This window comes from Prionailurus viverrinus, chromosome C1 (genome assembly GCF_022837055.1).
Source record: "Prionailurus viverrinus isolate Anna chromosome C1, UM_Priviv_1.0, whole genome shotgun sequence".
In the NCBI taxonomy this organism is placed as follows: Eukaryota; Metazoa; Chordata; class Mammalia; order Carnivora; family Felidae; genus Prionailurus; species Prionailurus viverrinus.
In genome coordinates, this window is record NC_062568.1 from 38789715 (window position 1) to 38916698 (window position 126984).

Genomic DNA, 126984 nt, shown 5'->3' on the forward strand with positions numbered 1-126984 from the left:
ATCAACTATCTTGTACAAAGCTTTCAACAACCAAGTAGACAATGAATTGGTCAGCTGCTTATTGAGTCATCTAGTGCTTTTGTTTGCCATGGGGCCATGAAGCCATGGTGCCACGGATGGAAACTAAGCATGGATCAAAACCCATGGGTTCCCTCTCACTAAGGCAGATCTAGCTCCTGCTGCTACTGAATTCTCTACTTCCAGGATCAGAGAATGACGTTGAGCATTTGACACGGCCTCGGTCTTGGAAAGACCTGCCAGTCAGCTAGTAGCAGGTCAGTTACATCAGATCCCTTAGTAAAATTAATGATTCATACTTACCTTAAATGATACTCTGGAGACAGGTTTGCCTTCCTGCCCACAGTAACTCTGCAAACACTACCATCTAAGGACGTACAAAATGTCTGACCTACTCACAGATAAATGACATTTGCTCAGAGTAAAGGACTTATTAAAGGATCTCCCTACACAGCAAAGGAAGTGTAATACCAGGCTCATGACTGTGTAGTTCACTAGTTTTAGCATGTATTTCATCGCTCAGAAGCATCCACCTTAATAGAATAGTGGAATGGCCTGTAGAAGTCTCAGCTAAGGTGCCAGCAAAGGGACAACAACACCTTGTGGACTTGGAGTATTGTCCTTCCTGGTGTAATTGATCAGATAGATACATAGATGATAGATAGATAGATAGATAGATAGATTGTCAACCCATATGAAATAGGATTAACTCTGTTTCACCACAAATCCAAGTGACTCACAGATACAATTGCAGAATTTGAGACTCTCGTCTCCACAAACTTAGTCTCTGCTAGTTTAGAGGTCTTAGATCTCAGGGCAGGAACTCTTCTGCCATAATTTTCACTGAACTGGGGGCTACAACTGCCATCTGGCCACTTTGGGCTCCCTATGTCAGTGAACCTACAGGCAACAAAAGGAGTTGCTATGCTGGAAGGCATGATCGATGATGATTCCCGTGAAGAATGAGGGCTGCTGCTACACACAGGTGTGTCTATCTAGAACCCAGGGGATTCCCTGGGGCTTCTCTTGGTCTTCTCTTATTACTGAGTCTAATAATCTCTATTAATGGAAGTTGCATCAAGAATGATTAAATAAGACTAACAACTCAGGGCTGAAACCCCTCAGGGGTGAAGGTCTCTGTCACCACATGGGGCACGCAACTGAACCAGATCAAAATGTTTGTCAAAGGTAAGGAAAATCTAGAATGGGTGTTAAGGACACTGTGACTCACCAGTACATGTGCTGCCCTGGGATCAGCTGCAGCAGCAAAGGCTGTAGCTTGATTTGCTAACCTTCGTTAAGCCTTTTAAGGGATTGCAATGGGCCATTACCTTAAAGACCTGAACTTGTATTTTTTTCCTTATGGGAAAAGTAAGAACTTATTATCATATGGTTAATAAAGTCAGGATATCAGATCTTAGCAGCCCAAGAAAAGGATCATGACAGCCTCTCCTTCTTTGGGCTGCGTGTGAAATGACAGCTACCATGTTGCCATCATCACTCACACCCTCAGACTCTGTCACAATGCTTACCGTCATCGAGGGAAGAATCAAGGTGTTTCTATGAAACCAGTCCAAACAGTATTTCATGGTAAAGCATAACTAGGGAAGCACAGATCAGGGGAGGGTAGATACAGGCAGCTGGGAGTAATTCAAGAGCCAGTTCTTGATTCCAACGTTGGTTCTAAGAACAGCAAGAAGAGCCTGCATGTGCTGCCCTGAGGGTATAAACTGGCTCAAAGTCTGGAACGTTCTTGATGTGCAGTGGGGCAGATGCTTGCTCACCAAGTTTTCTCCAAGAAATGCAGTCACTGAGGGAAGAACAGACCTCTTGTTAACAAGATCAGCTGCCTTAGAACCAGGAGGCAGAATAAAGAAAATGAGAAGACCGTTGCACAGTTTGTTTGTGTTAAATAAGAACTCAAATGTTTTGTGTGGATATGCATATACACAGAGTTGCACCCCCCACACACAGATATATATATATATCAGGTTGTTGAAATATGAATTGAAGAAGAGGAAGGACAGACTAGAGCTTTGTTCAGCATTGGAATGTCTCCACTGATAAACCACTGGATTGAGATTCAGATAGCCATGGAAAGGACTGTACTTGGGACTCAGTAAAGACAATAAACCCGGAGTCCGGATTAATTCAGTCTATGTGACAAGTCAAGATTCAGTGACCTAGGCTGGGTGTCTATAAAGGATCTCCCTACACAGCACCCCCACAGTTTCTGCTTAGGTAGTAGGTTAGTTTTGTATTCAAAATACAAAGATGTGTGATGAGCTATGGGAGGACTCAATAAATACTTATGGAATGAAGAGTAGTTGCTACAAGATTTTAGGGCAATGCTAGAAAATACCTCTGAATTTATAAAGGTTCAAACAGACATTATCAGGTTATTAGTTTCTAGTAATTATAAAACTAATTATTTGGAAAAGATGACTTAAATGGTGTGTTAACAGTACATTGTTAGGGGTCTCCAGAGAAACAAAACCAATAGGATGTGTGTGTGTGTGTGTGTGAGAGAGAGAGAGAGAGACAGAGACAGAGAGACAGAGAGACAGAGAGATAGAGAGAGAGAGGAGATAATTCTTTTAAGGAATTGGCTCACACAACTGTGGAGATAGAAGTTCAAAATCTGCGGGGTAGGCTGGCAGGGTAGAGACCCAAGGGAGAATTGCAATTTGAGTCCAAGGGCAGTATGCTGGCAAAATTTCTTTTTTTATCAGAGAGTGTATGTCCTTTTTATTTTTTTTTCTTTTTCAACGTTGTTTTGTTTTGTTTTGTTTTGTTTTTTTATTTTTGGGACAGAGAGAGACAGAGCATGAACGGGGGAGGGGCAGAGAGGGAGACACAGAATCGGAAACAGGCTCCAGGCTCTGAGCCATCAGCCCAGAGCCCGATGCGGGGCTCGAACCCACGGACCGCGAGATCGTGACCTGGCTGAAGTCGGACGCTTAACCGACTGCGCCACCCAGGCGCCCCAGTCCTTTTTATTTTTAAGGCCTTCAACTGATTGGACGAGGCCCACCCCCACTAGGGAGAGTAGTATGCTTTACTCAAAGCCTATTAATTTAAATGTTAATCTCATCCAAAATACCTTCATGAAAACATCTAGAACAATGTTTGACCAAATATATGGATTCTGTGACCTAGACAAGTGGACACATGAAATTAACAATCACCAATAATAAGTGAATATTCAAGCATATTTAATTGGATTATAGTTATTTCTTTTCATTGAGACAATGAATGTATTTGTTGAGTTCGCAAGACAAATGTTTTGACTTGGTTGTTAAAGAGCACATTTAATATACATGCACATTTAATATAAATGTAATTTGTTCTCTGTGAACTCCAAAGCAGTATCTGGCCCTAAGTGTGGTCAGTTGACACTTAAAGTTTTATGGTATGGTGGGTTTAGAAGGTGGCCAATTTGTCTTGTTTTCCTAGGACTCTCTCAGTTTGGGTGCTAAAATTCCACTTCCTCAGAGACTCCTCAGGACACCAGTCACCATAGGGTGCTGTGCTTAAAACTTCTTTACTTCCTAAAAGGAACAAGGATTTAGGGGTGGCTTGTGCTGGCCACATAAAATAATTTACATTTAAACATGTGTGAATTACTTTAGCATGCTTCCTCCTTGAGAAGAATCCTAAAACAAGCAAAGAGGACCAGCAATGGGACATTGCCCTGGGTGACTTTATCATGTGCTGTGGCTAACTAGGGACTTCACCAAGGACAGTCTTGGTGAGTTCTCATCCAAAACAGGATTTAAGCTCACTGTTTGTTTCTGTGGCTCTGAGAAAAGATGGCTGTCCTAGTAGTGGGCAATAAACCAGGTCCATGATTGGTTCTGCCCTCCTCTAGGTCATAGGAGCACCCGTGACAACACAGGAGTGGGTCTACCAGGTGGCCAGAGCCTTCCCACACAGCCACACCATTCCACCTTGGCAAAGGTACACTCTGTCACCCGCACACGATATTTGATTGCTTCCTGGATCCACAGGCTTGAATGGTATGTAGAAAAATGTTCAAGATTCTAGAAATTGTTGTGGACTATAGGCTAGAGCCATGGAGTTCGTGAATTTAGGGAAAGTAGTTGACAGGGGAGATGGAAGGACGCTGGCTCCTCATTGATCTCCCTCTTCCAAGTACCCTGCACAACTTCCCTTTTATTTACTTACTTTGCATTCTGGGTGTACACACCAAGTTTTGCTTAATGAAAATATTCTCTATATTGCTAGGGTGTTTGAAAAGACCAAAAATATGAGATTCAGAGTATTTATCACATTTACCCATACAGATATGATTATGAATATTTTAAACCATTTGAGGGCTGAAATGACCCCATTATGCAATATCTTATACATATAAACATTTTTTTTCTTTCATTTCTAAATACAGCATTCCTCCCCTCTCTTTTTTACACTTTAAGGCTGAGAACTTGGTCAGATTCCAGCTCTGCTGTTTTCTAGCTTTGTGACTGTGACAAGTAGATTTAAGCTACTTGAGCCTCTGTTTCCAGGTGTATAACATGAGTGTAAAAATCCTGACGTTCTGAGTTCTGGGAGGATGAAAGGAAGTAATGTATATAAAGTGCCTGGCATGTAGTTGCTTGATAAATGGTAGCTAGTGTTCTACTAAACTGACCATGAAGCTTCACAATGGAGCCCTTGCGTACCTCTCCAGTCTAGTTTCTCACGGCCCCCTTATAGTGCACCCCATTCTGGATTGACTATCTCTACAAGTTCTGCCAGGAATGTAACAGACTTCCAGGACAAAGAAATTAAAGAGTTTTGTGAGCTTTTTACCATGTGTCTAGGAAGGGTGGCCACGTACGCTCGAAGTACGAATTTATAATGCCATCCTGCACAAAAATCTCTTTGCTTTGAATACACTATTCTCATCTGCCTGTGGTCCCATTTCTCATCTTCTTCAGCAGACAAATTGCTAGTGTTCCCCCAAGCTTCAACTTAGGAGTCACCTCCTTATCCCATACTCCTCCCATCGAGACTAGGGGCCCCTCCTCTGCATCCTACCACAGAACTCATGGGAAGTCACTGCAAATGCATGCTTTCACATTTTACCCCTCACAATTTAGCAAACACATTTCATGGCGTCTGTATGACCACAGGCTATTCTAAGAGGCTCTCCCTACTCACAACCCCTGGATGGCCATGTTTGCATGGTGTGACCCTCCAGGCCACTCCACTGACCCCTCCAGTTGAAACTGGAATCGTTTAGAGCCCCTGACCCAAGGTCTGTGCTATGAATTATGATTCATGACTTGTCACGTACGGCAGTGGATTCAGTCCTATTTGTACATCAGCATCACCAGTGGAACTTTAAAGCAAATGCACATGCTATGCATTATATCTCTAAAGATCCTGATTCAGTGGGCCAAGGGTGGACCCATGCACTGGTACTTTTTTTAAGCCCTTTAGGTGGTTCTGAGAAGCATCCAGGACAAAAGACTCTCTGGGCTAGCATAGAAAGAAGAACTGGTCTAATTAGATTCTATTGCAAATTTGAACGAAGAAAAATGGAATGAACTTTATAATGAGCAGTGCAATGGAAAGTGACAGAATTTAATTGGACTGAACAGGGTTATGCAATGTCAAAGGGACTTGTCATCTGAAGTTACCAAGGAGCAGAGCACATGTGGATAGTAAAGAAGTTGGTCGTTACAGAGGAGAGCAGAGCTGATATGCAGAGAGAAGCCGGCACCACAAGAGAACGAAAGACAAAGACAGAGATGGAATATCACAGGGAACAACAGGAGTAGACAAAGAGATGGAACAGAGGTGGAGAGAGAGGACTGGGAGAGACAAACAGGCAGAGAGAGCGTGTGTGAGTGAGAGAGAAGCCCCTTTCAGAATGGCTGCCATCAGCTTACTCCCCCAAACTAGAAACCTCTGTGGATTTCTCACTCATCGACATCCAATCTCTGCCTCAAAAACAATCTCTGAAGTGGCTTTTTCCCTTCTCATCCTGTTGCCACTGCCTTATTCCCAGCCCTCATGAACACTTGCTGAGACTACGGCAAAACCCTCAACCTGGCCTCTCTCCCTCTAAAACCCACCCACCTGGGTCTATTCTCAACACTATGGCTATTCACCCCACCTCTTCCTCTCTGTATGAAACCACAGGCCTTCCTGATCTGGCCAACCTGCCTTGCCACCTCTACGAGGACCACCCCGCCCCCGAAGATCTCATACCCCTTCCGAGCAGATCAGCCCCTCGTCTTTGTACATGTGGTTCCCTCTTTTGTTTGTAGCAATCTCACACTCAGCCTTCAAAACCTAGCTCAAAAATCACCTCCCTGGTGCCTTTTCACCTCCTTCAAACATGGTTAGCTTATTACAAAGCTCCTACCTTCCCCATTAGACCGCGAGCTCTTTGAAGACAAGGACTCTTTCCCACTGATCTCAGAGGCACTCAGTGGGTGTGTTGTCAGTGAATTTGAGGAGTGGCGTGTAATGGGTGAGCAACAGCTACAGAACCGGGGCGTCCCGGGCAGGTGGGCCAGCCCTGGGTAGGTCTCTGCATCCCCACACTCTGCTCCCAGATTGTCAGTGTCTTGTCTTCGGCCACATTTATATCCACAGATCCTCTAAAGGCTCCAATCAGGTTTTTCCCAAAGCTCCATGGAAACCTCAGCAGAGGCTTCTGGAGGTGATGGTTGTGGGCTGCAAAGACGACAGATGGGGTGAAGCAGCCACTCGTCCATGTAGGTATTTGGACTGCCCAGATGCACATAAGAACAATCTCCTTCCTTTTTATTTGGAATCCTAAGAAAATGCCTAGACATGAAAACTTAATTTTGAAAAGGGAGAAGACAGAAGTGTGAATTAACTTATTCTCCATGACCTGAACCACTTATAGCCTCCAACAAAGCTTGCGGGGGGAAATTCTGAGTACAATCAATGTTGAAACTATCCTCCTGATGCAGAAATGAATATACATAGAGCAATTTCTGACCAGCAAATTTTGTATAAATATGTAAAATCTATTTTGCATATTTTGTCCCTGTTGACAGTGATGACCAACGGAACAAGATTTTCGCTCGCTAGAGGAAATGCAGTAGCATGCATCAGGAAAATTAACTTGGAAATTTCTAGTGGATAAGCATGATTTGGGGGCCTAGTGAATGTCAATTCGAGAACTCTCATGAGTCCTAGTTCTTCCACTGGCTGAAAAAAAAAACCTTAAAATCTTGAATTATGTGCTAAACATTTTCATTTTGCTCATAACTCCCTTGAGTCGCTTGGCATTTAATGGAAAATGAGTAGGAAGGGGAAGATCTCTGCCAGCTGAAAGGACAGAGGCTAGTCTGGGCAGAGTGTTTTGTAGGGTGCAGATCTGAGTGTAAGCCAACTATTTTAAAAGCCTTCGTTCTTGTATGCTAGCACATGACCTCTCCAGAAGGGTGAGGAGATGCCAGAGGTACATATTTACCATCTGGAGTGAACCAGCAATTCATCCAGAAACCTGCCTCACCATGAACTTGAAATTAATCACAGTGATGAACAAGGAGAACATGCTGGGTCAGAAAGGTCAGTTTCATTTGATAAGAAAGGAACACGTGGCCTAGCTGGCAATGTGCTGACATTCATTACCTTCAGGAAAACTCTACACAGCCTCTCCCTCTGGAGAGGACTCCTGGGAAAGAAAAGGGCTCGCTCTGAGGCCATAAAAATGAGAACTCCTTCAAAGCCATTGGCTTTTGATGGTGTCCAGAATCACAATGATCAGGGGCACCTGGGTGGCTCAGTTGGTTGAGCATCTGACTTCAGCTCAGGTCATGATCTCCTGGTTTGTGGGTTCAAGCCCCATGTCTGGCTCTGTGCTGACAGCTCAGAGCCTGAATCCTGCTTCGGATTCTGTTTCCCTCTCTCTTTGCCTCTCTCTCTCTCAAAAATAAATAAATATATATTTTTTAATTTTAAAAAAGAATCAAGATGATCATAACTCCATCCGATGTTGCTCTTTTTTGTCCTGAAAGGGAAAACATCTCTCCATCCACGCCTATGAGGTTTCCTGTGTTTGCTCAAATCATGTCAGAAATAGAACATCTAGTTAGTAATCAAGCACCAGTTGGAGCTGTGTACTACTGAACGCATGGTTTTAATTTTGAAACTCTCACTCCATTGTTCTTTAGCACTGTGAAGGGCTTAGAACTCAACTAATTACATCTCCCACTTTGGCTTGGGAAACCAAGAACAGATCTGGCTTCAACTCCAAGCAGGCTAGAGCCAATTTTGTTGGGTTTTGGTGGCTGCTGTTACTTGTTTTTGAAAGAGACATGGACAGAAAAGAGCAGCCACAGGGATGGTGTTTGAAGTCTGCTTTTGGTGTTTGGGGAAATAGGTACCTATCACTATAAAAGGCATTTCCTTCCAAATGTCAAAGAATTCTTCACTGTTTCAACTTAGCTCTCGAAACTGAAATGTTTGGGGAGTTGAAATCTGTTAAGCAATCAGAATTCAGTGGGTAAGAGGGGCGCCTGGGTGGCGCAGTCGGTTAAGCGTCCGACTTCAGCCAGGTCACGATCTCGCGGTCCGTGAGTTCAAGCCCCGCGTCAGGCTCTGGGCTGATGGCTCAGAGCCTGGAGCCTGTTTCCGATTCTGTGTCTCCCTCTCTCTCTGCCCCTCCCCCGTTCATGCTCTGTCTCTCTCTGTCCCAAAAATAAATAAACGTTGAAAAAAAAAAATTAAAAAAAAAAGAATTCAGTGGGTAAGAGAAGAAATGAAGTCATCCAACAGAATTCCTTGCTTAATGAGACTATAATCCATAGTTTTCTCTTGAAGCGATGCAGCCTGGAAATCGGTTTTGTGGACGAGTCTAAGTTCTTGTACTTTTCTGCTTCTATGTCTTAGAAACCCTCATTCCCAAATTTTACTCTCATGTCCCTGAAGGTGACTTTTGAATCTGTGTGTGCCGAGGAAATGACATCAAACAGATGGGTTAAAATCACCACTTTGCCCCTCAACTGCTGTTTGACTTTGCCTAAGTTACTTGGACCCTCTCACTCTCTGTCTCCTCATCTATAATATGCAGATAGTGATAACTATCTTGCAGGGATTATTTTAAGACCAAATGAGATAATGCTATGTTCCCTATTTTGATAATATACACAACTCCTTTAAAGTAAAATGATTATGTAAAATTCACTGTTTACTTAAATTATTTTTATCATAATGTTACTTAAGTGTGCACATATAAAACTAGACAAAAATTCGTTAAGGCATACACCCACCCCTACTTTCCAACACGTACAACACAAATTTTTAAAGTCAAATTAAAATGAAAATATAATCTGTAAAATTCAAATAAACAACATAAATTCAATAGAATGGATGTTTCACTGAAATTAAATGCATTGACAATGTGAATTTGACATAGTTATGCAAAGGTCCGTCTGGGTTCAGTGAGGCTAACGATATCCAGTTCTGTGGCATAAGTGTCCCAGGAGCTCAGCTCCTGGAGAGCTCTCTTGGCCCGTTTGCCATGACATGATGGGTTGTAGGGCCCTTGTCCATCTTTGTCTGAGACGATTGCTTGGGCTAAAGAGTGGTCTCATTTACCCAGCTACCTACAATCCCAGACAGGGTCACAGGGGACCCTAACGGGCCAAGTTCAGCCAAAGGGAGCCTTCATTTTGTTGCTCAGCTGTGAACAGTCTCATAGATACCCATTCTTGAGAGGGCTTAAGAAACCCACTGAAAAGTCTTCAACAGAGGGGCCATATGTTAACTTTATCTTTTAGGAGACTCACTTTGGCAAAAGTTTTGAGGATGGGTTGGAGTGGCTGAGAACAAAGTTAGGGGAGGACAACTGGGCCATAGAAATCCTCCAAATTCATGAGCTTGACGTTCAAAACATCACAATGCTCACTGCTCGCTGGCTTTATCTTCTACTTGCTAATATGGAGCTTTAGCTTCTGCTGATGTGCCTTGCTTTACCTTGCCCGAACACAGTGTTTTCTTGTCTATTCACCTTATACTGACACCTTTCTCTTCACTTATGATGTCTTTTCCAAGCCCTTCTCAAAAATCTCAGGGCACCTGGGTGGCTCAGTTGGTTAAGCGTCTGACTCTTGATCTCAGTTCAGGTCTTGATCTCAGGGTTGTGAGTTCAAGCTCCACATTGGCCTCCATGCTGGGTGTGACGCTTACTTAAAAAAAAAAAAAATCCCAACCACCATTTAGGGTTTATCTCCACCCAGCCTTCCTTGGTTTGTTCAAATTACCTGATACAAGTCACAAATTACCTGTTTTGAGGTATTTTTGTTCAATGTTAACATTTGTCTCTTCCAGCAATTGGGATCAAATTTGATGGCAGGGACATGTCTTGACCAAGTTGACTTTCCACCTGGTTTTAACTTAATGCAGCTCATTGTTTCTGCTGGTTCTCAGTAATTTACTGAATTAATAGATGAATAAATAAACCACCCGCTGACTTATCTTACAGACACCTGTATTCAGGTATAAGGAAATTATTTAGTAACAGCTTAAAATGTATTCAAACTGGATGTTTTACATCAAGTTCATAATGAAACATGAGAGTTCAAGATATATAAGCTTGTCAGAGATCTGTAAATGAGATTTATTTAATGAGTTATTATGCAAAAGAACATATAGAGGAATGAAAAGCCCCAGAAAATGAGTGATGTAGAAACATGCTTGGAAGAATAACAGTTTACTGATTTATGAGAAAAGTAAAAATAGAAGTGAACAGTGAAAAGTCTGAAATAATCTTTTCCCCATATGTTTTGTTTCATGTTTGTTTTGCTTCTGACTGTGAAAAAAACAAAGTTGCAGATAAAAGATAGCACTTTTAGTTGGTAGGAACAGGGTACTAGTTAGCAACATATTGAAACTGTATAAAGCAGTAAGTTAAAAAAAAATTAGAAATCTGGGACCTACAGACAAGGGTGGAACCATACTTTAAACTTACAGTTTAAAAAAAGTTAAAAAGGAGGTGCACCTGGATGGCTCAGTTAGGTGTCCGACTTCAGCTCAGGTTGTGATGTCGTGGTTCATGGGTTCGATCTCACGTCAGGCTCTGTGCTGACAGCTCGGAGCCTGGAGCCTGCTTGGGATTCTGTGTCTCCCTCTCTCTCCACCCCTCCTCCACTTGCACTCTATCTCTCAAAAATGAATAAATTAAAAAAAAATTTTTTAAGTTAAAAAGGAGCCAAGTTGTGATGAAAAGGGCTGTTTAAAACATTTTTTTTGAATTTTTGTCTTGTATCAAATTTTCAAAGTAGAGGAAAAAGTAATTGACTTAGTTTGGTAATTTTTAAAATAGAATAGTTAGTACTGATGAGATCATAATCCAAATGCTCCCTGATGCAGCTGCTGTCACTGGGGAGAAACCTCACCAACTGTTCATCATTTTTATTTTCTTACACCTATTAAGGTACCTTTCAAAAACAAGGCATTTAATAAGTGTTTGGTGAATGAGCGAGTGAATGAGTGACACATGAATAATTAACAACGTGCAAAGCAGTCACCTGGTGACCGCTCTTTATTCTCAAAGGAACAATCTTCATAGGCCCATGCTTGAAAATGCAATTTTTTAAGGGACAGAAAACGGCATGGCATCTTAGATTGTCTTAATCTTGGTTCTAGACCCCTGGCACAAATATGTCCCCAGTTCTGGTCTCTATCTGCATTCCCCTGACCTGGAATTCTCAGTCTTCTCGTGGCCTCTCTGGCTGGGCTGTGGGATTTGCACCACCAGCTCCAGCTCTGACACCCAGCTATAATTTGCCTCTCGTTTGTCAATAGATTAAAATATTAGATTGGCGTGGGGGGAAAATGTAGTTCATGTAAAGTCAATACCTCGTTCTTCTCACATCATTCACTGTGGCATTTCTTCCCCTTGCTATAGAACTTGAGTTTACCGGTCTTTAACTTTCAGAACTCAACCTTTTTCCCTTTTATTATACAACCATTTCATGTTGGCTCTTTTCCCAGTGTGCTGGCACTTCCTCAGTCCTCCATGAAATGTTAAAGAGTAACAGATGTAACCCTGCAAAACGTCAACCAATTCAGCGAGTTCACTGTGAAGTAAGTCACACTCCTTGTAACTTTGAATACAGCTTCTTTAAAAACAATCTACTGTCTGTTTGCCATTCTCTTTCTGGGTTCTCTGTCCTTATTTCTAGTCCATAGTGTGGTACTATATTGATTACCAATCAGGCAATAACTGGCTGCTTCTGATAGAAATTCAACTCCCAAGTTGCTTAAGGAAAAAAAAAAAAAAAGGAACTAGATGTCCGAGGCTAACTGGGAGGTCCAGGGGTCCAGGGCTATGGATACAACTAGAACCAGGGACACATGTTGTCTTTATTCAGTAACATCTTCCATAGATAGAAGAGGCCACTGAAAGTGGCTTACATGGTCCTTACCAGTCAGCATCCCGAAGAGAGAGCCAGAGAGATTGAGTACCCTGACTGGGGTCCCACCATGGGCCCAAGAGCCTGGGTCACAATGAGGAATAAAACATTGCTGGATGGAGACTTCTATGTTCTTCACAACAAAGCCCAAAATGAAATCGGAATCTGGCAGCCATTCTGGATAGTTCTAGTCTCCCACCCTCAAATATTACAAAAAATCTACTTTGAGAATCTGAATTACCTATACAGTTGAGCTTAAAACGAAATATACCTAGGAACAAGGTAGGCTCTCCAATTAGTATAAAAACCAAAGTCTCAGGGTGAGAAACCACGCATTTCAGCTGTGCTTTTGAATAAACTCAATCAGGTGAATAAGCAAGGCTGAAACAATAGCCCTTTCTGAGCCAGGGTTTACACAATACAGTTCACAGCAAAGGTGATAAACTCTCCAGAGAGGAGGACTCTCCAGGACGTTTCCTCTGTGTTGGCCTTGGCTTGTCAAGGTATTCTCTGTAGTAACCTGACCTTGAGTTTTGCGCAGGCATCATTTACAAGAGTTAATTACCTTCCACCAGACAACATTTACTCTATTGGCTATCTCCAAAGAAAAGAGCAGCACTGTATTGGAACCTTCCATTTAAGGAATCAAGTAGGGCATGGGTGCAGCCAACTAACACAGATTCGGTGCTCGGTCAGTATTGCTAGAGGAGACAACGATGTCAGTGTAGTTCTTAATACTTGGCCATTTGCCTTAAATAGAGTGTTAGGTTCCCTATCTAAGTATTCTGCCCTTTGCTGGGAAGATGAGTTGACTGGATGACTAATTGTTTTTTTTTTCCCCTTTGCCAACCACTGTATGTGATCCATTGTTATCATCATTAAGCAACATCCAGTGGCTTTCTCTGGGAATGGCATACAAAGTTAGAAATACACGGGGAATACAGACTTCCCCTATGATGTCAGCTTTTATTTTAGTTTAAACATTTTGAAAGGATGTCCCAAGTAATCCAGACATCTTGTTTACAATGGGGCAGTATTTTAGAGTGTGGGCAAGAGGACAATGAGCTTCTGGTCCAAGTTACCACTATGCAATCACGTCAAGTTTCATGTTACATCTGATACGACCACACATGACCAGCTTTTCCACCCTGAGAGAATCTGCAGATTGAATGTGGCTGAAAAGGGAGTTTGAAAGGATAGCTTTTCAGTACATTACCACGGATGTCAGGATTTGAGAATGGATGTTATTTTGTGTAATGAATGATTATTAATCATTTATATCATAACAACATTTGTTAAAGATTAATACTTCTCTTGTGATTTCCTTGCAAATTTTTCTACTCCCTGTAGCAAATAAGGTAGTGAATGCAGAGACCTTGCCTTTATATAAAAAGTGAATTGGGTTATTAGAGAACGTTCTCTGAAAAAAGCAGCCAACCAGCCAATAAGCAGTAGTGGCTCTAGAATTTCCAAAAAGAGAGGATTTAAAAGTGGCCACTTATCTGGAGGGGACAGGGAGAGGACTTGTCTTGAAGGTGCATTTGTGTAACAAGTACACCACCTTTACTCTGATGATATATCTTGGGGAGTGCTATGGAAAGTGTTATGGAAAGGCAAGAGATCCTTGATACCTTGGCATTACCACTCTGTGTAAACTTGACAACCCTAAATAAATACAGTGCAAAGAAAGGTTTTATCTCAATTGACCAAATTCCTGGCTCAGATCCCACCTAGATATGAATCTAACAATGTCACCATTCAGGTATTCGAGTTAAGCAAAACCCAGAATAAATCTCTGTAATCGTTTGACCTAAGTATTATTGTTCACATTCCCCTCTCCTTCCCCCTACATCCATCCTGCTGTAAAGTACTGTCCCATACCCTCGCCAGAGCCACAGAGCAAGTTCGTGGGGCCTAGTTTATTAATTCTGTAAACACCATGATATTTCAGGGTCAAGGCCATTACACAATCCTGAATGAGAAAAGCCTAGAGAATAACATTCATCTGTTTTACATGTGAAGGAAACTCAGAAGCCTTCATTTTTTATCTCCCTGCCAGTTGGCTTCCCTGTGAGAAGAGTACCCTCTGGTGCTCAGTTAAGGTTCTAGCCTTCAAACTAAGGAAAAGAAAACCTTTACAACTTGACCAATATAGACAGCTTTATGTGATAGGACTGGCTGTCCTTAAAATAGCACTTTTCCATTAAAAACTGTGTTGTTAGTTTTGTGTTAGACTTTCCCCCTTTGCTCTAATAGAGTATAAAACTAAGCAGGAACTTGGTAGTCCACACAGAAGGATCGACCCAGGCAGTAGCCGAAAAGGTAAGACATGCATTTATTGCCCCCTCATCAGCAACTATTTGAGAAGTCGAACAATTCTTCAGAGAAAGAAGATAGCAATTCTTCACTTTTTACAAAATTTTTTCAAATGTTTATTTTATTTTTTTTTTTTAATTTTTTTTTTCAACATTTATTTATTTTTGGGACAGAGAGAGACAGAGCATGAACGGGGGAGGGGCAGAGAGAGAGGGAGACACAGAACTGGAAGCAGGCTCCAGGCTCTGAGCCATCAGCCCAGAGCCTGACGCGGGGCTCGAACTCACAGACCGAGAGATCGTGACCTGGCTGAAGTCGGACACTTAACCGACTGGGCCACCCAGGCGCCCCTCAAATGTTTATTTTTTTGAGACAGAGAAAGACAGGGTGAGTCAGCGAGGGGCAGAGAGAGGGAGACAAAGAATCTGAAGCAGGCTCCAGGCTCTAAGCTGTCAGCACTCAGCCCGACGCGGGGCTCAAACCCACGAGCCGTGACATCATGACCTGAGCTGGTCAGGCACTTAACTGACTAAGCAACCCCGGAGCCCCAGCAATTCTTCATTTTTGACTGCACAGTCCTTGATAATTTCTATATATGTAAGAAAGAATGATTCACCCTTCCAATGACATTTTTTTCACAAATCATTTATTTGTTACAGGTGGTTATTTGCTTTGGGGATTTTTTTTTTCTTGTAGCAAGGATTTCCAAGCTGGTGAAGATCTTATAGAGGCTTTTTCCGTAGAGATGAGTAATAAAAACCCTCAGAGTTTCCAGACAGGGATACTAGTATGAAATGTGGGTGATAAAACTGAACATGAGCCTATTGTTCCAACCAGTTAAGTCTGCATTGGGTTGCCTCATCCTTTTAAGAAGATCAAACTGACGAAATGAGGAGAGAAAAGGAAGTAGTTGTTGCGGTTTATGGCTTCCAAAATATTTGCATTCATCCTGTCTTGATATATAGAGTAATGTCTGCCTTGGTTCTCCTCTGTTTCCCCCTTCTCTTTCTCTTCTTTTTTGGGGGAGGTCATGGAGCTAGTGTGTACCATGATTAGAGCTAGGAAACGCAGCTTTATTTTTATTTTATTTTTTGTTTATTTATTTATTTTATTTGAAAGAGAGAAGGGGGGAGAGATGGATAGAGAAAGAGAGAGAGAGACTCTTAGGCTCTAAGCTCAGTGTGGAGCCAGACGCAGGGCTTGATCTCATGACCCTGGGGTCATGACCTGAGCCGAAATCGAGAGTTGGATGCTCAATGGACTGAGCCACCCAGGCTCCCCGGAAATACTGCTTTACAACAGAGAAAGCGCACCAGTAGCATTCAGGTCTACAGATCTGCATTATCTGTTCGGAACAGTGTAAGTCTACACTGTGCTTTGTGAGATATACATAGAGGGGTATACATTTTAAAAATTATGCCAAAATTGAGATTCCATTTTCCCTAAAAGTCTTGATTTGCAGCTCCTCCTGAAAGATGTTCCAGAGAAAAAAGATTTTCAGGTGCCTGTTAGAAAGGTTCTCCACAAGTCCATTAACTACCTGTTCCAGGAGGCCTTTGAATTTACAACACTGGATTTAGGGCCATTCTTCATTGGATAATCTTCTGCTAGTAGACAGACTACACAGCGCTGATGTTGCACTTCAGAGGGGTTCTATCCAAAACCCTATCAGCTCCAATCTTGCTTATCTACTTTGCTCCTTCAAACTATGAAATTAAATTTTATTTTGTCCCTTCCCACTCTTTTTATTCCACAGTAGCCCAGTAGAACAATGTTTGTAGCTCAGAGATGCTGCACCTTGTAACATCTCCACCCACTTTTCCTCACAGTGATTCCAGCATGGGAGAATCTGGGTCACAGGTATAGACGTACTGTGACTACTCAGAAGGGAGATACTGAAGTTCCCACCTAGGACCTTAAATGTCCCACAAAGCAGCTTAGCATTAGAAAAAAGCATCCCTTTCTCTCATTGGATGAGGCCCTGCATAGAGGCTCATGTCCTGGGAACTGGAGCAGTTCAGACTTCAGTCCTCACTCATCTTCCCAACCGGGCTCCCTTGTGCAATGAACAAACCGAACAACTGTTCCTAAATGTCCTGGTACCAACTAACCTTGTTTATCATGACTTGCCCAAAGCATCTTTTGTTCAGGTTATTTTCCTCACTCTCTGGAAGGCTGCCAGTCTTACCTTCTTTAGGCAGGTAGAACATCCTTGCCCTTTCCCCTGACCGAATACAATTCTTTAATTCTTCACTCTTTCTGTTAACCACATCTCCGTATTTTTGGACTTCTTCGGTTCATTTTAGCCTTTAACTTTTCTGAATTCCTGTGACATTTGTGCTTAGTCTTGAGGTCAACTGAGCACTTATAGTTTCATATGCTTATTTTGTCTTCTCTGCCAATGTGATGTATCTTCAAGAAGATTCTGACCTAGAATCATTCTCATTGTGATAAGCACACCATAGCAGTTCAGTAAATATTTCATACTGAATTGAATGGATTTCCAAACAAGTATATAGCTCTGGCACTTAAAAGAGCATCTGGGGACTTCTGCTTTGAACATGATGGATTGAACAGGGATTAGGGTTGCCAGATAAAATCCAAGAAGACCCATTAAATTTGAATTTCAGGCATACTTATACTATAACTATGGGTCATACATATGCTAAACAAGTACTTGCTGTTGATTTGACATTCAGATTTAACTGAGAGTCTTGTTTTATTAAATCTGGCAGCCCTTCCAGGGGTCGGTTTATCCTCCTCCCTTAACAGAAAAAGAAAAAATACACATACGAAACAATGGGTTTTCAGGCATTGGCAAACAGAAGCAGTGCAAGAGAATGATCCCTGGAAGAAGCGAAGAAATGAGACATCTTTCTGCTCCATCTTATTTTCTGGAGAACATTTCCAGGACGCAACACAGAAAGCGGGAACTCAAACAGACCCTGGAAGTCTCCCAAGATGAGAAGACAGAGTTGAGAATTTGGGGAGACCAAGATGGCCAAAATTCACAGGGCAGAGCACCAGATAGGAGACTGCTGAACACTCCCCTTGATTCTTCAGTTACTGATCAGTGCATGTGTGTGAGGGAACTACCCACAGTTAGGGGAATAAAACCACTCGAGAGGAGTGGGGGGAACAACTTAGCTCACACAGCGCTTAGTACATGCTGTCAACAGGCAGAGCGGGGAAATTGTCAAAATGAGTAAAAAAGCAAGACCAATTATTCGCTACCAATGGGAAGCCCACTTCGAATATAAAATAAATACGTTAAAATATCTGGAAATGAATATACCATTCTGACATGAATCAAAGAAAGCTGAAGTGGACATATAAATATAAAATGAAGTCGACTTCAGAGCAAAAAATATTTATCCCAGATAAAAAGGGTCATTTCATAATCATGAAGGGAAAAATCATCAATTGGGCAAGAGAATCCTAAATGTTTATGTACCTAAACATGAAGCCTCAGAATACATGAAACAAAATGTGACAGAACTGGAGGAAAATGCAGAATTATGGCTGAAGATTTCGACACTCCTCTGATAATAATAACTGAAGAAATAGGCTGAAAATCTGGAGTGAAATACAAGAGTTGAATACCACTGTCAACCAACTTTACCTAATTGATATTGACAGAACACTCCTCCCAACAGCTACAGAGAACACATTCTTTTAAGTGAACCCTAAACATTGACCAAGATAGGCCATATTATGTCACTAAAAAAAGAATCAATAAATTTAAAATAACTCAAATTAAAAAAATTCTCTAACCACAATGGAATTAAGTTAAAATAAGTAATAAAAAGATATCTAGAAAAGTCTCCAAATATTTGGAAACTAAATGACACAGATCTAAAGCAAAACAAAACAAATGCATACATCATAGAAGAAATCACAGGGAAATTAGAAAGTATTTTGAACAAAATGACTGAGAATTAAACTATAATATATCAAAGTTTGTGGGATACAGCTAAAGCAATGGGAAAGGGGAAACATATATGTTTATCTTAGAAAAATCAATGACCTAAGCTTCTACCTTAAGACACACGAAAAAGAAAAGCAAATTGAAACCAAAGTTAGCAGAAGGAAATAATAAAGGCAAGAGCAGAAATCAATGAAGCAGAAAGCAGAAAAGCAATATAGAGAATCAATGAAACCTAAAGCTTGTTTTTTCAGATCAATAAAATTGATAAACTTCTAGTCAGATTGTCCTGGAAAAAAGAAAAGATACAAATTACCAATATCAGGATTGAGAGAGGTGACATTACTATAGATCATAATTAAAATAATAAGAAGAGAATATTTTTAACAACTTTATGCCTACAAATATAACAGATGAACAAATTCTTTGAATGATACAAACTAGGTATCCAGAACAGTTTTATGTCTAATACAGAAATTGAGAGAGTAGATCCTAAAAGTCCTCATTGCAAGAAAAAAAAATTGTAACTATTCATGGGGATGAATGTTAACCAAACTTATTGTGATGATCATTTAGCAATATATACAAATATCAAATCATTATGTTGTACACCTGAAACTAATATAATGCTATATGCCAGCTATACCTCAATAAGAAAAAAAGAAATTGAACTTGTGGAGTAAAAATTTTCCACTAAGAAAATTCCAGGGAGACATAGTTTTATTGGTGAATTCTTTCAAATTTTAGTAAGAAATAGGGGACATCTGGGTGGTTCAGTTGGTTAAGTATCCAACTTCAGCTCAGGTCATGATCTATGGTTCAAATTTAAGGAAGAAATAATACAAACTCTACATAATCTCTTCTAGAAAATTGAAGAGGAGGAAACACTTCTTAACCTATTCTGAGACCAGTATTACTTTAATAACGAAATAAAACACAGACATTATAAGAAAAGAAAGTTATGGACTAATATCTCATAAAAATAGAGCTGAAAATCCATGTAAAATAATAGCAAATTAAATCTGGCAATATATACAAAGGAATATACATCACAACAAAATGGGGTTTATTCCAAGAATCTGAGACTAGTTTAACATTTGAAAACGAATGTAATACATCAGATTACCAGACTAAACAAGAAAAAAAAATATGGCCATATCAACAGATGCAAAAAATTCCCTCTATTTCCACATTCATTCATGATAAAAATTATCAAAAGAAAAAAACAAAAACAAAAACAAAAACAAGGAATAGAAGTGAACTCCTTAACCTTATACCCTTAATTTATTAAAGGGTATATTTGAAAAACTTACAGTTAACATACTTAATGGTAAGAGACTGAATGCCTTCCTCCAAAGATCAAGAACAAGTCAAAGATGTCTTCTCTCATCACTCCTATTTGACAGTGCACTGGAAGAACTAGATAAGGTAATAAGACAAGAAAAAGAAATAAAGGACATACAGATTACAAAGGGGAAAAAAAACAGTCTTTATTCACAGATAATGTGATTGTGTATGCTGACAATTCCAAAGAATCTACAAAAACATTCTGTAACTAATAGAGGAGTTTAGCAAGGTCACAGGATACACTGTCAGTATACAAAAATTACTTGCAATGAACAACTGGAATTTGAAATTTTAAAAGCCATAAAAAGTAATTGGATATAAATCTAACAAAAACTGTTTAGGATTTTTATACAAAACATTAATGAAAGAAACCAAATAAGACTTATGTAAATGGAAAGATATACCACACCTCTTTTTAATACTCCTTTCTTTCTTTCATTTCCTTCAATATGACCACAGTAAAAACCATACCAGTCATTCTTGAAGACTGAGGAGGGAGGAGGAGGTATGCAACAAAGACAGAACGTAATTTGATATAAATCATTAGACATGTCATTAGATTCCACCAGCAGAAATTTTATACTGAGCCCCTTCATTCTTTGCAAGTTTTGTGCCATGTTTTCTTCTCTCTCCCACTCTCTCCTCCTCTTTAGCTCCCTTTGTATCTTTTTCTTTTCCTTCCTTTCTTCTTTTCTCTGCTATCTGCTCCACATTCCCAGTTTCTATTTGTCTTTAAATAGAACATATTTAGCTGTCTTTTTCACTTTTTCTTACTATCTCAAGCAGCTTAACCAAATTCTTTTCCTAAGCAAAGATAGTCCTCTCCCTAAAATATTTGAGAGAGAGATGGAAAGATAACCTCCTCTACCCTCTTCAACTTGGTGTTTAGACAGAATTGATGTACATCAAATCATCATATAAACTTTATATAACCATTTATAAACCTATAGATGTGAGATATTATTATAACTATCAAGGGTAGTGACAACCTTAGTGAGAATGAAGTGCCTGGACAAGGCAAGTCTTCTGAAAAAGCCCTCCTCAGGACCGACGAAGGTAAAGGGGCACTCCTTCAGCCCTCTGTCAGTTCAGTAAATATTTCTTAAATAGCTGCTCTATGCCAGGCACTGTAATACAAAGAAAAATTACATTTAGGTCTGATGCTCTAAATATTCAACTCTGAGAGAGACCAACACATGAAAAATACATTAAATGGAATAGGGCAGTTAAGGGTTATTTAACTGACCAGAAACATGGAATTTTTTTTTTTGGAAGAGTCTATACTTCAATTATCCTAGCCTTCTGTTGGACCTCATTTTCTAATTTGTGACTCAGCAGAAACAGTCACCTTATGTACAATAGAAACAAGATGTTATAGAGCCACATAATTTGCTAAACGATTTGGAACTCTGTTGGCAATGTGGCCACCATCCTGACACACCCAGGACTTTTAAATGCATGGCTAACTGTCCATATGTTCCCAGGGAAAGCTGGAAAATCAGAGAATATGCCTCATCTTTAATTAATAGCCTTTACAATGAGCCTCTTTATTTTGGAACTTGTGTTTAGATCCTTCAACTAACTTTCTCAATAGGTTTCTGAGAAATTTATTACTTTTCTTGTATGAGCAGATAAGATTTTTAGCAAAGACAAATGGTCACAAATGTTTCTGGAGCCAGAGAGCCCTAAGTTTGACTCCAGAACCTGCACCTTACCATCTGATTACCGTTGACCAGGTCCTTAAGCCTCATTAAGCTTAATTTCTTTGTCAATTGGAAATAAGAATGATTCTTAATACTTTGGGGCATTTGACAATTGGGTAAATTATGCATGTAAATCTCAGCACTTTGTCTTGCATGGAGTTATAGCTGAAAAAGTCCTATTATTATTGGAAAGAATGTTGTCCTTTATAAATTGTAATGCTCCTGAGATGGCAGTAGAGGGAGCACAGTCATTGGAAACTGGACTTGAGCAAACTAAGAAGATAGGTATTTAAAGTCTTTTGTATGAGAGACGTTGTCCCTATTCTGATGGAGCTTGAGGAAACTGCATACAGACGAGCTGGTAAGATACACACCAGACTGCCTTGTCCCGGTTATCTTTGCTGTGCCACCCATTTGAAGACTCAGTATGTCCTTCTGTATGCCCATGTGCCCTCTCTCCAACATCAAACTCTAACTCACACTGGTTTTCCTAGGACACGTTAGAGAAGCTTGGGCAGGCCAGGGAAGGTGCTTCCACAAAAATGAAAACCAACAAATGTTTTATTCTTTGTACAAAAATTGGGAGAAGGTGGATCTGGGTTATAACTTGCAGCAGGGACAGTGATATCCCCTTCTCTTCTCTTGCTAACTCCTAAACAAGCAGCTCTACTTAGACATGGTAGAAAAAGCAGTCAAGAAGAACTGGCTGAATTCTCTCTGACTCTGATACATGCATGTGAACCTGCCCACCTCACCTGATCTCTCTTCATCTCCATTTGAAACCCCATCTATACAGTAGGAGAGAAGGGAAGGAGGAGGCTTAACCTAATAACTTTCGAAGTTCCTCACAACTTGGTTATTATTATTCTATTAATAGTAGCTATTGTTGAGTGTTTTCTCTCATCTCATTCCTTCTATTAGATCTTTGAATCTTCCCAGCAATTCCATGTGGGATGTCATATCCCCATTTTTACAGAGAGTTTGGGGCTCAGAGACATTAGGTAGCTGATCTGACTTTGTACAGCTCGGAAGTGGCACAATCAGAACTAGAATCTATTTTTCTGCAAGTGTATAATCTGATATCTCCCTGTTAAGATGGGGCAAGAAAATAATTAGAAGTGGGGCTTCTAAGTAGGACAATTGAGGCATCAATTATATGGGGGAGTGGAATCTGTGGTGGCCTTTGAGTTTGGTAAACTAGGGATTTCACTTTAGGGTGCTTTTGTTTGGTTTTCTTTCTCTTCCCCGGCTCTCTGGGAATGATGAAGCCAGGGTAGATGTAGGGCCAAAATACTGTGACGTGGCTATTTAGACTTGATTCTAAGAAAGAAGTAGACATCAAGAATCTGTTCTCAGAAGCCTGGCTCAGTTCATGAAACAGGAAGGCAGACAGAGGTTTAAGGCAGATGCTTTAACCAAGAAATAAAGCGTTCATTTGGGCAGATTCCCTCATAATATACTACTGGGTAAACTGACTGTGGTAGATAGGATACGGTGGGCAGAGGAGAGGTTTCAAAAATGTTGTCTTGTGGACTCCCAGGCGTAGGTCCTAAGACTTTTTTTTTTAAAAGAAATCTGAAAATAAAACTTTTTATAACAATAATGTTTTACTTTTTCACTCTGTTGACATTGGCACTAATGGTATCAAAGCAATGGTGGGTAAGGCCAGTGCCTTAGCATGAACCAAGGCAGTGATGCCGTATTATTCTAGAAGTCATTGTACTCTTTAGCACCAAACACTTAAAAATGTTTAAATACCAGTTTGACTTAATAATGTTCTCAGTGAAGTGGGAAAATTAATTTTATTAAATTTTAAATTAATGTCTCCTTAATATTCTGTCATAGAATGAGAAGTACACATGTTAAGGCATGATGATCGTCTCAAGGAAAAGCACTTGTATGATTGTCATAGAACATCATTTCTACTTGGAAGAATGACTTGACAAGTGGTTGTTCAAACTAGGGTATTTGGAAGAAGTTATCCTGAAAATGAACAAAGTGTGACCGTCATTTCAGGGAAAACAATTGGCAATGTCTGTTTCCAATAATAAAATTAGAGTTCTCAAGCAAAAACTAGAATTTGGAAAACTTGTATCCTTGCTATGAACCTTACAACTTCCAAATACTTAAAAATACCTTTCCAGGGGCACCTGGGTGGCTCAGTCGGTTGAGCACCCGACTTAGCTCAGGTCACGATCCCACAGTTTACGGGTTCGGAGCCTGTAACCTGCTTTGGATTCTGTGTCTCCCTCTCTCTCTCTCTCTGCCCTTCCCCTACTTGTGCATGCACAGGCGCGTGCTTTCTCTCTCTCCCTCAAAAATAAATAATACTTTTCCAATGAGATCAGTGGTGGTATTAGCTAATATGATTTTGATTTGTATGATGAAGTGTGTCAGCATTTACAGGATGTGTAATTTAGTGGACTCATGTTTTCCAAATAACTAATGTGTGATATTACAAAATCATGTGTGAGTAAAGTTCTATTTGAACTAGAAGATATATTAACAGATTTTCACGTAACAGTATATGTAAAGCTGGTTGATAGAGTTTCACATCCCACAGTGCAACCAATCCTTAAAAAATTACCACTTGTTGAGTTTTGTGGCATCAAAGAAGGCTTATCTGAAAAGGCTATTAAAATGCTCTTCCTTTTCCAATTACGTAACTGTGCGAGTCCAGTTTTTCTTCAGATACATCAACCAAAACAATATCTTGCAAAAGATAAAATGCAAAAGCAGATATAAGAATCCAGCCGTCTTTTCTCAAGCCATACATTACAGATTTTCAAAATGTAAATCAATGCCACTCATTCTCACTAATTTTTTTAAAGATTTTATTTTTTTTTAATATTTTTAAATGTTTATTTTATTTTGAGAGAGACAGACAGAACAAGCGGGGGAAAGGCTGACAGAGGGGGACAGAGGATCTGAAGCAGGCTCTGAGCTGACAGCAGCAAGCCAGATGTAGGGCTCGAACTCATGAACTGTGAAATCATGACCTGAGTTGAAGTCAGATGCTCAATGACTGACCACCCAGGGATCCCTTAAAGATTTAATTTTAAGTAATCTCTACACCGAACATGGGGCTCAAACACACAACCCCGAGATCAACAAATTGCGTGCTCCACTGACCGAGCCAGCCAGGTGCCCCCTCACTAATTTTTTTTATATTGGAAATATACTTGTTTTTAATTTTAAAAACGTTTAACACAGGGGCCTGGGTGGCTCAGTCAGTTAAGAGTATGACTCTTGTTTTCGGCTCAGGTCATGGTCTCATGGTTCATGGGATGGAGACACACATCTGGCTCTGCACTGACTGCATAGAGCCTGTTTGAGATTCTCTCTCTCCCTCTTTCTCTGCTCTTCCCCCAATCTAAATAAATAAATAAATAAACAAATATTTAAAAAAAGTTTAACACATAATGGGTTTATGATTATAATTTCCCATGAATAAACATTTTAATTTTATTCTCAGGTTAAATTTTAATACAGTAAGTAGGAATTTAATACATAATAATAACACCGAAATTCTTTGGAGCTGTCAACAATTTTAAGAGGATAAATGTGTCATAAGATCAGTTTGAAAGCTGCTGAGGGAGTCCTGGAGTGAGGTCCTTAAAAGGAAGAAGAGAACAAAGTCTGCTTTGTATAGCAGGCACTCAACAGTTGAATAAAGACACACAAAACCAGTATGACTAACAGTAAAAGGCAGGAAGTGAAAAGTGTTAAATGAGTGGTCTAGATCTGTGCTGTCCAATAGGGTAGCCGCTAGCCACATGAGGCTATCCAAATGGAGACTAGCACTTGAAGTGTGCCTTGTCCAAATGGAGATTTCCTGAAAATGTCAATTGCACACCAGACTTTGGAGATTTAGTATGAAATAAGGAATGCAAAGTATCTCATTAATATTTTTATATTGAAAAATGTTAATATTCTGTATTATTGGATTATTTACATGATTGAAATTAATTTTGCCTGTCCCTTTTACCTTTTTCAATGTGGCTACTAGAAAATTTAAACACGTGGCTTGCATTTCATTTTTTTCTTGGAAAGTGCTAGTTTGTATGAGAAGTGTGATGAGAATTCAGAGCAAGGGAAAATTGCTGTGAGATGGGGTCAACAGTGAAATCTTTACCAGGGACAGGATCTTAAAAAAAAAAAAAAAAGGACAAACCAAAAAACAGACTCTCAACTATAGACAATAAGTTGATGGTTCCCAGAGGGGAGGTGGGTGGGGGGATGGGTGAATAGGTAAAGGGGTTGGAAGCACACTTACCTTGATGAGCACTGAGTAATATATGGACTCACCGAATTGCTTTATGGAACACCTGAAACTAATATAACACTGTATGTTAATTACACTGGAATTAAAATTAAATGTTTAAAAATTTACACAAATTGGGGGAGGAAGCTGCCATTGAAGCGAGAATCAACACTGAATCAATACAGAAATAGGAGAGGTTAATCTAGGGAGCAGAACAGACTAGTCTGCCTCAGATCTCAGGCTTCTGGGTAGGGAGTAGGGGGAGGAGGAGGGGGAGGGGAGTTTCCAGATAGGTTGGGACCAAACTGTACAGCACTTCGAGTACCAAGAATTTGGACTTTTTCCTAAAGGCAGTGACTGCTTCCCCAGAGCAAACCAGACTTTGCTCCTTAGCTTATTGGAATACCCTCAATTAGGCACTTTCTTCGGGTGCAGACAGAGTAGTAGAAGCTCCCAGAAACTGCCCAGGAAGCAAGCAGCCAAGACCAGGCCTACCTGATCAGAGTAGAGTGATGTAGAGAGTATGACTTTGGAGTTGACTGACTTTTTGTGTATGAGGGAGGGAGAGGGGCAGTGAATTTAAAGCACCTGATAATGTCACCTGGGAGAGGAGCATCCGGGGCAGTGCACATGTGTGATGGCTGGTCCAAGAGTGAGGAAGCAGGCCTTTTACTTTGGTGTATTGCTGTAGGCTCAGGCGTAAGCAAACCGAGTCATTCTTTCTGCCTTGTTCGGTCTATCTTCCTTTATTTCTGTCTTTATTTGCCTGAACGTTCATAGAACTCGTGTGTGCTGAGGGTTAACATCTAGCCTGGAGAAGATGAAATAAAAAGACCACCAAGGAGGGAATGGAACCCCTGGCCTCTTATCCAGGCTCAGAAGCTAACTCGTTGAATAGCTCCTGTCACCTCTCTGGGCCTCAGTCTCTCCAGATATGAAAGAGGTGTTAGAATCAGATGAGACCAAAGCTCCCTCCAGCTCTGTGATTCTAGAATAGGCCCATGTCACAAAGGGAGAAAAGCATACCACGGTGACCAGGAACAGGGCTACCTGGCAAGTGGGAAGGAGAATCCTGGACTAGTGAGGGTGGGCGTGAGTGGCCCACACAGGAGCTGGCCCAAACCTTTGGGTGAGGTTGTCTTCTTCCTAGTGAGCAGACCCTGCTGGAATTGGAGGAGCACTGTGAAGTCTAGGAGTTTGATATTTCAGTCCTGGCACCCCTTCCATCCCAGGGGCTGGCTCACCAGGGTGAGTGTGGAGCCTCAAAGGAGGAAGCCAGGAAGCCAGGAATTTAGCTCCAGACAAGTCTGCAGGGGGTCTCAGATGTATGGGACCCCCTGAGGAAAATGAATGCGCGTAACTCCACCTACTCACTCATGTCGCGACACCCTCAGACCACCTGCAGTCGCAGGAATGATGGCGGCCGGGGAGGGGGTGGGGGAGATAAAGAGAGGGCGCCCTACAGAGGGGCTCCAGCCTGATTGTTTCTGTTCTTTAGCATTTCTAGAGTAGAGAGTGGGTGGGAACCGACTCAAGTAAAGTCCCAGAGACTCTACAACTGACGCACAGGAAAGCCTCAAGTGGGAGGAGAAATGCAAATCCCCTACTGACAATGGCGTCAGCGGCTTTGTCCCGGGGACTGTGAGGGGCGATTCTGACTTTGGACTTTGGCACCGCCTGGGACCTGGGCTGAGAGAGCCAGGTAAGTAGGCAGATCACACCTTGGAGTTGCCTCTCCGGAGGAGCGCGGGTCAGGAAATGCTTATGCACAATGCCGCCGAGGCTGTGCACTTGGTGGTGTGACAGTTCACTTCACTTTAACTGGTGTGAGGATGGGTTCTTCTGAACAGCGTCCGACTCCACGAGGCAAAGATGCGCTCCCGCGCAGGTCTGTGCTCGAGACTCGGGAGCTCAGCCCGCACATCTGCACGGCGGGAGTGACTGTGGTGGCTGATGCGGAGGTGTGTCCTCGCGGAGTGCTGAAAGTGAGCCCCCCCTTCTCTTTCTTAACCAGCTTCTCTGAGCTATAATGTCTGACATGAGACTGAGTACACGGATTTCAGAGAAAAGTCTGGAGCTAGGCTGGACAGTGGCTGTGGCTTTGATGAGAGGGGGTATTTTCGGACATGTCATCTCCTTTGCAAGCTATGTGTCACGGAGCCAGCGTGGCACTATTAGCCCCCAGACAGCGCGACAAAATACCCCTTTATCTAGGGCCAGACATTCAAGAGAATCGAGAGGCGGTCAGTTTTCAAAAGAAATGTTCTGTAGTTTTCTTGTGATGGGAGACTTAGCGCTTAGAGAGTGAAAGCAAAGGAGGGAAGGATGAGTAAAGGCATTTCTAGAGGCTGCAACAGAGAAGAGGGTCCTCGGACCACACACCTTATCCTTCCCTTCTTCAGCCCTTCAGGTTCAGCTGAACCCTTAAGTTCAGCTCTCAGGAAGGTGGACCCCGGTCCTAGGAGTAATTTTTCTGACTTTGGGGTCAGTTCAGTCCAGTTAATTCTTAGTTAGAAAACAGATTGTAATGGCATTTTCAGCTCATGTGCTCTCACCATTAACTAGAATAAAACAGGGATGTAGCAGGACATTGGCACTGTGGCATGGGAACAAACATCCCAGTTTTGTGTGGTGTGTGTATATATGCCCAGCATCTGCAAAGACAACCTCAGATCCGTCCTTAGGAGCTGTGCATCTTAGGCAGGGGTCATTTTGCCTACTTGTTCCTCAGACGTTTGTCATTTTTAAAGTTGGGGTCAAACTTACTATCCACCTGCCCTATTCATAACAAAATCAAGATTGCCACTCACTCTGCATTTAACAAGCACTTACTGAGCCCCCACGATGTGCCTACAATTGTGCGTGTAAAGGTCTTCAAGACACAAAGTGATATGAAAATAAAACATTATTTCTTTTGCCAGTTTCTTTTAGAAAAACATTCTTCTATACATTTAGATCAGGGAATCTGAATTTGAATTGTTCCATTTGAAACCTGAGGAATATGTGTATGAAATACATGAAATTTATTATCGTGACCTTCTGTGAGCAAAAGGAAAACTTACCTACAAGATAGGCCGAAATATTATGGTGGTTAATCATGTAAAAGTTTTGTCCCTTGATCTAAAATTGCCGATAAAACAATCAGAACTTTTGACTTTGGAACAAGTAAAGTACTATAACTTCAAGAAGTCATATTAATCTCCCTGAGTTAGGAAATGTCTAAAGTTTCTAAACTGGCCAGCGTAGGATAACATAGGGAAACATACTTTTGTTTTGTGACGGGCTGCCACATACATCTCAAGTGTGGTTTCTTCCTCCTTAAGTAACCTGAGGGTTTAACCACTGTCAGTTGTACATCAGAGATGAATTAAAAGTAGACCTTAAAAGCTCTGCCCATTCATAGTGTATCATCAAACAGAGAAATATAAATATGCATTGGTTCACAGATATTTTGAACTGGAAGAATTAGAGCCCATGAAAATGCATACATGAAGCTCTTCCTAAAAGCTAAGACCAAATTTGATCAGAAGTCTGGGAATAGGAAGCTGACTCTGGAAGCCAGACAAATCAGAAATAAAAGAAAAAGGACTGGGCAGTTCGACACGCAGGAAGCTTTTATTGGGTACTCTTCATATAGAAAGCCCTAAGAAGGTCTTTGAAGGTGCAGTTAAGTATGTTATTTGCCTCAGGCTGCTCAAAGTCAAGAGTGCAGAGGGAGCAAGTGAGCTTGCTGAGAACACAGATTTGCAGGACAGAATGGGGGTAAGGTGAGGAGTGTTGACAGGGAATGAAATCTTTCTGGAGAAAGTTCTGGAGTTCCTGTTAGAGCAAAGCAGGACATGGTTTGGGAAAAGAGAAAGAATCATGTTCCGTGCATTAGGGATGACTTGGGAAAAAACTGAGAATTGCTTTTATCTTTGAATTGAAAGCATTTTCTCTTTACTGTTTTCTTAAATAAGGTGACTATGAAAGAAAATTTTTTCACCAGTTACTTAACTAATGGACAACATCGTCTTTGTCTGAAATCTAAGGGGAAAAAAACACATGTACCACAGTTACTAACATTTGTAAACTTTAATTTTACCCTTCATTTATAGCATGTCTCAGTGGAATCAAGTCCAACAATTAGAAATCAAATTTTTGGAGCAAGTAGATCAATTCTACGATGACAATTTTCCTATGGAAATTCGACATCTGTTGGCTCAGTGGATTGAAAATCAAGACTGGTAGGACCAAACATTATTGTATTTTCCCTAGAGGTTGATATACAAATGCCTTATGCTCTATCCATGTGGATTTATTCTATGATCTTTTTTTGACTGCGTAGATGCATATTTTTCATCAAGGATTTGGAAAGCTTCCTCTGAGGAAGAAAATCATCATCTTTTCTGGTTTCATCTGTTGTAAATGAAAATTTAATGCTTCTAGTGCATTGGGTTTTTTGGTAAGCCCAATCCCAGTAATTCCTAACTATTAAACAGCCAAGGAATAAAACTATTGTTTACATCAATTTTCAACACAGACCCCATGTAAATAATTATTTTTTATTATGTTTTACAGTCATTCTTTAAAGCTCTGTTTACCTTGTACAGTTAATTTTTTTTTTTTGCTTTGAATAGTTCTCTTTTTTATTGTGAGAAAATATACATGACATTTACCATTTTAGCCATTTGTAGGTATACAATTTAGTGGCATTCGGTATACTTATGTGGCTGTACAACTATCACCACCATCCATCTCCAGAACTTTTTCATCTTCCCTAACTGAAACTCTGTCCTCATTAAATAACTACTCTTCATTCTCTGTAGCCCAGACTTGTCAACCACCATTCTATTTTCTGTCTCTCTGAATATACTACTCTAGGTACTTTATGTAAGTGTAATTGCACAATATTTGTCCTTTCGTGACTGATGTATGTCATGTCACATGTTTTTTCAAGGTTCATTCATGTAGCATATATCAATTTCCTTCTCTTTTTAAGGCTGAATAACATTCTATTGTATATATAAGCCACATTTTGTTGGGTTATTCATCTGTCAACCAACATTTGAGTTGTTTCTACCTTTTGGCTATTGTGGCTAAAGCTGATGCAAACACTGATGTACAAATATCCGTTCAAATTCCTGCTTTCAATTCTTTTGGGTATATACCCAGAAGTGGAATTGCTGTATGTAATTTATGCTTATGTTTTGAAAAATCTCCATCCTGTTTTCCATTTCCACCAGTAATGTGCAAGGGCCCCAGTTTCTCCACATCCCCACCAACACTTGTTATTTTGGGTTTTCAATAATAGCCATCCATTTAATAGGTATGAAATGGTAGCTCACATTTTGATTTGCATCTCCCAATGATTAGTGACATTGAGTATACTTGGATGTGTAAAACTTAAGTTTTAAAAGCTTTTAAATGCTTATCACTGTGGAATACATTTATCTCTCTTTAAAACTAGTATGGTAAAGAAGTAGACATTTTACTGGACGTTGTTTCCTGCTGACTAATAACACTTTTGTTTTTTAGGGAGGCGGCTTCCAACAATGAAACCATGGCAACAATTCTTCTTCAAAACTTGTTAATACAACTGGATGAACAGTTAGGTCGCGTTTCCAAAGAGAAAAATCTGCTTTTGATACACAATCTAAAAAGAATTAGGAAAGTCCTCCAGGTGAGAATGCATTCTACTTTTTCAAAAATATTTGGATTTTTGTGTCTTAAATTCAGCTAAAAAAATATATATGTACCCTTATAATATTATTTTCAATTCAGATTTAAGAGGGAAAATTTGAATTCTCTTACCATTTTACATTTTAACTAATGTGTGTTTTTCATGAAATTCTGAATCTGAAATACACTATAAGTGGGAGGGTGTGTGTGATTCGCATGTGACTATTTACTAGTTATGTTCAAATTTGACACTCCCTGGAACAAGGATTTGAAAGACAATAGGTTCATGGCTCTCCACCAGTCCTCCCTTGCCTTTCTCTCTTATGTAACAATTTAGTTAGTATTGTTCTCATTTATAGACAGAGGTATCGTGGTTGTACGTATCTTTTCAGATTTGGTTCAAATCTCACCTCCTCCAAAAGCATTCCTTGGTACTCTTTAGCCCCTATCTCTGGCTTTCTAGCCTCTAGCTCTCCAAAGGCTCACCCAGGCAAATATGTGTTTGTCTTCTCCCCAAAACTGTGGAGTTTAGTATTCACCTTTGAATTCCCAGTGCCCATCACAAGACTGGATATATAGCAGGTGTGCACTATTTGTTGATTAAAGGTATGAATGAATGAAGGGAGTGAAACAGGGATCTAAAGAATTAAAGGCAGGCTAATACTGAGTTAAACCCAGAGGTGCTAACACACATAACAAACTCTTAATGTGAACTGCTGTAATATTTCCTGAGTGTCTATACAATGTATTAAACAACATGAAAAATGCATGTGCCGTTTTTCAGTGAGGCATTCTTAAAATCCCAAAGTTCCGATGAATACGTTTTTAGAAAATTTCATCTAGGCTATAAGAAAAATGTGCTGGAAGTTATTAACGCTTGTGGGAAGGGCATATATATTGGTTTTCCTATTGTTTGGATTGCACTGAGCCATTTTTGCCCTTGTAATGCCCTACAAATTTGCAAGACACTCGGCCTAGGTAGGAAAATAGCTTGTTGCCAACAAAACAGGATTTCCCACAGCATAAAGCAAACAATCTCTTACAGAGATAAGACATTTAACCTTGGCTTCATTAGCTTAGTGCTGTAATCAATAAGCCTAAAACAGAGGTGGGCATACCATTACCCACAAGTCAAATGTGGTCACTGCTTCTTTGGAAAGCCCATGACTAAGAATGGTTGTTACATTTTTAAGTGGTTGACAAAGAATTAAAAATATTAATAAGTTTGTGACATGGAAATTCTGTGAAATTCAAATTTTTATATTTTAGTGGAAATTGCCATGCTCATTCATTTACATATTGACTATGGCTGCTTTTGCACTACAGAGGCACTGTTGAGCAGTTGTGACAGAGTGACCCCTAAAGCCTAAAATCAAAATGTGTATGTGTAGTGTGTGTGTGTGTGTGTGTGTGTGTGTATCAATAACATTTATCTGGTCTAGAAGCAAAGGTCCTACAGGTCACTTTGCTAGAGGGACATAGATGGATAAAATGGTTGAGGCATGGTCTTTGGAAATTCTGAAATTTGAAATTCTCAAAATGTGACCTTGGGCAATCACTTAATCTTTCTGAATTCTCACATCTTTTCATGTAAATGAGTATGATCTTTATTTACTTTTGGGGATTGTAAAGAATATGGGAGTTTTTATTCTGGCAAAATAAATAGGCTTCCAATAAAGGATTTTTGTTGTTGGTAGAAAAAGAACAGGACTTTCTTAGTGTAAATGAAGAGTAAATTTAAAGGCCATCTTTTTTGGAGGGTGGAGGTAAGATTTTGAGGGAATTCAAGAACCTGCAATAACTCCCATTCGCATTTCGACTCAAGCACAAACTCTTCTGCGTATGTCACTGGCCTTCCAGCATCTTCTCTCTGTAGACCCTTCCCAACAAACTGCTCCAAGCTCCTCAACATTCCTGTCTCAGAAGAATACATCTTCTCCTTGTTCCTAAACACACCAAACTCACTCTTGAAAGACTCGGAGCCTTCGCTCATGACTATACCATGGCCAAGAATGCAAAACCATCCCTCTTACTGCAGCCCAGTTTCCAGTGGTTCCTGGAGGACCTATGGATGTCCCAGTGCACCAAGGAAATCTTCACCACCTTAGCCCTTATTCTCATCCTTCATGGATTAAAGGTGGCAAGATAACCAGCATCTCTTCTGTGCTGGATGTGTCTAAGCAGGTCACAAGCTCTTTGAAGTAAAAGCCTGACCTCCTTTTTTGGCCTCTCTACTCCCTCTGGTACCCACTGTGGTTCTACTACAAACTAGGAACTCAAAAAACAGTTGGGTTGGTTAAGATATTTTGAATTGACAAAACACTTGCTCTTTCCTTCCTTTTATAAGTGATACTTATTGGGTATTTGCATTAATTCAGAATACAGTAAAAAATAGCAATAAAGAACATTGTCAACTATGGTTGTAGACTTAAACCTGCATTTAATGTTTCTTTCTAATGTATCATATTCCCACTATGGTTTCTTTTTTGTTTTTGTTTTTGACAAATCTTTTTGAGAAAACAATATCCCCTGCTTCCCCAAGAATTAAAAGAGAAAAAAACCTCCTATCAAAACACTGTTGACACTGTACTTATCTGGTTTGAACATTTTCATCCTCTGATATTTCAAGTACAATCCGTTTAAACAATTATAGCAAAAAAGCACAGATGATACAGTTCCAGGAGAATTAAACAAGTATAAGGCAGATTTATTTTAGTTCTTTACAGAGCAGCTGAGGTCTCCAGTTTCCATATTTTAATTTCCTATGAGATGGGAGACAGTTGAACACTGATGTCCAGCTCACCTTAGCCCCTTTAGCAGGAAAGCAGTTTCAGGTCAAGGCCAGGAGCAAGGACTGCCCCAGGTTCCATCCTGACTCTGTGACTTACTTGCTGCATGGCCCAGGGCAAGAAGTTTACACTCTCTGGCTTCAGTTTCCTCAGTAGTGTGAGCAGAATCACACTGGTACGGAACCCAGGGGTGTTAGAAGCATTACAAAAATTGTAAAGAATGTGGTAAAGTCAGGATTTGCTAAAAAACAAATACCTGCCTTAGATATTTCAAGAATGCTTCACCATGTTCTTGGGCCTTTTTTTTTTTTTAAACTTTTTTGGGTTTACAGAAAAGTTGAGCAGAAAGTACATACTCCCTCTCTACCTGCCTCTCCCCACTTCCCCTATTATAACGTCTTGGATTGGTGTAGTACACTTAGTACATTTGATGAACCTATTGTGATATGTTACTATTAACTTACGGTCCTAGGTTACATGAGGGTTTGCTTTTTATGTTGCCCAGTTCTATGGGTTTGACAAATGCATAATGTCATGTATCCACCATTACAGTTTTACTGTCCTAAAATCTCTGCTCTATTAGTTCATCCTTCCCTCCCTTATCCCAAACCCCTGGAAACCACTGATCTTTTTTTTGAGTTATTTATTTATTTATTTTGAGAGAAACGGAGACAGCATGAGCCTGGGAGGGGCAGAGAGAGAGGGAGAGAGAGAGAATCCCAAGCAGGCTCTGCACTGTCGGTACAGAGCCCGACACAGGGCTCAAACTCACGAAATCGTGAGATCATGACCTGAGCCAAAACTGAGAGTCAGACACAACCAACTGAGCCACCCAGGTGCCTCAACCACTGATCTTTTAAATTTTTCTCTAGTTATGCATTTTCCAGAATGTCATATAGTTGGAATCATACAGTATATAGACTCTTCAGATGGGCTTCTTTCACTTAGTAATGTGCTTTTAAGTTTCCTCCGTGTCTTTCTGTAGTTTGATAGCTCATTTCTTTTTATTGCTGAACGATATTCCCTTGTATGAATATACTATAGTTTGTTGATCCAATTTTGGCGATTACAAATAAAACTGATATTAACATTCATGTGCAAATTGTTGTGTGGGCATGAGTTCTCAACCCATTTGGGTAAATACCTAGAAGCTTGATTGCTGGATCTTTGTTCTTGGGCTGTCTCCCGCAGGGCTCTTTTCTTTATTCATCTCCCTCACTGTGTCTTTTTCTGGGACATTTATTTCTCACAGTTCTGGAGGCAAGGAAGTTTAAGGGGCCAGCAGATTTGGTGTCTGATTCAGCTTCCTGGTTCAGAGGCTGCTGTCTTTTCCCTGGGCCTTACATGGTGCAAGTGAGGAGGGAACTTTCTGGCTTTTTGTAATGTTTATTCATTTATTTTAAGACAGAGAGAGAGAGAGAGAGTGCAAGTAGGGGGAGAAGCACAAAGAGGGAGACAGAGAACCCCAAGCAGGTTCCTTGCTGTCAGCGCTGAGGCTGATGCTTAACCAACGGAACCACCCAGGCACACCTAGGTTTTCTTTTATAAAGGTGCTAATTCTATCATGAGGGCTCTGCCCTTATGAACTAATCACCTCCCAAAGGCTCCACCTCCTAACAGCCTCACATTAGGGGTTAGGAATTCAACATACGAATTTGGGAAGACACAAATAATCTACAACAACCTTCTGAGGCACCTGGGTGACTCAGTCAGTTGAGCATCCAACCTCAGCTCAGGTCATGATCTCACAGTTTGTGAGTTTGAGCCCCGCATGGAGCTCTGTACTACCAGCTCAGAGCCTGGAGCCTGCCTCGGATTCTGTGTCTCCCTCTCTTTCTGCCCCTCCCTGCTCACACTCTGTCTCTCTCTCCCTCTCAAAAATAAATAAACATGAAAAAAAATGCAAGGTGCTTACAACAGTGCCTGACACATAGCTATAACAACCTTCCTCCCTGTCTCCTTCAGAATGACATTTTAAAAAATTTAAATGGTGCATATTTGTTATAAAAAATTGAAGTAGTACAGGAAAAAAATGCAAAGAAAATAGGAAATAATTCAAAATCCACTGCCTACATTTAACTATATTAATATTTGATGAGTGTCATTCCAGATGTCTATACATTGATATGTGGATAAAAGGCCTGGTGGTTACCAGAATCTTGGAAGTCTCCTGTGCCCCCTCTGTAACTCCACTTTGCTCTGTCTCCATCCAGAGTAACCACTAAATCTAAATTTTGCAGTTGTCAGTCTCTTCCTTTTTGTTATGGTTTTACCACATAGGTCAGCATCCCTAGACAACATAATATATGTTTGCAAGTTACTGAACCTTACATAAATGGGATCAAGTGTATTTATTCTTCATAATTTTCCTTCTTCACTTAACATGGTTCCTAAGATCCATCCATGTTGATGTGGTCACAGTAGTTTATTCGTTTTCATTGCTATGTAGTATTCCATTGTGTGAATATATCACAGTTTGTCCATTTTACTATTGATGAGCATTTGGGTTTTTTCTATTCACTATTCACTCTTCACTATTTCAAACAATGTCTGAATATTCTTGTGTGTGCTCTTTGGTGCTTGAAATGTGCATGAAACTCTCTAAGATAGATAACTAGTAGTGGTATTGCTGAATCACAGAGTATACACATCTTTAATTGCACTATAATGCCAGAATTGTTTTCCAAAATGGTGATACCGGTTTACACTCTCCCAACAGAGTAAGAGTTCTGGCTGCATATCGTTGTACATACTTGTAGGGTCATATACCACATATCAATCTGGTAGTGTATCCATCTTATTTCTTCAGCTTATTTTTTTATTCTTTTCTAAATTTTTATTCAAGTGCTTTATTTATGTTGAAACTTTCTTTTTTTTCTTATAAATGAATTTAACTCTATACCTTTTTGAGAGGTACTTTTTATGTACTTTCATATGTAGTGCTTTTACTGTTCATATTGAAATAGTTCATAATTTCAGTATGGACTTATAATTTCTAAATGAACTTAAAAAACCATCCCACTAAAAATATATAGAAATACTAGATAAAATATAACAGACTTTTTAAAAAAGTTTTTTAACATTTATTAATTTTTGAGAGACAGAGATAGAGCATGATTGGGGTAGGGACAGAGAGAGAGGGAGACACAGAATCTGAAGCAGGCTCCAGGCTCTGAGCTATCAGCACAGAGCCAGATGTGGGACTCGAACCCACAAACTGTGAGTTCATGACCTGAGCTGAAGTTGGATGCTTAACTTACTGAGCCACCTAGTTGCCCCAAATATAACAGGCTTTTAATTGCATAGGCAAGCTTATCACATTAAAAGACATTCTAGAATCCAAAAAAAAAAAAAATTAACCATAAAACATCGCTGTAAATAGGAACTACACTGGGTACTATAATACATTCTTGGATTCTTAAAATTCAGATTCCCAAGCATGCAGGACATCAGAAAGAGAAGTTCCCAAAAGTAGCAAGAGAGAACAAATATATTACCTACACAGAAATGAAAGATAACCTAAAAGCCCAATTTAAAACAGAAATGAAAGAAGAGTAGAATAATTTCTTCACAGAGCTGAAGTACAATATCCACCAACTTAAAATTCTATACCCAGCTAAGTTATTATACAAATTTAAAAGTTCACCATGCAGACACTACTAATGGAAATTAAACACAGATGTTAAGCATGCATGGTAAAATTTCAAAAGTACCACGACAACAAATGAAAATAGAGTGCAGAAGAAATTGAAGGAATAAAAAAATAAATATTTAGAATCTGTAAAAAAAAATTGAAAGCACAAAATGAAATATCAGAAAAAAATCCAAATAATGTCTGTTAAATGTACAAAACTCATCAATTATTAGAGAAATTGTGAATTTTACAGGATCCATCTAAAAATATGAAATACCAAAAGATGATGAGATCAAATAGGTGTGCTGGGGCTGTTTTGTAGAGAAGTTTGGGGATCTTGACCAGGAGTCTTAGTCTTATTCTGAATGAAATGGGAATCCATTGGCAAATTTGAATGGGGGTGTAACATGAATTAATCTCTGTTTTAAAAAGCTCACTCTGGCTGTTAAATGAACTGTTCTGAGTCAAGAGGAAATTGGAGAGACCTATTAGAAAATTCATTGATTTTTTTTTTGAAATCAACATATTGAAATCTTTTTCTATTATGGTGGATTTATCACCACTTCTAAACTTCAGAAGCTTTGGCTTTATGTATTTGTTAATATGCTGTGAGGAGCCTAGATATAAGGCAATATTGGTGGACTAAACTTTAAAAAAACAATTTAAAATACCTTTCTTTGATCCACTTACCATTTGTCATCTTGAAATTTTATGGTGTGGTTTTCTTTTTGTTGCCATTTGGTAACCAGTAAATGAATTCATCTCTTCCTTTTCATACTTCCCTACATCACTTTGTACTGGGCTATGCCTTTTATAAATATTCTATAACAATCTTATTATTTGGTCAACGCATATTGAATGAGTTCTTACTGTGTTACCAATCCCATTTCAAGCACTAGGGATACTATTGGAGGGAGTCATGAAGCTTATAGTCTAAACAATTCACACCTCCTATGTTTTGTTTTTTAACTTACAGGAGCTTCCATGGGCCTTCCTCAAAAATGAGTGTTAGCGAGGTAAGGGAAAGAAGGCATCAGCAATCTTGTCTGATGATAGAAAAAAATGTGTTCAGGGTTTTGGCGTTAACTCTGTGGTTAGTAATCCCACCACCCACAGAGCATTTTTCACCCACCAGGAGAACGATTCTGTTAGTGAGAGTTTTAAACCCTGTGGGTGAGGGGGTGCTTACAAGTGTAACCCACACCTCACAAGTTCTATTCTTTGCATCATGGTGGCCTCTTTCTCAGAGGGTTTCTCATGCGGGTTTGCCCCAACAAAAATATGTGCTGGAGCTAAAAGCTCCTCGAAAGTTGAGTAGATGGTGGGTTCCTTCTTGCCTAGTCTGCAGAAGTCCTATTGTGGGCCTGAGGATCAGGTGCAGTGAGATTTTTAACATGACAAGGTGGAGGATTCAAAACATTTTTGCAATATAAAGGGAGAAAAAAAGCCACTTTAACTACGGGTCCACTCTGAATTTGCCAGATCTTCCCCTTTAACTCATGCTGCTTTCTTAGTTCACTCCTCTTCCTTCCCGTCTGTAGACCACACACACATAAAGAGAAGGGAAGGGAAGGGGTGACCTCAACCTATGACCTGAAAACAACCCTGTATCGCCACTTTGTGTTAACTCTGAAAGAGCTGAGTGGAGGGTTCAGTCCTTCACATCACCTTGCAGCTCATAAGCTGCAGCCTGTTTGTCATTCACTCCACAGTTATTTCCCCAAGTACCACCCCCACACACAACACACACACCCTAAATCTGCTTTCATCTGAGATAATGGCCGGATGCTGGTATCACAATGCTTCTATTTCATAGGCTCAGAGACCTGCCTTTTGTGCTGTTTAAAATATTTTTTTAATGTTTATTTTTGAGAGAGAATGTTAACAGGAGAGGGGCAGGGAGGGGGACAGAGGATCGGAAGTGAACTCTGCAGTGAGAGCAGAGACTCCAACGTGGGGCTTGAACTCACAAGCTGTGAGATCATGACCTGAGCCGAAGTTGGACACTTAGCTGACAGAGCCACCCAGGCACCCCTGCCTATTGTGCTATTTAAGATGGCACATGAATTACTTGTCAAGATCTTGTTTGCTGCATAATTTGGGATAGTCACCAGAAGGTGTGCTTTGCCATTCCTTGTCCTGTGCACATCACCACTAACCTGGAATCCAGTGTGATCAACTCAAGATCCCACCCACCTGAAGTTTCAGTCTTGAAGCGTTTTGTCTATATTCCTCCAAACTTTTCTCTTATCTTATCCAAGGTTGCTTGGATTGTTCTCCTTCCTTACTGTCTTTTCTAACAGTTTATCGCATGAGTCCATTGTGATTTGTCTTTTCTCTGAATTCTGATTCTCTTTGAAGTTTATACCAGAGTCCAGAGCTTCTTTATGCAATAATTACTTTGTGTCCAAATGACGATTTGGATAGGGGCACTTGTACCCCAATGTTTATAGCAGCACTCTCAACAATAGCCAAATTACGGAAAGAGCCTAAATGTCCGTCAACTGATGAATGGATAAAGAAATTGTGGTTTATATACACAATGGAGTACTACGTGGCAATGAGAAAGAATGAAATCTGGCCCTTTGTAGCAACGTGGATGGAACTGGAGAGTGTGATGCTAAGTGAAATAAGCCATACAGAGAAAGACAGATACCATATGGTTTCACTCTTATGTGGATCCTGAGAAACTTAACAGAAACCCATGGGGGAGGGGAAGGAAAAAAAAAAAAGAGGTTAGAGTGGGAGAGAGCCAAAGCATAAGAGACTCTTAAAAACTGAGAACAAACTGAGGGTTGATGGGGGTGGGAGGGAGGGGAGGGTGGGGGATGGGTATTGAGGAGGGCACCTTTGGGATGAGCACTGGGTGTTGTATGGAAACCAATTTGACAATAAATTTCATATATTGAAATAAATAAATAAATAAATAAATAAACAAACATTAAAAAATTAAAAAAACAACAAATGACGATTTGGATTTCTTAAAGTAGGGCTCATATAATTTGCTTTGGGCTATACTGGGTATCTACTCCATAGATATTTGTTGACTGAATATGGGTTTCATCATATGGATTTTAACATCAGGCTCTATTGAGCATACAAGGTGAAAAGGACATAGATAAACCCTGATGTTCAAAAAGTTTGCAATTTGAAATGGAGACAAAAGTGCAAATGTTTATGATGTGGTGGGGTAAGCACCATGGTAGAAGTATATACAATCATAATTGTCAGAACTGGAAACATTTGAGCTGATTTTGGAAGGATGATTCAGGACTGTGAAGAGAAGGGAAGTAAGGGAGTCATGTACAGAGAAGAAAAGCAAGAGTGGGAACATAGTAAGAGAATGCCTATCTTGCAAACAATCTAGACACCTAAAGCATTAAAATGGGGTTATATGAGGATCTTGAACGCCATGCTAGGCAGTTTGGACTTTGGCAATGGGGAGCAATCGATGGTTTTTAAGCCAAAGTGTGGCATGAATATGTGTTTTTATTGAAAACGTATCCAGAGCTAGTTTTCTCTGTAGGACAACCTGCCCCTTATTTGCTATAGGCAAAGGAATATTAGAAAATTCTCCTAAGGTTGAAAGCTTTTTCTTTCTTCATTCCACCTGCTATATTCCCTCTCCTTAAATTATTTGAATTTAGAGAACTGAGCCAGAAATTGAATACATTTTAATTTTCTTAACACAAAACTAGCTGTAGGGCACCGAAGGAAAAAAAAACCCTCAACTATTCATATGATGGAAAGTCAGGTCCAACTCTCGGTTTGGGAAACAGGAAGCCCACATAATCTGCCCAGGAACCAACATGGAAACTCCACACATACTGATGTGGCCTCTGAACCTGTTGGCCTGATTGACTATAGCAGAAGCTTATAGAGGGGCTGTCAACCCCAGAGCGACACCATTGGGACACCCACGCCATTGGGAAAGTGAGTAGAGACACAGATGTTAGTTGAAAAAGAGGATATGAAGATGTTTAGAGTCACATGTTGACTTTTACTATCCATTGGTTTCATTTGCTAGGAGGGTCATGGTGGTTGCAAAGAAAAAATTGAGCAGGTATTCACCTTAAAAGTAGGAGAATTGTGTCATTCTGCCAGTAGTTTTTCCTTTTTAAATGTTTTCTGTTTTAGTTGTCCCTCTCATATGAAGATGAAGGCCTATAGGAAAGCTGTCCGTACTGATCCGAATCCGTTGTGATCTGGAAGCTTTCCAAAAAGATACTTAACCAAAACCAAGACAGTTCATAAGACTTGTTACCTTAAACATTTGCTTTCAAAACGCTTTTATGTACATTTTGTGGAAGTTGGTTTAATAAACAAAAGCATAAAAATTGGAGCAAAACCAAATCCACCTGTCAACAAGTTAGAAACCAGTTGTCATCTAGAAACTAATTTCTGTTTATATTTAAAATTGTGGTTTGACTGAGTCATGATCAAGTAGATATCTGAACTCAGTAGATAACTCATTTCAGTACATAGGCATTGAGTGACTGCCTTTAACTGATCCAAATCACATTAAGGGCATCCATTTTAACTTATCAATGAGACGTTCAGGATTGGGAAAGAAGTTGCCTTTCTCACCAAGCCACCAGGCACCCACCAAACTCGTCTTACTTACTTTCTCCAGAGATGACCAAAGGACAAAAGATTTGCCCAGTTGAAACCTCTCTCTCCCCTCTACTTCTTCCAAAAAATGAGGATCTGGAGACCAGTACTTGGCACACGGTTGATCTTCAACACTCTATTACCATAATTCTCTGATTGGCTACTTTGGCGGGGAACATAGATCTCACTGCCACTGCTGAGTGAGTTCCTACATGTACAATGAGGTACTAATGTGGTACAAGTAGCCAACAAGTATGTTGGTGGCTAAAAAATGAGAAGACCCTTTTATCTGTTTTCAAGAAGGGTCCTCTTTTCTATCATCTAATCTGTAATCTCTGTCTCAGTAGAAAGATACAGGGGTGAGAAACAGAAGTGGCTAGCTGCCTTTCATACTTACCAGGTTCTCATAACTCACCTCATATCTGTCAGGGTTTATTTTGGAAAAACTTAATATCTCATTGGTTTTCTGTAGCTCAGCACATCATCAGCTCACCACATCTTCTTAGATTCTTGTATTTCTTTTCCTGAACAATAACAAGCCTTCCTAGAGAAAGAGATAGAGATAGAGACTTGACAGGAACAATGTGGAGGATAGTGTGGCTTAGGTGAAAACAGAGGCATGGAGACCTATTTGGACATAATTGCAATAGTTAAAGGGAAAGGAAATTGGATGCTGGGCAGTGACAATGAGAACGGGGGATAATGTGCTGCAATTGTGAGGTAATTTGGTAAAAGTTTGGGCATGTGATGAGTGAATAGATATGAAATGTGCGAGAGCGAGAAATAAGAGATGACTGAGGGTTTTTGTTTGGGTTACTATGTGGATGTTGATGCATAATGAAGATTAGGTTTGGGGAAGGAAGTGGGCTAGCAAGATGAGTTTGATCAGTTCTAAGTGGAATGCAGTAGGAAGTTAACGGGAGGTAACTGGAACTATTACGTCTACATACTTAACTGTCTCTTCCACAAGACTGAGAGCTCCTTGAGCACATGCGTCTTTGCATCTCCAAGTGCTTAACACAGAGCCCAGCACATACTAGGGCTCAGTGTCTTGTTTAATAAATGAAGAGTTAAGCTGACATTACAAATGTGATTAATGCCTTTTTTTCAATGAGCATCCCTAACTAAATGGAAAAAATGCCATGTCATTATTGTAATTTAGAGCACATGATAAGATTTTCTTGTTGAAATCAGAACTTCCTAAAAATACTTTTCTTAATTTTTTAGATACTTTTAACCTATATGGATTTTTAGATACTTTTAGGCTACATGGCTCATCTGCAAGCTTTGTCAAATTGTTGCAAATCTCCAAAAAGTTTTCCATTATATTTATTGAAAAAAAAACCCTGCATATAAGTGGTCCCAAGCAGTTCAAACCCATGTGTTCAAAGGTCAACTATACGTTTATTCAGGTCTTCCGTGTTCTTCAATGCTGTTTTTAAATCCTCCCCATAAAATTATAGCATATCTTTCCTTAAATTTATCCCTAGAGATATATAAACCCCTATGTTTATTGCAGAATTATTTACAAATAGCCAAACTATAGAAGCAACCCAAATGTCCATCGATAAATGTATGGATAAAGATGTGGTATTTGTGCATATATATATATATAGAATGTATATATATATGCATATATATATGCCATACTATATACACACAATGGAATATTATTCAGCCATAAAAAAAGAATGAAGACTTGCCATTTGCAGCAACATAGATGGAGCTAGAGAGTATGATGCTAAGCAAAATAAACCAGTCAGAGAAAGACAGATACCATATGATTTCACTCTTAGGTGGAATTTAAGAAGCAAAATAAACAAAGGGGAAAAAAAGAGAGAGAGAGACCAAAAAACAGACTCTTAACTATAGAGAACAAATAGACAGTTACCAGAGAGGAGGTGAGGGGATAAATAGGTGAAGGCGATTAGGAGTGCACTTGTCTTCATGAGCACCAAGCAATGCACAGAACTGTTGTATTCCTATATTGTACACCTGAAACTAATCTAGCACTGTATGTTAAGTACACTGTAATTAAAAAAAAAAAAAAACTTGGTAATTTGGGTCAAAAGGTAGAAACTTCCTATAGAATGAATTAATAAATATGAATTATTATAAAATAAACAAGTCATGGTAATGTAAAAAAAACCCTAGATTTTTGTTACATATTATTGATATTTTGAGTGGTATTTTTTTCTATTACATTCTTTTATGTGATTACTGCTAGTCTGTGGGAATACTACTGATGTTTGAATACAAATCTTTCTGAACTGTCTTATTGATTCCAACTTAGTGCAGATTCTTTTATTTTCTCCAGAGGATCATATCTGCAAATAAGGAAAGACTTAGTTCTCTTCCAAGTTTTATGCTTATTTCTTTTTCTTCTCTTATCAGTTAAGAATTTCATTCCTATATCAAAGTGAAGCAGTCATAACAGATGAAAGTTTTATTAAGATTATGCTTGCTGTAGGTTTATGATGTTAAGGAAATTCCCTTATAATCCTGGTTTACAGAGGTTTTTAGAAATTTTGATGACTACCACCTTTTATCCAATGAATTTTCTGCACCTATTAAGATAATTCTATACTTATCTCCTTTAATCCACACTTAGGTGTGTGACATAGATTTTTCTTATCTTGAACCATTGTTATGCTCCTGAGATAAACTTTTTGGTTTTTTCATTCTGCCGAATGATTTGCTAATATTCTATATAAGATTCTCATCTACTTGCAAATATATCCTTTTCTTTTACGGTCCTTGTCTCATTCTGATTTCAAGGTTATACCAACTTTATAAAATGAGTTGGAACTGTTACCTCTTCTCTTGTGCTCCGAAGCTGAGTTCCCAGATGGGATACAAACACACAGTCCAGTTTTCAAATTTTGTATATTATATATGTATATATTTTAAATTGTGTATATTTAAGTTGTACAACACGGTGATTTGATATACTTGCACGTAATGAAATGAGATACTGCAGTCAAGGTAATTAACATATCATTTCCTTATATATTGCCATTTTTGTGTGATAAGAGCACCTGAGATCTGCTCTCTCAGCATATTTCCAATATGCAGTACAGTATTATTAATTATAGTCATCATACTGCCCATTCAATCTCTAGGCTTAATCATCCTACATAACTGCAACTTTGTACCCTTTGACCCACGTCTCCCGTTCCACATTACCCCTGCCTGTCTCTGGTAACCACATGAAGCACTCATTTATTTAGGTCTTTACTTTCTCTCAGCAAGGTTTTGCAGTGTTCTTATATAGGTCTTTCACATCTTATGGATGTACTGTAATTTAATCAGTCCTGCAGAAATGGGCCTTTAGTTTCTCGCTCTTGCTCTATTTCATCTTTGTAAGCACAACGAAATTTAAAACCTCACATCTAACTTTTGTTTGTCATGTTTAAGTGCTATAATTGGTATCTACACCACTCATTCTCCCCTCTTACATTTTCATCTACAAGCAAGAAGTCAAAGAGCAAAGAAGCCCCTCCCCCGCCCCCCTGCTTCAGTGTCCGATCTTTTGGGTTTTAAAACCACAGCTGAACCACCTCAATCTGTTTCCTGTTATTTAAAATCTCTAGGGAAAGGTATTGCATGAACAGACTTCAGAGCCTTTCCAAAGCCTTAACCAACATGGTCATCAGAAAAAGTCTCTTTTGTCACTGTGCTGTTAATTATACCCATTTTCCCATTGTTCACTTATCAGCAATTGAAAGAATTTATCAGTGAATGGAAGAACATCCGCTTCTCATTTCTAAAAACTAGTTCTTTGTGCATTAGAAAACAGAAACTGTATTTGAGGGACTATCAATTTCCCATGTCTGTAGCTATCTATAACTATTTTTAGCTCCAAATATAGGTCCTGATTTCCAATCTTGCCAATGAATTAACAAGCATGTGCTTGTTGGTAAACTGCTCTACATAAGTCCTTTTAACAAGCATGTGAACCACATTGGTTTCAGGTCTCCTCCCAGAGGTAGCCAACTTTCATATGTTATTGAGCCTCAAACCACACAAATCCATTTAGACGGTTTATCTGAGTTCCTTAGGTTATATCTTTTTGCTAATGCAGTTTAATATCATACCAATGGATCTTTAAATAACTTTATTTCTTATTACAAAGATGATATGTATCCAATAAAGGAAGTTCAGAAAATAAAAAATAAATGAAAAGGAAAACTTTCATCTGTAATCCCATCTTTACAAATTCATTTGCAATCCCATCCCACTGTTAACATTTTTGTATACTTCCTGCTGATGTTTCTACATATATATATGTTTTACATATATATATATATTTTTTTAATGTTTATTTATTTATTTTGAGGGAGAGCACAAGCATGGGAGAGGAAGAGAGAGACGGAGAGAGGGAGAATCCCGAGCAGGCTCCACACTGTCAGCACAGAGCCCATCACAGGGCTTGATTCTATGCCCCTGGGATCATGACCTGAACTGAGTTGGATCCTTAGGGCACCTGGGTGGCTCAGTCAGTCAAGCATTGACTCTTGGTTTTGGCTCAGGTCATGATCTTACGGTTTCTTGAGTTAGAGCCCCGCGTTGGGCTCCACGTTGGGCTCTGTGCTGGCAGTGGAGAGGATGCTTGGAATTCTTTCTCTTTCCCTCTCTCTCTGCCCTTCCCCTACTCGCACTGTCTCTGTCTCTCTCAAATAAACAAATAAACTTAAAAAAACAAGAGTTGGACCCTTAACCAACTAAGCCACCCACATGCCCCTACTTACATCTATATTTTAACTATTTTAAAAATTATTATTGTTTTACTTACCTCTTCCCTAAGCTTAATGCATTTACTTAAATGATCAACCAACCATGGGATGGCATTCTATGCCATTAATATTCTTTTTCAGCATTATTTGTATTCACCTATTAATTGGGCATTTATTAATTTTTCCTGCTCTTCACCGATATAAACAAATGAAGTGCACATATCTATTGTTAAAAGCTCATTCATATTAATGATTATTCTGTCAGGACAGTGGGTCCTAACTCCATGCATCAAAATCACTTGTAGAGTTGTTTTTAATACAGATACCAACTGTTGACATGAATGTAAACTGACATGTTAATGAGGATAACACTAGTTACTCTATTAAACAACAGACAATAGGATTTTATTTATCTTGCACATAACAGTCTAATGTTTGGCTATCCTGTGGATAAGAAGACCTTATTCTTTTCCTTTTCATTGTGACTCAAGGGCCCAAGTTCCTTCCATAGAGTGGCTCAGCTGTTCCAAAGGAGACTGGATGTCTTCATAGCTAGGAGATAAAGAGAAAGAGCATGAAGTCACAGCCATATCTGGATCCCTCAGCCTAGAAATGACACACTGTCTCTGCTTTCCATTAGGAAGAACTAGTTGTGTGCCTCCTGAACCATGCAAGGAATGCTAAGAAATGTAATCTATGAATGGGCTGCCTCTTGCCCTGCCAAGGACTTACTGCCTCCTACCAGAGAGGAAGAAGGGGTTTTAGTGGACAGTTAGGTATGGCTGCTACTTTGGCAAAACCAGCTTGCAAAGTAATTTGTCAGTATCCACAAAGTTTAATGTGACTCGGTAGTTCCATTTCTGAATATTTTTCCTACAGAAATTCTCACACAGGTAAAGAGAAGGATATCCACACAAGAATGTTCATTGTTTCTGTTATTTATAACAACAAATGGCTAAATACATTGAATTATTTCAGTGTATGCGATAACTATTAAGATATTAGATCTGTATTATCTTGAAATGTAAGGATGACCATAATGTATGCTATCGAATGGAAAAACGTAGAAAAATATGCCCAGTCTGATTACGCACAGGGAGTGAGGGGAGAAAGTGGAAGATGATAGGGGTCTCACCAATTTTTTAAAAAATATTTTGTTTATTTTTGAGAGAGAGCCAGAGGGGAAGTGCAGAGAGGGAGGGGACAGAGGATCCGAAGCAGGCTCCTCGCTGACAGCAGAGAGCCAGATGTGGGGCTTGAACTCACAAACCGTGAGATCATGACCTGAGCCAAAGTCGGACGCTCAACCAACTGAGCCATCCAAGTGCCCCTCTCACCAATTTTTTAAACTTTTTTATTACTTGAAATTTGAAAAATAACCCCAAATTACATCAGCATTTTAAAAACCCAGATTCCCAGACCTCACCCCAAATCTATGGAATCAGAATCTCCAAGGGATGGGACCCAGAAATTTGTAGTTCATAAGAGCTTCACAAGTGATTTTGATAAATTGCCAAGGTTGAGACTACAGCCTTAGGATAAATTTCTAAAAGTGGAATTACTATGTCAAAGGGTATGAAAAATGTTAAGGCTTTGATAAGAATTGCCAAATTGTCCTTTCATAATGTACCAATTCACATTCCCACCAGCAGTGTGTAAAAGCTCATTCCATCATCAGCAATGAGTGGTGCAAAGTGTTTTAATCTTTGCCAGTTTGATAAATGAAAAATGGTATATCTGATTTATTTGGACATAAGCGCTGGTTTGTTGCATTTGGTTCTCTTTAGGGGACATTCTGTCCCATCTGTCTTTCTCTTGAACTGGGTAGATTCATCCCCCTAAATTAATGTTTCATTATAAAAATCACTTTGGGAACTCTAAAAATGTAGATTTTGAGCACCTCCCCCCCTCCCCCCCCCCACTTCCAATTCTAGTTGATCAGGTCCAGGATAGGGTTTGGGAATATGGACAGGAGAGATAGGGTCAGAGACTTTACAAAGGACAGGTGCATCCCAGGCAGGAGCATCAGAAGAAAAGGGAACAACGGTGGATTTAGAATATGGGTATTTCATATCCCTAGAATAGACCCTTTGCTTCTGACTTGCCCTACCCTCTTCCCAGGACGCAGCTCTTCTGGCCTCCTAGCATCCACCAAGCTCCAGCCCTACTCCTTTCTACTTGTCATTAAAATTCACATCGATTTCTTTCCCCCTGCACTCCTACGGCCCTCGATGTCCAAACGGCTCATCCTGACACTTAATCACACGCTGCAATTACTTTAGATAGATGAGAATCGACTTACAGTAATAAAGATATAGCCTAATGAAAGCTGGAGAAGTATTATTTCAGGACAAAAAGAAATGCCCCAGGATAGCCTGGAAAATAATCCTGCAATAAATTACTTTCGTGTTGACACTAAATTAGAAACAATGGCAACTCTATAGAAGGTGAAATTTGAAGTCACACAGCCTTTAAGAATTAGAAACGAGTGCTGCTCTGTCAAAGCAGAGGTCTCTTTTTATCTTCCAAAATGGCAAAGATTAAAAATCCTTGCTACCACTCAGGGATGGCTGTGGACTGAGCAACCCAGGTGGTTCTTATGATCAGACAAGTTTGGAAAAGAGTACCTCTCCACCGATGTTCTCAACATTGTCTGCTTATTAGAATCATCAGACACACATTTAAAAATGAGCCATGCTCAGCCCCACCCCAGAGATTGTGTTTCAATTGGGATTTTTTTTAAAGCTTCTTGGATGATTCTAATATATAGCTAAGACTGAGACTCATTGTCTGAAGTCATGCAAAAAAAAAAAAACACCTTGTGTAGATCTCACATGTATTTCATTATTCTTTGCTATTTTAAGAGGAGGGGATATTTGAGTTTCTAGAGGAAGTAATGGATTCTCAGAGATTCATTTACTATCTCCCTCAAATCTCTTGTCATTTGTGAGATGTTTGAGTAACTTTATTTTCATTTATTCAGTCATTCAATCCTCAGCAAGTATGCATTGAGGAGTTTCTCTGTCAGGAGCACTGTTCATGTTGGGGACACTGCCCTCGTGATACGGGTGACTTACAAGGTGGAAGTTAAATAAGTAATTGCACTGAAGCTGAGTTTGTGAGTAGTCTCCAGTGGTGTCCTGTTTTAACTATGAAAGTTAACCAGCACGGACCATTTTCAAAACATGCCACGTTTGTCCAAATTGAATACAATGTGCTTAAAAAAACCTTTTCTATGAGGTTATTCCTTCTAATGGAATGTAAATCTACAATTATGTTATTAGAAGATAATTTTGTAGGCTACTCAGGGTTATTTCTTTCTAACCTGAAGTAACATTTCTCAACTTTCATTAGGCTATTTTTTATTACGGCTGAGGTGATTCTTCTTTATGTAAACTTTAGATTGCAGAGTAATTGTAGAGCGACAAGGCCAGCTCATGAGGGCACGTGAGCCCAGCTTGGAATGTAATGGATGCTCTATGAGGGTGGTACCGGATCATAGTTCTAAAGGCATTGCGTCATCAAACGGTTTCCCTGTTGTCAGCACCAGTGGACGAAGGGCACATGTGGCCTTTGCTTCACCTTGGGAAGGGAAACAATAAAAGGGAACCATAAAGATTTCCGTTCTGTCAGTGATGGCTGTTACCAAAGGGTTTCATGTTATGAGCAGAGTACATCCAAGCAAATGAAGTTTTACTGGCGATCCAGAAGCATTCAAAGTTTTTTCCGTGACCATAAAGTTCATTTGAACCATGGGTTTCCTGAACTCAGGTTCATCAGTCCCAGTGGACTAATCCCTTACTCCTGCAAGTATTGAGCAGCCCTGTATAATAGACACAACTTTATCTGACCTTTTCATGTAGCCCTGCTTGGCTAGGCAACAAAAAAAACTAGCATGTAAAACCAGAGTATGCTTTTAGACCTCCAAGAGCTGGTGTATGTTGATTACTATACTTCTGGTGTCACATATATAAGGAGATCCCTAACTTAGTAAGAGTTTCTTCATTATCTGGGCATTGGTAGGAAGTTGATAATTCTGAGGCCTGAGGTCATGTACTAGCCCAGAGTCCAAAATACTAAATGCATCCTAAGATCCTTACGGGTAACATGGAGCTGTAAGCTACTGAAAATTTGCATTCTGTGCACAGATGAAAAAGGACCAAATGAGACACAGTAGAAGAGGCCTTTGGGGGAGTCTGATAAAGGAGCATCAAGCACAAAACCAAAGCGGAAGTTTCCAAAGCAGTAGAACTTTCAAAGGTGTTCAGGCATAACTGACAGGGTGTAGTCTGCGGGAATGCACCAAGCAGAGGGACATGTGGGAGACTGCCCTTAGAAAGCTGTGTGTCCTGTTGCTAGACTGCCCAGGTTGCTTTCTGGTAGGTCACATTCAGTCATCATATTCTCTAATAGCTGCCTTGGTTTTCCTTAATTCCTTATCTGCCTGTGAGCCCTAACTTTCCTCAGCTGAGATACATCCAGTTTCTTGACCATTTGGGTCAGTATTGTTTATAAACCTGACTGACATCATGAGGTACAATATGGCCACCAGCTAGTAGGGCACTGCTTAGAAGAAGGGTACAAATAGCAGAGGCAGTTGGAGTGCATTGCTGAGGTCAGAACTTGTAAGCCCACCCACCTTCAGGCCCGTATATACATATCTTGGAAACGGCTTGACCAACAGACCAGGAGCTGGAAGAATGGAAATGCGCTTTTTTGCTTCAGTGAGTCCTGTGTGGAGGAGGTGGCTGTGTTCAAATACTTTTAGGAATTCTTATAAGCACTAGGTGAAAGCACATAAGTGAAAGGAAGACCTTTGTGCTTAGTCTGGAAGAAAATCTAGAATTCAAACTGGCCTTTAAAAAAATATCCTTTCTGTCTCCCTGTTTGAAGTCATGGGAAAACAAAAAAACAAAAACAAAAGCAAAAAAACAAAAAACAAAAAACCTAAAGGACAAAACACAGATTAAATCCAACTCCTCCTTCAGAGCCCAGATCAAGTCACACTTTCTCATTGGATCAGTTCCTAACCCCAAAGAGGAATAATTTTCTTCTCTGAGCTTTGAACAATAGCTGTGTTCACACCGCTAAGAAAGCAGCCATCTCATGGCTGCTTACACATCTACGTTTTGTATTAGATTGTGAGTTTTTGAGAGCAAAACAGTCAGGAATCACTTTGACAAATGGGCTCCTGGTGAGCTGATTTTTGATGAATTCACCTGCAGGTGGAATTATATTTCATTCAATTTGGACCTCTAATACCTAGCATAATCTCTGGCATACAGCGGGGTTCTCCATAAGTGTTGGTGGAATTGAAAACCAGATAAACATTTTCTCTGTTTATAAAAATAATGCATTTCCATGCTTGCTGTCAAAACATAAAATCAAAGTATGGAATATAGAGGGGGAAATCAATAAATTTACGTTTTCAAGCACACAGACTAGTGCACATCAGCACATCAGTTCTGGGAACAAAAAAATAACAGTCGCAATGATGACAACACAGAAATGCAGACACATGAAATTTTGCCAGTGAGGGTGGGAATCTACCTTTCCACCGGCCCTACAAAACACTACATGGCTACCAAACTGAATTGGAAGCAAAATGTCATCCTCTTCAATTTTTATATTCACTGTCTCCTAACTCCTAAGGCATCTCCTAATAATCTCTGTACCCCTTAAGGAGCATGATCACCTGCAGTGACCCTATGGCAGGTGAAATACTGTGGCAGGAGAGCCCCCGGGCTTTGATTGCAAATGGAAGTGATGTCACATGTGATGACGTATGTTGCGATGACATTCTCACTAGAACTGACTTCATATTTCTAATAAATGTTCAGCTGAAAAATACACAGAGAATGGAAAACACGAATTATGCAACTGAGAGTTGTGATTTCCTGTTCAACATTATGGAGGAGGTGAGAATAGAACAGTAAGAGAGAAACTATTCTTAAATGCTTCTTTTTGATGAATTGTTTCTTCTTTTGGTTTCTCCACTCTCTATACTGTCTACAGAGTCTACTACATGATTTGTTTATTACACTATGTTTATGTATCTTAGAGAAATAATGTTTTAGTCATGGAAAAGACCTTAGACATAATGCATACATATGCAACAAATAACCAGCAGAATGTGTTTTTTAGGGAAACGAACGTTCTCTTGGCATATGGTCCCATTTACCATGACTTTGGTAAGATTTCAAGCTATAAATTTTTCTAAGTTTTATGTCTTATTCAGCTTTAAAAATTATATTAACAGCTTAACATTGAGCACAACGACAGTTAAGGCTGGAGGTTTTCATTACTTTCATTGATAATTATCCCCCCATCTCTATCGTAATTCAATTAGGTAAACTAAGTCTGAAGAGGTGCCTAAGTTATAAAACAATCGTGTCCCGGACTAAATTATAACAGCAGCTTCCTGTATGTCACACCTTTGCTCAGACCACAGCTTTCTTAAGAAATGATATATTTAAACATCAGATTTGATAGCTAGAAATTCAAGGGAAACCTCCTCCTGTCTATGGTAGTTTTGAGCAGAAGGGAGAAGCCTGTCAAAATGATATGTATGGAAACATTTTCTCTATATAAATCGCTTTTTCTATTTTAAAAAACTATAACATTCTCTGCTGTCCTTGGGTAAACTTCCTCTGTTTACCAATGGACAAATTACCATTGTCATCTTCCAAATGACAACAAAAGGCAAAAGTTGGCTCTGGTGGCACCTGCTGCTTTCCTGCATCTCCCTGTAAGGCCAAAAATTTCCTAGATTTTCTTAAACCAGGTCAGCCTTACTCAGATTTGGTTACCTTGTTTAAGTGTCTGAGTATTATTTATATCAAAAAAATTTTTTATTGTATGAATTCAGCATTTCCCTTCTCTTAAATTCAATGCATCTTGAATAAGTTTTTGTCTCCCATGCCTCAGGCCCTGCTCTGTGCCCTTACCATAACCCTCAGGGGTAAAGGAACAACTACAATGTAGATACTAAAAGAGGGGCTCAGATTCAAAAAAAGGGAAAGATGGAGGAGATGATGTTTGTTTGTTTCTCAGCACGCAGATCAGTGTCTGGAGATAATTGTTCAGTACAAATTTGTGGACTAAACAAACAAATGAGTGGGTGGCATCAGTAATGTCACTGGCTGTAAGTGTGTGGGTAGGACCTTCAGAAACAGAGGTGTGGGCAGGTGTTACAGGTGGGCAAAACTGTGTATGCAAAGGCACAGTGATAGGAAAGCAGTCTGGGGAAACATAAAAGCCTGGGTTGGGGAATCTGTGGGCATCCTTTGCCCACACACTTGAGTTGTGGGAAGATGGCCAGAGCACCCGAGAACCATAGCAACGGCCTTCATGGGAGGGAGCCCAGGGAACTGGCATAGGGGTGTAGGGCAGAAAGATTCTTTTTCTTACTATTTGCTCTACTATGAGACTAGAAAGTGTGTGTCTAAGCTGAGTCACAGAATAATTATTAACTACCCTTGAGAAATGACCTTGACTTTTCTTCCCATGGTTTGTGTGAACACCCATAGCCCTGAAGCCCAGTGTCTTGTATTCCACTTCCGGTTCTACCGCTCATTAGCTGGTTGACCTTACTCTCCCTCTGCTTCAATTTTCTTAGCTGGAGAATGGTGGTAATAATAAGACTTCCTCACCTAGTTGTTAAAAATAAAATGGAAAAGAGGTCACAGTGATAACAAAAGCTTCATTTTTCACAGATTGATTCATTGTTCCTTTGGAGCTCATCATCATCCTCCACTGCACATAGATTGTGCCACATTATCTGTTTATGTAAAAAATATATACATATACATATATCCATACATATGTGTACATCTTAGAATAATGGTGAGCACTCAGTGGATGCTGGGTGTGGTGTGCTAACTGCTTTCATTAGGTCATTTAATCCTCAAAACAACTCTGTGAAGTCATTACTGCTATTTCCTCCATTTTACATATGAGAAAACTGAGGTTTACCAAGGTTACATAGCTAAGAGGTGAGAGAACTAAGACACAATCTCACTTTTTCTGAATCTAGAGCCTGCATCCCAAATATACACATGTAGATAATTTCTCCAAATTTTATCTTTATATTACTCTGAAAAAAAAATACAGTTTATGATAATTTTAACAACTGTATCTAGGTAGGATGATATACAATAAACACCTATTTAAAGTGTACAACTTGGCAAGTCTTGGCATAAGTATCCACCCATGAAACCATTACCACAATCAAGATAATGAACATATCCGTCACCCTTAAAAGTTTCTTTGGGCCACTTTGTAATCTGTTCCTCCCACCCCTCCCTGTCCTGGGTCCACCCCCAAGCAACCACTGATCTGCTTTTGCTCATTAAAGATTAGTTTGCATTTTCTAGAATTTCAACATAAATAGAATTCTACATTTTGCACTCCTTTTTAACTGGGTTCTTCACTCGGCATAATTATTTTGAGATATATCCATATTTCTGCATGCATCAACAGTTCATTCCTTTTTGTTCCTGAGTAGTATTGCATTGTATGGATGTACTGAAACTTGTTTATTTATGATAATTTTTATCAATTCTCTATACTCTAGAATGTGGAAGAAGTAAAAACACCAATCACATTCATAAATTTGGTAGTATTCCATTACTTAATTTATATTTATTTTAATACTTTACTGTACACGTTTTCTTGAAATATGAAGTAGGTATCTAAATTGAAAAGGAATGACATAGGGAGTTGAGATAGGAGAGAGGAGAGAATGGATAAGAATTGTATCCCGGGTGTAATACCACTCCAGTTTTTTAAAGCCATAAGTTAGTTTTGAAATTTTCTCCTTGTATGCATGCATATCAAATCTATATTTTTGCATTCTATATGTAAAGTTCTAAAATTGAAATACTATTTCAAATCAAAGTAATCCAACGTGGTGCTATAAACCATAAAAACTGTCTCCGTGATACAGCCACTGAAATTCATACATCTTTTCTTTGGCCAAACAGTTGTAAGTGGTCAGTGATTTCTTCCATGTTAGGTACATTTATACCATGAAAGAATACTTTAAAGAAAGACAGGTGACTCTTTTTTCGGACTTGCAGATTGCAATCCATATGACACCCAGCTCCGGATTGTGTGGTGGAAAGCCTGTGGATGTCAGTGGAATGGGCTGGAATCTGGCTCCCCTGAGCCCCAGTTGCCCTGAGAACAAGGAGGAAGGCTGTGTTGGGCTTTAAGTAAGAAGGTATTTGAGAGTACATGGTACATAGGAGATATTGATAAATGGTATTTTCCTCCTCCTGCCCCTCCCAAGGCCTTTTTCCTTAAGACTTCTTCCGGCTCCCAGGAAGTATAAGGGCTTTTACCCATTCCTTTTCAGCCCTTTGCAAACACTTTTTTTACCAGCATCTATGACAGAGCCAGGCATGAACCTGGCACTGGGATATTTGTTGAATAAATGCCCAAAGGAGACTTTTTCTTCCTAGCACTGGCATCAAAACAAATCCATGGCTGTGCAGACCGAGGACTGGAAGGGATTGTTTCATGACCTTGTTCCCACGAGAATCACGAAGGAGTTTTTCCTGGGGCTTGAGGCAGTGGTGTGACTGGCATTGCACAGGGCTTTGTTAGATGGTGCGGTGGTTAGAGCCTTTGTGGGAGGTGACAGAGCAGGTTGGGAACCAAGGGTTTGATTATTGTGGCCTTTCTCTGTGAATGGAACCCACTGGGAAATGTAACATCTTATTAAGGACCAGTTAGTGTAGCTAGAAGGTTGGTACACCCTCCATTAGTAAACCAGATACCTTGCTATTGTGAGAAGCCCGAGTAAGTTTCCAGGTAGTCCATCAAGAGACCCTTGTGAGTCTTTAAAAACATAGAAACTTGACCATGTTGAGTGAGAAAGAGAAAATGGCAAAATCATTTCCAAAATCAGCAGGTTCGCTCCAGCAGTTTGTGGGTCTGCAGTCAGGCCACTGCCCAGCGATGGTTTGTTTGGTGAGAAGTGTACGTGCGCTGTGTGTCCTGGGCCTCCGTCATCTGTGCCTTGTCTTGCTGCCTTCCCCTCACAGACGTGGGAGGCCAAAAACAAAAGCCCGAGTCAGAACTCTAAGTGACTCCAAAAGCCAATAGTGGGGTTGCTTTCGAAAGATGGAGTGCGGCATGGGAAATAAGGGAATGAAAACATTTTAAGAAGCACTGGAATAAGAGAAACCCAATGCGATTTAAAAATTAAAAAACAGCTAATGTGTCTAAACTGTTCCACTATTACAGAAGACTTCTGGAGGGGTGGTCAAACCTGGCTTGAGTTCCAGGTTGGCTTCTAACAAGGTAAATGGCCCAGGGAGGCCACCTTGCTTCAAGAATGCACAGTTCTCCCATCTGCGAGCTAGTAATTCATAGTACCTGTCTAACCGAACTATCTGGAAGAGAACTAAATGGGACCGGAGTGTGGAGAGACAAACCACACACAGAACTTCTCACATAGAAGGTGTTCAGTAGATCTTTGTTGTGTAGAAGACTGAAGGAGGCCTCTTCCTCTTAGTTATCCAAATGGAAGCATTCTGGCTCCCTTCCTTCTCTTTAAACAATATTTGATCATATTTTACGTGCCTATGAAAAGCTCGAAGAATTGTCGTCAAAACGACTAGAATTTCCTTTCAGCCTCAGTTCTTTATTTGTAAAATGGGGACAATTGCACCTGCCTCCCAGGGACTCCGTGAGAACCACAGAGAATCAGCGAAAGTACTTGGTGCACACCAGGTACACCTTTGCTCAATAAGCATCTAAAACCGCTCCTTTCTCAACAACAGTTGCTAAGGCTTGTCAGTGTGTGAATAATTCAGATAAGCAGAGTGGCTTTGATAAATAGGAAAGTAAACAAAGCTAATATTTGGTAATTTTCCATTTGAAACCAAGAGGTTTCTGTTTTTGCCAAATGGAAAGAGATTTGTCACGCATGCAGTTTTATTTTTCCACATGGTTTAGTATACATGGAAAATTCAATTAAGAAAAATGATTTTGTTAGTGAATCTCTATCAAATTTTTTAAGGGCAACTACCCAGTGTTTTAGAATTTTAGGGGAGTTTCCATCAGTGAACGGGGCTTGTTTTGGCTGTGACCTTTCGGCTGGTTTAAACCTGTCAGGTCTGACCACAGAATCATGGCTCCAGGGCACAGGCTTGTTTTCTCTCCCTCTAACCTATTCATCACCCCTATTTTGCTGATGCTGACCAGAAGATTTCCTTTTTTAAGTAAGAAAAAAAATCATCTGTTTAGCTTTATATAACGTGCATGCATGAATTGAAGTGAAATAAGCAATATTTCACCTGTCCCTCTTCCTCCCACACCGCCCCCGTCCTCTTCATTTCATATTTGATTTACCTGTCCTAACACTCCAAAATCATTTTCTGAACGTGTTTCTCAAAGTATCACTGTGTGTACGTGAAAAAAAATGTTTCCAAAAGGATATTTATCTAGAACAATACCATAACTATTATTACTTTTATAGTCATGTGTTCTACTTCTTTCTAAATAAGTTCCCTGATTTTTTAGGTCTATGTAAGTTAAACAGTGAGTAATTTCTTTATTTCATCCTTGGCGTGCTTCATAAATCATAATCACTGTTTTCAGAGAACATGGAAATTACCTCTTTTTGTAAAATATGGTCATTAACAAAGAAACATTCTATAGAAATTGGGGCTCTTCAGCCTGCAGAAATTTGGGGGACTTCCCCACATAATAAATACTTGCTGAAAAACCAGAGATGTCATTGTGATTCTCTTCCTGTGACCATACATTAGAACAGCAGGAAGGGATGGTAATAATCTGTATTACAACCATAAAAACAAAAAAAGAAAAAGAAAGAAAGAAATCATGCCTTGAATACTTCCACTTAGGCTGGGTAAACTGAAGCCACACACAATGAACTTAAGGAAAAATATCACATCAAAACCAAATCGTAGAAATGGAATTTAAAAATAATAGCATAAGGAGTTCTGGGGTGGCTTAGTTGGTTGAGCAGCCAACTCTTACTTTCAGCTCAGGTCATGATCCCAGGGTCATGGGATCAAGTTCTGTGTCAGGCAGCGCACTGAGTGTTGAGCCTGCATGATTCTGTCTGTCTCCCTCTGGCCCTCACCACCCCACCCCCGCCCCCGCTCGCTCTCTCTCTGGAAGAAAGATAGTAATAACCTAAGGTTTAAGTGCACATGCGTTCATGAATCAGTCTATCTAGCTTGCATCCTGGCTCTGATTTACTGCCTAAGTGACTTCTGGCAAGTGACTTCTTCCCTCTGCTCCCTGCTTTCCTTATCTTCACCATCAAATGGAGAGAGCGATAGTACTGCACAGTGTTTATCACTGGGCTGTGAGAGAGCTAGATGACAAAATTCGTAAAAGCGTGGTGCCTGGCACTCAAGAAGCTCTCAGTAAATATTATTTAATAAATAGTATGGTTATCTAGAACTGAGTATAAAGGACATGTTTCTTTAAGATTAGTAACAGGCAGGGGCACCCGGGTGGCTCAGTCGGTTACCTGTCCGACTTGGGCTCATGGTTCGTGGGTTCTAGCCCCGCATCGGGCTCGGTGCCTACAGCTCGGATCCTGGAGCTTGCTTCGGATTCTGTGTCTCCTCTCTCTCCCCTTTCCATGCTCACAGTCTGTGTCTGTCCCTCTCTAAAAAATAAATAAACATTTAAAAAAAAAGATTAGTACAGGCAGGACAATTATAAAGAAGAAAGAAGGATGATTTGGTGGGTTTCGGCCCATAAACATGTTTCCCGCACATACTGAGGTCAACTCACGAGGTTTAACCCTGGGGATAAAAGGAGGACTATCACACCAAAGGGCTCAAAGAACGAGAACGTGAATCTCTGAAGCTTTTAAACAGTATTCATCTTACTGACCTCCCTGGACAATAAATAAATAAATACATAAATAAATAAATAAATAAATAAATAAATAAATAAAATAAAAACCTATATTTATTTTGTCCAATCATAGGTTTCTACTGATGAGGTTAACTGTTGTAGAAGTATTTGAATTCTGTAAAGTTAATTATGAATGTCAACTTCAGTATCACTTGACTGATGCTCTAGGTGTATCACCAAGCACTGAACATGTCGCTTTTTCGAGCAGCAGCATCCTTGTGTAGGCTTCCCTGTCTTTCTCACCTGGAGGATTCCAGGAATGCTCCCCCATAAAAATGAGATTTTTCCACATACCCTGCTATTCTTAACGGGATCTGGCCTAATTCGAATGCAGGCCACAGGCACGGGTGTCACAGGGAGGCAATCTGGCTCTGGCCCTGAAGGATGTATGTTTGCTTTGCCTAAAATGATTTGTTGACTCATACACATTTTTTTTTTCAAGAAAGCTCCTTGAATTGGACACGTTTTAATTTTTTTTTTCTAAGCAGCCACTAAACCGTGAAACTTAAACAGAATTAGGCATGTGTTTTGATTTGTCTTTTGCTCTGCCAAGTTGGAAAAGTTCCCAGCAAGTGATTTATTTGCCAACAAAACCGCAAAAGCACAAATGAGACCCTTAAGGGTTACAAGTTCTTTTGTAATATCTGTGTTCTGATGGATGGCTAATTATTTTTGGCTTGAGACAGATTGATAGCAAAACAAAAATTAAGAGAGCTAGAATTCTAACACCTTTTACTCCAACTCCTAATGTTACTGATGAGTCCATTGAGGCTGTAATGACCTGACCAAAACTCCTTAGGAACAGAAAGCTGATTGAGGGTGTTTATCCTGCTCTTTCTTCTGCAATTTTCACAGAAAGTTCAGTGATACCACCTCCAATCTCAGACCCTTGGAAGCCCACGCTGCTGGTGCCAACAAAATCCCACTCCAGAAGTTAGGGGTTACTTATTGTCGGTTCACGTCTACTAGCAAGGATCATTAAATACTATATTTAAAAATCAGGAACAACCCAAATGTCCATAAGAGGGAAATGTTTCCACAGATTGTGCCTAGGCAGATAACTGAGTCGTGTGCGTTTATTTAACACCATGTTTTTGAAGACTGTTTAAGGACATGGAAAAATAATCCTGGTGTGTTATTTATTAAGTGAAAACTGTGGAATACAAATTTACATATCAATTTTATTTCATACTGTATATATTTAAAAAATAATTTTAAAACATTGGAAGGAAAGACATGAAAATATTATTGATGCTTCTCTGTGGTAGGTAAAATTAGGGATGATTTTTTTGTATTTCTATGTATACTTTTCCTAGATATACTTTTATATATTTTATTCTGTGGATATGGATTCGATTTATAATCTGGAAGACAAAGAATGTTATTTCAAATAATCCAGTGTATTTATGATCAACTGGAAGAAGGGAGTCATAGCTATATGAACTATCCTTTTTTCTTTTAAAGAGCATGTCAGCATGAATATGAGGTATGAAGCATATGCCATCTACTCATGACTTTGGCTTGGGTCAGAAGGTATAAAGACTTCGGCTTTTAGTTTGAAATGAGAACCACTGGGTGGCTTTGGTGGAGGAGTGGCTTGATTTTAACAAGGTCACTCTGGCTGTGGTGTTTAGCCAAACTAAACAAGGATGGTAATGGTAGAACAGGTAGTGAGAAGAATTGGATTTTAGCTGGTTATACATCATGATGTTAGATTTTAAGAACCATTTTAAAATTTATTTATTATATAGGGATTTGAATATGTCATATATATATTTTACCAGTGGAACTTGTGATGAACCCCCAAAAACTCCCTACTTATTATATGGGATTTAATATGTCTTTTATATAAATTTTATCAATTTACTTATTACATGGGGATTTAAATATGTCTTTTATCTTTAGTTTATCAATGTAACTTGTGAGGAGCCTCAACAAAAAAGCAAAACAAAACAAAAACAAAAATAAAGACCACTGGGTATAGCAGGCCTTTTTCCTGAAAATAGTACCAGATCTGCTTTTACCTTTCCTTTTCAAACATCTGCTCCTATACTAAGTAACAGTTGCTCTGTCTCTATGGAGAGCAACCAAGGTTTAAGACTATGGATCTCAGGGGCGCCTGGGTGGCTCAGTCGGTTGAGCGGCCAACTGCGGCTCAGGTCATGATCTCGCGGTCCGTGAGTTCGAGCCCCGCGTCGGGCTCTGTGCTGACAGCTCGGAGCCTGGAACCTGTTTCAGATTCTGTGTCTCCCTCTCTCTGACCCTTCCCCATTCATGCTCTGTCTCTCTCTGTCTCAAAAATAAATAAACGTTAAAAAAATTTTTTATAAAAAAAAAAAAAGACTATGGCTCTCAAAGACTGACAGAGGCAAGTAGATTGAAATTAAAAATTCAGGGGCTCCTGGGTGGCGCAGTCGGTTAAGCGTCCGACTTCAGCCAGGTCACGATCTCGCGGTCCGTGAGTTTGAGCCCCACGTCGGGCTCTGGGCTGATGGCTCAGAGCCTGGAGCCTGTTTCCGATTCTGTGTCTCCCTCTCTCTCTGCCCCTCCCCCGTTCATGCTCTGTCTCTCTCTGTCCCAAAAATAAAATAAAACGTTGAAAAAAATTTAAAAAAAAAAAATTCAAAAGCATTATATGAAAAGAAGGAGATGGTACCTAAGATAGGGAGGATTTCTCAGGAGGTAAAAAGAGAAACTGGGGTAGAATTAAATTTGTGTTGAACACAGGAAAGGATAAATAAACTCACTGGATAAATAAACATTAAAAAATAAAAAAATAAAAAGATTCTCACTTAGAATCAAAACAGAAAATTCAGTAACATGCTGTTAACAAGCAACCCATAAAATGAGGTGCTGGAAAAGTCAAAAGTAAAAAGCAAGGCAAAGATATATCAGGCAAATGCAGACAAAAAGAAAGCATGGTCACTATATATGATGTTATAATAACATCATAAAATAGAAATGAGATATAATAGCTGACATTTATTTAGTATTAAGGACATATAACATCTCATTTAATCCTCATGATGGTTATGAGGTTATTAGTGCCAAATTCCAGCCCAAAAGCAATAACCAGGATAAATATGATACGACCGTAAGAGGCAATTTCAAGTGAACAAATACCGTTCACAGATCAGTGTGCAACAGATCATTTCGAATCAACATGTGAGGTAAAAAATATAATAAACACTAGAAGGGATGAGACAACTCAAGTAGTGGTGAGATAGTTTCTTAGTTTCTGACCTATCAAGTAGGCAAAAACAAATGAATAAGATCTAAATGCTATAATTTAATGAAGTTTGCAATATATCACATCATTTTAATGGTGAAAATTGTAAATAATCTAAATGCCAACAGTGGAGAATTTATTAAATAAATCAGGCTAGGACTAGAGTAACCATTTAACATCTCTAAAGTGATGTTGTAAATGTTTTAAAAACATTATAATTATACATTAAATGGAAGAACAGATACATAATGATATATAGGATGTGCTCTGAATTTTATTTTTGAAAGTGTGTGTAAAACATATATGAATATATATACAAAGAAAAGAAACTAAATGGGTACCCCAAAACATTAACATCAGTCATCTCCAGATCTTGTGATTATGGGTGATATTATTTTCTTAGTGATTTTTCCATTTGAAAATTTTCTTCAAAGGGTATTTTTGCCTCTTCAATCAGAGAAAAACATAACTGACTTTTGTTTAATGATTGACTGTGATCTTACAAACATCCCACTTGATTCTCACAATGTAGAAGAGAAAAGGTACAGATTTTATATGGGAGGAAATCAAGGCTCAGAGAGGTAACATTGCTTTTTTTTTTTTTTTAATTAGTGTTATAGTTAATAGCAGGGCTGGGGTAAAACCCTGACTTCTGACCCCAAATCCTGAGGACTTTCCAGGATATTCTTCTGGGTAAACCATGCCTCCACAAAGGCCATGTTCAAATGCTGCTGGTTCAGCATGTCAAGTGATCATGACCCTGAGGTAATAAACCCATACAGCCTGATAGGATGTTGCATCCAAGATAGTAGGAGAAAGAGGTGACAATGTTTAATTAGCTCTAAATGAGCAAGGAGCTAAGGGAATAAGATAATACATTTTGATGGAAGCTGAAAGTGGAAATAGTCATGGGAAGCCAGAGCTGGTCAGCTTCAAAGGTTCTATCACCCGAGGGACAAATTTTACCTAGTTAGCGTCTTTTCTAGAGGTACCCTGGGAGAAGAAAGATACTTTAAGCATAAACATGTTTGTGTGATTTGCATTGTAGGCCAGACTAAAGATCACTTTGAATGTCACCCTGGGTATCTGCAAACCAACATTAGGATTCATTCAGATCACTGGATCTGCAACCTGGCTTCATGCTCATGGTTGAGTGATGGGCCATTTGGACACTCACTTTCCACTATTTATGAACTATTAGCAGTTTTTCAGTTTCCATTTCTCTCAGTTGCTGGATAGTTTGTATTAATACTTCTGTTGCACTTCAAAATAGATTTCAGACTTTTGTTCAATGGAAAATGTACAGGGACACTTTGATGGTTGCTTTGTAAATGTCAACAATCTTCAGAGAATGATTTTATTTCTTCAGTTGGAATGATTTTTCCATTTCTCGCTTTAGGAGTTCTACTTTTCTGATTTTTTGCACAATATGTAAATTAATAAAAAAGTTTTTACGAGTGGAATCTTTGTTATGAAAATGGCTTTAAAATGTTTTTCCAATTGCTTAATAACACAAAACTTTGTAAAAATCAAATAATGAAAAGTCTAAGAAGAAACTAAAAATCCCCTGAAATTCCACCAAAATCAGAAAGCCACCGTGAACATTTTTGTCACTGCCTTTTCATGCTTTTACTGCATACACACTCATATAATTTACCATAAATTAGGTATGATACATGCTGCTTTTTATTGTAAACTTTTTCTCTTTTTCCCCTTATCTCTATCCACGCCATCACCCCCCAAGATATCATTGTTAACCAACATGTGCTCTTCCGTACCTATACCTGATTACTTAAATAACATGGGAAAATGTTCAATTTATCCCCAGATATATTATGTGTATTTGTGGAATTTTGTAAATGGAGAAGTCAAGATTTTGTCATTTACAAAAATGAAGTTTTAGTTCTCATTTCTCTGCTTTCCAAATTTCACATCACAGAAATCTCTTGATTTTATGGTAGCAAATGGTCCGTGGAGTGAACGTGGCACAGTTTATTAAACCATTCCTGCTGGGTGAGCAAGCACTTCACCACCAATTTTTCTCTATCATAAACAGTGTTGTAACAAACAACCTTGTACACGCATCCTTATGGGCTAGTGCTCTTACTTTTATGGGATAGATTCCTAGAAATGGGCTTAGTAGTCAAAGCTATAAGTACTTTAAATTTTAGGAGATGGTGTCAGGTTGCTTTCCAAATAGGTCGTAGAATGTACATTTTCATCAGTAAAGTGTCTGAGGAGACTCTCCCTCATATCTCCATTAGCAGTAGGTATTTTCATTCCTTTTCATTCTGGCTTACCTGATGGTTGAGAAATAATATCTCTCTATCTTAAATTCGCTTTTCTCTGACTGAGGCTGGGGATCCTTTCTCACATTTATTGGTTGTTAGAATGTGCTTTTTTGTCAATCTCCTATTTACTTTCTTCTATTGGGATTTCTCATCAATACCAAAGGATTCTTTATATATTAGAAATAAACCCATGCTTCTATGGTCAATTAACCTGTGACAAAGGAGGCAAAAATATAGAGTGGAGAAAAGATAATCTCTTCAATAAATGGTGCTGGGAAAACTGGACAGCTACACGCAAAAGAATGAAACTGGACCACTTTCTTACACCGCACACAAAAATAAAAATAAAGACCTAAATGTGAGACCTGAAACCATATAATTCCAAGAAGAGAACATAGGCAGTAATTTCTTTGGCATCAGCTGTAGAAACCTTTTTTTAGATAGGTTTCCCAAGGCAAGGAAAACAAAGAGAAACTGAACTATTAGGATTACATCAAAATAAGCTTTTGCACAGCAAAGGAAACCATCAAGAAAGCAACCTACTGAATGGAAGAAGATACTTGCAAATTATAAATCTGATAAAGGATTAATATCCAAAATAGATGAAGAACTTACAGAACTCCACACCAAACAAAAAAATAATCCAATTTAAAAATGGGCAGAGGACCTGAATAGACATTTTTCTAAAGAAAATATGCAAATGGCCAACAGACACATGAAAAGATGCTCAACATAACTAATTACCAGGAAAATACAAATCAAAACTGCAATGAGATATCACCTCACTAGAGTTGGTGAGGATGTGGAGAAAAGGAACCCTCATGCACTGTTACTGGGAATGTAATTTGGTGCAGCCACAATGGAAAACAGTGAGGAGGTTCCTCAAAAAATTAAAATTAGAAGTACAATATAACCCAGTAATTTAACTACTATTTACCCAAAGAAAATGAAAATATTAAATTCAAAAAGATGTAGGCACTTCTATGTTTATTATAGCATTCTTTATAATAGCCAAGATATGGAAACAATCCAAGTGTCCATCCATAGATGAATGGATAAAGACGATGTGGTGTATATACGTACAATGAAATATTGCCCAGCCATAAAAACGGATGAGCTCTTGCCATTTGCAAGAACATGGATGGGCCTAGAGGGTATAATGTTAAGTGAAGTTAGTCAGACAAAGAAGGACAAATACCATATGATTTCACTCATATGTGAATTTAAGAAACAAAACAAGGGGCGCCTGGGTGGCGCAGTCGGTTAAGCGTCCGACTTCAGCCAGGTCACGATCTCGCGGTCCGGGAGTTCGAGCCCCGCGTCAGGCTCTGGGCTGATGGCTCGGAGCCTGGAGCCTGTTTCCGATTCTGTGTCTCCCTCTCTCTCTGCCCCTCCCCCGTTCATGCTCTGTCTCTCTCTGTCCCAAAAATAAATAAACGTTGGAAAAAAAAATTAAAAAAAAAAAAAAAGAAACAAAACAAGTGAACAAAGAAAAAAAGAAAGACCAACCCCCTCCCAAAAAAACAGACTGTTAAATACAAAGAATAAACTGGTGGTTGCCAAAGGAGAGGTGGGGGGGGTGTGAAATAAAGGGGATTAGAGTGCACCTATCATGATGAACACTGAATAATGTATAGAATTGATGAATCACTATACTACACACCTGAAACTAATATAACACTGGTTATTACACATCAATAAAAAATGTTTAAATATTTTTAAAAATATCTTTCACAGTACATAACTATCACATGAGTTGATATTTTCCTTAGTCTAATATGCCTTTTGGATTTATGACATCTTTTTCCATACAAAAAATATTTAAATGTAGTGAAAAATCCATCTTTTTCATATAGTTTCTGGGGATCTTGCCATTGGCTAAAAGTCTCCCAACTCTTAAATTATACAAGTTTTCCTAAATTTTATTCGAACATTTTTTAAAAATTCAGTCTTTCATCTAGATAGACTTCTTAGAGAAATCCAATTTCTTCTTCTGGATTGATAGACAAGTATACCAGCAAGATTTTTTTTAATAATCCTACTGAACTGAAATACCAGCTTTCTATGTTAATTTTCTCATATGATAATTCTCCACCACTCTCTGTTATGCTCTGCTGATTAGTTATATGTCAATATTATTGATTATAATGTATGCTTATGAGTTAGACATATACTACAAGTCATAGTGTATGTCGATACCTAGTATGACAAGCCTTCCTTGTCTGTACATGTCTCCCCCAACTTGGAGACAATGATCTGGTGGTTAATTGATTGCAAGCACACACTCTGGTGTCAAATTGAATCCTGGTTTCAAGTCAGTTAACATCTCTATATCTTAGTTTACCTATCTGATAAATTGGGATGATAATATTTGTCACAAACAGTTGTTGTGAAGATTAACTGGAGCAAAACATAGAACACTTGGAAAATTCCCTGGCATATGCTAAGCACCGAAAAATTAGCCTTTGTCATTTCTTAACTGTTGTACAGGATTTCTTTCTTATGGACATCATTGACTCTTCCCTTCAACCCAAACCCTCTGGAAGCAACTCTTGGGAGTCTTAACTTCAACTGCATTAAATATATGTATTCATTTTGGGCCAATTAAAATTTTTATGATACTATGTGTCACATCCTGGAACTCTGTTTGTTCTGTGTTATGTTTTTAGTTTATGCCCTCTTAGATCTTGTTCAAAGTCTTCAATATGACTCTGGGTCAATGACTTTCATATGACTTGCACCTTTCTTGTTAAATGTATTCCTGTTTTAAAAATTATTTTTCTTATTATTCTGATTATAACATTTTCCCCATGTCTAGTTCTAGATGGTTATTGCCATTGTAGAAAAAAATGTCATCTTGTTTATTCCTTCTAGCATTTTTTATTAGAGTCTTTTGGGTTTTTTTTTTTTTTACTGTACATACAGTTATATCATCAGTAGGACAGATGTGTGTATACCTTCTTTACCAAGATTTACATTTAATACTCCATTTTCCTGTCTTTATACTCTTGTTTAAATACTCTTTAACTATGATAATGATGTCTCCTTGTTATCACAAGAGTAGTGGTAAAAGGGTGACCAAAGGATCCCACCAGACATAAGCACAGGACCCTGACTCCTTTACCATCAATAAAAGATGTGTCCTACTACACAGAAAGCTGGAGACTCAGTGTGGGTATGAACCCACTCAGGGGACAGCTTTCATGGTTCAAGCCTCCCCAAGGCAGCCTCACTACCAATGATAGTGCTTATCCTGGGTGAGGATCCCATCCGGCGTTACAGGGAAGAACAGTGAACTTGAAGAATTCACTGTTTTTATAGATAGAGAATCAAGCCTGCTCTTTAGCTGAGGGAGCCTTTACCTCATTAAGGTTGCCTGCTACAAATACAACTCTGAAAAATGAGATGAGTAAAAGAATTGTCAGGGCCTTGCACTGTTGCCATATCCAGCCAGATCATGCAGGGACACCCAGGGTCCACGGCAGATTACCTCTACCAAAAGCAAGTATAACTGCCTCAGGTATTAAGGCCCCAGTTGTCTCAGGAAGTCATTTAATAATCTTGTAACCAAACACAGGCTCATTTTCTGTTGGTTGGTTTGTTTTCACCATGGCAGCTGTCTTGAGGTTTCATGAAGAATGGTTAGTCCTTGAACAGATTTATCAAAGAAACTATTCTAATTTCCAGGGAAAATAAAACAAAATGCAGCTGTGGCTCAAGGGGTTTGGCTAAATAAAGAAGGAATGCATTTTTTTAAAAGGCAGCAATGATTTAGAAAGGTCATCGTTTATCGAATAAAATACACCCAATTTGAAGAGTTTCTTCTCTCTAACTTCCCAGTTCCATGACTTTTCACAAATAATTTAAGCCCTGGGCTTCCTAATATGTGCCTTGCAGGCTATTGTCAGTATTAAAAACAAATTGTATAAAGCACCCTGCATGTAATCGGTATTCAGTAACGCGCATGCTCCATTATTGTTATGTTCAAACATGTAAATAGTAAGTGGAGTTTGTTAACATTTACCTTGTGTTCTTCCTGTCATTCTGAATTAAGCAGTTCATTTATCTCTTAATTACAGGGCTGTATTTTGAATTTTAGTCATCCTAATGATTTAACTAGCCTCCAACTCTTTCTTCCTCTTTTCACTGAATGACAAAGTTTCAAAGCCAACATTCATCTTCTACAAAAACCTTTGCTGAAATAAAGCAAAGAGAAAGATCTGATATGAACTATATACGTGTAATCTGTCACTTCTTGTTTCATTTTAATCATAAAAGTTTCACATGCTTAATTATTTTAAAACTTCTAATACCAAAGAATTGGGGAAAAGTAAAATTTCCATTCCTCCCAATCCCATTTCCCCAAGGAGAATCATTAATGAGAGTGTGATGTGTTCATTCCAGGTTTTATTTCTATGCATAGAAAGTGTAATAGTAGTTATTTTCTTCCAAAAATTATATGAATTATGCTGAGGTGAAAGCACTATATTATTATTATTTCTAATTACGAGCTTGTTGGTTAATTTTTTTTAATTCAAAGCAGCTTTTAGTGTGTTTGTGTGCATGCACAAGTTAGTCCTAAAGAAAAGACAAGGAAGTCCCTCCTGTCTGATGTGTCGAAAGCCCCAAATACATAGTCTTCCTTTTTCTAGGGCTTTATATTCATGTAAATATACTTCCTAGAACATAGCTCTCATTGCCTTTATAATAGTTTTTTTGTTCCTTTCTGTGAAACCTATTAATAGGAAGATTTTTATCTTCTGTGACTTGCCATTATGAGCTTTCAGCTCTCCTAACACCCCCAGGAGGTAACAAAGAAAACTCCTTATGTTTACAGAGTGCTTTACAGATTACAAAGCTCTTTCTCAAATGTCTGCCATGCTCCTCACTGTGACTCTGTGATGAGTGGCAAGCATTATTTCCCCAACTGACTAATAGGACAATTAAAGTAATAAAGGTTAAAAGGCGACTTGCCTAAGGTCACACAACCACCGTCACAAACCCAGTTACCCTCAGTTTCTTAGAGAGTTCTCAGGCAGCTTCACAGAGTCAATTGTCCAGGATGAGTCGAGCCTTCACAGACATAGAACATAGCTTAGGAAATACACTCAGAGTTTATAGAAGACATACTTGATTCCTTTAAGAAGTGTTTTCTTTTCATTTAAAAGAGTAAGCTAAGACAAGCTATATATACCTGCAGCTAATTTTTAGCTACTGGATTTTAAGATAGATGCATTATTATCAGCATAAATAGAAATAAGGCATTAATCATTTCCATCCATGGAGAATCTGTACCTCACCTCTCTTTCATCAAGAAACTCTTTGTGGTGATGAGAGGATTTAAAGCTAACTAAACAAGGGAGTGCCTGGGTGACTCAGTTGGTTAAGCATCAGACTCTTGATTTCGGCTCAGGTCATGATCTCACAGTTGGGTTCGTGGGATCAAGCCCTGAGTCAGGCTCTGCGCTGACATCACGGAGCCTGCTTGGGATTCTCTCTCTGCCCTTCCCCCTCTCTCAAAATAAATAAATAAGCTTTAAAAAAATTAAAAAATAAAGCTAACTGAACAGGAGAGGCAAGCCACTCTATTCATTTGCTTTTGTTCATTCCCGGCAAAAGAAATAGCATAAGGATGTGTGAGACCTGTGACTTCAATAAGACAATTTAAAAAATAGGGGCGCCTGGGTGGCGCAGTCGGTTAAGCGTCCGACTTCAGCCAGGTCACGATCTCGCGGTCTGTGAGTTTGAGCCCCGCGTCAGGCTCTGGGCTGATGGCTCAGAGCCTGGAGCCTGTTTCCGGTTCTGTGTCTCCCTCTCTCTCTGCCCCTCCCCCGTTCATGCTCTGTCTCTCTCTGTCCCAAAAATAAATAAACGTTGAAAAAAAAAATTTAAAAAAAAAAAATAGACTTGATTTTTTTAGAACAGTCTTAAGTTTACAGAAAAACTGAGTGGAAAGTACAGAGATTTCCCATCTACTCCCTTAGCTTCCCCTCCCCTGTGTCAGTGCGTTTCCCCTGTCATTAGCAGCTTGCATTCAGTGTGGCACATTCATTACAACTGATGAATCAGTAATACATTACTATTAAAGAAATTCTATAGTTTATTTTAGGATTCATTCTTTGTGTTCCATAGTTCTGTGAATTTTGATAAACACATAATATCATGTAGCCACCATTACAGTCTCATACAGAAAAGTTTCACCACCCTAAAAATCCTGTGTTCCATCTGTTCTTCATTCCTCCCTCCCTCCCTTCCTACCCCCGCAACTCCTAGAAAACACTGATTCTTTTACTGTCTCCATAGTTTTGCCTTACAATACCTAGCCTTTTTATATTGGCTTATTTAATTTAGCAATGGCTTTAAGTTTTCTCTTTGCATAACTTGATACCTCATTTCATTTTATCACTGAATAATATTCTATCGTATAGATGTACCACATTATGTTTATCCATTCACCTACTGAAAGACATCTCAGTTGCTTCCAAGTTTTGATAATTTGAATAAAGTTGCTATAAACATTCATATCCTGGCTTTTTTAAAATTTTTTAAAAATTATTTTCTCAACGTTTATTTATTTTTGAGAGAGAGACAGAGTGTGAATAGGGGAGAGGCAGAGTGAGAGGGAAACATAAACCCGAAGCAGGCTCCAGGCTCTGAGCTGTCTGCACAGAGCCTGACTCAGCGCTCGAACCCATGAGCCATGAGATCATGACCTGAGCGGAAGTGGGAGGTTTAACTGACTAAGCCACCCAGACACCCCATCATATCATGGCTTTTGTGTTGTCGTAGACTCTGGGTCTAAAGTTCTCTCTTGTCTAGCAAGAGAGCGGGATGCAGGATTGAAAGCGAGAGATGACTAATGTCTGGGAAAAGACAAGAGCCCTGAATAAGGGTCCTTGCCCCATATTTATTCAGATCAGAAGGCTTACAAACGTGATGGGCATGCACAAAGAGACAAAGAAACTGTGAACATTAACTTGGCGGCATGAAGGAAGAGGAGGGTTTTGAAGACATACGGTGTTTGGGGTTTGGGTCAATACAAAACAAAATCTGGGCGCCAGGCAGTCGGGGAGGAATGTTGTTTACAGAGGACATGAGGCAGCACCTCTGTTTATCTTAGCTAGCCTAGGGGATGAGACAGATAGGGAGAGTAACCTCAGGGTTAATAAGGCACCTTTTCTTTTGTTAACCATCTTCGCTCTGGGCTGCTTTGCCCGCAGCACAGCTGTCCATAGTCCAATTCACCAATTTACCTAACCTGGCCCTATTCTCCTGTGAAAGTAGCTTTCTGCTACAGTACTAAATTGGGGGTGCTTCCACCCTGAATATCTAATCTTGTTTATTTCATATACCTATGTATTTGGTACCTTTGCACCGTTCCTATTTTAGGCCTTTGCCTCTCCCTGTCTATTCTGGGGCTCTTCACCCCCTCTCTATTTTGGGGTGTCTTTGCGCCTCCCTATTCTTGGGGTGCCTTTGCACCCCATATTCTTGGGTGCCAATCTGGTTTACCCAAACTCAGGTGTGAGCATTTTATGGCTTTGTATTTCTTTATGCGTTGTTAACCCATTGGTGTAAGCCCAGGGGATTCCTAATCTTATCCCCCACATTGTGTGAGCCTAAGTTTTTAATTCATTTGGGTAAATAGGAGTATGATTGCTGGATCATATGGTGGGAGTATGTTTAACTTTGTAAGAAACTGCCAAACTATCTTCCAAAGTAGCTGTACCATTTGAAAGTTCCTGTTGTGCCACATCCTCTTCAGTATTTGGTGTGGTCTGTGTTTTGGATTTAACCTTTCCAATAGCTGTGTAGTGGTATCTCATGGTTGTTTTAATTATCCTGGAAGATAATTGCTTTTTAAATCTATTAGACTGATCCTTCTACATCTTAATCAGCCTTAAGACAACTAGGTCAGCTCTTCAAATTGATTGGGATTTTTCTGCCATAGACATGTTCTTATGATTCTAGTGAGAAAATACTAGGTAGAAGCTATTAAGAAAAATCATGTGCTCAGAACAAAGAGAAGGAAATAGGAAAAGGCTGAAGCTGAGAACATGTTGTCAAGTAGAAACAGGCCACTGTGTTTGGCACTGGTAAGAGGCAAGGATAAAAATGATTTAAGAGCACTATTTGGGATGATAAAAGGGGAAAGAGCTCATTGGCAACCAGAAGTGTGCAGTAGATTGCAGATTGCCAATAAAAGTGTGAATGAAAACATTTGACTCCATAATTGGAGACAACTGCTTCATATCTCAGAGATACCATAAAAGAGGAAATATCAACATTTGAGTGCAGTATGGTTATAGGTAGTTAAAAACAATGAGAAGTCAAAATTTCTCTAATTGAGGTTAGAAGAAGAGCTGGTATAGCAGAACCAAGGGGTGCCCTACCCATATCCCCTTGGGCCCCATCATTTCAGTTCAATCTAGTGGAGTGATAAGTGCTAGCATCTGTATATATACACATATATATATTTTTTTCTTTTTGCTTCAGGGCTAATGAAGATAAGAGTTGGTGTAAAAATGCTCCAGTTCCCAAAGTCCTTGGGTAGATAGCTCTGTCACCTGCTCTCTCCACTGGTTCCTAACCCATCTTAGCCAATGGCTTGATAACACCTGGTTTACTGGATACCTTTTCTTTGTCTCACTTATCCCCCTCCCATAACTGTTTTTGGGGATCAACTCTCAATTATACGTTTTGCATCAAATTCTTATTTCAGGGTTAGCTTTTGGACAAACCCAGGCTCAGACAGTTGTTGATTACATATTTCTTCAGAATCCTACATCCCCTTTGGTTCCTCTTGCCTCCCTCTTTCCAGGCTCTCATGAAATTTCCCCCTTTATTTGACCTGAGACTCATTATTTTCATCCTGTAGTTGCCAAGTCATTGACTGCAGCCAGAAAACAACATCTGATTCTTCTTTCACAATGCAGAGGCAATTAATTAAATGTAGTGTTAACTCTCCCTCATGTGTTTGCATTTTAAAGGGGATCCTTGGAGAAAGAACTCAAAGGAGTGAATGAATGTCTAGTTGTGAAATCTCAGATTCTGTGCCAACTGAATGGAGGAGATTATTTTGAGCAAGACTTCTCATATCCTTTACCTCTGATTCTGATACTCCTTGGACCATTTGGGAGAAAACAAGCAGATTAACTAGTCACTTTTAAGTGACAAGTCAAAATTAGAAATTAAATGGAAGGGCTGGAGAAGAGGAATTTGAAGGAAAGCCAAAGAATTTGGCATAAAGTAGCAAAAAGAATAAAACAGCATATTCATTAATCCTAAAATACCTTTTTTCAGCATTTTAATCCCTGAAATGAAAATGCATCTTATAATCAGTAGCATCTCTTAATTACGGTTGTCAGGTGGCAAACACAATGTCATTGTCATTGCCTGTGATATGAAACTCGGTCATAGCTATTCGCATTGTTGTCACTTCAGTTGAATTATGTGCACTGTTGGCATAGCATATGTTGAGTTTAATTGCTGCTTAAAGCGTCATCAGTATAATACTGATTTAGGATTGAAACAAATAGCTATCATTTATGCAAAATGGGTTGGGAACAAGTCAGCAGGGTATAAATGTGATATTTGTTAAGCAAATTATTTGTCACTGGATGGATGATCCTAAATTCCATATTTCCATGGAAAGTAACAGTAAAGTGCTTTACAGGATGAACCAAAGGAAGATGCACACAGGTAAAAGAAGTTGTGTTACATTTTGTTTTTGAGATTCGTGCAAAAGGATTGTCTATCATACACAAAGCAACAGTGGGAAGAGAAATTGCCAAATTCCTCATAAGAGAGGAATGAAATATCAGTGCAACAGCAAACTAGAATAAACAAATCATGCATTGCATGGAACGATCTTTAAGATGCATAGTATCTATTTATCAGAAACTTCCTGCTGATTTGGAACACAATGCACTTAACTTCCAGCATGATGCCATTGAGGAAAAAGTTCAATACGCGTTTAATCAAATAGGTAATGCCTGGGATGGGGAATTTGTTTTCTTTGATGAGACTTAAAATTACACTGTCAGTGCAAAAGGGATCAAGAGTATGAGTTTGGATTATGACAAGCAGTGTGTCACTGTAATCTTATACCTGCCAATTGCTGAAGTTACTGCCATATTTAATTTAATTTAAACAATGTCTAAGAATAAGAACTTTTTCAAAGACATTATTGGGATGGGCATTAAGGAGGGTACTTGTTGTGATGAGCCCTGGGTGGTATAGGTCAGTGATGAACCCCTAAATTCTACTCCTGAAACCACTATACTCTATATTTAACTAACTTGAATTTAAATAAAATCTTGAAAGAAGGAACAAAAAGATATTATCGAGTGGACCAAAAAAATATAGATGACAGTCCAGCTGATAGAGGACTGCTTAGTAGGCTTCTGGAATAGACATCCAGGAACCTACTATATATTCTTGTCCTCAATGATTTTATGGACATGTTTCTGAATAGTTAAAGAATAATTACACCTAAAAGCATAGTGATATGGTTGTTAATAAAGATGGCATGACCAGGCCACTACAACCCCTCAATGTTTCAGTCAACAAACCATTTAAGGACCATTTGCAGAAGGAATGTGAGTCCTGGTTCTTGTTTGAAGGTTTTCTATTAAGACCTTCTGGTAAGATCAAGAAAGTGCTAGCATCAAAACTTACAGAATGGAGACAGTAGCTGTGCACACTTTAAAGAAATGCTGCATCACCAACATTCCTAACGTCCCAGAGGACATTATTTTATGGAATAATATGAATGCCAATGGGGCTAAGTTGAAAAGAGATTCAGAAAATTTGAATTCTAAGTAAGTGAAGAAGTTTTAGGAATACATTAACCAATTTACTTCACATGTATTACCCTTTTTATATATGCACAGTGCTGATATGTGATTTTAAATATTTATATCTCTATAGAAATAAATCCAGAGTTCTTTCAATAAAGATAAAATAAAATTTCCAAGTGATAAAAAGCATTATGTCATAGTTTATATTTTTGCTTCAAAGCTAAACGCATCATTAAAGTTCAGGTCACAGAAATGGCAGGATTGACTCACTAGTATATAATACGTCTGAATGTGTGTGAGAGAACCCTAGGGAGAACAATCCACAAGACAGATTTTAGCATGCCTCTTTCAATAACTGATTAAATTAATCAGAAAAAAAATCAACAGAGATGCAGAAATCTGAACAAAACAACTGACACACATTGGGCTAATGAGCCTGTGTAAGACATTTGCACTGCATGCAGACTTCACATTCCCCACAAGCTCATATGGGACATTTACAGAAGGTTCATCTGCTGGGCCACAAAGCAAGTCTTAGCAAATTTTAAGTGGTTAAAGTCACTCAGAACATCTACTCTGATTAGAATTTTTTAATCTATAAAAAATGAGTGGAAAAAAAACCCCAGAGAAGTAGAAAACCCCTATGTTTGGAAATTAACCAAAACATTTATTTCTAAACAAGACGTAGGATGAAGGTAAAATCCTGATGGAAGTTAAATGATAGAAAAGGAAGAAAAATGTTATCAACATTCACAAAAGATATGATTTGTGTATGTAGAAAATCTGAGAGAGTTTACAGATCAATTGCTGGAAAATTGCTAAGAGATATTAAAAATACATTATTAGAGGGGTGCCTGGGTGACCAAGTCAGTTAAGCGTCAGACTTAGGCTCAGGTCATGATCTCACGGTTTGTGAGTTTAAGCCCCACGTCTGGTTCTGTGCTGACAGCTCAGAGCTTGGAACCTGCTTCCGATTCTGTGTCTCCCTCTCTCTCTGCCCCTCTCCTGCTCGCACTCTCTCTCAAAAATAAATAAACATTAAAAGTTAAAAAAAAAACACACACATTATTAGAGTCAATAAGATTTTTGCTAAGTTGCTAGATTCAAATTCAAAATACGAAAGTCAAATATATTTCTACATACCAGCAAAAATAATTAGGAAAGAAAGATATAATTTATTCTATTATCAAAAATACCAGTTATATAGAAATAAACCTAACAAAACAATGTGTAAGATCTCCATAGATAATTATAATGCTTAATGGAGAGACATTAAAGAAGACCTAAATAAATGGATTAGAACACAATTATAAAGATCCCAAATGTATCTAAAGATTTAGCAACATTTAAATTCTCAACATGATCATGTGCGTGACTGCAGGCAGAGAAGCTGGTTCTAAAATTTATATGGAAATGCAAAGAAACCTATTTTGCTTGACGTCGAAACTTATTATAAAGCTCTAGTAATTAAGATAGCTGGTTGATAAAACAGAGATAGGTAGAATCCTAGATGGAATGGAGTCCAGAAGCAAACCCACCCGCATGTGGACACTTGATGTATGAGACTCAGCCCAGCAGAGCACAGTGGGGGAAAGAAGTCAGGAAATATTGTCAGAACTGGGTACCCACATAGAAAAATGTGAAAAGGACCTCTCATTATTAACAAGCTCCAAGAGAATTACAGTGAAAAACAACACGATAAAAAGGTAACAGGGAAAAAACCTCCATGACTTCAGGTTAGGGAAAAACTTCCTAAGTCATAAAAAGCATTAATCATAAAGGGAAGAATTAGTAAGTTTGATTTCACCAAAATAAATACTTCTATTCATTGGCACTTATGAAAGCACAGCCACAGGGCAGAAGATAATGTGCTACCCATATATTAGACAGACACACACCCAACAGAAAATGGGCAGTTTTCTCTCTCTGGCGTTATCTTCCTTCCTTCCTCCCACCAACATAGTCAGGGGTGTTTTTTATTTTGTTTTGTTTGGGTTGCGTTTGGTTTCGGTTTTGATTGCTTTTCTTTTTTCTTTTTTCTTAAGGTTCATACACGTGGTAACTGAAAGATAAACAGGAGTACATCATTGATATTTACCAAAATAAAAAGCAGTAATTTGGTTTTGAATCTGTAGTGATCAATTTTCCATGAGATGTTTTTGTCTCATACATTTAAGTGAGGGACTAAGTTAGAAAAATGCAGAAGGAAAAGTGAAAAGATAGGCTAGATGAAAACAATGGTGATGCTGTGCTCTCTTTAACTAAGGGAGAAAAATAAACAGTTTAACCTTATAAGACATGAGGGGAAGTTGAATCTGAAAGGGAAGGTAAAATAGTTCAAGCAGGAAAGGAAAATGAAAATGTACACAACAGAGCTGAGAAATGTTGAAAGATAGTATCTGAATGATCACGGGAAAGCTCCCATAAGGGTGAGAAAAACAAAGACAAATAATGGTGATTCTCAGGGTCTTAGCGGAACTCCAGATCTTGGGAAGAGTTTTCAAGTTTACATAAATAACAGAGCCTCCAAATGAGCCCTAGAAGAAGAAGCCCTCTATTTTTAAAACCAGGATATTTAAAAATTAAAGGCAAAATGAGAAAGCATTATCTTTCTTGGGAAGTTGAACAGGAGTTATTTGGAAAAAAATCAATAGATAGGAAAATTAACAACAGGAGCAAATTTCTAACTACAGACTGTCTGAAATTGTCAGCATGCAGAAATGGGAAATTTGGTATGTTTGCTAAAGAAATAGAATCATTTTCATTTCTTTACCTTATGGGCTGTTGTCAGCTTATTTTTGTTTTTTTTTTTTCTTTTGGAGCTTTCTGATTTAAGAGGGAAGAAAGGTTTTTGCAGGTTGTAGAATATGGAAGAGCAGGAACTCAGAAACTTGGTGTTTACCCTAGGTTTACAAATAAAAGTCCCAACTGATGTGCATCACCTAATAAAATTATGGCAGCAGTGAAGGTCATAAAAATGTTTACAACCTCATTTCTTTCCTTGAAAGATCCTTTGGTTTATCAATCTGTATAATCTTACTTTTGATTAATCGCCAATTTTCCACTTTATGGGTCGTTATTCTGGTTTTTTTTTCTGTTATTGACCTTTTGACCATTTAGTAGATAATTATCACTTCCTTCAGAGAGGAGGGTGGAGGGAAACTAAATACTTTTCTACATTTATTAAGCATCCTGTTAACCCTGGCTTGGAAAAGTCCTCGTAACAAAGAAGTTTAACACTCCTAAAATAATGGTGGTGTTGCATATAGTTCTATAAACCAAGACATCTCAGACCCCTGCAGGGCCCTGGCAAGTGAGGTAAATCAGTGCCTGGATTTCTCAGTGGTGGACAATCAGGCACACATTTCCCCCGAAGGGATTACAATATTTGAACTTACACAACATACCTAGTGGCTGAATTAAACCCACAGACTGCCAGCTGCCAATGTCTGCACCAATGTCTGCATAGGTAATAAAAATGTATATGCTTAGGTGTGATAAAAGTATTACTGCTAAGGGGCGCCTGGGTGGCTCGGTTGGTTAAGCATCCAGCTCTTGGTTTCAGCTCAGGTCATGATGTTGGCAGCTCATGAGACAGAGCGCCCTGTTGGGCTCGGTACGGACAGTACAAGAGTGCTCTCCCTCTCTCTGTCTCTTTCTGCCCCTCCCTTGCTCTCACTCTCAAAATAAATAAATAAATATTTTCTCAAAATAAATCTTTCTATTTCTCTCAAAATAAATAAATATTTTTAAAAAACACATTATTGCTGAAATGTGTGATAGTTCCACTCTAGTAAACTCACAGTTATAAGCCAGTCGACATGAAAGGCTTGGACCCGAAGAATGCTTGAAGCATACCATAAAGTACAGAGTTAACAAGTGAACAGCTGGGACCACCTGGTTCATAATAATTTACAAAGAAGTAACGCTTTTACCTAAAACTTACCTTACGCATAAAATAAACGGAACCTCCTGAGTGTGTGTTCAGAGCCTTTCCTACAGAAGTGTTCAAGAACTCTTTAATTATTAAAAATGATTTTTGAGGACACAGCAATATGCTACAGAGGAGTTTCATTCACAATATAAGTTTCTGTGGCTTTAGGGCAAATGTTGAAATAAATCCCAAGTCATTTCCTATATTTAATGAAAGGTTATTTTTGATTTGCAAGTAGTGATGTTTCCTTACGATGTATACATTTAAGCTTTTATGTTGTTTTTGCTCACTTTTTTCAGGGCAAATTTCATGGAAATCCAATGCATGTAGCTGTGGTCATTTCAAACTGCTTAAGGGAAGAGAGGAGGATATTGGCTGCAGCCAACATGCCCGTTCAGGTAATATTTTCTGAGCTTGTGATCTTGTTATCACCTTGAACTCGATTTTTCTGAGACAGATAAATTCTTATCTTCTTCCCATCCAGCTCCTTCTACCTATGCTAATGGTGCCAACCATCCTTCCGATCACTTGGAATCAAGGTCATAGGATCATTTTTGAGTAGTTCCTTGTCCCTGCCTTCATACTGAGATAATTACCTCATCCGTCTAGAGTTTGTTTCTGGAATCCTATCTATACATTCTTCTCTGTTTCCATTGGTCACCCTCTGATTCACGATCTTAAAACACCAGTTGGGGAATATAGTTAACTATCTCCTAGTTGAATTCCTAACTACCATTTGGATTTTGCTTCCCTCAGCGTGTTTATCCTTAGGGATTGATGTTGCTCAAAACCTCCTATAATCTCCCGATTTCCTACCCCACAAGTCCAAAACTACTCCACAAGCAAAAACTTTATCTTTTAGAAACTCCACAAATACCTGCTTGTGGATTGTTTCAATGTACTTTGCACCTGCCATTTTTTAGATTCTATTTTATCACCCTATCCTGAATGAATTCAGAGCCCCCAACCAAGACTCATAGAGGAAAGAATGAAGCCCTTGGGAATACTTTTTCAGTTAATCCTTATAAAAAGGAAAGAATATGTAAGTAATCAGTTGTCCAAATGACATCCTCCATAATTTAGTAAATCACACCACTATATTTATTTTTAAAAGCCCAAGAAAAGTATCTTTGTTTGAAACTGTTAAGAATTTTTAGATTTAATTATTGTCAGGTTATGGTTGTTTTGGGAGAAGTATGAAATTTTAACAATTTCTTCTTTCTTAGATAAAAAAGAGCAGTATCATTCTTATTTAATTTAAAATCTAAAGTATAGTGCTGCTACAGTAAATATAGCTTGATTCATAATTGGGTAAAAATTAAGATTCTATGACTACTATTATATGATATTCTTATATATCCTCAACTCTCCTTTTCTATATCCCTCTTGTCTCTAGTCATTGTAGAGTGTGTGTGTGTGTGTGTGTGTGTGTGTGTGTGTGTGTTGTTCTCTTCAAATGTCAGATATCAGTCAAATTAGAAACTACAAATAATCTGCCAGATGCATGCCACAGCATGGTACCACATGCTACCATAAAAGAAGCACTGTTGTAAATTTCAAACCTTCAAACCAATATACAACTATCTGGATGGATCTATAGATAGAGAGAGAGTGAGAGACAGAGAGAAATAACTGAAGACAAAATGAGAGAGAAGGAACTTTATAAATATTTTCCAATCTGAAGAATGTAGTGTAGTTGAAAGAACACTTGACTGCCAGCCACCCGCATTGGCTCTACTTGAGGTTCCACCCGATTTGCTTGGTCAGGTCATCAGCCTTTCTAACCGTAGCTCCTGGCCCAGCTATAAGGTAAAGGGGTTGCTGATGTTCTAACTCTCATCTCTGGGTATCTGTATACTTTGATACCAAAGGAACACGCTCAGTTTCTTTATATCTGAGGAACACTCAATGTTAAATTATTTGAATGGCCAAGAAATGGTGCTTGGAAAAGTTGGTTAGCACCTTTCTGTTTAACTAGGCTAACAGTTTCAGATATTCTTTAGTGAGCTCTCTTTTGTTCCGGTGTAAAAGTAAATCTCATCCCAGCAGATTCAACATCCCTAATTCTGAATTTAAGTCCAACTTAACGTAGCCACTATACTCATTTTTAAATTACATGTATTCATTTTATAGAATTTCGAAAGTAACAATAGGTCTGTTGTAGAATGTTAGGAAAAAAAGTTTAAGCCATAAAATCATCCGTAACTTCACTTATATACTGATAACATTTTAGTGTGTGTGTGTTCTTCCAATCATATGTACTTAAGTTCACATGTCTATGCATATATCCATATATTTCTACATACATATACATATATAAGAACTAGAGATCACAAACACGTGGTGTTTTTATAATTTGCTCTTTTTCTTAGCAACTTAGTGCTACTTTTTAAATGTCATTAAATATTTTTCTAAAGCATGCTTTTTAATAGCTGTAGAATGTTCCATATCATACTGATCCAAGCCTCAGTTCAAAGTATGCTACATATGCTACATTTGTTATAAACTTGTTTTATCCACATCACTGAAAGTTCAAGACATCTTTTTTCTAGGGACCTTTGGAGAAATCCTTACAAAGTTCTTCAGTTTCAGAAAGGCAGAGGAATGTGGAGCACAAAGTGACTGCCATTAGGAACAGTGTGCAGGTGAGTGTTTCATGAAAAATTAGCAAGGTGGCCCTAACTGTGCCTCTTTTTCTTATGTGCCCAAAGCTAGTACATACAGAAATCATAGGGTAACTTGTCAATAAGATAACTATCTCTCACACACTATGTTCATATTAGAAAAGATTTCTTTGGGGGAAACTTTTCAACTTCAATTTACTGGAGACTGGAGCTCCCCGCCCCCCAAATTCTAAGCCTCTAACCTTCACATCTGTAATGTCTGCATCTTCATCTGCAAAAGTGAGGATAACCACCACCACGGGCTTGTTGTGAGGACAAATGAGATGATGTAAGGAAAGCCATTAGCCCAGATCTTGGCACTTAATACCTATTATGTCTGAGCAGAAAGATATCACCACGTTTGGAGAAAAGCAAAGTGAAATCTTGAAACATAAACAAACAGGAGACATAGAGGAAGCATAGATATTTTTCTAAGAAACAGAGAGGGACTGTAGGCTGAATTGTCATAAAGTACAGCAGATTAGAATAGAGCCTTTCAGTGAAAAGATAACTGATACATTAACGCAGAGTTGTAGGGAACTAAAAGGGAAAAGGTATCCATATTCTCCAATAATAAAAAAAAAGTAATTAGTAGCATCATTTGGAACTGAGAGATAAAAGGCAAGATGCTGAAAGATTTTCAAACAATCAGGAAGAAAAAATGAAGAGAACATTTTGTCTGGTTCTTCCAGTGCTATTCAAACTTCATGGGAATTACCTCTTTAGAAATGTAGATTGTACACACTTCATCTAGGACATGACTGAAGCCCCAAATAGTGTATTTTGAAACACTGATGATGATATTTCCCTGATGTGCTTACATGTAACAACAGACTATGTTTTCTTTTGTAAAAAGATGACAGAACAAGACACCAAATATTTAGAAGACCTGCAAGATGAATTTGACTACAGGTATAAAACAATTCAGACAATGGGTAAGTTTTTATTTTGTCTGTAGTTCTACCTAGGGACATAAAGACAACATGACTAGGACTTATTCTTTACTGAAAAAATTGATAAATTGATCTACTTCCCTAAGTGAAGTGCTTTTGTTTTTGTTTTGAAGAGAGAGTGCAGGAGAGTATTTTGCTTCCTCCTTTTCCCTCTTTCTGTTTCTCTGTGTGTGAGTGTCTGTGTGTGTGTGTGTGTGTGTGTGTGTGTGTGTATACCAACCAATTCAAAGTAAATTATACAGCTCAAGAGAAATCAGAATCAAAATATCATTATCACAACTAAGAAAAGTAATAATAGTTCCTAACATGATAAGGAAATTACTAATATCATCCCTAAATGAGTTTTTTAAATATAATTTCTTAAGTTGTAAGTAGAAATATAGGGTGCCTGCCTGGCTGAGTGAATAGAGCATGAGGCTCTTGATCTCAGGGTCATGAGTTCAAACTCCACCTAGGGCGTAGAGCCTCCTTAAAAAAAAATTTTTTTTTAATTGTAAGTAGAAATGTGATTCACTGTAGGAAATTTGGGAAGTAGACAAAAGCATTAAAAAATTAAAGATCATACAAAATTCCACCATCTATAGATAAACACTGTCAAAATGTTAGTATACTTCCTTCCAGCCTTTTCCCTATATATTCAAATACATACATATATATTTATTTGCAAAAATAATAATAATACACAGTTTTGTGTATTGCATTTTTTTTATTTTTTTTTATTTTTTTTTTCAACGTTTATTTATTTTTGGGACAGAGAGAGACAGAGCATGAACGGGGGAGGGGCAGAGAGAGAGGGAGACACGGAATCAGAAACAGGCTCCAGGCTCTGAGCCATCAGCCCAGAGCCTGACGCGGGGCTCGAACTCGCAGACCGCGAGATCGTGACCTGGCTGAAGTCGGACGCTTAACCGACTGCGCCACCCAGGCGCCCCTGCATTTTAAACTGAAGTTTTAACTTAAATATTTCCCTGTATCATAAAAAATCTTCAAAGACATAATTTCAATAATTGTATGAATGTCAGAACGTAAGAACACTGCAATTATTTGATTATCTCTGTGATTAAACACTGAGTTTGTTTACAATTAGATGTTTTTTAAAAAATGGAAAGGGAAAAAAGCAATGAAAGAATGAGAATATTTATAAGGTCTAAAATTTACAAGTAACAACGGATTGATCATTCGAAGTGTACTGCCATTAGTGGGACAATTGAGGAAATTCCAATTAGGTCTAGATTAGCTAATCGGATGTACCAAACAATTTGCAGGCTTTGGTAATTGTACTACACTTATGTAAGATATTAGAGGGAGCTGGATAAAGAACAGATGGAAACTGTACTATTGTCGCAACTCTTTTGTAATTCTGAAATTATTTTTAAATAATTTTTCATAACAAATCGGATAGAAACCTTTTATTTACTGAAGCATTTTTAACTACTGAGATGTTAGCTTAAAACTTCTGGAAGGAAGTATGGATGACTGTGACCAAATGCTTAACTGTCATCTAAGATTTAAAAGCAAAGATATTCGGATAGGAATCTTGTTTGGCATAGGTGACAAGTGACGTGTTCTCCTGGCATCTTCAGGATGTGTTGGCTCCTATGAGGTCATGTTTAAAATAGTCATAGTTGCTTACATGTATAATTTTTCCCTTCAGAAAAAATGGCACAAACATGCATTTCATCAAAGGGGTCCATGATCCTAAAAAGGTTTAGAAATACAAATTTAATCAAGCATTCCAGTCCATTGAATGCAGTCTCATCCCAAATCTCATATGTGAGTCACCAATTTAAGCAGTAGAATGTAGAGGCATCTGAGTGGCTCAATAGGTAGAGCATGTGACTGTTGATGTCAGAGTCATGAGTTCAAGCCCCAGATTGGGCATGAAGCCCACTTAATTAAAAAAAAGTTGTTAAAAAAGAAGTAGAATGTAACAAAATACATTAAACGATAGAATTGCTTTGAACTTAGCATATTACAATTAGAGTTATATTGATATTATCAGTGCTTCACGAGCATCACGAAGAATCAAATTGATCATTCTATCACTTAAATCAACAAGTATTCATTTTGTTGATTATAAGTGAAATGAAATGTTTTTTTTTTTTTTAATGTTTATTTATTTTTGAGAGAAAGAGAGAGAGAAAGAGAAAGCGCGGGCAGGGGAAGGGCAGAGAGGGAGGGAGACACAAAATTCGAAGCAGGCTCCAGTCTCCAAGCTGTCAGCGCAGAGCCCAATGCAGGGTTCAAACTCACGAAGCACATGATCATGACCTGAGCTGGAAAGTCAGACACTTAGCTGAACTGAGCCACCCATGAACCCCGTGAAATGAACTGTTTTAAGTGAAATGAAAGACACATGAACACAAGTTATATCTTGCTGGTGAAGACTGAAAAGTATTAGCTAATGAATTTTGAGTTAATAAAATGTTGTAGAAGCAAGATTTTGCTACGTATGGGATCTAGGAGTTAGCGAATTTGTGAATACAACCAAGAATGATTTCCTGGAGGTCAGTGCTATTTTGTAGAGAAATTGGGCCCCACGTTGTTTTGGGGCCTCTTTTTCACAATCACACAGGTCAGATTGGCATTTCCACCCTTCACTTTTCACCGACAAGAGCAGTTACTATAAATAACCACTTGCTATATACCAATAAAGTTTAATGTTCAAGTTAAATAATACAACGTTTATTGCACATCTCCCATTTAAGAGGATAAACCATCTCAGGTTTTTTTCAGTCAGAGATTTTTCTTAATTTGTAACTCTTTCCTGCTTCTAGTTTTACTGTGAGGCAAGCTCGTTCTGCAAAGGACAAAAAGGAAAGCAAAGGACTTCATCGTTATTAGTTCATGAGACTAAGTAGGTAAAACTGCAACTCTTCAGGCAGTTTTCCATAATTCCTGGGTATCAAGTAGAGTGAGGCAGATGGGTAAAGGCATCAGGAGGAGTCAAATATGATTAATGGGCACAAAGACAGGCCCCTTTCCTACTTACGCCAACCAGCTAGGGTTACTATCAATGTAGAGGTATCTTAAAAAGGAATACATTTCAAAAACTTTTTTACCTCTCTCTCTGCCCCAAAAAGGAACATGGTGTGAAGAATGGTCTTCAGTCAAGGTCTGTATGATAGAGAGCTCACTGGCTTACTCGGTGGTGATCCTTCCTGGCAAATGAGCAGATAGGGACTGACTTTCATGCTCATCTCTAACAGTCGCATTAGGCTTCTGTATCTTAAGACTTAAGGATGGGAATTGCAGCAGATGTAGCTTTAAGGACAGAGACCTTTGCCTTGGAGTGGACTCCACATCTCATCTCTTTTCCTTCACAGATCAGGGGGACAAGAACACTGCCCTAATGAATCAGGAAGTTTTGACTCTGCAAGAAATGCTTAACAGTCTCGACTTCAAGAGAAAGGTTAGTGAAGAACTTTAATTTGGCCTTTTTCCCGTTTTTCTCCTTTTCCTGTATTTGATCCTACTGAAAAGAATCAAGCTCTTGGATTCCTTCAGTTCTATTTAAGCTGAATGAATAAATGGCAATGTTTCTAGAAAGAGTGCCATGCTGTTTGCCATGCTTCTCTTGCTAAGTTCACAAAGTTGGACCTCTTGCGAGTTTATTTATCTTGCTTATGCTGTACATTTACTGTAGCTACCATTAATTTCAAGGTGAATGTTTTACCCAATTTTTATTTGCCACTATTTCAGACATGACTGTCTTAGTTTCTGTACTTAATATGCTGATGTGGGTTCTCCTACACATGTATAATTAAAATATTATTTGATGACTACTAAAATTTTAATAGAAAAATCAATGTTCCAGTTTCTACTCTGAAAAATGACCTCATGCTAAGTAATTTCTTAGATTTCAGGATAGTTCGTTGACAACTGAGCGTATTCAATCTAACCTCCTTTCACGGAGAGGAAGAACTCCTTTCTGACAAAATGAAATATTTTTTAAAAAAGGGAAACATTTCTATTTCAACTTTCTCCCTCTCCTTGAAAATAAATGCATTGAAATCTGAGCTGTTACTGATAAGTCAAGAGTTTATTTCTAAAAGTTTGACTTCGTTTTTTGTGCAGGAATTTGTGTGAGCACAGATAAATGTAAAATTTATTTTCACCCTAAATTATAAACTTTAACAGTTAGATATCAGATTTTAAGCATGCAAGTATTTAATCCAAGATAAGCTTAATGCTTTTATGCATAATGAATCTATACTATATGTTTTATGCATGCTATCTTATTCTACTTCAGAAATAAGATTTTAAGGACAGAAGGAACCGGAAATAATTCTGTCCATTCACCTGATTGTATAGATCAAAATATAAAGTTCCAGCAAATTAAGTGGTTTATCCAAATTCACATAGCTTGTCACAGAACCAGGATAGGAATTCACAACTTCTAATCCTTAGGCCTTTGAAAGCTATACTTCTTCCTAAATTCAGATAAAGTCCTAATAAAAACTAATACAGAAAGACTACAATTTTAGTCATTGCATTTAAAAATAAATGAATAAACATATTTATAAGAATATAAATTTAATCTGTGTCTTTTTAAATAATGGAGAAATGGCTGTATGACTAGAAGATTCAATATTGTCACAGGAGGTACAAACTCAATATATTTACACTAAATGATATTACATTATGAGATTGCTAACTGTGGTCATGCTTCTTTCTTTGTGATGTTATTTGTGATAATTTAATAGTTTGAAAAGGCAGTGTTACGATAACTATAAGGTAGTATTTCATAAAGTATGTAGTGAGAATTGTAACCAAGCCTATATCTTCCAGGTCAGACAAATTGTTTTACAGGTTGAATTATAAGTGACTTTGGTTGTGTCTCTTGAAAATCTTTTCAGTAGTCACCTTTGTTTTTAGGAAGCCCTCAGTAAAATGACACAAATAGTCAATGAAACGGACTTGTTAATGAACAGCATGCTGATGGAAGAGCTGCAGGACTGGAAGAGGCGCCAGCAGATCGCCTGCATTGGAGGACCGCTCCACAATGGGCTCGACCAGCTTCAAAACTGGTAAAACGAATTGACTTTAGTTTCTAGTGAAAACCACAGGAAGTACAAAGCTTCAGTGTAGCTCAGCCAGAGATGTATATGTGTTTTTTTTTTAATGTTTATTTATTTTTGAGAGAGAGACAGATAGACAGAATGCAAGCAGGGGAGAGGCAGAGAGAGAGGGAGACACAGAATCTGAAGCAGGCTCCAGGCTCGGAGCTGTCAGCACAGAGCCCAACGCGGGGCTTGAACTGACAGACCTCAAGATCATGACCTGAGCCAAAGTTGGATGCTTAACTGACTGAGCCACCCAGGCGCCCCTATGTGTTTTTAATTTTATTCCTTTGGGGCAAAAACAAAGTATCTATAGAAGTCTATAGAATGCATCAGAAATGCTTACTTTTTCTCATCTAATATATTAATCTTAAAAGACTCAAGTGAATTTTTGAAACCTGCAATAAATATAGCTTTCTATAAGGACATAAGAAGCACTAACTTCAAAAGCTTAAAAAAATATCTTAGTTTTTAAATGTATATCTTAAGAAGTCAGTGTTCAACGTTAGTTTTGTGTGTTCAACAAAGTGATTTATTTTTGTATTTAAATGAAATATCTCAAATGGCTAATACAACAGGGCATCCCCTACCGTATACACATAGGCTATCATATACAGATATCCTTTGTATTGGAAAAAAAAAATGTGGATAGGGCTTTCTTCTTCATCAGTGCCAAATAAAATTATCTGATCGAATGAGCACTTAGAAAAAATAATGAAAAAGAAGGAAAATGTTCAGTTGAAATCTAAAATTGCTTTCAAAGGGTACAGAGCAATACAAGGGAGATATGGCATAACTGGGGCCACTTGCACCCCGCCAGTCCCGCTCGTCAAGAAGAGTAAGGAATTGGGCTCTTTTTAAAACATACTGATTTTCCTTGGGGAGATGCTTTAATTCCCTAACCTCACTGTAATCCCTTGTTTTGAAAACAAGATAAACAACAAAGGAAGCCATCAAGAATTTAGCAGATAAGCGTGCTTACACCAAATTCTGTGGGGGGTTGACAGATCTTTTCATAGCACTATGCAGGGAATAAACTTCTAAGTAGAAAGAGCTGCTGTCAGGGCCAGAAAAACTTAGCAAGTCTGTCCAGATATCCTGCCTCCTTGGGAGTGGACAGTCCCTTCAGTGTCCATTTCAGCCTCTCTCTTTCTTAAACTTCAGGCCCAAGAGCCCACCTCCATTTCTGAGGTGAGATCGCCACATAGTGAGTAAAACTCTAAGCATGTACCTTCTCCAGACAGATACACTGATAATTTTTGGCTAATACTTAGGATTTGAAAAATACATACTGGAGTGGGGAAGGCAGTTCATTTCATACTGTCTTTTTTCTTTAGTATTCTTATGCATAACACTCTTCATATCATGTATTTTTAAAGTTTTAAATTTGCTCTTTCTCTACCCGTTAGTGAGTACCATATCCTTAACATATATATGTTTAACAGACTTGTAAACAAAAAAATTAAAAGGGATTTGGTTCCAGATGTTGACGAAATTTTGTAAATGATGTCTATAACTATAGGTAAAAATGAGAAAACGTTGAAAATGTTTCCCATGCATCATACATCTTAGAGGAAAAACTAATTTGGGAAATAAACATACAGAACTGTCACTAACTTGTAATGGAATTAAGTAAATGATTGTATTAATTGAATATTTAATAATTTATTATTTGTTAATGTGTTTAATAGTTAAAACGGTAGCTTGTTAAATGGGAAAACTATCTGCTGATTTTCATTTGTTGTTCAATAGCTTTACACTGTTGGCAGAAAGTCTGTTCCAACTCAGAAGGCAATTGGAGAAATTAGAGGAGCAGTCGACTAAAATGACATATGAAGGGGATCCCATCCCCATGCAAAGAGCCCATCTGCTAGAAAGAGTCACCTTCTTGATCTACAACCTTTTTAAGAAGTAAGTAAAGTATTATCCATTTAAATGCCTCATGGAAGCCTCAGTCTTGTGGGGTTGTAAGGACACCCTGGCTGGGGTTTTAGTGTTAAGGTGATGGGGGGGGGGGGGGTAGGCAAGTGTTAAACAGTGAGCCTCAGGGTAAAGGGAATAAAGCTACAGAGAGTTCCAGAAGCCTTTCTGCTCTTCACTATTTATTCAACACTTCTCCCAAGAACTGACTCAATTTTCCATGAGCCAAGCACATCATCCAGCTGAAGTTCATTTTTCACATTTTAGAAAACAAGATTTCAATGATTTCTTCTTAAGTATATATCCAAGAAATGAAGGGTGGAGACCATGTTTATGTGTATTAGCTCATCTAAAAAAAATTCTAATATCCAGAAATTCTAATATCCAGTTCAAAGATGGCATGAAATTAACTTTTCCTTTATGTTTAGTATGATAAAAATAGACTTTTATTCTTGACTCAAGTATAACAATTAAGAATTATTTACCATTGTTATTTAGGGACAATCTTTAGGCATTTTTTTCCATCTCCTGGTAACTGTTTATGAGAAGTCTTTGGAAAGATTTGAACTTAATGGACATTTGAATGTCTTCTAAGTGTAGAAAATTTGGATCTTTTAAGAGGACAGCATCCTGTTTCTCTGTGGTTTTCAGCCTGTCAATATTTTCAATGTTTTCAAGATGTGCTTTATTTCCTTTTAATCTAGCTCATTTGTGGTTGAACGACAGCCATGCATGCCAACCCACCCTCAGAGACCGATGGTACTTAAAACTCTCATTCAGTTCACTGTAAAGCTAAGGTAGGCAGAATGTGCTCTATCATTTCATTTGTTTGTGGAGCCTCAGCCACTGCGTTAATTACAACTCATTTCTCTCATAGTGCCTTTCATTCAACTCTTCTTTATTATGCACTTCCTGCATGCCCAGCACTGAGCTTTGGTAGATACCCTCAGAAATGTTAATATGAGGGCCCTGCTTGTAAAGAATATGACAATAAAGATGAAAGCCTGAAGGGTATTATCATGACAGTATGGAATTCCAACGTCGGGCATCATGGGATTAATGGCTGAAAAGGCTGACTTGGTAGAGGCTAGCAAAGCCTTGTGGTCCCTATGAGGAAGGACCTTGCAGGAAGAGCAGAGACAGGAAGGAGAGTGGGATTGTAGGAGAGCGAGACGACAGAAATAATGACTTTCTGGGTCTGTTTTGTAAGCATGTAAAATAGGGCGAGGTAGACTTGAGTAGATTGGGGACAGAATATGAAAGGCTTTGAATATCTTACCCATGAAATATGATGGTATGTTCTTCCCCTGTGATTGCTCAGCAGCTAGCTTATAGGATTTTCCACAAAAACTCATAATGCTGTAATTTTCAATACATCCTTACCATGTACCTGATTTAAAGACATATGACTTTTGTGTTATTGCTGCTTTGTCTGTGCATTTGATCCTTTCCATTAGCATGAGAAACCAAGACGTATCATTTTCCCTAGTGACATTTAAAATAATGAATTTGAACTCAAACTTTCAAAGATTTTCATCATGCATCAATCTCCAAGACCCCCAAGCTTTAAATTCCTAATCACTAAGTCACCTCTGACTACCATACGAGAGGTAATGATGCCATGGTAGATAGTGATTTAGGGCCCCACAACAGGGTCCCTGATCACACATCACTATTGGAACTTTATTTTTATTTTATTTTATTTTATTTTATTTTATTTTATTTTATTTTATTCATTTCAAATCTATTGAGATGTAACTGACATACACTATAGAAGTTTAAGATGTACAGTGTAACAACTTGTCTTACATAAGTTGAAAAATGATTACTACAATAAGTTTAGTTAACATCCATCACCTCAGAACTCCATTTTTAAAGGGAAGGCATTTTTCTTCAGTTTGCATTTTAAATACCTGACTTGAAATTCTTAATCATTTCCTTTGTGTGAATTTTGTAGTAAGACTTAAGAACCAAGAACAAAAGGCAGAGGCCAGGTTCCCTTTCAAAATTTCATGATTTTCAAAAGTTGTTCATTCATTCCTCATCCCTATATTTCTATAACCCAGAAGACAGTAACACTAAAGGGAAATAGGATAGAGGGGTGGTGGACATCCTAATTTTCCTTGAGATACCCCCAGAGATGAAATGGTAAGTCTAAGATGTTCTCTGGGACAAAAAGGGAGATGATTAGGGAATGTTCTCAGCCAAGAGTTCAGCCAATGTTCAGCCAAGAAGCTCCCTGAATGGGCATCACCTTACATGTTTGAACTGATTGCCAGGAGCCTAGACCATTAGTCCCTGATTTGAAAGCAGCGTTCCTGCTTTCCTCTTCCACCTGACTGTTGGTTCCCTATCCTTCTCTGTACCCTGTTCTTCACTGTCTTGATAGATGATCCTTTACTAATATTCAAACTTTTTCTCTAAAACCCCTCCCTCCCAAAGAATTCTAGCCTCCTATTTCAAAAGGAGCAGTGACATGGGATTCCCTTTAGTCATCTGCATCTCACAGTGGATCAGATCCTTCCTGAAGTATGATAGGAAGGCAGAGAGGGAAAACTTGCTGCCCTATTTCATATGACCTCCTCACCCTTCACTACTAACAACTACACGCTTATCATATTCCAAACCCTAACACCAAACCTGTGCTTCATGCAGGATTTTTAAGGAGCCTTTGTCACATTCTACCCACACTTTTGTTTGAGCTGTCTATCATCTATGATTATATTTCTCTAATGCCAATCAGTTGCTTATTTCCATTTTCCATATTCCATCTATTATATTTAGCTGGACCTCTTCCCTTTATGTGTAGCTACGTCCACACTTCTAGGGCTGTCTTGGCCATACATGAGGAGCTCAATACATGCTGAGTGAATGAATGAGTTTTGGGATGAGTGCATGATTGGGATGAGTGAGTGAGTGATTGGATTAATATCTCTGAAATCGACTGAACCCACAGAGAGGGTATATTAGAGGTTATGACTCAAACGATTGGGAAAAGCAAAAGAATAAAGGATCTGACACCAGAAGAAGAAATTAAAGGAATTCTTACTCTGATCTTTAATCACTTGTTTGGAATTAAATCTTTCTAAGTTATGAACATTTTTGCTGGGACTTACATAGTGTACTTAAAGATTGCAAATACATTTGAATTGGAATTTTTCAGATCCCAGAGGCCTGGTCTTTCTCAGACTTTTTGCCATAAAACAGTTATCATCAAAACATTTTAGTTTTACCAAGCTTAAATATTTTTATGATATGAGAATAAAATGGAGCCATATTGATACATTTGAATTTTTTTCTTATTTTTCTTATTTTTTATTTCTTATTTCTTATATTTCTTATTTTTCTTACACTTAACCCAAATTTGAGCTTTAGCCAAAATATATAGCTATTTTTCTGACCTAGCCAATGTATTATCCAACATACATCAACTAAAGCAATATGGAAGTACTTCACAAATGTTTGTCAATACGATAGGAAATGGCTGGTGTCAATATTAGTAACATGACAAACTAAAGAGGAATTGTACATTTTTATTTTTATTTATTTTTACTTTATTTTAATTTTCAGTATAGTTAACCTACAGTGTTATATTAGTTTCAGATGTACAATATAGTGATTCAACCACGAATCACACTAACATATAACTGAAGATAACCTAAATTCAATTTATGTGTATAAGACATAAATATATTTATATATTTAAATATAAAAAGGCTCTTAGCACTTTTAATTTTTGGCTCTGATTCTTATTTATGTGTCTTTCCAGACTACTAATAAAATTGCCAGAACTGAACTATCAGGTAAAGGTGAAAGCATCTATTGACAAGTAAGTTTCTAATTTCATTTTGAAACATGAAAATGTGAGACTTTGTAAAAAGAACTTTCCTCATTCTATAGAATTATTTCAAACTTTTAAATATATTTCTCTAACATTACATATCAATGTACTTCAAATATTTGACTTTGAAGTTCAAACATTTAATAGAACTCCAATGAAGATTTCTTTAAAAAATTTTACTATAAAGTCTTGAAATGAAAATTTATGACTATATTATACTACTCTCTAAAATATCAAAGGAAGTTTTTACTAGATCCATAAAATAGCTCATTTTAAGGAATCTTCTTGGTTTTACAGGAATGTTTCAACTCTAAGGTAAGAAATTTATTTTATATATTTTTTGATGGTCCCATAAATGTATTTTACCTGAGACCATGTAAATAGCTAAGATTTCCTGTCTAGCAATCGAAGATTTGTTCTTTGTGGAACTCATGTCAAAGCCATGTCCATTGAAGAATCTTCTAACGGGAGTCTCTCAGTAGAATTTCGACATTTGGTGAGTTCAACAGTAAAATTACACAAGCTACTCCCCCTCCCAAATCAGACACATCCTTAAGAATAGGCCTTATAATTAAATATATTTTGGTTTCTGGCATTTCTTATGTGAGATTAAGGGCCACATTGAGAAATAAAACATGCCATTATTGAAGAATTAAAAATGTTAGAAAGACCACAGTAACTTAACTCAGAAGTCCAAGTTCTCAAAAAATGGTGAGAATAGTACCTAAGTATATACAGCAATTGGTCAATATATTTTGGAAATAATAACAGACATAATCGGTCTTGTAATGGATAGGAATTCCTGGTTTCATTTTTTAAATGTCCCCAAGAAATGATATCCAGCAACAACATGTCTGGCCGAAGGTGCTTTCATTTTTAGAGTAGCTTGTGGGCAGGTAGGATGTTCCTGGGTCTGGCGGTTGCACAGAGTTTGCCTTGGCATGTCTAGAAAGCTTCTGACCCAGCCTTAACCTGCTGCTTCTTGTTCATACCACTTCCTCTTAACCTAGAGTTCTCTTCCTGCTTTCTTTCTAATTCTTTGTATAGTTCTTAGATTCCCAAAGACTCTACTGCTTTTCTTGCCAGATGCATGATACTCATGATTAGCACTTAGAAAGGACCTCACCCGAATGTTGGGGCACCACTAAGTGGGCTTCAAAGGGTCTAATTTCTAAAAGATAAAATTTAGGTTAATAGATATCTGCATATACAAATGTATGCTGGCTTTTCTTTTGAATTTTGTTATTGTTTGGTCTGTAGTATTGAAGGGTACATTTCTTTTTCACTGAATCCCTCCAGTGTGAGACTGATAAATAAACAAAATGTAAGGAGGAGTTATGTATTATACATCCTTATAACTAATACTCTTTTCACATAGGTTCATTTCCTATTCTTAAGAAATTTTCAATAATGGACAATGTTTGCTAATAAATAAAGCTGTAAGAGACCTTAACTTAGAGATGTCTATCTCTCAATAAAGGTCATGTGGAAAGGACAAGGAACATACCAAAAAGTGGTTAGGTCTTTACTCCAGGAGGGATAACACATAAAATAAAATCTTACTTTTTAAGGTGCTCTTCTAGTTACAAAGCGGTTTTATACACATTACCTTTTGCATAATAACTTAAAAAAAAACTTTATTTTTGAGGCTGGGGAGGGTCAGAGTGAGGGGAACAGAGGATCCGAAAAGGGTTCGGCGTCCACAGCAGCGAGCCCAATGAGGAACTCGAATTCACTAACTGTGAGATCATGACCTAAGCCGAAGTCGGACATTCACCCAACCGAGCCACCCAGGTGCCCCGCATAATAACTTCTAGTTGCTTTTTAATATAAAACTAAATGTAGAAAACCAGAGAGGCAAAAATGAAAAAATTAAAAATCATCTGTAATTTACTACCTTATAGCACTATTACATCTTTACTTTCGTTTTCATTCTTTTCTAACTTCTGTATATGTACTTTTTAAGTGAGATCAGACTGTAGGCACTGTGTAAACTGTTGTCTGCCTTTTAAAAACTGAAGTCATCTATATCATGAACATTTCTGTGTCCCTGAGTCTCTAACGCCATGTAGGAGCTTGCTGTGTCCTGTGGCATAGTACCTCCCATTGTTTGTTTCCCCAATCCTCTGTGTTGGTTTCACAGGGATTGAGAACCATTGCAGCTTAGCTCAGGTGATGCTTTCCAGGTACAAAGGAGTGCTGAGTAGATTTTAAAACATCCCAGCATGATTTCCTCTTTCTAAAACGTGGGCTGAAAATCATAGTCTTAACAGTATGCCAACTTCCTCACATCCCTTAGTGAAAGTTTCTAAAGTGATATCCCATGAGATGAAACCGTCAGCTTCTTTCTGTTGAATCTGGGCACCTGTGTCAGGTTTCCGTAATTAGAAGACATCTGGGTTACTGTTCTAGAAAGCAGAATTGTGGCCCAGAAAATCACTCCAATAGGTATGACCGACTCGATATTTAATTGATAATGCTGTTATTCCTTTTTTGCAAAGCAACCAAAGGAAATGAAGTCCAGTGCTGGAAGCAAAGGAAATGAGGTACAAAATGATTTCTACAAGATAATTATTTTTAGGAAATAACTCTATAATATCTTATTTTTACAAAGCTTTTAAACTGCCCTTTATAATTTTATGTAAAGTCAAATTCATGTTTCTCTGGTTAAAAATGTAAAGCTGGATAAGTGCAAACAGTCTAAGAAATTTTGTCTTAAAGAGGAGAAAATAGAAATTGCATATAATAATACCCTTTTAAAAGAAAAACTTAACATTTTGGTTCACATCATTCTAGACCTTTATCTATGTATATCTTACTTTACAATATATGTACACATTGTTTCATAACCTGCTTTTTTCCCACATAACAATGTAAGGTGAACAGCTTTCCATAACCTTAAATACTCCTAGAGAACATCACTTAAAGTGCCTGCACTGAATTGCATTTCACAAGTGTGCTGTAATGTCTTTAGTCAGTTCTCCCTTATTATAAAACATCTTAAAATCACTCATTTTCCACAGATAAGAGTTAAGTCTCAAACTTCATGACATATTATATGAAAATCAGACATGAAAAACAGCCCTGTTACTTTATGGTATCAGTTACCTTGCCTTTTTACTTCAGGCTTGTGTTCCACTGGATGAAATTGATTAACAGAACAAACTGATGCCATTCCAGTGTTTACATTTTAGTCAGTAAATGACAGAGTGGGCAAATCCTGGGTTGGAAGTGGCCTTGGGGATCATCTGTTTTGTTGGACTAGTTGCTAGGACTAAATATACTAAAACTAAAACATATTTGGAATTAGAAAGCCTGGGTTTGAAAGTATTCTGACAGTGACTGAAAATGTGACCTTTGGCAAATGATCTGATAGAGAAAATTTTTTCCTCTTACAGATCAGGGTATAATGCCCAACGCTCTCTGTTCAGAGATGCTGCATATGCAAGATCATCTACACAATGCAGTTGTAAAATAGTGAGGCTTATCTCTGGTGTGGTTGATATGGATTCAATCTCCTGGCTTTACAGTCAGTCACAGCTTCCATGAGAAATCTCTTTGAATTATTTGAAAGGAAAAAGCACTTTATAAAATCCAGCTTTCAACTGCAATCAATCTAGCTCTCCCCGCAAAACCACAATGATTGACCACAACAGGTTTAATACACTACGTTTTCTCTTCCAAAAATTCTTCATTCTCTTAATGGCTTAGAGAGCATTTGCCAAATATTACAGCCACACCAAAGATGAACTAAGCCTTCCTCCCAGGGTAAGCCTTGTCTTCAGCCAGAGCTGCAAACAGGTCTCTACCACCCAGATATCACAGGAGCAGAGCTTTTGAGTTTAAGGATAGTCTGGTAAACCGGAAAGTAGAGTTATTGTTCTGACCACATTAGCACATTATAAATAAAAATCTATTTCACACATCTCACTGGAATTCTGGACCAAGCTGCAAACACTTCAAGCAGCATAACATCCTTGAATAGTACTTGCTAAGTGTGAATAGACAAAACACAATGCTTCTTAACTTTTCTTAAGTAAAACAGATCAAATGGAAATAAATCTAAATAGTCAACTCTCCAATACGTTGTCATCTTTATAAATGTAAAATCAAAATCTTTACCCCGGTTTCCTTAGAGAAGAAATCTAAGTATATCATCTACTACCGTATGATAACCAAGCAATGTCTCATTAACACTGTCTACTTATATTACGTCGAATGTATTTCCTCTTATTTTTGGATTAATAACAAAATCATACTGTTGTGTCAGAATGATTGTATTCTTCCTTTTTCTCCCTAAGTTTGCTAGAGCAAGAAAATTTGATTTAAGCTATTCCTTGAGCTCCCCCTGTTGATGGAATTGTAATATGACTCCTAGGTACATTTAAAATAAACCATAGACCTGAAAGTTGTTTTATGTACTACAGGAATAACTGAGAAGTCACAAAATATACAAAGTGGGCTCAGAAAGTTGGGCCAAAAAGAAAACAAAAAAAAAACCCAAGGGGTTGGCCAGGCAGTAGGAGTGATCAAAGGAAGTCAGGAAAGAGCCTGGGGAAGATCTAGTGATAAAATGGAGTTCATAAAGTCATAGGGCCAAAGATTGTAGTAATCAAAATGTCAGGAAAACAGGAAGGTAGGATATGATACCTCATTTTCAAATTTCAAATAGTAGTTGTTCCTTATCTGTGAGCACCTGCAGCAGGAGTTCACAGCCCGATAAGAACTTATTTAACAAATCCTCCTGTGGCATTTACTATATACTGGGCACTAAGAGCTTCACTGACATTGATTTATGTAATTCTTGCAACAGTGCTATGAAGCAGATGCTATTAGTGTACTTATTTTAGTTAGGGAAACTGAGGCACAGAACGGTCAGGCCAAGATTCAAAGCATGGCTCCCATATCCATGCTCTTGGCCACTAGGCGATGCTGCCTCTGGGATCGGAAGATCTGCCCTGGGAGAAGCATTATCGCTTGGCACTGATCTTTGTCCTCCTCCTGCCCCTTGCCTCATCATGTTCCCTCCGTTTGCTGGGATTCCAAGAAGGGAGGTCTTTGCAGGTGTGTGAGGAGCATCTCATCCTTTCTCTACTCCAGCCGCTGCTGTTACTGTTCTCACTGTACCCACCCACGCAGAAATCACGTAGCTACCTCAGCCAGAATCCTTATAAAGTTTAGAAGAAATTTAAAAGAATTCTTTCTCAGAAAATGTTGTTTTTGACCTCTCCCTTATGTTTAACGTGCATCAGTGGGGGGATGGAAATAGCACCATGTTGGGGTCTGCCCCCTATAGGCAACTGACCTGGCTCAAGCCACTTACCCTCACTAACTCCCAATTCCTAATCTGTAAAATGGGCATCATGTTGATCTGCACTTAGAGGGTTGTTAAGAGGACCAAATGACATGGTATGTGTGAGAATCAACTGTGATGTGCTGTGCTGTGCGATAGATGTCTGCTATGGCTCTTCCTGATCAGCCCTCCAGGCTGCCCCTTTGTAAAGAATGGGTATTTACACAAGTGGAGAAATGACTGTAAAGATGGTACCTGACAGGACAAACTGCTGATCCTTATCCTTCTCTGCCCACTGCCAAAGTGCTCGACTGCAGATGTTCCTTTTCTAGGGCCCCTGAGCACATCCCTCTCTGGCCCCAGGTCCCTGAAACCTCAAAGCACCATGTATGTGTGCCCTTCTTATAGGATCACATATCTCGGGTTCCTACTACCACCCCACATGTCCCCACCCCCTGTCTGATAGGCACGCGTGCATACACAGACACACACACACACGCACACACACACACACACACACACGGGGCATACATGGGGCCCCTCAGTTCTGCTTTTGTGGTTGACAGAACTTGGACTGAATGATTACTAAATGATTGAGAACAGAGTAAGATGTCATGAATAATAGTTTCCCCAGGGGCACCACTCCAGACCTCCCTAGCACCCCCATGCCTCTTTGACTCACATTATCCAAAAAGAGGTGATTGGTCTGGTTGTACAGGGATCCTGGCTATAGGACTGGGTGAAGGGAAGAAGTTGCATTAGACCCATACCGTCCCAAAAGGACCAAAGAGGTACCTTAGAAGTCACCTCCGGATTTTGGGGGGGTGGGGGGGTGAATGGTGGAGCTCTGGGTCCCCCACCCCTGTTTTAGTCAAGATAGCTCTGTTTTATATATTTTACAGTCTGGAACCCAGATGGAAAATTTCTTTTCAAGAATGTGTTTCAAGGTTAAAAAAACATTTGAAAACCATTGGAGTTAGACAATTTCTGAAGCTTTTTTGACTAAGGTTCTATAATCTGCAAGAGTGCAACATGGCGTAGGAGCTTTACTTTTTTGAAAAAAAATGAATTTAATTTCAATAATTTGCTTTGGAATTTCACAACATCCCTTGGGAAATCTGTAGACACGCTGTCACAGAATTAAGGTTAACAATTACTCCTTCTTTCTCCCACCTTTGTTCTTTTCCTTGGAAGAACCACTGTGAAGAAACAATTTCATCACCTACCAAGTGGCCAAACTTGGAAGGATCAGTTCATCCCTATACGATAAACATTCCCAGGAAGGAGACTTTCCCAGAGGTCCTTATCTGGCAAAATGCTGACTAGAGAGTGATTGTTGAAATGTGGAAACTGTTCAAACAGGAAAGCTGGAATTGCAGTCTCTTGAGTTTGCTCTTTGTTAGTAGGCTTTAACTGATAAATGACAGTTTTAGTCTTAGACTGAGGTGTTGGGTAATTTTGTTTATGTGGTGGAAAGTCATGAAGCACAAAGAAGCTATTAGTAAAGCCTGGGTGACTTGAGTTTCATTGAACAGAATAGCCAAACAGATGTTCTTTCAAGGTTCGGGGTTCTCAGACACAGATCCACTACTCACACGCCAACTAGCCCATGCATTGTCACAGGAAGTTGATTTCCTTCTGAACAATTTAAGAAGTTGCAACACTTTTTAGAAGAGACGTCAGTACAAGGATAACACTAAAAACGTTAACTTTTTATGTGGCACCCTCCACACAGTCCCCTTATTTTACTGTGTGAGACTGAGAATTAGTTCATTTTCCATCTATTTCCTATGATTCTGTGATTGGGGTCTGTATCTCCTGTGATTGTACCATCATTTCCCCTTTTATCATTGTTTCCCAGCATCTAAGCCAGTGTCTAGCACATGATAGGTAGTCAACAAATACACTCTAGGTGAATGGATGATTGTTTTCTATTCCACGTAGTCTTCCCCATGAAACATTATCATAGACTATGGCTTGTTAAGAGATAAGCAAGGAATTTAGGTGAAAATTAGCTTTATCCCAGTCATATTTTCTTAACGGAGGTTTCCTGTCAAGTCAAAAGCCATAGCTATTTGTTAACATAGTCTATTATGTATATTAGGTGTATTATTTGGCACTGAGCAGAGAAAAGAAGAATATGGTGACATCTATACCTACCTTTCCTGAGGTTGTGTGTTTTTTTTCCAGATGGAGCCTGGTCAAGCTGTTCTGCCACTTTTCCAGTTTCTTAGCAGATTATCCAGTGTGTGCTTTTCTTTACAAGTATAATAAAGTCAATCCACTTATATTTTCAGTGCCATATAATATAAATATCATATATATGGATGTTTTAAATCCATAATCATCTCAGCTGATTAGGATGGCTTTTTAACACAGCCATTAATGGTGCACGTTCTCCACAATGTTTTCCCCAGTCTATAAAGAATAGACCCTGAGAATGTGAAATTGAATAGCGTCCCTGGCTTGGACTACACTGATAAAGTAATAAAGACTTTGACTGATGGCCATGCAAGCTTTGAAAGTTAATGACGCTTCCTTTTGTCAGAGCACTTTTCTCCAGTCATGTGTATTGTGTGTCAGCTTCCTTGCTGGATTTCATTCTCAGTATGCCTCACAACTGCATCAGAGGTTTTAAGTAATCATTAGATATTAGTTTGAATCACTGAAGAAACCTCTCACCATCTACATTCCAGTTCAGTAAAGTAATAACCAAAGCACGAAGCCTTTTCCCAATGTTAATGGACAACTCTAAGCGTCATTGCTCTGTCTGTGGAGTCCTGGTTTCTCACACTTTGGAGTGTGAATACACAGGTGCCATAACACAGAGATCTGAGGAAATCATCTATAATCATGAATAATTATATCATATTTACATTTAATTGTATAAATTAGACTATAGAGGCTATTAGTATAGGGGATGGATAGGACCTCATACTCAAAAAGGCTCCCTTTAGCTGTCTGCCAGCTGTGCCCCGCCCCCCCACACTGAGAAAGATGTCTGTGGGATCAAGGCAGGGTGCTTTCGCAGAGTCCCAAGCACAGATGGCACCACCAATGCAAATATTTCTAGACACAAGCAGAGGCCAATGGGTCACACTAGTCAGTGAGGTTTCTCACAGAGGTGGAAGTGGGGGTGGGAGGAATGGGCAATGGTCCAGATTGGCCCACCTCTCTCCAGGCCACCATGTTCCAGTGGAACTTTGAGGAGTTGAAACCTGGCCAGTTAGGTAATATGAAAGCTTAGATGTCAAGGCAGGAAGCTGTATCATATATCAGTTTGTTAATTTGATTTATAATGGTTAAATGTTTAGACATATGGTATGTGGGTCTCCATCTGTGCTTGCCTCAAGCCTCTTAAATGTTCTACGCAGGCTTATATCATCCTGTCTGCCATTGAACTTAGTGAGAATGTGAAAGGCACCCGTTAGTGAACATGAAATTGTGGATTCTTCGTTTGTCCCAGGGTTTGCATAGTGTAAATACCCTATATAGGGCAGTGAGATTCTCTGTTGTTTAAAAAATGTGGGTTTTGTTCAACTTGGTGCCTAAACACAACCTGACTCCTTCATCTCATGCTCAACCGAAGAAACAGCAATTTATTTATCTCAAGACAGGAGAGGTTTGGGGGGAAACTAGCTATTTCATGCTATGGATGTCCTGGGAGTAATTTTAGGGATGGTCTAAGGGATTTGTAAGCAAAATTTCCATTAACATAATTTCTACTAACCCAGTAAGAAGCAATCCCATGAATCCAGCTACCTGAAGACAATGTAAGATATCACACGGGTCTAACCCAAGGGAGAGAGGAGTCTTTAACTTTCTGCTTCCTTTTCAGGAACAAATCCTAAGTTTGACATTCCTCATTGTCAATAAAGTCTTCATGTAATTGTCCTTCATATCATCATTTTAGAACTATTTTTATTATTTGAAACTTAATACAAGAAGATTCCAACTTGTTATTAATACATATTCAATATTAGGTCATTTCTCCTAAAGCTGATTCTGCTGCCTCCAATCCTACCCTAACTTTCTAGTCTCAATAATTCCACTTCTGTTTACAGGTTCCCACAGGCTTTTTTTTTTTTTAATTGTTGAAGTCTTTTATACCATCTCCAAATTTTCCACAACTCTTTTGAGACTAAACATAATGTGGATACAGCACATTGAGACTCATTGCCTCACAAATTCCACCCGAGGTTCTTGTTAAAATGCAGAATCTGATTCAGTAGGCTTAGGATAAGGCCAGAGATCCTGTTTTTCTAACAAGCTTTTATATGACAGTGCTGCTGGTCTTGGGCACATAGCAAGGTGCTGTAAGGTTTCATCAAGGAAAACAGCAATCTCTGTCCCACTCTTTCCCACTCTAAACCCACTTTTCAGAGGTGATCATTTTTTGAGTTGAAGTATTATACTAACATCATACTAGCATTTTTTGAGAGAAAGAGAAAGAGAGAGAGAGAATCTCAAGCAGGCTCCATGCCTGGCACCGAACCCAACGCAGGGCTTAATCTCACGACAGTGAGATCATGACCTGAGGAAAATCAAGAGTTGGACTCTTAACTGACTGAACTACCCAGACGCCCCTACCATTTCTTGATTTTTTTTTTAAATTACATATCTAACTCCTGAATTCTTTCTATAAAAGGTTAAACTATGGCTCTTTTATACCAGATCTCCATACATGTAAATTTCCCCCCACCTTCACAGTATCATTATATAATATATTTTGGCTTAGTCAATATATTCAATGTTTACATTACTATGAGTATATAAAAATTATTAACAGCTGACCATATATCATAGTATAATTGTATTTCCTTCTTGTATTACTTTCAATTTTCCCTGGATTTATTAGTTGCCTCAATTTTTTTATTTCATCACTTTATTTTATGTACCTGTCACTAATATAGCCCAAAACCCTTCTTCAAAACTTGAAAACTTTTTGCAATATGGCCAAACAACTCAATCTGAGTTTTTGTTTTTTTCTTTTTTCTTGGCAACATCCCTCTGGGAATCCTCCATCACTCGCTCTAATTTGGGCTGATTGCCCTATGATTCTGTGCACAATTATTTTTTTTTATTTTTGGGTTTTTTTTAATTCCTTTCACCATCATCCTAGGAAGTGCATTTTCTACTTTACTAGATATTGAGAAATTATTCTGTAAAGTGATGTTACCAACGCCCATCAGCAGTGTGTGAGTGTTATCATTGAGTTATGCTTTTGATCTTTTTTCTATTCCATTTTCTCTATTAGTTTTCTGGAATTTCTGTTAGCTTGTTATTGGAGTTTGTGTATTAACTCTTTACTATCTTTTCTATCCTATTTTTTTTAATTTCTTCATTTTTTTGTTTTACTTTCTGGGACATTTCTTTCACCTTGTTTCTAGTCCTTCTGCTGACTTGTCTATTTCTCTTATTATATTTTTAATTATTAATTATTATTTTCTGAATGTTCCTTTTGATAGAATCTTAGTCTTGTTTCACTGATGTAATATATTTGTTACATCTTTAAGGATATTAATAAAGAGCTTTAAACATCTTGAAGAGCTTTTTAGTGAATACACACACACACACAAAAGGAGAGAGAGAAATACAATGAACCTTCCATTTATACATCACTCAACTTCAACAATGATTAACATTTGCCTGTCTTATTTCATCTGTTTTCCCCCTATACACACACTTTTTTTTCTGGAGTACTTAAATTCCAGATAGGATAACATCTTACTCATTGATATTTTGGTAGGCAAAACTTCTGGATAAGAGGTTTTTAAAAACCTTAACCACAGTACACTTAACACAAAAAAACAAAAAAATAGCAATTTCTTAAAATCTTTCCTTAATAAAACTCCATTATTCAAATTTCTCCATTTTCTCAAAAAGATCTTTTTACAGTTGGTTTGTGCAAATCAGTATCCAACTGATGTCCACCCATTATGATTGGTTGATTTGCCCCATTCTTATGCCATTTATTTGTTAAGCTAATGTATAAAACTGACCCTGATACATTTTTTGTAAACTCTTCATTTGCTTTTTTGCAGTATCTCTTTTTCCTGAGTTCTTTCTTGTTGATTTTTGTATCAATATTCATGTAACAGGTTTTGTCATGTTTGGTGATTGTCAAATGTTTGCTATTTAGGAGAAAGGCACTAAAAGTCTGGAAGCTCTATGTGCATGTTGGGAATTGTAGACTTAAGGGTGATTGTTAGGACCTGAATGTCTTATTGGGGGCCCCCAAAGGCAATGTCTGTAAGTTGTCTCCTTGATCTTGTCCACTTCCCAGATGTCTTTCCTGGAGATGTCAAAGAAAGGGGCACAGACTTCTTCATAGACTTTTACAGGATCTTCCTCTTTTCTGCATTGTATCTTATCCCTTCCCTCAGTTTGGCCTTGGATCTGAAATGCAGATAGCCTCTCTAGTTCCTCTGATTCATCCACTCTAGAGAATAAACCTTCTGTCCCACTCCAGGGACAGGGAGGGGTGGGGACCTCATTACATGGGTTCAAAATTACTCCCCTGTTCAGCCCTCTTCACTCTCTGGCCTCAGGGCCTCAATGCTTCCAACCCCTTGTTCTGAGAGACACTGCCCCTCATTGCCACCCTCACTCCATACTCCCCCACCTCTCATTGAGCATCTAGATTATAGTTTTACTTTACTAAAAAGTTAACAAAACTTATTGCAGTTTCTGGAGGGAGCAGAGGAAAATACATGTTTTCCACCTGCCATGTTTAACCAGAAGGAAATCTTGCTTTCTTTTTAAATAAATTAATTATGATACTCACTTGTTTCTGTTATATCTACACACATATGCCTCACTTGTATTAATAGTTTGTAAGTTGAAAGGACTAATTTTTAAAAATTAAAAATAAATAATTATTTGTCTGCACTTAAACTGACAAAAATATGCTGGAATTTTGAGTCAGAAGTTAAATTGTTATGGAGACTTAAAATCATTCTGTTTGTGGAAATGAAGATTTCTCACTCTGTATAATACTCTAAATAACTTCTTCAAATAATAAAAGGGAATATTCCATAATAGGGAATGTTTAAGGCATTCAAGATTGTATTAATTTGTATAGAAGCAGGCCTACTAATAGATAACATTTGTAAGATAACAAATAGATAACATTTGTAAGATAACAACTTACTTCTTTCTTCCTTAGGGCTGTCACATGGTGACTGAAGAGCTTCATTCTATAACCTTTGAAACACAGATCTGCCTCTATGGCCTGACCATAGATTTAGAGGTAGGTATCAATTAACTCTTTGCTAATAATATTTTCAGTAATTTGTTGTCATTTGTAGATGAAAGCTGAGTCTTTTCTAGGTTTTAGTACATTCTCTATTTTTTTGTTGTTGTTGTTTTTCTTTGGAAAATCATTATGTCAGTTACTAATTAGTCAACATTCTACTGTTTGAATGTATACTATTCTGGTTAAATAGAAATGATAAAATCTCATGGGCATTATCAATTCGATACAGATTGAATTTCTTATCCATATTGCATGTTTGCTGGTTCGTTTTCTGGACTATTCTGAGTCATGAATACTCAGTGGAAAGCCTTAAACTATGTCACATAGTGATGTATTTTCAAAATTTTAACCTTTACATAAAATCCCTCAGAAGGAAGGTTTTTCTAGCGTAATGAGTAAAGACAAATGATAGGAACTTTAACAGTGCATTGTTTTGATTCTCTTGTAACAGTCACCGTTGTGCTCAAAAAAGGAATAAAGAAATTCTGAAGATTAAATTGAACATGACTGACTCTGAGCTACTTGAAGGCAGGACATCATGACTTTGTCACTCCTTACCAGTGACTCACTCAATGTCTAGCACATAGTAGCTGTTCGACATTTGTCGAATAAATGAATGAACCACTGCATGAATGAACAAACACGGTTTTACACACCCCAGATACGATCTTATTTGTGGGATGTATTGTTTTAAAGTCCTGCCTTTCTTTTGTTGTCTTGATGAATGTAAATTTGTAAAATGTTTCCATAAATGCCTTCCTCATCTCTTTTCCCTAAACTTCTATTTCTGTGACCTCTTAAGCTGGGTATTTTACTGTCTACAAAGATCTAACCTGTTATGGGGAAGGGACTAATGTAGGCTGATTGGTTCCACACACTATCTGTGAAAGCCTGTTTATTCCATGAGGTTGAAAACTCTGTACCAGTACTACTAGGGTGAGTTCCACAGCAGACCAGGCAGCTATGTTTCTCCAGAATTGCTCACCTCTCCATCTTCTGCAGTTAAAAAGCCCCATATTTAGTCCTGACATTAATTAGACTGTCAGATCATAACTTGAATATATTGACCATTTCAGAGATAAATGTAAAATTAAATTCTTTAAAGTAACTTATTAAGAGGACAGTTGCAAAATCAATACAACCTCTAATTAGCTGCATTTTAGTCTATATATATGAGAAAATATAAATATTTGTATGATGTCAAGGGAAGATATTGGAGAACCTAACTGACCAAGCAGTCTGAAAGAATTCCTGTTTCTATGGCTCCATTCATCCCTGTACTTTGACTCATACATGCTCAGAAAGTGCCCATACCTTCACAAGTCATTTTAGTATCCAAGGCAGTATAGACACCAGGATTAAAGGAGTGGAGCTGCCTTGAGATAGCCCTTCAGGGGACAGAGTCAAGTATAAAATCAGTGCAAGGTGCAACTACCTATAATAACAGTGCTTTTTTTTTTTTTTTTAAACCAGACCAGCTCATTACCTGTGGTGATGATTTCCAATGTCAGTCAGTTACCTAATGCTTGGGCATCCATCATTTGGTACAATGTGTCAACCAATGATTCCCAGGTAGAGTCTCTATTCCTATTTCTCCTCCTTTAATTATATTTGATTTGTTTTATTGTCAGTAAAACCCATATGCATCAAAAGATATAGATAGATAGATAGATAGATAGATAGATAGACATGAATTTTGAATATGTATCCATATATCTATATATATGAAATTTGGCATGACTTTTTGGGTTATTTTATTCCAGAACTCCAATATATTTAGTTGTATGAATCCTCTCTCATGTTACATTTAAAGCAATATATTCTGATGGGCTTGGACGCTGGGAGAGTTCCAACTAGCAAAACTGACAGACAGGTATTTGTTCTTCTGAGGGCCTGGTCAGCTTCCAACTATGTGCGTCACAGAGACTTCTAAGCCCATCCTGTGGCTCTGTTAATTGGGCTTGGGGAGACTTCTTGGTCTAGAATTTAGTATCTCACTGCTGTGTTTACCTCCTTACTTTTGGCCACACCTCCAAAGAGACTTTTCTACAAAGGTAGAAAATTGGCTTCCAAATAAGTGACTAGAACATTAACCAATCTTGCCTAACCTACCATCTGATTATAAATATTTTCAGGTTGATTATAGATTTAATCCATTCTAGGCTCAAGTTGGGTTTTAATGCCACCTGGTGGTTATTTGAGAAATAGATCAAAAAGTGGCCCTAAGTTACAAAGCAAGCCCAAAACAGATGCTCTTCTTATAAGACAACCAGCGAAGGGAGTGGCAAAAATGATGAGTCAGCCCTTCCCTTTGCTCCATCTTACAAAACCTCAGTGTTGTTGTCCTGGAAACCACCAAGGACTAGAGAAAATAGGTCAAATGTAAATAACATTTCTTCCTAATTCAAAGCAAATATTCACTCTTAAGGGAAGAATTTTTTTTACCTTGGGTTCTAGCAATAAGAACAGACATAATGAGTTGGCTCTGAGTGTTCTTTCTCTTTTTTAAAAGTGGGCCTAATAAGGAAACAACATGGAAAATGACTCAGCCTTATTCTTTCTCATCCTCCGGTGCCCTGGCATCTGAAACAGATTAACTGTAGAGAGGAAACAGATAAACTGTAGAGAGGAAGGCTGCACAGGGTACATGGTACCTCGCTTCCTCTCAGGATAATAGTGAGAACAGGACTCATTAGAGAAGCCACCCGGTCTTTAAAGCCAAGAAGAGCCTATACCCCTGGAAATAAATGCCATTTCCCATTGTGAGCTACACATATTCAGAGCTTTTCATTCAACTCCAGGATGTAGGAGGGAAGATGGGTCACTTCTTTGTCTTTGGCACAGTACTGTTGCACTAAGATTTCCTCAGCATCCTTCTTCTGTAAGAAAGCCACCAAAGTTGTCATACTGACCATCCCAGATTCTACTCTGCTCCTGGATGAGGAATCTGGAGATGCAGATCATATATAGCTCCTAAAACTTGGATGCACAGCCTACTTAGAGTTCAGCATAACAGTGAACTCTGGTTCTCTTCTTTATTCTATTCTGCTTCAAAACCCAAGCTCCTATACCTTGATTATATTCTATGCTTTTTGGTCATTCATCCAGACACAATTTTCTGGTTCAGGGGAAACTGTCTTTCCAGAAACTCTCTCTCTCCATTCCTCCCCTTCCTATCTCCCACTCTTTGTTGGGGTTGGGTGCTGTGTCTTCTTTCAGTCCCATTTTCTGAAATCTCTTGGATTGATTCTTTTTCTTGCTGCCCAGCTTAGTTCCCGCTCACCAAAGGCCTTCTCCCTGCACTGCACTAGGTTAGTTAATTCTTGCCCTGCTACTCTCCTTAGGACATCTTTTTTGGCTTTCATACCTTCTGCTTCCCAGTACTCTGAGATAAAGTCTTCTCTCTCATTAATGTTGACCCAGTTCCTGGTACAAGCAATCTTGTTTGCAGTTAATCACACAGAAGATGCCGCTGTCCAGATCAAAAGAAAAGACTACTTTATTATCCATAAAACAGGACTCAGGTGAATTATGAATTCATATTGTAGGGTCACCTTCTTTAGCCTGAGACTTAACTATTTTTGTGCTGTGGGATGCTTTGTTTGTTCAAGGTGTAACTTGTACCAACCCGTGATAAACTAATAACTTGATATAGGTTTTGTTTAAGATTATTAGTTCAGAAAAGAGTATTTGTCCGATGATTTGTTGGACAATGTTAAGTACTTATATGAGTTAATTGATAGCCCATAGTCTATGGAAATTTAAAAGATGCCCAATTATTCTTTCAAGGATAGATGGAGCCATATATGTTATTGGACTCAAAGATTAAGGAACTCTTTAGGAAAAGACAAAATCAGTTCAATTAAAAAGCACAACAGAAGTGCACCTGGGTGGCTCTGTTGGTTAAGCCCCTGACTCTTGATGTCAGTTCAATTCCTGATCCCAGGGTCATGGGATTGAGTCCTGCATCTGGCTCTGTGCTGAACATGGAGCCTGCTTAGGATTCTCTCTCTCTTTCTCTCTCTCTCTGCCCCTCTCCCCCATTAATGCTCTCTCTCTCTAAAAATAAAATAAAATCCTTTAAAAAAAAGCAGTTCAAAAGATACCCCAACTTTAAAAAACTAAAGAAGTAAAAATAAAAGGCACAAGAGAGATGAGACAATATTCTGTATTAACTTAGATTGGCATAAAGAGTTTAAAACAGGAACTTTATATATTGAATTATAGTGTGCTCAATGTAATTAATGAATATAATCATCATTAAAAACTCTATTTCAGAACTTGGTTTTTTTTAATAATCCTCCATCTGCCACTTTGAGTCAACTCCTGGAAGTGATGAGCTGGCAGTTTTCATCATACGTAGGTCGTGGCCTTAACTCAGATCAACTCAATATGTTGGCAGAGAAGCTTACAGGTGAGAGCTGGTAGATGTAGAAGACTTGGCCTCTGTTTTGGGTACTCAAGTATTTTAGAGAACAAGGTGATATTACTACTACCAATAATAATAATAATGATAGTCATAATTTATTGACTCTCTACCATATTGTGAGGCACAGAGCTAAATGTTATGTTTTCTTTCTTCATAAAGGGTATCTCATTGTTTTCTACATTTTATAGATGAAGGTACTTAGTTTCAGACGTTAAGTGACTTGCCACGGCTGCGTGGCTAGTACACAGCAGAGCCAAGACACGGGCCAGGTCTGTCCAGGTCCAAAGCCCCTTCCTTTCCATTCCACTCTCCAGTCTCCAGGGTGTTTCTGTGCCATTTCCACTGAGTGTGATGTGAAGCCTTGATGGTGCCTTGATCCTTCATGTCAATATCACAATGGTCATTAACAACTGGACAATAGCTGATTCCAGGACCAGGGAATTTACTAGAAATTCAAAGCCACCCATGCAATACTTAATCCTCCGTATCAAGAAAATTTCAGTTTTGACTAGTATTTTTTAAACTTGCAAAATAGTCATTGGTACTTCATATAGTGACTATAGTGTAAGATTTTTCTAAAAGAATTTCAAAAGATATCTACATTTTGACAAGTCTGGGTGAACACATTTAGCATTGGATTTGTATGCATTTCTAGTTAAAGTAGGGCCAAAGATGGATTTGAACAACAGCAGTGAAATCGTGTGTAATTTGACAAGTGATGCTGGGTTGCCACTTGTACCTACTATGTGATCAATAGTTATTTAAATAAATCAGACCTGGGGCACCTGGGTGGCGCAGACAGTTAAGCGTCCGACTTCAGCCAGGTCACGATCTCGCGGTCCGGGAGTTCGAGCCCCACGTCAGGCTCTGGGCTGATGGCTCAGAGCCTGGAGCCTGTTTCCGATTCTGTGTCTCCCTCTCTCTCTGCCCCTCCCCCGTTCATGCTCTGTCTCTCTCTGTCCCAAAAATAAATAAACATTGAAAAAAAAATTAAAAAAAATAAAATAAATCAGACTTATTGAAAAGAAAAAAAATAAATAAATAAATAAATAAATAAATAAATAAATAAATAAATCAGACCTTTGGGGAATATTGAAAAATTTAGTTAATGTAAATATGCTTTTGAAATTTAATTTATGAATTCAATAGTAGGCATTCAGTAAATATTTGTTGATTGAATAAAGTTTTTAAATATATAGTACAGATAGTGGCCATACCCTTTCAGATTATTATCAAATTATCCTTGTGGGTTATAATTTCCTTAAAAATGTAGATAGAAACTTGTGTATCCTTTCATTTCCCTGGATCAGAGTAGTCAAAGGCTCCTTATTGCCTAATGGATCTCTAGTTCATTCTTTTCATGGCAATAATCAGGACTCCTGGTAATCTGGCTATATCTAACTTACATAAATTTATGTTTATTTACCAACATTAGGCAGCTCTTACTGTCTCCTACCTAAGCCATGTTCATGTCCACTATGCCTCATCCTGCATTATTCTTACTACTGGAGTGGTTTATTCATCCTCCTGTGATAACTTATATCCTATTCGTTCACTGGGGACCTGGTCCTAAAAACTCACCCTCTTCCTAAAACTATCTTAGCTCCTCCACTAAAAAGAATTTTTCTTAGATGATAAATTTTGTATCTTACATCTTTACTGTTCCTAGTATTAAGCACACTGTAAACCCATAGCAGGTGCTTAAGAAATTCTTGAAAGGGGCTGGGCAAAATCTAAATTGAGCACCATATTGAAAAGTTTAATTGTTTAATAAACATCTCATTCTTTTCTTTCATTTTAGTCCAGTCTAGCTACAATGATGGTCATCTCACCTGGGCCAAGTTCTGCAAGGTACAAACAGGGGAACAAGAATATCATTTAGATCATTTTTTAGTAGTGCTTCTTTTTAAGCCTCCATAGTATAATTGGGGTTTTAAGGGTTTCCTGGATGCAGTTATTTTTTTAACTCTATTGTCTGACTTAGAGGAAATATTTCATTGAAAAAATGAAACTTGAATTATTATATCAATTACTATTGAAATAGTATTTGAAATAATATTCAATTATTACTATTGAAATAATCATTGTCCTAACATGTTTTTTTATTCCACTAGGAACACTTACCTGGTAAATCATTTACCTTCTGGACATGGCTTGAAGCAATATTAGATCTAATTAAGAAACACATTCTTCCTCTTTGGATCGATGGGTGAGTTACAGGTTCTATTTTACATAAGAGTTCATTAGGTTCTTATTTTTATGCTGTTGTTTTTTTCCCCTTCTTTTTCTTTTCTTTTTAAACATGTTTAGTGTCAGGGGGTGGTGGGAATGGTTCGGTTTCCTACATTCTTCACAGAGTACTGATATCTAATCTTAGAAGACTATTTCATTGACTTTTATTACACTCAGTACAAATCTGTTCTTTGTGGATGAAATAAATGCAAGTGTAATAAATCATAGTGTTTGATCAGATAAAACTATGCATTGTTCTATTTTTAGGTATGTCATGGGCTTTGTTAGCAAAGAGAAGGAACGACTCTTGCTAAAGGATAAAATGCCTGGAACCTTTTTGTTAAGATTCAGTGAAAGCCACCTTGGAGGAATAACTTTCACCTGGGTAGACCATTCTGAAAATGGTACATGCTTACTCTTGTTTATTCATGTGAAGTTAGTATTGACTTTGACTATTGGTGTTTCAGTTTTCAGAAGTGTGTAGTGTGTGTTCTGTTTTTCATGTGTTCGGTGAGCTTGTAAATTAGTTGTTACAGTTGTCCCAGAAGAGAGAACCGTGAATTTTTCACAGCCTATGTGGGTGTCCTCTATCACATGGCCATACGTACCATCCACACTGCAGAAAAGGGCTAGCATTGTTTTATAGCCAGTGACATAAAGATAACGTGGGTAGGAAGAATGCCCGCAAAGAATGCCCTGCAGAAGCCTGAATATTCCTCCCCTCATCCACCCTTTTTTTTTAAGTTTATTTATTTATTTTGAAAGAGACAGAGGGAGAATGGGGGAGGGGTGAAAGAGAAGCAGCATGTGAGAATCCCAAGCAGGTTTCACACTGTCAGCATAGAGCATGACATGGGACTTGATCTCATGAACCATGAGATCATGACCTGGGCCCAAACCAAGAGCTGGATGCTTAACCAACTGAGTCACCCAGAGGCCCCTCACCCTTTCTGTTTTTCCAGGAGAAGTGAGATTCCACTCTGTAGAACCCTACAATAAAGGCCGGTTGTCTGCTCTGCCATTTGCTGACATCCTTCGAGACTACAAGGTTATTATGGCTGAAAACATTCCTGAAAACCCTCTGAAGTTCCTTTATCCTGACATTCCCAAAGACAAAGCCTTCGGTAAACACTACAGCTCCCAGCCGTGCGAAGGTTAGTTTCTTTCAGTTTGCTTGTTTTGTCCAGATTTTGGAAAATGACCTCATACTGGAGTAAAGTAAACAAAGTTCCTCTTTTTATGTTTACTTTGAGCATCATAAGACCTAGGGGGTACATGGAGGTCAAAGCCTTAGAAATGAAGTAGTGTGTCAGTTTCTGAGGAGGGATGGCTGGGGCTGTCCAACTCCAGCAGAGTAGTTAGTAACTAATAGTTGTGACAGAACTTAACCATGGCATGGTGGCCTCTTACAGCCACTTGTAGAGTTTGAGTTTTCTCCTTCCTAAAATAGAAGCGGTGCTGACTTCACCTCTATGACTTTGGGAGAAGAAAAATAATGAGGAAGTAATGATTAGAAAGCTGTCACAAGTTAGGCGAGTTTGTTTTCTGCAAAAGAAGCCTGGGGTTTACAAGCTTTATATTTTTTACCTACTATCATCGCACAACTCAGATTGTATGGTTATTTGGCAGGGAGGGGACAAAGGGGTCTGTGCTTCATTCCCCACTACTGCTGGCCTACCAATAACAAGTCTTGACATGCCTGCCTTTCCTGGTTGCAAAGGGGCTTAAATAACACCTGATCAAAATAAGCAATTGGTAAATATTTGTTAAATACATGACAGGACATAAATAAAATTAGCTATGTAACTGTAATGTAAGTTCACCATTCTGTGTCTCTAATAAAAGCGTATATGATCCATTACAATGTTCATGGATAGCCACTAAATCTACGAGCACCATCTTGTGAAATATCCTGCCGTTGTTAACTCCCAGATGGTGACTTGCTGCTGCCCTAGAGTTACCTTAAATCCCTCCAGCACACAAATAAATCAGTCTTTACAATCAAACTTAAACATAACATAGAAGATAGAAGATAGGTAATATAGCTCACTCTCAATTTTTCCCATGCATTTTGGAGACAGTAATATGCAAAGTCAGATTAGGCCTGTCAAGATATTTGTTTTTCTCTTCTGGCACATTTCAGGTTCTCTAAAATACTGTTTCATCTATTCAGCTAAAAATTTTTGTGGATCGCTAAACAATCGTATTATCTCTCTGCTTTTTAACATTACTTATATTTTTCTAGACTCTTTAATAATTTTATCAATAATGTTGGTAACATTTTATCCTGCCTTTCTTTTCTAGTCTCAAGACCAACAGAAAGGGGGGACAAAGGTTATGTTCCATCTGTATTTATCCCCATTTCAACAATGTAAGTAACCTTAGCCACATGTAAAATATCTATTATTGAATTTATTTTTTAAAAACTAAGGTTCTCTACAGGAAATTGAAGGATAGAGCAGAGTACATATACCTGACAATAAAGCATTTCAATGCTCAATGTCCCATTTTCTTTAATACATAAAGCGACTCTTCAGAATGCTCCATAGTCTACCATAACTGGAATTACAAAGTTGCCCTTCTATATGCTGTATATTCCATAATAGGCTGAGTGCTCTCATTTCAAACAATGAATTAGGCATCTCCATGTCACAAATAGATGAAGCCCTAGAAATGAGTTCCATTTAATCCTTTTCAATATGTACTTTGTTATCTCTTTAAGCCGAAGTGATTCAACTGAGCCACATTCTCCAACAGATCTTCTTCCCATGTCTCCAAGTGTATATGCAGTGCTGAGAGAAAACCTGAGTCCCACAACAATTGAAACTGCAGTATGTTCCCTTTCTTTTCCATTGCTGGTCAGGGGCACTCCTAATGAAGCAAATGTGGTACCTGTTACTCAAAAGGACTCAAGTTCTGCCTGAGAAGTGAGAAAACACATTTGTTGGAACAATTCCATGTGCATAACACTGGGTGTGTCTGTATGTTGCTGTGGGTCACTGACATTATGGGCATTGAAAGCAGACACCTTCCCTCGTTTGAACTGCTTTATGTTCTTTCCATCAAAAGCCACTAAAGGGTGAAGTATTCCTGTGCCTCACTCATGTTCTCTTTGTCTCTACTTTCACCATTGGCCACTGGTCAATATTTATTTTAGTTCACGCATCACAAATTCCAATTCTTATTGATTAATTGTCACTTACATTAGTCTTCAAGTAGTATATGAATTACAATCAATAGCAACATAATAATACCCTCCTGAGAAGTGAGTCACAATCTTAAACACGAAATGTGATTTAGGATGCATTTTATCTATTATTGTTCCTCAATACCATCAGGTGATTCAAACCCCCATTTACATACAGATGAACATACTAGAATAATAGAATCTTGGAGAGACCCTGAGCCCCAAGAGATTTCTATCTGGTGTTGGGAGAAAAATTTTTACTTTACCCATCAAGATTCATTTGGCTAATCTAAGAATTAAATTGACATGAAACAGATGAATAGGAGAAAGCCAAATAATCACTAACTAAATGAAGTACTAAGAGGGAGGCCATTAGAATTTGAGGCTCACAGTCAGACACTTGAGGCTTATATGCCATTCTGAGCCAAGGAAAAGGGGCTAGGAGTATGGGACTTCAAGGAATGAAGACAATTCACAGGAAGATGAAAAAGAGTAAACATTTCATAAGTAAATGTTTGCTGGACCATACGGAAACGATGGGACACAGAGAAGAATTTTAACAAAGTGTTCATTCCTCCCTGTCTATCATACCTAGTTCATATTATACTGTAGTTATCTATGGTGATAGCTCCCTTCCTGGAGCAGGTCCTCTATCTAAATGCTTTTAGACAGGCGGAAAGTCAAAGTTTCTTCCTGAGCCTTTTGTTTCTTAAAAATAATCATCCTAGGGGCACCTGGGTGGCTCAGTCGGTTGAGCGTCTGACTTCAGCTCAGGTCATGATCTCATAGCTCTGTGAGTTCGAGCCCCGCATCGGGCTCTGTGCTGACGGCTCGGAGCCTGGAGCCTGCTTCGGATTCTGTGTCTCCCTCTCTCTCTCTGCCCCTAACCCACTAGCATTCTGTCTCTGTCTCTCTCAAAAATAAATAAACATTAAAAAAAAATAATCATCATCATCCTAAAATAATCCACATGCTAAAAAGACACATTTTGGGGTGGAAAATATTATTACTCCTCTACACAGGTTATAAATCAAGTGAGTTTTAGTCCTTCTCTTGAAGATTTCCAGGGATGGAAAATCCATAGTCCCCTCTGACAGCTTATTTCAGTGTTAGTTGTCTTAAATCATTTAGCTATAAGAGAACTTTTGCTACACTTTGCCAGCATTTCCTCATTACATTTTTGTGGGATGAAATTTGTGAATACTTAGTAGCTAATTGGTAGAAATATTATGATGTATATAGTAGATAAGAGACTGTTTACCTAAGAAATTATGGCTTATTTGCAAAACTAGTAGTTTCCTCAAAAATCATTTTCATTTTCCAATTTTAGATGAAGTCTCCATATTCTGCTGAATGACAGGATAAACCCTTGACACTCAAAAGAAGGAAGCAAATGAAAAAGCTTAAAGACTGATCTTTGCCAACAATCATATCTTATTTCTTCAGCTTTGTATAGACCAATTTCCAGGAAATGGTTGAAGTCTGAAGCTCTCCTTTCACTGGCATGACACCACCAATTGGGAATGTTTTGATTGGAATGCTAAAAACCAAAGCTTCAGATAAACTTGCAAGATAAGACACTTGAAGAAACCACTGTTAATATAACATTAACAAAAGACTCGTTTGTATATATTTGTTTCATTTCTGATTTTTTTCTCACATGTTACTTACGATTTTGGCTCCAGAAGGATTAAGTATTAAGATTTCAGAATAGAGGCACCTGGCTGTCTCAGTCAGAAGAGCATGTGACTCTTGATCTTGGGGTTGTAAGTTTGAGCCCCACATTGGATGTAGAATTACTTAAAAATAAAATCTTTAAAAAGAAAAAAAAAGAAAAAAAGATTTCAGAATAGGTCAAGAATGATAGAGTCACACCTACATCAGTCAAAAACCAGCAAGAAGGCCTAAGAGAAAAGCCAAATAAGCTAATGTCCTGAGTTCTGGCAGGTAAGAGTCGTCACAATAGATACCAGATGGAAGGAACGGTGGGACACGAACAACAGCAATTCACAGGGTGTCCTGGAATGAATTATGAAGCCTCGTGATTGCCATGTCAATACTGTCCCAACTTTGGGGATTATAGCTGTTGGTACCACTACCAGGGATGACCTCTCCTTAGGGGAAGGAATTCAGTATCATTCTCTGGTGGTATTCTCAGGTAAATTGCACTGAAAGTAGGTACAGAGGTAAAAATCTCATGAAACAAGGGCTCTAGAAGGGCTTGGACTAGGTGAGTCCTATGATCCTTTCCAGCTCTGAGTCTCCAGTCCCATGAATCCAACTTGAGTCTGGGAAAGCAGTTTAGGATGAAGTTCCATCCCTTCAGTTTTCTCTGGTGATGAGGGAGGGGAGGGGTTTTACTGGATGCTAATACAAGTATATAAGCTGCAGATCTTTTCCGATCCTTGCCTTGCTTTAGTGGTGACATTGCCCAGATACTGCCCTTAGTTACTAATGCAGGATCCCCCAATACCCAAGACCTGGAGAGGTGTCTATGTCTATAAGCCCTAGGGAAGTTGTTGAACCAGGTGAGGAAGTCACAATACCAAGACATCTGCCAACTACAAAAAATCTTGTTGCTGGTGTTCAAGGTGAGGTCTGACTGCAGAATCAGAGATGACCATTCCCTCTACAAGATCTCTCTGTAACTTCTTCTGCCCACCTTTTATCCCTGAGGTAAGCCACACAGAGAGAGGCTAATGTGTAATGGAAAAGGTTACAAAGAAGAAAAAAAAAGGTTTTAATATAACGTGTATTCTCTCTTAAAGAGAGTCCATCTTACCAATTTCATCCTTTATACCCACTCACATGCGCCCAACTGGATCTTATATTGTTCTTTGAGAGGCAAGCTCTGCACCTGCCCCAAGGCCAGTTCCCTTATTCCTTTGCAAGCTCCTGAATAGTACTCTTATGGGCAAGGTGTCTATTGGATGGAAGACCATCAGGCTAACTTGAGGTGCATTCTCCCAGTCTCTCTTCCATAAGCCCCATTTTCTGAATATATCTGATATATATTTTCTGATATATTTGAATATATTTCAAATATATCAATTGGCAGCAACATTAGAGTAAACCATCATAAACCTTAAAGAAGTAATCTCCAGGAAATCTACCTGGAAATACTCTTAAACAATTGGATTTAGAAGCTAAAAAAGGTTTCAGAAGCTTTTCATTCCCTGGAATGTATTAAAAGTATTATGCACTCTTATTCAGCAAAATTTTTAGAAATTGCCTAATATAGAGCCTGGTAGCAGAATGCCAAGGTCTCATGTATGATCTCAACCATCATTGTTATTTGAGGGTAGATAATACAAGAACATCTGTAGTTTGCTCCCTATAATAGAAACAGAGACCATGTAGTAAGAATAAGAGTTCAACAAGTGCCTGTTTTCGGTTCAGAAAATCAAAACCAAGCTCTTGATCCCAGTATAGAATTAGTTCCCAAGAGTGTGAGTCTTGCATTCCAGAAATCATGTTTGTGAGAGTAACAGGATTTTGGCAGGGTATTCCTGGATATCCCTGTTTAGTTCAGGGCAAGGTGTGTGCCACATGAGATGAAGTGCAATGAATGGGAAGGGAATTTAGACCACACTTCCAACAAATCCTCCCTCAAAAAAAATTTTTTTTACAACTGGCGGCAGCAAATAAGTAGCATTTAATGAAACAAAGTGTAGATTTACTTTTTAAATATCGAATCACATTTTCACTTCTCCCCTCACCCATCCCAGACCAATCACAGACGTCCATTTTGCTAAACCCTTTGCAAATTCTTTTTCATGTAGACTCATTTTGACCAATTGTCCCAAATATCAATGCCTTTGTCTATAATGTTGAAAGAAGGCAGCTGTCAGTGGATTTCCTCAAAGTCTTCAGGTGGCAAGGAAGACCCCCCCAGAGACCCATAAAGAATGAGTATGCTTCTGGCAAACCCAAGGGATTTTTCTTTACATGTTCAGGAGACCCAAGAACTCCCTACAGAAGAAGGAACAGAGTAGAGGTCAAACCAATCAGAGCTATATTCCAACAGCAGATAAGTGTAGTCTGGACTTGGCAAACTGTCTCTGTGCACACTCCAATTTTTCACAGATACTTTTTTTTTTTTTTTTCAAATTGACCATGAGCATTCATTGATTTGACTGCATTTTTTAGTCTGGCTTATTGAAGTATAATATAATAAAATTCACCCTTTTCTGACAAGCCCATACAGCTGTGTAACTACCACTGTAAGAACATTTCCACCAGAGTCCTCACAAAGAGGACGCTAGAAAAACATGAGTAAGGACATTCTCTGCAACATCCTTAAATGCAACAAACAACTCCATGCAGCTTCCTATGGAGGCAGACAGCTCTGTTTAAAATAAATTGGGGGTTGGGGGCAGGGAGGGGCACCCGGGTGGTTCAGTCGGTTAAGTGTCCTACTTGGGCTCAGGTCATGATCTCATGGCTCATGAGTTCAAGCCTCATGTTAGGTTCTGTGCTGATAGCTCAGAGCCTGGAGCCTGCTTCAGATTCTGTGTCTCCTCTCTCTCTCCCCCTCCCCCACTCCAGCCCTGTCTCTCCCTCTCTCAAGAATAATAAACATTAAAAAAATTTTAATAAAAATAAAAATAAATAAATAAAATAAATCAGGGGGGTGCCTAGGTGTCTCAGTCCCACTCTTGATCTCAGCTCAGGTCTTGATCTCAGAGTTGTGAGTTCAAACCTCACATTGGGCTCCATGCTGGGTGTGTGAAGCCTACTCAAAAAAAATAAATCAGATCATTTTACCCTCTGTTTATAACCTTCAAATGTTTTCTGGTGCTCTGGATTAGCAGTTCTTACCTGGGGTATTCATGAGTTTGGATGGCAAAAGAGTTTTCACAGACTTCTAACTGAAACTTAGAATTTCCCTCAATTATGAATAAAGGCAACAAACCATAACCCGCACCTTTTTCTCACATTAGAGTTGTTACAATTATCTCAAAATATTTCTTATGCTAAGCACAATTTTGAAATTGTCATCAGACCCACTGCTAGAGCCTATTTAATGCCATTAACAAAGAGGCACTTGTATCACTATATCACAAAGTTGGTTTTAATATTTTGATATCTGCATCTCACTGTGGTTGCTTTTCCATTTAACCTCATGTATTTTCTTTTATTCAACTAAAAATATTACTCTTTGCAGGAGTTCATAGGCTTCATCAGACTGCTAAAGGGGCCCGTGGCACAAAAATTTAAGAATCCCAACTCTGGGATGATGACCATAATTCTCAAGGGATCTTTCCAAAGTCATATATTATTTAGTCTCTTCTTAGTCTTCAACTCCTCTCTCATCACCTCCCCCAACAATGGCTTCTCACTCTCCAAAACATACACGCACAAGACTGTGCTACTCTCCATTTCTTTGATGGCCCAGGTGCTCTCCTGCCTCCCTCCACTGCATCTTCTCAAGTCTCCAACCCCACCTTATCCACCTTGCTACCTGGATAATGTTCATACATCCTGAGGATTCTAGAAAGCCTTTTGCCCCCACACTTCCCATGTGCACATGTGAATGACCCCAGGTCACATCATGCTTCCAGATTCACCAGCACCGTTCCTATCAACCTTGTTGTAAAGGCATATTAGCTGTCCTCTTCATTAGACTCTAAGCAAACTCTCTATGGACGGGGACCAAGAAGGTTTTGTTAACAGTTATATCCCTAAAATCTAGTGTAATCTCTGCCTCTTAATAAATATTTGTTAATGATTTAATATTTGAACACATAGAAGACAGTAATTAGTTCCTTTCTTTATATTGCTCCTTGACCTGCCTGCAAGACTAAGCTAGAATTTTCCATACAACCTTCCAAATTCTAAAATTATGGGATAGTCACTAATATTATACTTCAAATTTAGTAACCAAAACATGCTTGCCATTGCTTCCCTCTACTTCACCTCACTCATAACTTCCAAACTCTGTAGAAATGCTCTGGATGAGATTGTCTGATTATCTGCTTATTCTAACTTCTCTTTAATTTAGAAACCTTATACGTACGTGCCTAACATCCCAGACTTCTGTTCATCCATAGATGAACCAAGTGCTCTTGAAATTTCCCCTTAACTCTGCCTTCATTAAACTCATTGCCTTTACTAGTCCTGGGGAAAGCCCTACACAACACTCTTACATTAGCCTTGACAGTCATCCAGTTAGATGTCTCACAGACTGCTGTCAATGGGAAGAACCCTAGAGCCTGTCTAGACAGGGTGGAGATGAGGAAGAGGTTGATAACAGTGGTGCTCTCATTAAAATCCTTTGGGGAGTTTTTAAGAGTACACATGCCCTTTATTCTCCTCCCCTCAATTCTAGCTCAAGAAGTCTAGAGCCAGTGTTGATATCTGAATGGTTGAATTAACCTGTGATTCCTGATTCCAGTGTTGGTTGATGGTATTATGCACTCGTTAAAAAATGTATATTATAAAAATACTGAGATTGTGTATCAGGGACTGCCTTTCTCAACTAGAGTTTCCCATCTGAACCATAAGACACAGTAAGTAATTAGCTTGACTATTTTCCCAGTTGACCCAAGGATGGTACGCAGTGCCATTTGAGGTATATAGGAGAGACAGTAGTTCATACACAGATGCCTCAGAGCATTAGGCTTAATTCTTCCACGGAACCTAGGAGGAGGCAGACTGTCACAGTACAAAGTCCCTCCTGTTGTGAGGAGAGATGAAAACAGACAAGTAATAAATGAGAGATTTAATAAGTGCTATGAAGACTAGAGTAACTGGAAGAAGTGGTCAATGAAGGTCTCTCTGGGGAGATATTTGATCTGAGACCTAAAGAATGAGAAGGAGCAAGTTCATAGACACAGCCAGGAACACAGCATCCTAAAAGAACAGTACCTAAATAAGACCCCTGCTGATAAAATCTTGAGTGCTTGAGGAAAAGAGGGAGGCCACAAGGAGTGGAGCATGGGGAGACATGGAGTGACTGGGGCAACATGGGTAGGAGAGAGGGTTAAGACCAGATCATGTAGGAGTCTGGAGGGAAAGCTGAAGGCTGTGGATTTTATTACAAGTGCTATAGGAAAGAGTGGTGGTATTATTTTTGTTTCTTCATTATACTGAAGTTTTCATTTGTTTCAAGTAAATATATAACAAGGTTTCTACAGAAAAACTCAGCTTCAATTCCTGGACTAGGAGCTTCGTGGTGGTGCAACCTGAGCAGTTGCACAGGGCCAGCACTCGCAAGGGCTCCATGCTTGATTTAATGCCCTACTGTTGGGTCCTGCAAATTGTACAGCCTGCCCTGTCCTTTTTTTTTTTTTTTTAATTTTTTGTTAATGTTTATTTTTAAGAGAGAGAAAAATACAGACGGCCAGCAGGGTAGGGGGAGAGAGAGAGGGAGACACAGAATCTGAAGCAGGCTCCAGGCTCTGAGCTGTCAGCACAGAGCCCAATGTGGGGCTTGAACTCAAGAATGGGGAGATCATGACCTGAGCTGAAGTCGGTCACTAACCCACTGAGCCACCCAGGCTCCCAGCCTGTCCTGTCCTTCTAACGGGAAGATAAACGTTCATTCGTGTTGTGGGAATCATGTAAGGAACACTTACTGGTCCCCATGGGGACCGGTGCTCACTCTCCCATGAGACTGGAGTCTACGGTACGGTAAGATGGATCCCCTCACACACTGGAGGTCCTGGGTTGGTCCCTATATCACCCTACGTAGTTATGGCTCTTTGCTGGTGCTGGTGCTGGAGCTCTTCCATTATACTTCTCCCCCACTCCTTCTGGTATAATCACCCCAAGGGAAAGGGCGGGTGGGGGAGGGGGGGTGCAAGAAAATCCCAGGAGAAAAAGAAAAGCCCCTTTTGCAGATAATTGCAAAGAGACACCTGAAGAGCCAGCCAGCCCTTCAACTTCACCTTCACACCAGCTGGGTGAAGGTCAGAGCTTGGAAAACAGGGTCTGAGTTAGCACGCGTGCAGACTGTGTAGAAAGAAGACAGGGAGGAAAACGGGTCGTCTCCAGGCCAAGGGAAGAATTAAAAGATGCAAGTGGTTAGAGTAAGGTTTCCAGCACCTTCAGGAGTTAGAAAACATTCCCCTCCTTCCTTCCCAAGTTAACGGGCACGCCCCCCCCCCCCCCCCCTCCCGCCTCGGCCTTTCATCTGGTCCAGGATCACTACTGTAAGGACTTTGCCGACCGGAATGGCGTAGGGCAAGTGGCAGGGCTGGTGCTGGCACTAGCGTGCGGATCCCGCCTCCTTCCTCCGGGAGGCTGTGGGAAGAAACCGCTGACCAGGCGACCAGACTGTGGGAAAACCCCGGCCGCGCCTGCGCACTACTCCCTGCGTCTCTAGACTTTCGCTTTTCGGTTTCCTCCCAATTCTGCTCCTTCTCGCTCCCGGGCCGTTTCCCCGAAAGCACGTGGGGCGGCTCTTCTGAGCAGCCGAGTCCCTCCCGCCGCGCGCCGGGCCGGCTGTTTTGGAAACATTTCAAAGAGCCGGACTACCTGCACCTCCCAGTGTACCGCATCCTGGGCAGGCATGGGCTGCTCTCCAGAAAGCACAGGACTTCAAAAGCTGTTCACGACGGTGTTTGCATGATGAATGCTCACTATAGACATTTGTAGGGGGAAAAAAAGAAAAAATTATATAGTAACCCACCACCCAGAAACTTAAACACTTTCAAATATTTTCCCTCCTTCCTTCTCTCCTTTTTTCCCTATTTCCATGTGTTTACATTTCTATATGTTCTTATAGCAATAGGATAATACCTTCTATGTTTTCTATCCTGCATTAAAAAAATTTTTTTTATGTTTATTTATTTTTGAGAGAGAGATAGAGCACGAGTGGAGGCGGAGCAGAGACAGAGACGGAGACACAGAATCCGAAAAAGGCTCCATCCAGGCTCTGAGCTGTCAGTACAGAGCCAATGGAGGGATCTAACTCTGAACGGTGAGATCATGACCCGAGCCTAGGTCAGACACCCAACCGACTAGCCACCCAGGCGTCCCTCTAAACTGCATTTTAATTTAATTTTATACGTGGGTATTTTCCAATGTAACTAAATGATCTTTGAAAGCATAACTTTCATATTCTAGCATATGAGTATCAAAAATCCAGAGAATTACTGGGAATTTTAGAAATCTTTTATTTTGAGGGCACCCGGGTGGTTCAGCCCATTAAGTATCTGATTTCAGCTCAGGTCATGATCCATGGTTCATGAATTCTAGCCCCACAGAGCCCTGCATCTGTCTCTGAGTGACAGTGCTGAGCCCACTTCTGATGCTCTGTCTCCTTCTCTCTGCCCCTCCCCCCGTCTTGAAAATAAACTTAAAAAAAAAAGTTTAGAAATCCTTTATTTTAATCCTGTTATATTAACAGATTAACAAATATGGCTTATACCGATGAAGTGTAATTCCCACTGATGAAGTGTAATTCCTACAATTAGATATCTCAGTTACCAACATTACTACAAAATTGGAAAAATATGCCTAAAATGCAATATGGTACTATAGATTTTTTTCATCAGATTTATAGTTGCCATTTTGAGACAGGCCAAGACCATAAAGACAAAACACAGAGGGAGTAAGTT

The 126984-nt window shown here is 38.6% G+C and overlaps 1 protein-coding gene and 1 long non-coding RNA gene across 11 annotated transcripts; one reads left to right on the plus strand and one right to left on the minus strand.

Moving 5' to 3' along the window:
- Positions 1-1748: 1748 nt before the first annotated feature.
- LOC125173419 (uncharacterized) lies at positions 1749-26939 on the minus strand. 2 transcript variants are annotated; one of them, XR_007155018.1, is made up of 5 exons: positions 26585-26939; positions 25996-26053; positions 21006-21143; positions 19994-20088; positions 1749-1828 (listed from the first exon to the last, which is right to left on the minus strand). It is a non-coding gene; the product is annotated as an uncharacterized LOC125173419 (long non-coding RNA). The 2 variants fall into 2 exon arrangements; XR_007155017.1 differs by having other exon boundaries at positions 26572-26939.
- On the plus strand, positions 3948-119036 carry STAT4 (signal transducer and activator of transcription 4). 9 transcript variants are annotated; one of them, XM_047872516.1, is made up of 25 exons: positions 3948-4037; positions 12007-12099; positions 30081-30209; positions 31501-31645; positions 80879-80977; positions 83132-83224; positions 84099-84177; positions 87522-87607; positions 89074-89225; positions 91011-91169; positions 91883-91975; positions 94948-95007; positions 95317-95334; positions 95422-95515; positions 97521-97565; positions 107481-107564; positions 109044-109142; positions 111849-111984; positions 113801-113850; positions 114114-114208; positions 114499-114635; positions 115194-115385; positions 116536-116602; positions 116954-117158; positions 118749-119036. In XM_047872516.1, the coding sequence occupies exons 3-24, from the start codon at positions 30082-30084 to the stop codon at positions 117153-117155; spliced, it is 2313 nt and encodes a 770-aa protein (XP_047728472.1). In that variant the 5' UTR covers positions 3948-4037; positions 12007-12099; position 30081; the 3' UTR covers positions 117156-117158; positions 118749-119036. The 9 variants fall into 9 exon arrangements, with proteins under 9 accessions (XP_047728472.1, XP_047728476.1, XP_047728478.1 ...); XM_047872520.1 differs by having other exon boundaries at positions 116954-117062; XM_047872517.1 differs by lacking the exons at positions 3948-4037; positions 12007-12099 and adding exons at positions 27033-27231; positions 27482-27685.
- Positions 119037-126984: the final 7948 nt, after the last annotated feature.

What these genes read in the sequence shown, in the direction of transcription:
- STAT4 (XM_047872516.1), top strand. Translation starts at nt 30,082, where the DNA reads ATGTCTCAGTGGAATCAAGTCCAACAATTAGAAATCAAATTTTTGGAG. An exon ending in ATCTACAACCTTTTTAAGAA is followed by an intron (nt 91,170 to 91,882) that starts GTAAGTAAAGTA and finishes CTTTTAATCTAG; the next exon opens with CTCATTTGTGGTTGAACGAC. An exon ending in GCCTGACCATAGATTTAGAG is followed by an intron (nt 107,565 to 109,043) that starts GTAGGTATCAAT and finishes TTTTTAAACCAG; the next exon opens with ACCAGCTCATTACCTGTGGT.